General features: G+C 44.1%; 4 protein-coding genes, 1 long non-coding RNA gene and 2 other non-coding genes across 20 annotated transcripts; 3 read left to right on the top strand and 4 right to left on the bottom strand.

Annotated features, from left to right (window-relative positions):
* The first annotated feature begins 5,820 nt into the window (after positions 1-5,820).
* On the top strand, positions 5,821-27,155 carry Zfp940 (zinc finger protein 940). Of its 3 annotated transcripts, none has more exons than XM_011250535.3 (5): positions 5,823-6,239; positions 8,499-8,574; positions 12,556-12,682; positions 12,952-13,047; positions 13,268-15,578. In XM_011250535.3, exons 2-5 carry the CDS (start codon positions 8,566-8,568, stop codon positions 14,734-14,736), a joined length of 1,701 nt encoding a protein of 566 aa, XP_011248837.1. In that variant the 5' UTR covers positions 5,823-6,239; positions 8,499-8,565; the 3' UTR covers positions 14,737-15,578. The 3 variants fall into 3 exon arrangements, with proteins under 3 accessions (XP_030098313.1, XP_011248837.1, NP_776099.1); NM_173738.2 differs by having other exon boundaries at positions 5,868-6,019; positions 13,268-15,580; XM_030242453.1 differs by lacking the exons at positions 12,952-13,047; positions 13,268-15,578 and adding an exon at positions 23,713-27,155 and having other exon boundaries at positions 5,821-6,019.
* A 318-nt stretch (positions 27,156-27,473) lies between these two features.
* On the bottom strand, positions 27,474-48,079 carry Zfp790 (zinc finger protein 790). Of its 5 annotated transcripts, none has more exons than NM_146185.2 (5): positions 43,227-43,444; positions 36,372-36,536; positions 34,563-34,686; positions 33,729-33,824; positions 27,474-31,395 (listed from the first exon to the last, which is right to left on the bottom strand). In NM_146185.2, the coding sequence occupies exons 2-5, from the start codon at positions 36,378-36,380 to the stop codon at positions 29,285-29,287; spliced, it is 2,340 nt and encodes a 779-aa protein (NP_666297.2). In that variant the 5' UTR covers positions 36,381-36,536; positions 43,227-43,444; the 3' UTR covers positions 27,474-29,284. The 5 variants fall into 5 exon arrangements, with proteins under 5 accessions (NP_666297.2, NP_001139352.1, XP_011248834.1 ...); NM_001145880.1 differs by having other exon boundaries at positions 36,372-36,446; XM_011250532.3 differs by having other exon boundaries at positions 27,475-31,395; positions 40,318-48,079.
* An 11,344-nt stretch (positions 48,080-59,423) lies between these two features.
* On the top strand, positions 59,424-61,285 carry Gm6579. The gene is made up of 2 exons (XR_391236.4): positions 59,424-60,161; positions 60,382-61,285. It is a non-coding gene; the product is annotated as a predicted gene 6579 (transcript).
* Positions 61,286-64,812: 3,527 nt separating this feature from the next.
* Positions 64,813-75,548, bottom strand: Zfp30 (zinc finger protein 30). 7 transcript variants are annotated; one of them, NM_001360207.1, is made up of 5 exons: positions 74,615-75,548; positions 73,213-73,341; positions 71,341-71,467; positions 70,080-70,178; positions 64,813-67,156 (listed from the first exon to the last, which is right to left on the bottom strand). In NM_001360207.1, the coding sequence occupies exons 2-5, from the start codon at positions 73,318-73,320 to the stop codon at positions 65,790-65,792; spliced, it is 1,701 nt and encodes a 566-aa protein (NP_001347136.1). In that variant the 5' UTR covers positions 73,321-73,341; positions 74,615-75,548; the 3' UTR covers positions 64,813-65,789. The 7 variants fall into 7 exon arrangements, with proteins under 7 accessions (NP_001347136.1, NP_001347137.1, NP_038733.1 ...); NM_001360208.1 differs by having other exon boundaries at positions 70,080-70,175; NM_013705.2 differs by having other exon boundaries at positions 73,213-73,297.
* Positions 75,549-78,096: 2,548 nt separating this feature from the next.
* Positions 78,097-90,964, bottom strand: Zfp84 (zinc finger protein 84). Its single transcript, NM_023750.2, has 5 exons — positions 90,821-90,964; positions 88,113-88,177; positions 84,052-84,178; positions 83,525-83,611; positions 78,097-83,384 (listed from the first exon to the last, which is right to left on the bottom strand). The coding sequence occupies exons 2-5, from the start codon at positions 88,143-88,145 to the stop codon at positions 81,952-81,954; spliced, it is 1,680 nt and encodes a 559-aa protein (NP_076239.1). The 5' UTR covers positions 88,146-88,177; positions 90,821-90,964; the 3' UTR covers positions 78,097-81,951.
* On the bottom strand, positions 86,140-86,222 carry Mir1964 (microRNA 1964). The gene has a single exon (NR_035490.1). It is a non-coding gene; the product is annotated as a microRNA 1964 (primary transcript).
* A 298-nt stretch (positions 90,965-91,262) lies between the features above and the next one.
* Positions 91,263-99,949, top strand: Gm38983. Of its 2 annotated transcripts, none has more exons than XR_881933.3 (2): positions 91,263-92,462; positions 93,128-99,949. It is a non-coding gene; the product is annotated as a predicted gene, 38983 (long non-coding RNA). The 2 variants fall into 2 exon arrangements; XR_881932.3 differs by having other exon boundaries at positions 91,263-92,474.
* The last annotated feature ends 10,897 nt before the right edge of the window (positions 99,950-110,846 follow it).

The raw sequence follows: 110,846 nt of genomic DNA, 5'->3' as shown, positions 1-110,846 counted from the left end.
TTCTCAGTTAGGAGATGTGGCCTTGTTGCAGGGGTGTACCTCTGTAGGTGGGCTTTGAGGGTTCAAGCCCAAGTGAGGCCTTAGAATCAGATGTGAGTTCTCACCTACTTGCTCTAGGGCAGAGCCTGCCTGATGCCATATTTCCTACCATGTTGACCACAGACTCACCCTCTGAAACTGTCTGCAAGCCTCTAATTAAAAGTGTTTTTTTCTTTTTTTCAGCCAGGCAGGGCTGACACACTCCTTTGATCCTAACACTTGGGAGGCAGAGGCCAGCAGATCTCTAAATTCAAGGCCAGTCTGGTCTACAGAGCAAGTTCTAGGAGAGCCAGGGCAATACAGAGAAACTCTGTCTTGAAAAAACAAAAGTATTTTTTCCTCCCAGAGGCAGAGTTAGGTGAATCTCTGAATTTGAGGCCAGTCTGGTCTATAGAACAAAGTCTAGGATACTCAGGGTTACACAGAAAGACTCTGTCTCTCTCATTCATATATATATATATATTTTTTTTTCCAGTAAGCTTGTATTTTTCAAAACCAACTTAAGTGTGCTTAAATGCTTTAACCTCCCTTCTAGCCTACCACCCACCAGAGGCAGTGGAAAGGAAAGGTTAATAGGGCAGAGGAGGATGTGGGCTGTTTAGAAATAGTTCTTTGGGGCAATCCCAGTCTTTGTTGTCAGGATAGCAGCAGGCAGTTCAATTCACAGGAATCAGCAGTGGTAGCTCGACTCACTTGTAAGCAATATTCACGAATCAGCCATAGCAGTGGCTTGCGTCCATCCAGAAGAAACCTCAAGGCTCTTCCAAATTGGCCAGAGTCCACAGAAGCAGCAAGAAGCCACTGGAATGCCACCGGAAGTTCTTTGGTGTGTTTCTCTCTACGAAATCACAACAAACGGTGACTAGCAAAGAATAGCAAGATGACCCACTGTCACCCAACACCTATGTCTGTTGGGTTATACTTATACCCTTTTCAAACATCACATGTTCTCTCAAGCATCTGCTAACAAAACATCACATGCCTTCTTTCCAAGTAGCTTCCAGAAAAACACCACGTGTCTGTTCTCAGCAAAACAACTTCCCACATGTCTGCTTCAGCACAACCATAAGACAGTTTCCAGAAAACTATCCATGTCACAAAGAGACCAGAACTTTCCACTTCATTTTCCTGTGTTGCCTTAGTCATGGGGTCTTCTCACAGCAATAGGAGAGTATCTAAGACAAATGCAGTGCCTACCTCGGGAAGGAACTGCTACAGGAATGGAGGCCAAAGGGAAGCTCAGCTTTACCTAGAATGTGGAGCAAGTTTTCTACAAGAAGAAGAAATCTACACATTATCTTGGTAATGAAAAATAAATAGTGAAGACACATTCAAAGTGGGCATTAAGAAGACTGTGTATAATGGCAAAATTTTCAGGATTTGACAAAATAAGAATTTGGCACACAGGTGAATATGGAAGAAATTGACTCTAATGCCAGGAAAGGAATGACAAGGATGAGAACAAGCAGGGAAAGAGGGAGGAGTCCTTCTTCCATGTCCTTAATGTAGGTTTCCAGGTGTGGCCCTAATTAGAGGCAGATCTTTCCACCCCAAAAGATCTGGATTAAAGGTGGGTCTTCCTACCTCAAAGGTCCAGATAAGAAGTAGACCCCCCTCATCAAATGATTTAATTAAGAAAAAAATCCCTCACAGGTGTGCTCGTTTTGGAGTTTTATTTAACTTGAGATGCAGTCAAGTTGTCAACTAAAATATCCATAATAGATGCTTGTAAAACAAATAAAACAATAACTATATTTAGAGACAATATTCAAGGCTTGTCACAATATAACATAATCACATTTTGTTCAAGAGACAGACAAACAAAACCTACCAAAGTCATATCATCCAAAAATTAATGCTCCAAGCTTGCCATCAACCATGATTGATATTACAGATAATAATAGACTTTTTGTTTTTAATTTTTTAAAATTTTGTTTAAGATGGGGTACGTTACATAGCTCAGTATATCCTGGAACTCACTTTGTAGACCAGATAAAGTCAAGTTGATAGCCAAAGATGGCCACTACAAGTTCATATCATATCTCCTTACATCATGCTTAATTTCAAAATAAAAAATAAGCAGGTTATAATTATGTCGAATAAAGCTATACCTTATACAATTGCAAATGCATTATAAATTTAAGATAGGTGGCAGTGTGTCTTGGACATTCTTTTAGTATCTCAAACTTAAGTATGATAACCATTGATAATTTCTTAATTGATGCTATATCACACGATAAAGAAATTAGAGAAAGAAAACAAATATCTTAACAAAATTTGACAGAAACATGTCAATCATAGTCTATTTTCTGTAACTGGTCATGCACCCTTATAACTACCTTTCTCTACTCCCCATTCTGTATTTCCTTCACACTTGGCAAAAACACAGCAGGTCTTTGTATTTTCATAGAGAAGTGGTGCATATCTTTATTCATGATGGGTCCACACCCTTTGTCGTCCTGTCTGGATTAGGCTGTTGTAGTTTCCTATTGACTTTAATCACAGGACATGGTAGCACCAAGAGGTGCCCTAAAGGATCTCCAGACATAATCCTTCTTACCTCCATTGTGGAGAAGCAATCCAATTTCTCCATGGTAATCTGGATCAATTACCCCTCTGAACAGTTATTCCTATCAAAAATGATTGGTTTAGGGGCTGGAGAGATGGCTCAGTGGTTAAGAGCACGGGCTGCTCTTCTGAAGGTCATGAGTTCAAATCCCAGCAACCACATGGTGGCTCACAACCATCCGTAATGAGATCTGACGCCCTCTTCTGGTGCATCTGAAGACAGCTACAGTGTACTTATAATAATAAATAAATCTTTAAAAAAAAAAAAAGATTGGTTTAAGGGCATTAGAAACCCAAAGTGGGCAGGGGGTAGTCTGAGATTCTAGTTCAATAGAATAGTTGTTGCTCCTGGCAGGAGCACTCTCCACTCTGGAACCAAAACTTCTAGACCAGCAGAATTTAAGGTTACAGGAACAGGAAGTAAGCATTTTCCTTGTGAGTCACTAGGGGTGGTAATGAATGGAACTATTTCCACCTGTTGATTCCTGGACTTTTGGATCATGGCTATGGAAGAAACTGAGAAATTTATTGGATACTGATTCAAGGCATATACCACCTCCAGGGTGCTGCACATAATTGTCACTGTAACGGTGTCTTCAAAAGGCCATTCCATCTTTCTATCAGGCCAGCTGCTTCAGGATGGTGGGGAACATGGTAAGACCAGTGGATTTCATGGTAGTGGGCCCACTGTCGTACTTCTCTAGTTCTGAAGTGAGTTCCTTCCTCAGAAGCAATATTGTGTGGAATACCATGAAGTTGGGTAAGGCATTCTGCAAGTCTACAGATGGTGGTTTTGGGAGAAGCACTAGGTACAGGGAAAGTGAATCCATAACCAGAACAAGTATCTAGTCCATGTTGGCTCCTCTGGAAAGCTGTGGCGTGATGGCCATGGAGCTGCCCAGAACAACATATATCCACTGTCATCCCAGAGCTGAATGGGAAGCTCACTGGCATGGCCTTTCGTGTTCCTACCCTCATGTGTCCATTGTGGATCTGATGTGCCGCCTGGAGAAACCTGCCAAGTATGATGACATCAAGAAGGTGGTGAAGCAGGCATCTGAGGGCTCACTGAAGGGCATTCTGGGCCACACCGAGGACTAGGTTGTCTCCTGTGACTTCAACAGCAACTCCCACTCTTGCACCTTTGAGGCTGGGGCTGGCATTGCTCTCAATGACAACTTTGTGAAGCTCATTTCCTGGTATGACAATGAATACGGCTACAGCAACAGGGTGGTGGACCTCATGGCCTACACGGCCTACAAGGAGTAAGAAACCCTGGATCACCCATCCCAGCAAGGACACTGAGAGCAAGAAAGAGGCCTTTGGTTGCTGAGGAGTCCCTGTCTCAACTCGGCCCCCAACACTGAGCATCTCCCTCACAATTTCCACCCCAGACCCCCATAATAACAGGAGGGGCCTAGGGAGCCCTCCCTACTCTCTTTGAATACCATCAATAAAGTTCGCTGCACCCACCTTAAAAAAACAAAAGTATCTAGTCCAGTAAAGACAAAGTGTCCTTTCCAAGGAGGAAGTGTTCCAATGTAGTCACTCTGTTACCAGGTCATTGGCTGGTCACCTCAGGGAATAGTACCATATCTGGAACTCAGTGTTGGTCTCCGCTGTTGGCAGATCTGGCACTCAACAACCGTTGTAGCCAGGTCAGCCTTGGTGAGTGGAAGTCCATGTTCTTGAGCCAAAGCATCTCCGCTACCATGGCCACTTTATTCATGTGCCCATTGGGGAATGACAGGAATGGTTGGGGAAAGAGGCTGACTATTCATAGAATGGGTCATCTTATCTACTTGATTATTGAACTCCTTGGCTGAAGTCACCTCTTTTTTTTTTTTAAGATTTATTTATTTATTACATGTAAGTACACTGTAGCTGTCTTCAAACATGCCAAAAGAGGGCATCAGATCTCATTACAGATGGTTGTGAGCCACCATGTGGTTGCTGGGATTTGAACTCAGGACTTCTGGAAGAGCAGTCAGTGCTCTTAATGACTGAGCCATGTCTCCAGCCCCTGAAGTCACCTCTTGACGATCATTTATATGACACACAAACATCTTCGACACAAACATTTCCCATCTTTTGAACATTTAGAGAGATATATCCACGTACTTCCTCCCCAGATGTCTTTCTCACCAATTTTCCAATTACGTTTTTTTTTCAAGTCCTTGACCATCCAGCCAATCCGTTGACTATCGTCCATGAATCAGTGAGCAAACCCAATTCTGGTCATTTCTCCTTCTAAACAAAATGTGTGACCACCAGAAGCTCTGCCCACTGTGAAGATTTCCCTTCAGTAGTCTTTCAGGGTTGTCCCAGAAAAGGGTTGTAATGCTGCAGCTGTCCACTTCTGTGTGTCGTATGCGTAATGTACAGAACCATCAGTAAACCAGGCCCTAGTCATCTCTTCTTTAGTCAACAGAGCACAGGCGACACACTGTGAGGCTATAGGTGCATGCTTGGCAGGAGATGGCATTGTAAGAGTAGAAACCATAGGCATTTGGGCAACTTCCTCATGTAACTTGATTGTTCCTTCAGGATATGTTTGGGTCCAATCACATGCATACCATTTGATATTGATATTGCACATCCTACTTTATCTTGTTTAATGAAAATCTAAATATAGCAAATCCTCTCTCTCCTGATCCTCAATAACATTTATTTAATAACTCTATCTTATTATTGTTTTTGATTATTGGATGGTAAGTTATATTTTATTCATGTTAAATAACTAATTATTGCTTAATATCTAACCAATCTGTACCTTATGTTTTAGAAGACAATTTTTGTTTTCTTTTTATAAAGTTTATTATCATTATTTTGGAGAACAACTTTTCCTTCGTACAATGCAATTAATAGAGTCGATAATTCTTGGTTGTCAACTTGATTACATCCGGACTTAACTAAAACTCCCAAAATAGAGGGCACACCTCTGAGGGCTTTCTGCTCATTTTGAAGTGGGAAGATCTACTGTGAATCTGGATTTTTGAATAAGGAAGACACATCTTTAGTCCAGAACTTTAATTCAGTTTTAAACTGGGCCATGTTTTTTTTCTGGAAGCGTATATAAGGACATGGAAGAATGAAACGTTCACTCTGCCTGCTAGTCCTCACCTTGCCAGCAAATCCTTCATTGGCAAGTGTTCTTTCACACAACCCAGTCTAGGTTGGCTACCGCGTCCCCTCTGGTGACGTAAGAGTCGCATGGACTCCTGGGAAATGTAGTTCAAGACTTGGCCAGCGCCGGGTCTCGCGGTGGACCCTAGGCTTGCTTTATCAGACACACCAGGAAGCCAGTTAGAAGCCGTCTGCATGCCTGCTTGCTGGCTGGGAGCGCACGAAGCTGTGGAGGAGGACAACTGAGGAGCGTGGAGCGTTCCCGAACCCCAAAGAGAATCCCAATGTAAGACCTGAGTGTTTGAGACCAAACCATCCCTGGGCAGTCTGATGAGAGGAAGCCGCCTGCCTAGTCCCGTGGGTACCAGTGAGCAATGGAAAATCCTAGTGTGTGATACCCTGATGAGACCTGGTGTGTGGAAGGGAAGTGAATTGAGAGAAACTAGGCGCGGATAAGACAGATGGATTAATGGGGAGGCACCAAAGTGCTGGGTAGCCTAATGAAGGTGAGGTTAACACTGTAGCGTGTTTGATTTGTGCATGTGATGACCCCTGAATGTGGATCACCTGGGTGGCAGGGAGTGGGGACAGTCTGAACCCTCTAAATCTCATTTCCACCTCAAATCGTGATTAATACCTGAAAAGTCTTGGGTTCACGGCCGATTATTGTCCTTTTGCTTCAGTGAGTAGAGGCGATCTCAACTCCAGAAAGATGGCATGGCGGGGGCTTGAAGAAAGGAGAGGTTTCGTGCGGAAGGTTGCTGTGCAGATCATAGAAACACCTGTAAACAGTCTGTTTTGCTTTCAAGGGTTGTAGGCAGCAGGGTAGGAAGCAGGGAGGGTCTTACCTTTCTGGGAAGGAATGTGTGCCTTTGAGGATGGGGAAAGAGGGAAGTGGAAGGGGACCCTTTCGTGTATATCCATCACGCTGGAGGTGTTGGTACTGGTAGATACAGTTAGTTTAGATTTCTTTCTTTTTCTTTCTTCTTTGTCCCCCCCCCCCCCCCCCGCTCCTCCTCCTCCATTTTGAGACAGGCTCTCACTATGTACCCCTGGCTTTCCTGGAATTCACTAAGTAGACCAGGCTGGCCCCGAAAGCACAGAACTATGCCTTCTTCCACCTCCCCATTACTAGAATTCAAGGTGTTCAGTTTTGAGATGGTACTTGAGTTAAAATTTAGGGCCTCAACTGTTTTTTTACAGATAGTTGGCCACATTCCTAATCTAACATAAACAAGAAGAGATGAGAGTAGGTAGAAGAAACGTAAAGAAGGTTCTGGCTTGGAGATGGCTGTGGAGGAGGAGGAAGAGGAGGAGGAGGAGCAGCAGCAGACCTTTAATCCCAGCACTTGAGAGGCAGAGGCAGGCAGATTTCTGAGTTCGAGGCCAGCCTGATCTAGAGAGTGAGTTTCAGGACAGCCAGGGCTACACAGACAAACCCTGTAGTGAGAATTCTGGAAGTTTGGGTTCTCAAAAAACACAGAAATATAAGAATATGCTTTCATTTTAATCCCAGCTGTGGGGATATGCTGATTTGCCTCATGCTCGAGCAGAGGAATGGTTTTACCAGTTGGAGACAGATTCTGTAATTGTGTGCTGTTTGGAATTCTGGGAATTTTTCAGAGGGTAAATGCTAAAGCCCCATAGGTGGGTGGTTTTTGGTCCTTCCTCCCTGCGCTACCCTTCCCCCCCCCCCCCCCCGTTGGTTGCAGTTTGTTACTCATGCTCCAGGGCTAGCAGACTGAGGTAGCAGTTAAGCTTAGAGAAGCTAAGCTGAGACAGAGAAGATATTGTTAGGAGACAGATAAAACAAGAACCCACAAACAAAGTAATTAAAAATAAAAGAAAAAAATTAAACGTTTACAAAAAGCTACGCCACCACATCAGCTGTCTCAGTAAATAGCTGGTGAGTCTGGTGAGGGCGTAGTTAGGCTTCAAACGCGTCGAGTTGTGTGGTGTGCCTTCTGTTGTATGCTGTGAATGAAAAGGACTCTGTAGGTATCAGACTGTTGTTGGCCATGACGAGGATAGAAGGCACTGGTTATCGATGTGCATGGGAGAGCCCTGGGCAGGTGCAGTGGGCTTTCAGCTGGGAGATGACCATCGGGTATCTAATTCAGGAATGGGGCAGTTAGAGGGGACATTTACGGAAAGACAGAGTGATCCTATTTCATACGCTGGTCTTTGTGGTGGTTTGGGTATAACTAATTTAATCCCAATTATCTCTCTTTAGTTGAGCAACTTTGGCTTTGTAAGGGAGTAGAATTCCCTCAGAGCCCCTAAGCTCTTTCTCCAAGGAAGGAAACAGCCCTTCACATATTTCCATTTGGAAGCTCCGTGGAGGTGTGGATGACAATGGCCCCCATAGGCTCATATGTTTGAATGTTTGGTCCCCAGTTAGTAGAACAATTTGGGAAGGATTAGGAGGTGTGGCCTTGTTGGAATAGGTGTGTCACTGCGGATGGGTTTTGAGGTTTCAGAAGCCCATACCGGTCCCAGTGTCTGTCTGTCTCTTTGCCTGCTGCCTACTGCCTGTGGGTTAGGATGTAAAGCTCTCAACTAGTGCTCCAGCACCATGCCTGCCTGCTTCCTGCCATCATGATCGTGGACTAACCCTCTAAAACTGAAGTAAGGCCCCAGTTAAATACTTCTTTTAAAAGAGTTGCCTTGGTCTTTCTTGGTCATGGTGTCCATTCACAGAAGTAGAACAGCAACTGAGACAAACTTCAAAGAAGCCTTAACCTTTCATGGTTCTTTCCCTCTAGCTTTCTCGGGCTCTACTTGGTTGATCGTGGAACCCAGAAGAGAACTACTCAACTCAAGTTTTAAGCCATGGCCCAAGTAAGTTGGAGTTGTCTGCCAAGCTAACATGTAAATATCTATTATTACTTGTCCTTAAACTGCTTCTCTGAGTTTCTTCCAACTGGTAAGGGATGGTTGTGAAGCACTCTACAGCTGGCGGCCATTGCTTTGGTGTTCTAACCATCTGACAAAGCACCAAAGGAGGGGAAAGTCATTTCTGTACAGGGAGTACTAGAGCTTCCTTCCCAAACCATGGCTTTATAAGGTAGAATTGTGTGGCTAAAGGGGAATAGAGAATGAGCATGTTTTTATTGAGTTCATAGAATCGAATATTTAATTAGTCAAGATGGGATGTGCCACTGGTTGGAATTCACTTTGGTGTGGCACTTGGTGATGCCTTTGGTAGAAATTATGGGACATTGAATGCATAGGGATTAAGATGTTACATTTATCTGTCTGTAACATGAAGAATAAGCAAGAACACAGAAAGAACGATATCTGTATTGTAAAGAAGGCTTATCAGAAAAGGCTTTGCTCAACTCTGTAAGTCACATCTCTGTCATGAGCCTTTTGACAATTAAAGCTGGTTCAGAGACAGTGAAGTGTGGCTATTGTTATTATTATTATTAGGCTATTATTGACATGTGGAACATGTGCTGATTGGAAGGTACTCAGTATGAAGTATTAAGGAGTGGATTTCTTAAGGAATTATTATAATTAATTTAATTTAATTTAATTTTGCCAATTGGAAGTATTTATTCCAGACCTAAGTGTAGCACCAAGTGTCTAGAGCACAGGGGTTTTGAAGGCAGAGACCATGTCCCAGTGTCTCACTCAGCAGCTGCGGGGTGGGGGTGGGGTTGGGGAGTGGGGCATCTTACTTTACTAAGTTAAACAATTAGCTGGAGAAATCTTTATGTGGATAAGTTAGCTAGGGCATTTTGACCTTTGACCTTGGGTTCCTAAATAGAGTTTAGTAATTTCCATGGGTTTCTTCACAAGGAGATTAAGTTCTAGCTAAACCTGAAATAAAGAGCCTCAGCAAGGATACAAGATGGAGCTGGACAGTGGTGGCGAGGGCCTTTGATCCCAGCACCTGGGAGGCAGAGGAAGGAGGATCTCCAAGTCCGTGGCCAGCCTGGTCTACAGACTGAATTCCAGGACAACCAGGGCTACACAGAGAAACTATGTTTTGAAAAAAATGAAACAAAACCAAACAAATGCAAGAGGGACCTCTCTGCACTGTCACATCACTCTCACAAACTGTCACCATTCTGCAAATCTGGAAGCCTTGATAGATACAGATATTTATATATCATCTATCTATCTATCTATCTATCTATCTATCTATCTATCTATCTTATCATATCATATCTATCTATCTATCTATCTACCTATCTATCTATCTATCATATATATGAAGGGCACAAAGAATGTCATGCAGGCCTGTGCAGGCCCTGTGCATGCTGCCTTAGTTTCTGTGAGTTCATGTGAGCTTTGCTCGTGTTGATTCAGAGGGCCTTGTTGTCTTGGTGTCCTACGTCTTCTCTGGCTCTTATACTTTTTCCACCTCCTCTTTGGCAGGGCTTCCTAATTCATGAGGGGAAGGGGGATTTGATGAAGACATCCCATTTAGGGCTGAGTCTTCCCAGGTCTCTCACTCTACATGATGTTTGTCTATGGGTTTCTGTATTTGTTCCCATCTGCTGCAGGAGGGAGCCTCTCAGATGGTGGCTGAGCAAGAATAGCAGAATGTCATTAGGAGTCCTTTTATTGCTATATATATATTTTAAGAACAGTAATAATTGATTTTACCCTATGTTCCTGGGCTATCTAATCTCTGGTTTTTGGTCACCCAAACAATGTTAGGTATTGATTCCATAACGTGGAGTGGGCCTTAAGTCAAAGCAGATAGTGGTTGGTTACTTCCACAAGCTATGTGCCACCACTGCTAGAGTATATCTTGCAGGCAGGACACCATTGTAGATCAAAGGGCTTGTGGCTGGCTTGGTGTTCATGTTTCTCTTTTCTCTTTTGGTTTATACCCTCCTGTGCCAACAGTGCTAGCAGGTGAAGGCTCTGTAGGAAACCAGCTTGATCTCTCTTATGTTCAATAAGTTGAGAAGGTGTGGTCTTCATCACTGAGGCCAGTTTGTGGACAGTGACCTATGGTCTTGACAAGTCTGGATTGTTGGGAGATTCCCATGGTGCCAACAACTCAATTAGATGTAATTTCATTCCAGTCCTGGCGGCTTCATTTGATGACAAGAGATGGCCAACTGGGATTCTGTCTCCCCCATTATTTGGTGACTTCATTTAGATTGCCTACATGTATGTATATATTTTAGGACATTTCTACTGTATAAGGGTTCCATACTACCCCTCAAATGGGCCCTAATTTTACTTGTCTCCCCCTCTCCCCATCCCCTCTCCACTTGCTCTTTCTGTGCCAGCAACCCCCCAGTCATTTATAGCTATATATTCTGTTTCTCTTTCCTAATGAGATCTTTTAACCTGACCTCTATGATTCTATAGGTTGTAGATTGACATAACACCTAATAACCATATATAAGCAAATACATACCATAATGTCTTTCTGGGTCTGGTATACCTCAAAGATTTTTTTTTTTAGCTCTATCCATTTACCAGCAAATTTCATGATATCATTTTTTTTTAATGGCTGAGTAATACTCCATTGTATAAATATACCACATTTTCTTTACCCATTCTTCTGTTGAGGGACATCTAGGTTGTTTCTAGTTTCTGCTTATTACAAATAGGGCGGCAGTGAGTATGGTTGAGTGAGTATCCTTGCTACAGGATGAAGCGTCTTTGGGCATATGCCCAGGAGAGAGTGGTATAGCTGGGTCTCGAGGTAGACTGATGCCCATCTTCCTGAGGAACCACCACACTGATTTCCACAGTGGCTGGACAAGTTTTCAATCTCACCAGCAATGGTGAGTGTCCCCCTTAGTCCACATCCTCACCAGCATGAGGTGTCATTGTTCTATTGATCTTAGCCCTTCTTATAGGGGTAAGGTGAATCCCAAAGTTTTGATTTACATTACCATGACAACTAAGGATGTTAGACATTTTTTTTTTAAGTGTTTGCTAGCCATTTGAATTTGCTCTTGAGAATTCCATTTAGATCCTTGTCCTATTTTCCCCCCTTTTTTCTCCCTCTTGCTCCAGCTCCCTGCTCGCTCCCCCTTCCCCCTCCCCTGCTTGCTCACTTTATTTTGTTTCTCATTACAGATAGTAGTGAGCCACCATCTGGTTGCTGGGATTTGAACTCATGACCCTCGTTCCATTTTTAACTGGGTTGTTTTCTTGATACCTAGTTTCTTGAGTTCTTTATACAGATTGTATATTAGCCCTCAATGGGATGTACAGTTGGTAAAATCTTTCCCCATTCTTTGAATAACAGTGTCCTTTTCAGTTTCCTAAGGCCCCATTTATTAACAGTTGATTTTCTTGCCTGTATTAACAGTGTCCTGTTCAGAGAGTCTTTCCCTGTGCTGATGAGTTCAAGGCCATTCCTCATGGTCTCTTCTGTCAGGTTCAGTGATTCTGGTTTTATGTTGAGGTCTTTGATCCATTTGGAGTTAAGTTTGTACAAGGTGGTGAGCGTAGAGCTATTTGGATTCTTTTACATGCAGCCATCCGGTTTGATCAGCACCGTTTATTGAAGATGCTGTCATCTTTTCCAGTGTGTGTTTCTAGCTTCTTTATCAAAAATCAGGTATCCGTAGGTGTGTGGGTTTATATCTGGGTCGTCAATTCAGTTCTCTTGATCAACATGTCTGTTTATGTGCCAGTACCATGCTGTTTTTATTACTGTAGATTTGTTGTATGTTGAGATTAGAACTTCATTTCCATGTCGCTTCCTGCCCTACTCCAGACTACCAGCTCTAGGTGTTCATTCTTTTTTTTCTGCTCACTTCTCTTTGATCAGAGTTTCCCCTTGCATCCAAACATTTTCTTCAAGTTCACCTCCGATATTTTGGTGTATCCTTTTAGAGACTGATGACGTTCAGAGACGTGGCCGTAGACTTCTCTCCAGAGGAGTGGGAGTGTCTGAGCCTGGACCAGAGGAGTTTATACAGAGATGTGATGCTGGAGAGCTACAGCCACCTCGTCTCAGTGGGTAAGATTCAGAGCTCAGCCCTGAATGTTCGTGCAGCAGCAACGGGAACAAACTTTTTCCAAGTCGTAGAGGAGTTCCTCTGAAGTTGGTTTATACAGAATTAGCAATAGTCCCTCCTGGCGAAATCCTCCATCTCCCTGACCGCTTAGAAATACTTTTTGACTTTCTCTTGTTCTTACTATTCTCTCTCATAACCGAGGAACCAGATGATAAATATACAGTTTTTACCATGTGCTCATTTCCTGTTTTAAAAAAAATCTTCTGGGCAGGACTTTTTGTTTATCGGCCACATCTGTTCTCCTTGTTGGAAAAAGGACAAGACCCCTGGATGATTTTGAGGGATGAGACAAGGGGACCTTATCCAGGTGAGTGAGGGCTGGGGTGAAATGGGACAGTCATCAGATAAGATGATGGCTGTCTTAGAGTGCCGGTTGCTATGGTGAGACATCATGACCAAAGAGCAAGCTGGGGAGGAAAGGGTTTATTGGCCATTTTTAAAGCCATTCATCTTATACTCTAGTATTTTCTCTATTTATATTGGATGCTTTATCTGTTTTGAATAAACACTATGAATTTATCTTTCAGACATAGATTTCAGTTCTCAGAACAAGAAGTTCCTGGGAAAACCTAGCACATATGAAGAATTATCTCAAAGGGAAATGAAGGAATATTTTAGAAAACGCAGTCTTGAAGATTTCTGTTTTGGAGATGGCTGGGATGGCAAAAATCAGTTTCAAACGCATCAAAATCAGGAATATTTTAAGCAACTGGCAGTCGCCTATGAAAAAGTGCTCACTGTGAACCAGGGTATAGTTTTCAACAACCACCAGAGACTGAATGCAGGAGAGAAAGCAACTGAAATTCAGTGTGAAAAAGCCCTTACTGTGGAATCTGACCGTATTCTTCCTCAGCTAACTCCCCCTGGTAACAAAGTCCACAAAGACAAGGAGTGTGGGGACACCTCTGCTCCTGAATCGGAGCGCACACACTGTCAGAGAGCTCACTGTCCCCAGACCCCTCAGCAGGGGAAGGAATCTGGAGGGCCGTTTGGTTTGCCTTCAGGAATACTGGGCCTTCCGCAAGGTCACACTGGTGAGAAGTCCTATGACTGTAAGGAGTGCGGAAAGTCCTTTACTTTGAAGTCAAACTTGACGCGACATCGCAGAATTCACACCGGTGAGAGGCCGTACACGTGTCATGGATGTGGAAAGGCGTTTACACAGAAATCCCATCTCATGTCACATCAGAAAATTCACACTGGAAAAAAAGCTTATGTCTGTGGGGTCTGTGGAAAAGCTTTTCACTGTGACTCAAGCCTGACCAGTCATCAGAATATTCATTACCATGCAGCTGATGCTGGCAAGAAAGCATATGAATGTAAAAAGTGTGGCAAAGATTTCGATTGTCACTCAGGTCTCATTGATCACCAGAAAGTCCACACTGGAGAGAAACCTTTTAAATGTAAGCATTGTGGAAGGCTTTTTAGGTTTCATTCACATCTTAGGGCGCACACACGGATTCACTCTGGCGTGAAGTCCTATGACTGTAAGGAATGTGGAAAATCCTTTAATTTGAGGTCAAACTTGATGCGACATCACAGAGTTCACACAGGTGAGAGGCCGTACACGTGTCATGGATGTGGAAAGGCGTTTTCACAGAAATCCCATCTCACGTCACATCAGAAAATTCACACCGGAGAAAAAGCTTATGTCTGTGGAGTCTGTGGAAAAGCTTTTAGTCGCGGCTCAAGCCTGACCAGTCATCAGAATATTCATTACTATGTGGTTAATGCTGGCAAGAAAGTGTATGAGTGTAAAGAATGTGGCAAGGCTTTTGGTTGTCATTCAAATCTTAGTCGCCATCAGAAAATCCATGCTGGAGAGAAACCGTTTAAATGTAGGGACTGTGAAAAGGCCTTTGGTCAAAGAGCACATCTTACCAAACATCAGAGAATTCACACTGGTGAAGAAGGCCCTGATGAATGTCAGAGCGTGGAAAAGTTTTTCCTTGAAGACCACAACTATGTCGACATCAGAAAATCCATACTGGTGTGAAATGATGGAATGTATGAGGAATGTAGAATGTGGCTCTTATTCGTGGTTTTTATTGTACCCACACTGGAATATTCACATTAGTGGCAAGCCCTGAGTCCCAGGGATGTGGGAAAGTCTACATCTGGAGTGCAGGCTTAATTGTCACCAGAGCATTCATACTGAGGAAAGAAAATAGTCCAAGGAATATGGAAAGACTATTCATGGTTTAAAGCTTAAATCATCATCAGAAAATATGTACTGTGGAGGAGGCTTAGCAACCAGGCATCTCCACCATCAACCTCAGGGACCCAGGGATCACAGGATACATCATCACCAGCTGCCAGGATGCAACGCACTCTCACCACATCCTTTGCAAGCACGTGTACAGCATGCTCTTATAAAAAGCCAGTGCCTCCTTATAGAGAGAATCCATTGTGTACTGTGTGGGGTCATCACCCATCAATAAATAGCTGAAGGCCTATTAGCTGAAATAGAAGGAAATTAGCAAGAGATAGAAAGTGGAACATCTGGTAGCAAAAGATTTGAACTTTGGGAGTTAGACAGAGGCAGGAGATTCCCTGAACTCTGGAGGAGACAGAAGCGTGAAACCGAGGATAGGCAACTAACAACAGTTTAACAGTTAAGTAAGTGACAAGCTAGTCAAGGAGCAACCCCAAGCTTATCAAGCAGCCATTTATTCATAAGAAATTAAGTCTCGGAGTCATTGTTCTAGAAACAAAGAGGCCAGGTAGAAAAGCTCGAGGCGAGGCTGCACCTCCTCTCCCTGTTCTTTTCCCCTCCACCCTTGCCCAGAGGCAGCCTCTGTATGCTCCCTCCTCAATAAACCTCCCAGTGAGACCTGTCACGTGGTGTGACTTTGTGGTGTTCGTTGCTTAGATCATAACAAGGAACCTCAAGTATGTAATTGACACGGAAAGTTCTTTATCTGGTGTTCAAGGCTTATAGCTACAGTTTCCAACCTGTGGGTCACAGCCATTGGAAAATACGTATTTCTGATGGTCTTAGAACCTGAGGCACTGCTCTATAGCAAAATTACACTCATCAAACAGCAACAAGAATGAATTTATGATTGGAGGTTCCAAAGACCATTGGAAATGTGTTTTCTAATGGCTGCTGCCCACAGGTTGAGAACTGGTGGCTTATAACATTCCTTTTTTTTTTTTTAGAAAATCAGAGGCATAATTGTAAAAGGCTTTTAATGAAAGAAGGTACTGATTGGTCATCAGTTATACCCTATTAGCGAGGCAACAGTGTATATTTAGAAGGTACATTTCAAGGCAATGTAGGTGCAAAAATTATATTTTGACGTGTCATATGCTGATGGCTTATATTCTATGCAAACATTAATGATTCTTTTTTCTAGTACAACCCAAAAGTCCAAAGAAAATGGAAAACCATGTCAAAGTAAATCAGGCTATACTATAAAGCAGTAGGAAGCCTTATGTGAAATTTGCCAAATTGTGCTAACAGAATTCTGATAACAGAATTAAATGAGGAGTGTATTGGACAGGAAATTTCCTGGAAAAAAATATAAATTGGTGTGTGTGTGTATCTGTGTGTATCTGTGTACAGTGTGTGTGTTTCACAAGGTACATGTGGAGAAGTAAGCTCTCTTCTACCATGGGGGTCTCAGAGATCAAGTTGAATTTGTCACACTAGAGGCCTTCAAGGCTTGGGCTCCAACTTTTTGTAGTTTCTTTTTCTGGGCACATGAGCCCAGTGTTTAAGGGAATGAAAATAATAGACTGGATATTTACCTGGAATGTTAAAGCTTTTCTTTAAGTAAATATTACAAGGTTAATTTTTAGTTCAGTTGAAAATTTTCATTATTTTTAACATGTATGGTTGGTTGTTTTTCCTGTGTGTGTGTGTGTGTGTATGTATATGTGTATGTATGTATGTATGTATATGTGTGTGTATGTATGTATGTATGTATGTGCGCCACGTGTGCCTCTGCATGTGGATACCTAATGCCCACGGACGCTGGAAAAGGATGTCAGATTCCCTGCAACTGGAGTTCCCGATGGTTGGTGGCTATTTTGTGGGTGCTGGGAATTGATCCAGGATCATCTGAGAGAGCAGCTAGTTAGTGTTCTTAGCCACTGGCCCCCATCACAATTTATCATCTCAGTTCCTGGTACCTTTCAGTTTATATGATGTAAGGAAATGAGTACATGTGTATGTGTGTTGTACATGGTAAGTCATATTTGGATGCGGCCCTATAGTCTCAGGTAGTTGAGTACTTGGTCTCCAATTGGTGCTGCTATTTGGAGACATTTGGGAGGTGTGGCCTTGCTGGCAAAAGTATGTCACCAGAGCAGGCTTTGAAAGTTCAAATTCCTACCATTTCCAATTTGTTCTGGCTTCCTGCTTGTACTTTAGAATGTGAGCCCTCAGCGCTCAGCTGGCCTGTCTGCTCACACTTGGCCTTGATGAACTCTTGCCCCTCTGGAACCATAAGCCTTTCCTCTTATACATTTCCTTGGACATGGTGTTTTATCACAGCCCTGGAAATGTAGCTAATACAGGAGTTAGTACCAGGGAGTGGGCTGTTGCTGACAGACCAGCTATGCTAGTTTTTTGAGGAATGTGGAAGACTTTGGAACTTTGGACTAGAAAAGTAGCTGAATGCTATACTCAGAGCTTAATGGGTCATCCTAGCAGGAGCTAGGTGATAGTTTATTTGTTGTTGTGGTTTTGTTTTGTTTTTGTCCATTCCTATGAAATGAGCCAAGTCAAGCCAGATTAGATTGTATTAAATATAGGTTTATTGGGAAGCTGCTCTTGGGTGAGTTCCCTGGTCTCAAGGATGTCACCATGGGGAGAGAGAAGGGGGAGAGAAAGAGAGAAACGGTGTGGGCACAGAGAGAAGAGAAAGAAGGAGAAAGAGAGGGAGAGACCAAAATGTCTGGATTGTATAGGGAGGAGCTTCTGGGGGAAGGGCAGCCCAGCACCTGGACAAGAAAATTCAAGGTTGGGGGCAGGGCATGCCAGGTGGGGACTGAGGGATGCTGGGAGAAGCTGGAGGCCAGGTCAAGCTCTGATATGTAAAATATGTACCTCAGTCCCTTGTCTCATGGCCCCAAACCAAACATCCCAACCTTTTGTTGATTATAAATGAATAAGGGTGGCATAATCATTTATGCCTACTTCCTGCGACATTGGGGCACAGTTTTGGGGTGTGGGCAAAAAGGTGGAATGCTGGCCAAGACCTGGAAGGCTGGTTGTTTCACTGCTGTCCAGGTTGTGGGACCATCTTGGGGTATGAGTGTGTAGCCCCAGTTGAAGCAGTGAGCACCTGTGGGTAACTGTTTTTGGAGTTTTCCTGGATGCAAGTTCTGAGGAAACACCTGGATGTTAGGGGCAGAAGATAAAAGTCGGGAGTTTATGAAGAAAACCTTTTTCTTGGGTGTACACTTGAAACACTTAGGCCCATGGTCTTGGTAGTTGAAGGAGGGGTGGGGTGGGTCTCAGGACCAGGGAAAGAGAAATAGATCCCACCCTCAGGAACAGGCAGGTATGTGTGTAGGGGTGAGGTTGGGGGGAACAGGCAGGTATGTGTGTAGGGGTGAGGTTGGGGGAACAGGCAGGTATGTGTGTAGGGGTGAGGTTGGGGGAACAGGCAGGTATGTGTGTAGGGGTGAGGTTGGGGGAACAGGCAGGTATGTGTGTAGGGGTGAGGTTGGGGGAAGAACAGGCTCTTTATTGATAGTACTTTTCTTGATTTCAATTGACCTGTGAGAGGTGGATTCTCTGAGGCTTATAAGAATCTTTAAGTTTACAAAAATAAATCACTTTCCTGTAACTTTAATTTTTAACCCCCTTTTTAAAAAAAAGATTTATTTATTATATGTAAGTACACTGTAGCTGTTTTCAGACACACCAGAAGAGGGCACCAGATCTCATTGCAGATGGTTATGAACCACCATGTGATTGCTGGGATTTGAACTCAGGATCTTCAGAAGAGCAGTCAGTACTCTTAACCACTGAGCCATCTCTTCAGCCCTCAACCCTTATTTTAAATGATGGTTCTTGAATGCTTTAACCTCTTTTTAGCCCACCATCTACCAGTGGTAATGGAAAAGAAAGGATACGGGGGCGGGGGAGTGGAACTATTTAGTAAGGTTCTTTAGAGCAACTTCCCACTGTGTTGTCTGGAAATTGGCAGTTCAGTTCATGGTTAGCATAGTAGCTCAATCCACTTGCAAACACTTCATGGATACACCAGCAGGCCAGTTTGGTAGAGTTGGGTTAGCAATATCGGTGACCCGACCTAGCAGAGACATCTAGGCCTCAATCAATCTTGGCATGAGTCAACTGGAGTAACCAACAGGAACACCAGGAGTTCTCATCTGTGTTTCTCTCAGTGAAGTGAAGATCAGTGAAGACTTGAGACCCACAAGCATTGCACAGCTAGCTCTGTCTCTGTCACTCTGTGGACGTTAAAGACATTAGAAGCCATTTCCACCAATTCTTGGATGGGGATTTGAGGATCATCTATCTATCTACATTATATTTGAACAGGCAAACTTAGCTTGACTCCAGTTACCCATCTTAGGTTTAACCTTGGAACATATACTTTGATTATTAAATATACCTTATTCTTATTTTGGCATGAATGCATGGAGTTATGGTGGAAGTATGAATTTCCCCATAACAAAGATGGCTGCCCATTATGTGACTGCCCTTGTCCAAGATGGCAGTAAAGTTATAAGTCCACTCTCTTTCTCCCAAAGTCATGATGGTGACCAATCACATGCTGTTTACCCATCCTGTATACTTTCCTCATGCTGGTGTGGCATCATTAAAATGAACAAGCCAGTCTTTCAGTAACACCATCACAATTCGTGCCAAAATCAATATTACACCTGGATTGGCCCAAACTCAAATCCTATTGCCCCCCAACCCCCTTCCTGGTTCTGGGATTACAGATAGACACCATCACATTCACCAATAATTTCACTTTTGGAAAAGAAAGAATATAGAGTATGGTGGTTTGAATGAGATTAGTCCCCATAGGCTCACAAGTCAGGGGAAGATTAGGTGTGGCCTTGCTGGAGGAGACGTGTCACTAGGGGTGGGCTTTGAGATTAAAAAACCCCACACCAGTCCCAGTCTGTCTGTCTGTCTCCCAACACTCAGTGTCTGTCTGTCAACGTCCTTGCTGCCTACAGATCAGGATGTGGCTCTCGGGTACTGCTCCCATACCTTGCCTGGCTTTGTGCCATAATGTTCCTCAACATGATAATTTTAAGTAAGCCCCCAGTTAAATGCTTTATTTGATAAGAGTTGCCTTGATCACAGTGTCTCGTCACAGTAACAGTGAATAGAACAGTGAATAGACATAGAGGGAGTGAAATTCCCAGAAGTCTTGTCCCCAGCCCCTCCCCACCACAGCACTGAAAACAGATGTAGACACATGGTGACAGACAAGTAGCTTCTTACATGGATTCCAGTGATTTGAACCTGGGTCCTCATGCTTGTGCAACTAGCAGTGTGTCTTAGTCAGGGTTTCTATTCCTGCACAAACGTCATGACCAAGAAGCAAGATAGGGAGGAAAGGGTTTATTCAGCTTACACTTCCATAGCGCTGTTCATCACCAAAGGAAGTCAGGACTGGAACTCAAGCAGGTCAGAAAGCAGGAGCTGATGCAGAGGCCATGGAGGGATGTTCTTTACTGGCTTGCTTCCCCTGGTTTGCTCAGCCTGCTCTCTTATAGAACCTAAGACTACCAGCCCAGAGATGGTCCCATCCACAAGGGGCCTTTCCCCCTTGATCACTAATTGAGGAAATACCTTACAGTTGGATCTCATGGAGGCATTTCCTCAACTGAAGTTCCTTTCTCTGTGATAACTCCAGCTATGTCAAGTTGACACAAAACCAGCCAGTACACAGTGTTACCCATTGAGCTGTCTCCCCAGCCCACCTGTGATTTATACCAAAAGATTTCACGACACTGAAAGTGAGTACTTTAAGAAATCTTGTCTCAGACATCTTTATGTTTATAGTAGATCTCAAAAATGTAAATATTCCGGAAGATGAGGATACAGCTTAGAAGGGAAGGGCACATTTAGTGGATGTAACACCCACTGAGATTACGTACTCAGTACAAGGCAAGTGTAAACGCTTGAGCAAAACTTGAGAAATGATTAATAGCATTCCCATACCCTGACGAAAATATGGATGGCATCTAAAGCTGTGACCAGTTCTCTGACATTCATCAAGCATGAGATCAGTATGAACTTTTCTATGCTATGTAAGCTGTGCGTCCCAGATGAAGGACTTCCTCTAATGTCAAGGAAGTTGTGATCTATAGAAACATTTCCCCACAACCTTCACATTCATAGGGACTGTTCCTACTGTGCATCTTCTAATGCTAAATTCTGAATCATGACAACAGGTCTTTCTACAATCCTAGCCCTGACTTTCCTTCAGAAGTAAGGATTTTCTGATGTCAATCAACCTCTAAGCCATGAAGGAAGGCCTTCCCACATTCTTTACATTTACAGGGTTTCCTTTAATGGCTTTTCTCATGTTAAGCAAGCACAAATGAAAGTCTGAAGTAGAAACTTCTGGTCTCTGGAAAATTATGGTTAAATGCTGTTTGGATGGGGCAGGTAAAGTATGTTTTTCTGTAGCAGACACGTGAAAGGACACTTGATGAAGGATATGACCCCACAGACAGTTGGAGCTTGAGCATTTCTCTGCCCCACTATTCTTCACTAATGAAACACATGTATTGGTTCCCCTTACATTACATTGCTGAACTCTGCTTGTGGTAATGCCATAGAGAGAAACTCGCCAAAGAACTTCTCAAAAATTCCTGTGGCTTCTTGCCACTATCAAGACCCTTCCACAATCTTCGCATTCATAGGGATTCCTCCTAATGTGCATTTTCTGATGCCAAATTCTGAATCAAAGTGTGAAGCCAAAATGAAAGTATGAAATGGAAACTACCCTTTCTGATTTGTGTGTGGTGTCTGCTGAGAGAACTAAACTAGAGTTGCTGGATTGTGTGTGGTGACTGCTAAAAGAGCTGGACAGGGCTGGTGAGATGGCTCAGTGGGTAAGAGCACCCGACTGCTCTTCCAAAGGTCCAGAGTTCAAATCCCAGCAACCACATGGTGGCTCACAACCATCCATAACGAGACCTGACTCCCCCTTCTGGAGTGTCTGAAGACAGCTACAATGTACTTCCATATAATAAATAAATAAATCTTTAAAAAAAAAAAAAAAAAAAAAAAAAAAAGGGCTGGTGAGATGGCTCAGTGGGTAAGAGCACCCGACTGCTCTTCCGAAGGTCCAGAGTTCAAATCCCAGCAACCACATGGTGTCTCACAACCATCAGATAACAAGATCTGACTCCCTCTTCTGGTGTGTCTGAAGACAGCTACAGTGTACTTACATAAAATAATAAATAAATCTTTAAAAAAAAAAAAAAAAAAGATCCTAAATCTGTTATAAAAAAAAAAAAAAAAAAGAGCTGGACAGCAGCCACTGGTTTGTGTGTGGTGTCTGCTGAGAGGACTGGACTGCAGATGCTGGTTTGTTTGTGGTGACTGCTGAGAGGACTGGACTGCAGCTTTGGGTTCATGTGGTGACTGACAATAGAATTGGATTTCAGCTGCTGGTTTGTGTGTGGTGTCTGCTGAGAGAACTGAACAGCAGCTGCTGGTTTGTGTGTGGTGTCTGCCAAGAGAACTGGACAGCAGCTGCTGGTTTGTGGGTTCTGTCTGCTGAGAGGACTGGACTGCAGATGCTGGTGTGTGTGGTGACTGATAAGATGACTGTACAGCAGCTGCTGGTTTGTATGTGGTTGTCTGCTGAGAGTACTAGACCTCACCTGCTTGTGTGTGGTGTCTGCTGAGAGAACTTACAGCAGATGCTGGTTTGCGTGTGGTGACTGATGAGAGGACTGGAGAGCAGCAGCTGGTTTGTGTGTGGTGTCTGCCTAGAGAAGTGTACTGAAGCTGCTGGGTTGTGTGTGGTATCTGCCGAGAGGACTGGACTAGAGCTGCTGGGTTGGGTGTGATTTCTGCTGAGAGAAATGGACAGTAGCTCCTGGTTTGTGTGTGGTGTCAGCCGAGAGAACTGGACTGCAACTGTTGGTTTGTGTGTGTTGTCTGCTAAGAGGACTGGGCTGTAGCTGCTGTTTTATGTGTGGTGTCTGCTAAGAAGACTGGACTACAGCTGCTGGATTGTGCTGGTGTCTACTGAGAGTACTGGAACCTCAGCTTCTGGTTTGTGTGTGGTGTCTCCTGAGAGAACTGGACAGCAGTGGCTGGTTTGTGGGTGGTGTCTGCCGAGAGGACTGGACTAGAGCTGCTGGTTTGTGTGGTGACTGATGAGAGGACTGGATAGCAGTGGCTGGTTTGTGTGTGGTGTCTGCCTAGAGAACTGGACTGCAGCTACTGTTTTGTGTGTGGTGTCTCCTGAGAGAACTGGACTGCAGATGCTGGTTTGTGTGTGGACAGATAGGATTTTTTTCTGCCATGCATGGGAACAAGGTGCATGCTGCAATCATGTAAGATCTTGGGGCAGCTAGGCCCTGTGGCCCCACTGTGGGCCAGTTGCTAGAGATGTTGGGAAGGACTAATCAGAACAGGTGTCTGAATTTTAGGAGGAAGGAGAGACGAAGATGGTGGTTTAGTAAGGGCACAAATTTCCAGACAGGAGGTATTTGTGCCCAACAATTGTGCCATGGAAGGTAAGCTGTAAAGTGACAAGTGGAGTGTGTGTCTTTTTTCTGCAGATTCAGAGTCTCAGGATAGGGCTGTCGGAGGCCAATCTTGGGTCTTAGCCAGGTGGAACAAAAGGGAGCCAGGAGGGGCCAGAGCTCTGCAGCGCCCCCATGAAAAAGGCTGAAGTGTATTTCTAAAACTACATGCAGAGTGTGTGCACGTGTGTGTATGTTTGTATGTGTGTGTTTCAGCATCTTGCCTAGTCCAGGCATTTACTCAAAAATCTACATGCAGGACAGCTCCAGCGAAGCAACGCAGAGATCCTCCAATCTACTCTCAAGGACACAGATGCTTGTACTGGACTTGCTCCCTCCTACCTACAGATGGTTCCACAGACTCTGGACAGCAAGGAAATAGTCAACTCTCCTAAGACTGGACTGTTGCGGGAAATATTAAAAAAAGAAAACTGCCACATTCCTGTGCTTGTGCCCACAACTACCTGCTCTGACAGCCTGGCCGGCCATGCACTGGAGGGCAAAGACTGACCTGTTTTTATCTCATGGAGACTGACTCAGAACTCCACAGTCTCTCCACCCAGCTCACTAGGTTCCCACTGGCAGGTTGTTACCATGCCAACCTCATGCTTCAAATCCCCCACTGCCTTTGTGGTGCACCTCTGGGAAACTTTGTCACCATACCTTTCTCTCTTGAACCCAGATGAGCCACTGAGTGAAGGAAAACACAACACAAACTTAGCTCAGAAACGATGTTAACTCAATAACTGGGCACAGCAACTAAAATCCTAATTTTATAAGCCTTATTAAATCTAAATCTTCTGGTGGCGAATCCTGATCGATCTGCCATTGAAACTGGGAGACACTCGTAGCTACATCTTGTCCTCATGCTATCCCCGTCCAAAAGGACCTAACTCTCTCCTGCTTCCTCTCTTCCTCTCTCCAACCCGGAAGTCCCGCCTACTCATCCAATGATTGGCTCCTTTATTTATTATGGAATTGGTTTACAAGAACAGCACCAAAACGGAGGAATGCTAGTATTCCTTATAGGCTTGGTCCAATAGTTACCTGGCAATAGCCAGGTAGGCCTGGCTTGCTATAAAGGAGCTATTTGGCCCCACCTCACTTTCTCTTCCCCTTCTCTGATTCTCTTCTCTCCCTGACCCCTTTCTCCCTCTCTCCCCTTCCTTTGCCCCATCTCTCTACATGTTCCTGGCTGGCCTCTTTTCTCTCACCTTGACTTAGGCAATATAGGACATTTAACTCTCTGGGTATCCTCTGTCCACAGTTTAGGCCAAGCCCTTGCAGTGGGCAAGGCAATGGAGCAGTGTTTCTCAGTGATTATCATACCACAATCTAGACAGTCTTGTTGCTGTGCCCATATTTTCTTGGAGAAGTTCATTGTTAGGCTTTGGAGTTTCTGTCTGTCATAATAAGCTTCAACATTTAATGTTATATTTAGCATATTTCTAACAAGATTGAGAGCCAGTATCTATTAAGCATATCTGAGTTGTTTAATTATTTGTCCTAGAATGTATCTAGTAAATAAAGATATGTTTGATAGGGCTGGAGAGTTGTCCCAGTGGTTAAGAGCACTGACTGCTCTTCCAGAGGTCCTGAGTTCAAATCCCAGCAACCACATGGTGGCTCACAACCATCTGTAATGGGATCTGATGCCCTCTTCTGGTGTGTCTGAAGATAGCTACAGTGTACTCATATACATAAACTAAATTTTAAAAAAAAGATATATTTGAAGGAGCATGGTATGATGAGGTGGGAGGGGTGCCTTCGCAGGCTCATGCTGAGGCATCCCTTCCCTGCGAGGTATCATCCATTGATTGGCGATGGGTACAGTGTAGAATAGAGTTTATTTAGGGCGTGGGAAGGGGAGTTGAGAAGAAAGAGACAGAGCGAGAGGGGGAGGGGGCTATAGGAACCTCTGTCAACTTGGGAGTAAAGAGCAATAAGGATGATTAGGAAATGAAAGTTACTGTGGATATAAAAAGAACAGAATAATTTAAAAAACTTGAACCCAATTATTTCCCTATAGGAGATCATGGTCTTGAGTGCTCACCTAAGAAGTCAGGGAGAGTACGTTGAAACTACCTAGAGGTTTTTGTGCTCATGAGATGTCTGAAACTTCTTGTTCATTTCCCTTTTCAGATGCTAGACTCTGTTAGGTTTCATCCATCCATAATTCTGTTTCTGCCACTGGGTCTGGAAATGGGCAGGTGGCTTATGTGCTCACTTAGCTTCTAGGCTTTGCTCCTTCTACCTCTATGAGACCCCATTTGATGACACTACCACAGGCTGTTCCCTCATGGCTTAAAACCTTGAGCTCAAGGCTCATGCGCTGCAACCAGACCAAGTCTTGCTTTCCATCCTTGCAATTTTAGCATAACCATAAAGATGAGCTAGATTTGCTTACCTCTCCTGGACCTGCCCATTCTAGTGTCTCATTCCCAAGAGAAAACTAATCCTTTCCCCTTTTCCCACGAGGTATTGCTCCAATTTTCTGTTCACATGTATTTACTTGGAATATACTATGTGCATTGTCTTCTACTGCTTATACATTGTTCCACTTGATCAAGCTACCTTTGCTCTATCTATCTATCGATCAATTGATTGATTGATCCATCCATCATCCATCCATCCATCTACCTACTTACCTTCCTACCTACCAATCTATTTATTTAATATTCTTTGGGGGTGGGGAACCAATGGTCAACCAACCCAAGCCACCTAGCCAGTGAAACTTTGTCTTTCAAGAGATCTAGACTAACCTTGGCTCCTTTTCATATTGACCACAGCATGACCTGAAATGTTCTTGCCCATCATCTTCATGTTTCTGAATATATGCTGTATGACAAGAAAGTTGAACATTGTCATAAAAACACCCCTCATCTTTTGTTGAACTATAAACTTTACACTGGGCAGACCCACAGATGTACACCTTAAACCCACCATGCCGAAAACTATGATCCACACAAAGTGCTCTCCAGTACGAATACTCAGGCTTCCAGACTACAATCCCTCCGCCTCTTCAGAGATGGCTACTCTGCAAACAGTCCAGTGTTTTCCTTCCCTGGGGCAGGGCAATAATTCCTCCTCTACTCCTTCCTCTGCATTCTCCAAGGCCAGAACCCAAAGCCTTCAATTGTATCCTCCTTCCTACAAACAACTTAACAACAGTGATTAAACACAACATTCATTTCCTTCTGGTCACAGGGTCACTGCCACCATTGTGCTTCCACAAATAGTAACCTGGTATCAAATGCATACCCATGTCACACTACACACTTAACATATCTACTATAGGGCTGATGAGATGGCTCAGTGGTAACGGCACTTGCCATCAAGCCTGAGGACAAGAGTTCGATGTTTAAAATCCACGGTGGAAGGTGAGAACCGACCCAAAGTTATCCTCACTCTCATATGGCTGTTTGCACCCCAAACATGCAACACATAACAGGTAATTAAAAAACAAATACAATCATCATACACAGCTTTTACACACACACACACACACACACACACACACACACACACACTTGAAGGCAGGAAGGGCATTGCTGTGGAGAGGATGAGGGATTGGGGGTGAATACATTACATAATGTATGAAATTATCAGAGAAATGAATACTTTCAACTCACTGTAAATCTGTGCCGTCTTGGAATTGGCAGCACTTTTCTAAATTAAACGTAAGAGTTTCTTAGCTCCTAATATAGTGGTTTTTTTTTTTTAAATCCCTTCATTGTCTTTATGGTGTATGTGTGAGCATGAAGATCAGAAGAGAACCTCAAGTGCTGCCCCCCCCCCCCCCGACACATGTACAGACACACAAATATCCACATAAATAAATTCTTTTTTTTTTTTTTTTTTTTAGACAGGGTTTCTCTGTATAGCCCTGGCTGTCCTGGAACTCACTTTGTAGACTAGGCTGGCCTCGAACTCAGAAATCTGCCTCTGCCTCCCGAGTGCTGGGATTAAAGGCGTGTGCTACCACACCTGGCCACATAAATAAATTCTTTAAAAATAAATCTGGTCAGCATGAATGAATATGGCTTTATTACAGTAGAGATATATGATGAAATTCCCATGTGGTAAAGTTCATAGATGACAATAATTTCAGAATGACATGCACAGGAGACACACCTAACTGCCCTGTATGCACACTTACCCACAACTGCGTAACACATAGTACTAAGAGAGGTACCAGGGACTGCACTTGTATGACACTCAGGACTGAACTAAACACACATCTCTACCATTCAGAACTGCCATCCACCCTACGAAACACTCAAACAAGAAGCCAGCAGCACCATCTCTGTATGTAATGTTAGGCTCACCTCTTCTGTAACTTTTCATTTACTTTATAACAGAAACTTTTCCAATACAAGAATTATGCTAAGTAAGCCTACAGATTCTCCACAGGATTTTCTACTCTCCCACAGGATATACACGTTATATAAATATATATTATGGATCTCTGGTAACCTTAGTGGGACATGATTTTCTTTTTCCTTTGAGACAGTCCCATGAGTTCCTGGCTGGCCTTGAATTCACTAGGTAGTCCAATCATGACCCCGAACTTCTGAGTACTAGAATCTGCGGCATATACCACAAAGCCTGGTTATGCAGCTGGAGAACAGACCCAGGGCTTCGTGCATGCCAAACAAGTGCTCTACCAACTGAACCATCTCTCCAGCCCTCACAGAACTTTTAAAATGCAATTCTGAATTTTTAAAAAATTCTTTCGAACTTTTTATGTTGTATTAAAAAACAAGCACTTCCAAGTTTCCCGAGAAAGTATGTAATGCACATATAAAAATCATGTCTCACATATGTTGCACTTTTACATGTCACTGCAAATACTCTACGATAGAGCCATATGTCACTTCTCTTATAAGGAATCCTCACCATACATAAATAACCCACCAGTAAAGTTTTTCCTAAACTAACAGCAATCATATCATGACTTTGGACAACAGACACGTTATTTTGCCAAAAGCTCGTTAAAAAAAAAAGAAAGAAAAGAAAAATAAAAAAGGAAAAAAAAAAGAAATTAACTCAATGAGTTAGAAATAAATTAGCTTTTCTTATTTTTGTGTCGCAAGATAACACAGCAGTGAAAAGTGTAAGCTCTTAGAAAAACATTTCAACATATTTATCTTCATGGGCTTCCTCAAACGTGAGGGCTGGGGATGCAGCTGAGAAACAAGACAGTGTGTTCAGCACACACAGCTCAGGGTTTCATACCACAGGAAAAAGTATATATATCCAGGTGTTGACCCAAGCTGCCATGGTAACTAAAATCACTTCATACATTTGTGGGGCTCGGTGCCAGCATGAACTTCTTGTCATGAGAGGAAAGTCCAAGATGAAAACTTTTCCATCTCTCTGGGATAGCCAGGTTGCTTGCCAAGCCCTGTTCCCCACAGCTGCAAACCTGAAGGGCATTTCCACATTCTCTCAGGTCCCTTTTGAGAATTTACTATCAGTTAAGTGCAGAATCATGAATAAATGTTTCCAAATTCCTTGAATTCAGTTCTCTTAGTCAGCATGATTTTCCAGGTGTCTATTAAATTTTGAACCATGAAGAAAGGTCTTTCCATATTCCTTATATCCAGTTTCCTCTCATGAATTTTCTCCCTTTGAGCAAGATGTGAACCCATGAAAGCCTCCACATTGTTTACACTGTAGGATTCTCTACCCCACGGACTGACATGGACAGAGACTTGAGTTACAACTAAAGGCTTCCCCAGATCTGCTGTAGATTTCCCACCAATGTGGACACTCTAGTGCTGGGTAAGATTTGAGACCCAGAAATAGGCTTTTCCAAGCCCTCCACCTTAACTTAATTTCTTATCAGTATAAATCTTCTGACACGGATTGAGCTGAGCCATGAGCAGAATCTTTCCAACACTCCTTAAATTTATAAGATTGTTGACCAGTGTGAACTCTCTCATGTTCAATAGCATCGGACTGCCAAGCGATGGCTTCTCTGCGCTCATCACATCCTTGGGCTGCTCGGCACTGTGAACTCTCTGATGTTTAATGAGGTGTGACTGTTGAATAAAGGCTTTCCCACACTCATTGCACTCGTAGGGCCGCTCACCAGTGTGAATCCTCTGGTGCCGGGCCAGGTCTGACGCAGAAGCAAAGGCCTTCCAGCACTCCTGACATTTATACGGCTTTTCTCCAGTATGGAGTCTCTGATGTCGGGTCAGTTCTGAGCTGTATCTAAAGGCCTTTGGGCATTCCTTGCATTGAAAACGTTTCTCCCGAATATGAACTGCCTTGAGGTCTGTATCATGTGAATGCCAGCTAAAGTCCTTGCCCTTCTCCTTACAGTCATACGTTGTCTTAGCAGCCTGGAGTTGAGTCCGCTCTGGGTCATGAAGGACGGCCTCTCCGTATTCCTTACGTTCCCAGAGTTTCTCGCCCGTAGGGATCAAGGAGTGCGGAGTGTTTTCTAAACCAGAACTAAAGGCCTTCTCTCCTTCATTGAATTCGTGTGATTTCTTACTATGAATTTTCTGATGCTGAGTCAGGTGTGCCCCTCGAGTGAAAGCTTTCCCACACTCCTTACACACGTACGGCTTCACACCAGTGTGAACTCTCTGATGCCGGCCCAGGTCGGATCGGCAAATAAAGCCCTTCCCACATTCCTTACACTTGTAGGGCTTCTCGCCCGTGTGAATCTTCTGATGTCGAGAGAGGTCTGAGGGGCAACGGAAGGCCTTTTCACAGTCCTTACATTTAAAAAGCTTTTCCCTGTTATGAATTTTTTTAAGACTACTAACGATGGAGCGCAGACTAAAAGCCTTGCCACACTCTTTACACTCGTACAGCTTCTTACCGGTGTGAACTGTCTCACACTGCGGAAACTCTGCGCCTGGAAAGAAGGTCTCCCCGTTCTCCTTATCTTCAAAGAACTTCTCACCAATGTAAATTAACTGCCTCTGGGTATGATCTAGGGCGAAACTAAAGGAGTTTTTACATTCTTTACATTTATGCAATTTATCGCCAGTATGGATCTTCCTATGTTGACTTAATTGTGACCCGCACGTGAAGGCTTTCCCACACTCCTTGCATACGTAAGGTTTTTCACCTGTGTGGATTCTCTGATGTTTAATGAGATGTGACTGCTGGATAAAGGCCTTTCCACACTCATTACACTCGTAGGGCTTCTCGCCAGTGTGGATCCTCTCGTGCCGAGTCAGGTCTGAGCCACAGCTGAAGGCTTTCCCACATTCCCTACACTGATAGGGCTTTTCTCCCGTGTGGATCCGGTGATGTCGAGTCAGGTCTGAGCTGTAGTTAAAGAACTTTCCACATGCCTTACACTCGTAAGACTTCTCGCCAGTGTGAGTCCGAACGTGGACACTGAGCAGTGAGTGGAATCTGAAGGCCTTCCCACACTCCTTACACGTGAACGGCTTCTCCCCAGTATGAATTCTCTTGTGACCAGTGAGGCTAGAACGGAAGCTGAAAGCCTTGCCACACTCGTCACACTGAAATGCCTTCTTGCCATCCTGAACTGCTCGGTAGCGAGTAAGCTTAGGGCCAGGAGGGAAGGTCTTTCCGCGTTTTTTATCTTCCTCAAATTTCTCACCTGTGTGAATGAGCTGAAGTTGAGCGGGCTCTGGTGCAAAACTAAAGGATTTTTCCGATTTGACTTCCTTTGTTTTCTCTGCTAGCTTCAGTCTTGGACACTGAAGAGCTGTGAGCAGATTCAGAAGGGGCAGTTTGTCACAAGCGAGTGTCATTTGCTGGAGCGTTTCCTCTTGATTCTCACTTTGTGGTGGCTCCTGACCTTTGCCTTCCCAGTCGGCTGCAGGACACGAGGCTGCAAGCCCGTGCTTTGGCTCCATTCCCATTCCCTCCCAGTGGGACAACCGAGTTGCGCACGTGCTGTTTGTCCGTAGGGCTTTCTTCATCTGCCACCGGGAATCTGTATCTGAAAGGTGAGAACGCACATGCACACTGTTTTACTATCCATAAGCTACCAAAAGCTACGGTTAAAGTGAAGCTCATGAGAAGTGAATGTCTTAACAAAACAATAACCACAAAACCCCAAATTAAAAAGGACAAAAAATAAACAGAAATTTCAGACAGCTAACTGAAAAAGGTGTCGAGGTAGGGTAGGAGGGTGCAGAATGGACTAACATTTTATAAACCCAGGTAATCCAAAAGCACCCATAGGCTAATCCAGTAACCACAATGTAACATGCACGGCCCACAGTTAATCTCCTCCACTGCCGTGTGAATGATCATACAGGCTGCTTCCTTCATGGCTTTTAAAAATGTATGCGTGTATTTCATGTGTACGGGTGTTTGCCTGCATGTTATGTATGTCTGTGTACCATGTGTGTGCTTGTACCCAAGAATACCAGAAGAGCCAGAAACCCCCTAGGACTGGAGTTAGGCAGCTGTGAGCCACCACATGGGTGCTGGAAAGCAAACCTGGGTCCTCTTTAAGAGCAGCCTCTATGACTTTTTATACCATAGAAGACAAAAGCATATTGAAGCTGGCCCAGTCAAAGACTAATTTATTATTTATTATTATTATTATTATTATTATTAGTGTGTGTGTGTGTGTGGAGAGAGAGAGAGAGAGAGAGAGACTGTGAGCATGCATATGCCACAGTGGACATATGGACGTCATTGTGTGTATGTGTGCGCGCACGCGCACTGCGTGAGCATGCAGAAATCATACTACAACTTTCAGAAGCCAGTTCTGCCACTGTGGGACTGAACTCAGGGCCTCAGAAGAACATACATAGCAAGAAACACTTTCCCCTGCCTGACCATCTCGCTCGTCCCTAGTGCATAATTCCTCCAGAGCGCCTGGCATGGAGGATGAATGACCGACAAAGGCCATCCTCTTCCGCAGAGGAGAAAATGGAGAAATACAGGGGAGTGGATGAGCCAGGGCTCGACCCTGCCATGGACCCTGGTTGTCCCTCTTTGGCCCTGACCTCTTTACACTTAGTTTCTCTTAAGTAGCCCAAACTGTTTTTACTTGTTACTCTTAACAGATGACTTATGCAAACATTTCTGGGTACATTCTTACCACAGAAAAGAATACAAGGTTTCCGAATACATATTTTCTTAACACTAGCAAACCAAAATGAAATTAGAAAGCTGGTAACTGTGGGTTAAAAGAATGCTTCCTGGGGGCTGGAGAGATGGCTCAGCGGTTAAGAGCACTGACTGCTCTTCTGAAGGTCCTGAGTTCAAATCCCAGCAACCACATGGTGGCTCACAACCATCCGTAACAAGATCTGACGCCCTCTTCTGGAGTGTCTGAAGACAGCTACAGTGTACTTACATATAATCAATCAATCAATCAATCAATCTTATAAAAAAAAAAAAGAATGCCTCCTGAATTCAGGAAACACAAGGAAGGAGCAAGAAGCAGGGTGATCCAAGAAGGCTGGTCCACGGGAGGAAGGGAAAGTTTTAACGGTAGCTAAAATTAATGACTGCATTTACTTTTCTTTTTTTTTTTTTGAGGAAGGGTTTCTCTGTATAGCCCTGGCTGTCCTGGAACTCACTTTGTAGACCAGACTGGCCTTGAACTCAGAAATCCGCCTGCCTTTGCCTCCCGAGTGCTGCGAGCGTTTACAATTTTTAGGAAACTTTATAAACACCCAAATGGAAAACGGTAAGAAGACAGCAAGGGAGGGCGGGCGTTTGATCGCCATCATTCTCAAAATCATGACTGTTAGCCTGCACCAACTGGGAAACTCCCATCTGCCCTCCTTCCCCCATCCCCCGGCCGGCTTGAAGACACTCCGGGCTAACATGTCATTTCCCCACCCCCCAGGGGCTCAGGTTTTGACCATGAATGGACACTATCCCAGGTGTTAGCTGACATACCATCAACCTGTGCCCAAGACACATAAAACACCCCTGCTTTAGCCTGGATGTGTGACTTCACTGACCACCTGAGGGATCGGTGAATCCACCCGAGAGCTGCCTCGTAATAAACCTGCCATTACCTACTTTTAATCTGGTCTGATCTGGCCTATACCTTTGTCACCAAGGGAGAGAAAGAGCCTATCGATGATCACCAATGACCACAGGAGAGAGAACGGCACTTTCCTTTTTTGTCTCATATGGGACAAACAGGATGACTGTGGAGTGAAGACGCTGCAGGAAAGGCCAGTCACTCATTAGCCTTTGCCACAGGCCACTCCCCAGGGCGAGGGTCTGGACCAGTGGATGAGAGGTGCTGCTGACTCACTGGACGGACAGACTCCCGGATGACCGAGCAGCCTCACTCACCTGGGCAAAATCTGCTAGGCTCATTGCCCAAATCCATGCAGGCATCTTGCTCTTTCTCTGGCACAGGGAACCCATGCGGTTGATAAATGCAAAGCCCTACGTGAGAGATAAAAGACAGGCGGTGATCACAAGGAAAACAACCCCAGAAGTTACAAAGGAAGGGGAACAACGACAGGGAATAAAAGCACAAAGCAGGGCTGGTGAGATGGCTCAGCAGGTAAGAGCACCTGACTGCTCTTCCGAAGATCCTGAGTTCAAATCCCAGCAACCACATGGTGGCTCACAACCATCCCTAACGAGATCTGACTCCCTCTTCTGGTATGTCTGAAGACAGCTACAGTGTACTTACATATAATAAATAAATAAATCTTTAAAAAAAGAAAAAGCACAAAGCATTTTGGGAGGATGGTGAACATGTCGTTTCCCACTGACCACACAATTTCTGCAAAATACACAAGCCATTTCCCAGAAGAAATGCAGGCCAGAAATCCCCCTGACATTTCTTCCTTCTTTCTTTCTTTCTTTCTTTCTTTCTTTCTTTCTTTCTTTCTTTCTCTCTCTCTCTCTCTCTCTCTCTCTTTCTTTTTTTTTTTTTTTCCTCCCTCTGAGACAGGGTTTCTCTGTGTAGCCCTGGCTGTCCTGGAACACACTCTGTAGACCAGGCTGGCCTTGGACTAAAAAATCCCCCTGCCTCTGCCTCCCAAGTGCTGGGATTAAAGGAGTGCGCTACCACTGCCCGGCTCACCCCTGACATTTCTTTAAAAAAAAAAAAAAAAAAAAAAGGGTCAGCAGTTGCCACCAAGGCACCTAGGACTGTCTAGGGTGGCATCTTACCCACTGAGACAAGGTGGCTGTAGTTCTCCAGCATGACATCTCGGTATAAACTCTTCTGGTCCAGGCTCAGACACTCCCACTCCTCTGGAGAGAAGTCTACGGCCACATCTCTGAATGTCATTACCTGCCATGAGACAAACCCAGTGTTAAATGGTGAAAGTTAAAGAAATGACTCAGCTGGGAGGTAGACGGATGGGAAGGGCAGGGTGGGGAATGGTCCACAGAGTTGGCAGTTTGTGGTTCGGGAGAAAGGGTCACGGGACCATGCGTGGCACATGGAGTTGAGTGCCCATAGGCTCTTAAAAACGACTACGCTGGGGGGATGGCTCAGTGGTTTTGTGCTTGCTTGCTGCTCTTATAGAGGTTCTGAACTGAGTTCCAAGTATCCATCCTGGGTGGCCATACTGCCCATGGCTCCAGGGGAGCCTCTGCCGGCTCCCCACCCCCCATTATGTTATTTACAGAAGCAGATACATATACTCACTAGTATATATATATATATATGTGTGTGTGTGTGTGTGTGTGTGTGTATATATATATATGTATGTATGTGTGTATATATATGTATGTATATACATATATATGTATGTATGTGTGTATATATATGTGTGTATATATATATATATGTATATATATATACATATAGTATAAAAACAAACTATTGCTTGATCACAACATCCTTATCAGCGTCACAGACAAAAGACACGAGGATGCAGAAAAGACATCCTGGAGAGACGACACCTATTTGAAGTCGCTGGCTCCAGATGTACATAAACCACGAGTAAATCTGGTCACTCTGTGGGTGTTTGTTCTTTTAGAGGTGGGTATTTTCTGTCCAATTTTTCCATCAGTTCAAATTCAAAGAATTCTTTAGAGATGTATTCCCAAAATAAATACTAGATTTTTTTGTTTTGTTTTGCTTGTGTCTGAGCGGAACACGTTGCTTCCTGTAAGCAACTGTCAGTCAACTGACTTCTCCCTAATCCCCAGGTCTTGGTACCCTCAGGGTTTCCGTCATGACCTCTAAGTGCGCCAGAAAGAGCCACACACGGAAACAGGCCCCGAACTGCACCAAGTCTCCTCCTGGCTGACTGAAATGCTCCAGTCTGCACAGACAGTACGTGAAAACCTTCCTGTGATCTGTCCCCATCATCCCATCCGTGGATCTGACGTGACAGTCTAGGACGCCCTCCACAGTCACGTTTTCTTCCTGATTAGATAGGAACTCCACAGGAAGACCAACACCGTCAACGAACCTGGACCCTTGGGGCTCTCAGAATCTGAACTACCAACCAAAGAACACACATGGGCTGGACCTCATATGAAGCAGATGTGCAGCTTGACCTTCATGTGGGTCATGAACAACCAGTGCAGGGGCTATCCCAAAGGCTGCTGCCTGTCTGTGGGCTATGTTCTTCTAGCTGGGCTGCCTTGTCTGGCCTCAGTAGGAGAGGAAGCGCCTAGCCTCATAGAGACTTGATGTGCTGGGGGTGAGGGGGATCCCCAGGGATCCCTACCTGCTCAGAGGAGAAGGGGGTGGGGGAAAAGTTGTGGGAGGAGGTGGCCAGGAGGTGAGGCACTAAGAGGGATGTAAAGCGAGAAAGTAAAATAAATAAATATAAACAAACAAAAAACCCCAAATCCCCGGGCTTTTTGCCGTGTGGGAGACATAAGGGTCTACTAACAGAAGAAAGAGCGCCAAGCACAAAAGGGCCCAGACTGCCCCACGGCACCACTGACCTTGCAGAATGAGAGACAAGGACATTCCTGTGAGGAGAAATAGTGATTGTTGAGACAATATGAACTCACGTGGGCCATGATTGGAAACTCCTAAAAGTGGCCAGTCAGTCCTCGTCTTGATTCCTATGTCGATGAGGCCAGCTTCTGAGAAGACAGCGCACAGGAAAGAGAACCATGAGGCAGCTGGCTTTCCACAGACCATTTAAGTGGACAAGAACAAAGGCCGTTTTCTTCCTTGGAGGAAGGTCAGAGGGAGCGTGATGAAATGACGGTCCCACCAAACTCAAGAGAGCCCCAGTAAAGCAGGATGTTGTAATCTAATGAGCTGTAGCAAAAATCATTCTATAGCCAGGTGGTGGCGCACGCCTTTAATCCCAGCACTCAGGAGCAGAGGCAGGCGGATCTCTGAGTTTGAGGCCAGCCTGCTCTACAGGGTGAGTTCCAGGACAGCCAGGGCTACTCAGAAAAGCCCTGTTTTGAAAAATAAAACAAAATAAACAAAAATCATTCCAGAGACCAGGATCTGAGACAAGCTTATTCTGATCTAATCTAAATGCCTCCTCAAACTCTACAAAGCTGCTCTAGAAGTCTTCACAGGGAATGGAACTCTCCCTTGTGGGTGTCCACCGGAGCTTCTGGGACTCCTGTAGATCCAGGACAGGGCCTCCTATGTCCTCGTGTCTAACAAACTCTTTAGCGCCTCCGAGTCATTTCCATCTAAGAAGGGTCACGCTAGAAAACTGAAGACAGCTTTGAGGCTATAACAAGCCTGAAGAAGGTCACCAGGCGATCAGTGAGACAAGCATGCACACAGGCCACCTGTAGAAAGGCCCACAGTCCAGCTTCACTGCCAGTCCCCACTCACTTCCAACCTTGTCACCATCCTAACAAGTGTGCTTTGCCGCCTGGGCGGAGGCCTCGCCTCTGAAGAGAGAAATAACTGCTTTTTTTTTTTTTAAAGATTTATTTATTATTATATGTAAGTACACTGTAGCTGTCTTCAGACATACCAGAAGAGGGAGTCAGATCTCGTTAGGGATGGTTGTGAGCCACCATGTGGTTGCTGGGATTTGAACTCAGGACCTTCGGAAGAGCAGTCGGGTGCTCTTACCCACTGAGCCATCTCACCAGCCCAAATACCTGCTTTTTAAAAACTTTATTTTTACTTTATGCGAATGAGTATTTGCCTGCCTGTATCCATGCACCACATGGTGTCCTGGTGCTCCCTGGGGGCAGCAGAGGGTGTGTCAGATTTCCTTGGAGCTGGAGTCAGAGATGGTTGTGGGCTGTCATGTGGGTGCTGGGGAGTAAACGAAAATCCTCTGCAAGAGCAGCGGGTGCTCCTGACTGTGGAGTCCTCCTCTCCCGGTCTCTAACTCTACATTTTAAGAAAAATTACATTTTAAACTGAATTAGAGCTGTGGAAAGGGCTGCAGAGATGACTCAACAGTTCAGAGCACTGGCTGCCCTTCCCGAGGACCTGGGTTCAGTTCCCAGCACCCACATGCTGGCTCACAGGCATCTGTAACGCCAGCTTCAGGGGATCAGCCACGGGCACTGCATGCACAGGAAACACAGACATCCAAACAAAACACACACACACACACACACACACACACATAATTAAAGCAAACAAAACCAAAAGCCAACCAGCCAGACAAACAAACAAACAGGACAGAGTGGTCAATGCCTTTAATCTTCGAGCTGAGGAATGAGAGGCAGGGAGATCTCTGAGTATGAGATCTTGGTCCATATCTCAAGTTCCTGGCCAGCTGGAGCTATATAGTAAGACCTGTTTCAAAAAACCAAATAAGAGGCTGGAGAGATGGCTCAGCAATTAAGAGCACCGACTGCTCTTCCAGAGGTTCTGAGTTCAATTCCCAACAACCACATGGTGGCTCACAGCCATCAGTAATGGGATCTGATGCCCTCTTCTGCTGTGTCTGAAGAGAGCAATGGTGTACTTATATACATAAAATAAATACATCTTTTAAAAAATGCTTTTTTTAAAAAAACCCAAATAAGTGTGTGGTGGGTGGGGGTGTGGAAGAAGGGAGGAAGCTGTCATAGAGAGCAGGGCAGGGCACAGCGAGGCTCATGACAATTCCATGTAAAGCGTGCACTGTCCATTTCCCGACGATATGAAGAGCTCCGTGGTCATGATGGGTCTTTCTTTGCAAGTCAAGTGAGGGGCCACTGAACAACTGTGAAGTGAAACACGATTTGTGTTTTGGGAGGAGAGAGGGAGGACTTGAGAGCAACTATTACACAGTTTGAAGGAAAACCCGTTCTAATCCCACATTCCTCCTAAGCCATATATAAGAAAAAAGGGAAACAGAAACGAGAAATACTCACTCTGTGAGAAGTGGGCAAACACTGAATGCAAGCTTCTGACAGACAAGACATGAAAAGCAGGCAGGGACTTCGCAGGATCTCTGTGAATTCTAGGCCAGCCAGAGCTAGAGAGACTATGGCTAGTGAGATCCTGTGTCTCCCCCCAAGCCCCCAAAAGAGCCAGTGGGCGGTGGCACATGCCTTTAATCCCAGCATGTGGGAGGCAGAGACAGGTGGATCTCTGAATTTGAGGCCAGCCTGGTCTACAGAGTGAGTTCCAGGACAGCCAGGGCTACACAGAGAAACCCTGTCTTAATTTAAAAAAAAAAAAAAAGTGCTTGTTGCTAAAAGTAGACAGGTAGGGGGATTTGGATTCAAGGTGACTAAGCAGACAGCTGTGAGACCGTGAGTGGATACTAATACTACCTGCCTAAATAAATACAATGGAGGGACATGATGGTATGGGGGAAATGGCACAAAACATCACCTAAAAAGACATTAGATTTAAAAAAAAAAAATCCATGAGGAGTGGATGGGTTGAGGAGATGCCTTGGGGTTCCAAGCATGTTGCTCTTGTAGAAGACCCTGGCTTCATTCCCAACACCCACACAATGGTATGGAGCGTCCATCATTCCAGATCCAGGGGGCTCGATGCTCTCTTCCGACCTCTCCAGGGAACCAGGCATGCACTTGGTATGCATACATATGCATGGGCAAACACTCAGCACACAAAGTTATCAAAAACATTTAAAACTCACAAAGAGTTATGCCAAAAAGATCAACTACCTCTAACTGAGAGGAAATTCAACTTTTTTTTTTGTTTGTATGGTTTTTTTTTTTTTTTTTTTTCGAGACACGGTTTCTCTGTGTAGCCCTGGCTGTCCTGGAACTCACTCTGTAGACCATGCTGGCCTCGAACTCAGAAATCCCCCTGCCTCTGCTTCCCAAGTGCTGGGATTAAAGGCGTGTGCCACCACACCCGGCAATTCAAGTTTTTATTAGACTTTTCTACCCTGAAAATGTATGGCTTGTATATTTGTGGGAAAAGAGATGAGAGAATCAATGATTGTATGTCTAGACAAGTTATCATTCAATTTTTAAATTAATTAACTTTATTTTGGCTTTCTGAGGCAAAGTTTCCTTATGTAACCCTGGCTGGCTGGGAAGTTACTAAGCAGACCCGGCTAGCTCTAAACTCACAGAGATAGCTCAACTCATCAACATTTTTTAAAGATATAAAAAGCACACACTTTTAATCTTGACACACACTTGTAATCTCGCACATGACAGCAAGGTCAGGAAGGTCCCTATAGCTTGAGTCAGAAGCAGTGAGAGGCAGAAGTCGGTTCTGAGAACACTATGCACTTTTTAACACCGGAGCCTCTCCTGGCCCTTTCTCTATTCTTTTATCTCCCAGTTGCATTTCTGCCATTTCACTCACCAAGAGAAAGCACTTCCTTCAGCTCCACACCCACTTTCAGAAAGTACAGTGTCTATTATTAAACACAATGCTCATTCTTTGTGTGTCAGGGCAGCTGCTCTACCGTGTTTACATACATGGCCATGTACATACAGGCACACATAACCTGTCCACTGAATGTGAACATCGCTTTCCGGAACACACACAGGACAAGGCAATCGCCCACGGCTCCCACATTAATCCCAAGTGTGTGTACCTCACCTCCAAGCTCGCATACTAACTCCAACGCTGCCAGCCGGGAACACCACCACTTTCTCTTCAGAACTCTGCGCTACACAGAAATGCCCTTCACCCCTGACCTCGGCTTTCATGGCCATTCTGATTTCAAGCTTTAAATTGGCACTCAATAAACCCCACAGACCCTAGACGTTCCTAGGGCTTCAGGCTTGAAGCCAATTGGGTTGAATACAACTCCCCGGAAGTTGCTTGGTCACAGTGCACTCTGGGAAATGTAGTCCGTCTCTGCATAAGCTTTAACAAAAGACTACACCACAACTGTCAATTTAAAGGCCCTGGCTTTAAACTCCAGTATTTCCATCGACATAGACCTTCTCCATACACAAAGCTAACATCTGTTCACAAGAGCTTCAGGAATTTCAGGACACATTGAGATGGCCAATATTGAGACCTACATACAGTTCTTTCCCAGCTATGCAAATGATGCCACTAGCTATCTTTGGACCAGAAATATCCATGGGTGGGATGGCTCTTGGGAAATGTAGTCCACCGCCTGGGAGCCAGAGAAACTGGCCTCAGAAAGATGACAAGACACATGGGTTGTAAAACAGCATCATACCAGAGGTGAGTTTGTACGGTCTACACTCCAACAACAAACTGGCTGAATCACTACCTCGGATCACACTAGTACCTGCCTGCTTTATGATGAAAGATGAAAAGGGATAGGTTTTAGTTGGTGCCTGATCCAAACCCCTGTCTTGCCTAAAAATCCATGAAAACCCTACCTTGAACTCAGGTTTGGTGTCTCTTCCACTCTCAGACAAACAGAAATACTTTAGTCCCATCCTCCAAATGCTCTTTAAAAATAAATAAATAAATAAATGTGTCTGGACGTCAGATCCCCTGAAGCTGGGGTTGCAGCCAGTTGTGAGACACCATGAGGGTAGTGGGGTTCAAAGCCAGCTCCTCTCCAAGAGCAGCCATCTCTCCATGCCTTTCAGTTATCCTTACAGCTGTGCTGTAAGTGCCTGCTCGCGGTTGTTCTTGTTCTCTGGTATACTGATGCCATTCCGTCCGACTGTTTGCTTGCTTAAGTTCCAGTAGAGGAAGATGGTTCATATCAACTAAAACTTAAGAGCCAGGCTTATGAGGAAGTCTTGAAGGCACTTCAATGGTGTCAGCCCCTCAATGGGCATCTGTGCCAGGCATGGTTCTCATTCGGCTACTGAGCTTAGAACTCCTTCATGGTTCTGTCCAGCAGTCTCTTGCTCAACTAGGCTGCATCCAGTTCAGTGAAGTTATCATCTCCCTACCTGAGAGTGGATGATGCAAGACTTGAATTTTAAATCAAATACCAACTCACTGGAAGGGTGTGATGGGGCTCCCCCACAGCCCTAGCTAGCACTTGGAGAGTGGAGCTGGGAGGGTCCGGGTTCAGCCCTAGACTCTGAACTGACATGTATCCTGTTTGAGACCAGCGTAAGCTACAGCCTATCTCAAAAACAAAAACTACCACTTGACAACTGTGCTTGGTCTTTAATGATGCTACCATATGTGTGTGTGTGTGTGTGTGTATATACACACATATAGATACATATATATGTATACATATATGTGTACATATATACATGCATGCCAGGCATGGTGGCCCACAACTGAAATATCAGCATTGGCAGATGAATCTTTGAGTTCACTATGAGTATGTATTTAAATAGTAAGTCCTAGGCTAGTCAGGGCTACATAGAGAGGCCCTGTCTCAAAAACAGAAAGGGAATGGGGCAGGCTTATGGTACTGAGGTTTCTATTTAATTCAGATAAAGAAATGAGATGACATTTACCTTCTAAATCTGGCTGATCTGGACACACACCGTTGCGGCTGTGTCCACTGACTCTGGATGCTATGGACACACACCGCTGTGGCCGTGTCCACTGACTCTGGCTGATATAGACACACACCGCTGCGGCTGTGTCCACTGACTCTGGCTGATCTGGACACAAACCGCTGTGGCTGTGTCCACTGACTCTGGCTGATATGGACACACACCGCTGCGGCTGTGTCCACTGACTCTGGCTGATATGGACACACACCGCTGCGGCTGTGTCCACTGACTCTGGCTGATATGAACACACACCGCTGTGGCTGTGTCCACTGACTCTGGCTGATATGGACACACACCTCTATGGCTGTGTCCCACTGGCTCTTAAGTACTGTGTGCAGCTTGTTTTAATCATGGTGATGCTGCTCTCTGTAATAAACTTCCGTTTATCACCTTCTGGAGCAGGGCATGGTAGTTCACACCTGTTATCCCAGACCTTGAAAGTCAGGAGGACGGCCTCTGAAGGGTGACCAGGGCTAAACAGCAAGATCCTGTCTAAACAACAAACCAACAGAAACCACTTGACAAGAGGATCTGGAGTTCAGGTCAACCTTGGTTATAAAGAGAATTGCAAGCCAGCCTCAAAATCAAACCTTACCTGTGTCTCCTCAGGAACTCTCTAGAGAAGGGACGATGTCTGCTTGGGGTACCCTGAGCGTTAATAACGCCCCCCCCCAAAAAAAAACCACCCCGACTGACAAAACACTGTGTTAAAAATAAAAAGTCGGCTATATTGCCTGTAGATTGCCTACGCCGCACAATTAACTTACAGAAAAATAACAATGCTAATTAGTTATTATCAGCTATACATTTTCCCTCCCACAGACACTCCAGAAGACCGCACTTACTAATCGTAATTTGAAAAGAAAATGAGATTTAGGAAGCTTCCGCTATCTCTATAATCTCAGCCACTCCTGTACAGGGATCCATCCAGTCGAGACCCAATCCCCAAGAACCATTCGATCCGCATACAATGTCTCCTCCCCACAACAGCTCGCTCCACTCACAAAGCGCCACAGCTCGAGCCCAACTCTTGCTCACGCTCATTTTCCTTACCTCGCAGTTTCTCTGCCGTCCAACTCCTCCCAGATCCAGCCGCGCATGCAATCTAACCTCCCTATGCTTTCTCTCACACACGCTCAGGGCTGTCATTGCGTACTCTTGCACCTACAGGACGAGGCTTCCTCTTGGTCAGACTGCCAATGCTGGGTTGGTCTTAGCGCTGGGGTCCTACATTCCGGTCTGTGGCCCCAACTTCCAGCAGGAAGTCGAATTCGGAACAGCCTCCTTAGACAGATTTCCGCCTGGGGATTGGATGACTCAGCCTACTCGAGCCATGCGCCTCCGGTCACCAGCACGGCCTTGAACTACATTTCCCAGAATACCTCGGTTCCCTGGAAACTCGCAGTGCTGAGATAGTGCTGGGTCGAGGAGCCTGATCTAGGTCTATGAAGTCTTTCACCGCTGGGATTTCCTCACGATTCCGACGAATAGCCGAACACTTTGTATCTGTTGTTCAGGCCACAGCTTTCAGCCCCTGACATTTCCAGGCGTTGTATTTCCCTCTCCTGGGAGCCTTTTTTAAGGAGTGGGCAGGGTACTCCTGACAGGTTTGGGGAGAACTTTAGGGATAATGAGACGCCTTTGGTGCCAAGGGTTTGGATGCACCATCCTGTGCAGTGCAATGAAGCTGACTCCGGGAGATCCGGAGCTGTGTAGAATTGTTATCATGTGTCTGGGTGGTAGTCTAGGGGATATGGAGGCAGAGAGGATTCCTTGATTGGTGAGTATGATCGCATCCATTGTGTGTGTGGCTGGAGTCTGTGTGACCGTTTTGTGCCATGCTTTTTTTTTTTTTTTACCAGTGTGAGGTCCCTCGAGTGTGAGGTCCCTGGGCTTTTGTGTTTGTGAGCATTTGCCTAACTTTGGGAGCGTGTGAGGTGACCGACTGAGGTGTGACTGCTTCCCAGTGGACCTTTTCTAATTTCGGTAGAGGTAAGGTGAGGGTGGGGGCAACAGTGACTGTGATTGGCTCTCCCTGTTAAGGCTTCCGTGTGGGGTGGATTGTATTTTCGTTTGAGGCACCCATAGCTTTTGTGTCCCCGTGGTGTGGGATTAATTGGAGAGTCACTATAGGTGAGGCAACTTTGTACCTTTGTGACTCCAGCCAAGGGGACTTGTGTCACATCCTGGGGGTAGACTCTGTCCTTATCTACAGTCACCCTACTTTTGTCTGGTGTTTCCATTGCATAGGAAGCCCCTAGGCTTCTCTGATTTCTTGATAGGTGCTATGGCTGTTGGGCCAAAATGATCTCTGAAATGGTTGAATATGCATCTACAAGAGCCTAGTGTGTGTCACACTTTTTTTTTTTTTTAATTCCCGAGTTCTGTCCTGTAGCTTATGATTTCCTGACATCCCTTTACTTTTGTCAAGATGTGGCTTGTTTTCCTCCTGTTGAAAATTCTGGCCCATCCTGTGACTGCATTCCTGTAGTGTACCCTGAAGTGGAAGTTTAAGGAAATGTCAGGTGATGCAGACCCATGTGATATTTGGAGAGAGTATAAATAGGAGTCAACCCACAGTGACTAGTGTATAGCTAGCTTTGCATTGCTTTGCTGGTTTCAAGTCTTTGCTGATCTTTGCTTCATTGTACCGTATTAACTGCTCTTAAGTCCTTTATCATCCTCCATTTACCTGATTTCTTTTCTTTCACAACACAAAGGACAATTCCATGGGCTGGTAGACTCTTCTACATGTTGAGCCTCCAGCTGCTCTTATACCAGTTGTCCAAGCGCCTGCAATTTGTTGTTGTTGTTGTTATTGTTGTGGGCCATCTGCCATACTAGTCTGTTTAATAACCATTTTAGAGGCAAGGTTGTTGGTGCATCAGCAGTGTCCACTTTTATAAGTTTGGAAATTCAGTTGCTATGATGTCCTGTTTTGGATCATGGGCACAGCTTTTGACTTTTTTGATCACCTGTATTAATACCTTCCCCAGGAACATCTCCCATATCACACCTGGCTTCCTCATATGCTGTCCCTAGAACTGCAGAAATATTTATTTTAGTACCCCACTGTTGTAAAAGATCCCTTCCCCATAAGTTTATGAGTAGATCAGCCACATAAGGTCTCAACTTACCTGTTTGCCCTTCTGGTCTCACACAGGTAATCCATTGGACACTTTGTCTTATTCGTGATAACTTACCGATTCCTATAAATTGTGTGTAAACCTTCTGAAGTGGCCAATCTGGATTCCAAAACTTTTGGGAAAGTATATGTCTTAGTTAACATTTTATTGCTATGAACAAACCCTATGACCAAGGCAACTCTTATAAGGACAACTTTTAATTGAGGCTGGCTTACAGGTTCAGAGGTTCAGTCCATTATGATCAAGGTGGGAACATGGCAGTATCCAGGCAGGCATGGTGCAGGAGGAACTGAGAGTTCTACATCTTCATCTGAAGGCTGCTAGCAGAATAGTGGCTTCCAGGCAGCTAGGATGAGGGTATTGAAGCCCACACCCACAGTGACACACCTATTCTAACAAGACCACACCTACTCCAACAGGGCCACACCTTCTAATAGTGTCACTCACTAGGCTAAGCATATACAAACTGTCACAGTATACTAACATCAGCTTCTGTATCCACCAAACCTTCTATGGCACCACCATTCATTTGTACCATTAATTTGGGTTGCTGATCATTGATCATTGTTTGCCAGAACACACATTTTCCAGTACTCCCCAAAACTCCTGTCCTTTCTACTGGAGCAAGCAGCCTTGCCCTTAATGTAAGAAAAACAGTTGAGCAATTCTATCCCCTGAGTCAATTTGCATCTCCTTTTTCTCATATGCCATGATTTTTATTTCTTCCTTGCTATTCCCATCTATTTATACCTGGATGCATAATAAATCCTTGAGAAGTTAATCCACTTCTTCCCAAGATTATTCCCACTGTTCCTGGAGGTAAGGGACCATAATACATCAGTGGGTAACTTATAACATTCAATTTTTGTGGATAATGTAAGAGGGATATCTGTAGCTAGAGCCAAATCAGCACTTCTTTCTGTAGCATACATAAGATCAGAAATGCCTAATTTTGATTTTTCTGACTGCTTGGCACCTCCTGAATGACCAAAGAAAAATGGCTCGTATTGCTTGCTGTGGGGCCTTGAGATGACAGGCCCCTCTGTTTGTTTCCCGATGGCAAGAGGTTACCTCTTATGTCTCCCTTAGACCAGCAGACCGTTGACCAATGTTTGCCCATTCCACAGAGGCTGCAATACCCTGGAAGCCTCTGTGGCTCACAGCCACCAGAACCTGCTTGCTCTCTCCTACGATTACCGTATTCTCTAGAGTCATCGCACCTGTTATTGTGTGAGCTCTGAATCTTCTAGCCTTACAATTTCTTTGGAAATGACCAAATTCACCACAATTAAAACATCGAGCATTTTGATTCCTGATATTTTCAGGCACAATTTGCCCTATGATATTGGCATTATACTCCTGAGAACCCACACCAGTTGTTTCTCTTATCCATTCATCTATACGTGCTCCTTGTGCTTTCAGTGGTCTACTCTTACATTCATTGCTTGCATTCTTCAAGGCCAATGTCTCTATCAATGACTGTCTGATTTCGGGGTCTGTTATGGCTCTATTCACAGCTGAACTCAACCTCTGTAAGAATTCTGTGAAGGCTTCTCTGGACCCTGTATTATTTTAATAAATGAGGTAGATTTCTCCCTAATTTCTTCAACCAAATCCCAGGCTCTTAAAACTACAATAAGATGTTGCCCTTCACCAAGCAGCTGTTCTTTGGTAGCATTTTTTCCTCTTGCTGAATTATGTTGTGCTAGCTTTGTGGCTTTGTGCCTCCACCCTGACAACCACAGTGATTGACCAGCTTCTGGAGCAGCTGACACCAGTCCCTTCCAACCTTGTGGGATAACCCTATGCTCTGTAGCCCAGTTATTTAGCATTTCTTTGACAAAGGAAGAATGTTAAGTTGATCATTACTATTGCCTCTATAAAAGGCCTTAAATCTGACATTTGTATCTGTCGCCAGGTCAGTTCATTATAGGGCTGTCCACCATTGTTAGCAGGCATATGCTGTACAAAGACTGGGAAGGCTGAAGGTTCCTGTGTGAAGACCCAAGCAAACCCTCTGGTGGGGCACTTGGCTGCACCTTAACCTGTTGTATCTGTGCTGTTTCTTGCTCTTTCAGACCCCTAGAAGCAGGGGAGGGTGGCAGTTTACCTTCCAGCCTAGTTTGATTCCTGCTTTCATTGTACAGTACAGGTTTACCTGCATGTATGTATGTATGTATGCATGTATGTATGTGTATGTATTTATGTATGTATGTATGTGTATGTATTTATGTATGTATGTGTATGTATGTATGTGTGTATGTGTATGTATGTATGTATGTATGTATGTGTGTATACTATGTGTACACCTAGTGTTCTTGGAGGCCAGAAGTGGAATCTTGATCCCTTAGTGTTGTTGTAAGCCACCTGCGACCTACATGAACCGGGTACTCCTGAAAGGCAGGCTGGGCCTGAAAGAGACTAGACGGGGAGAGAAATAAAGACGCCAAGACAAAAGTACTCTGTTCAAGGCACCTTAAAGTTTACTTAGAGTCTAAGCTTATATAGGGGGTAGGCCCATCTCCCCACCAATCCATCCAGGCGCCTGGATCCAGCCCGAAGAAGACACCACTGTGCAATGGGAATTGTCTCAAAGGTGTCTCAGCAGGCAGCAGGATCCCAGTGAAGCACAGCGGCAGTTGACACAACAAAAGAATCCAGCCAAGTCTGAAAGCTACACCACCTGTGGCCCCACCTCAGTGGCGACAAGGTCTGCACCAGCCCACTTCAGGCTGGGGGAGGCTACAATTCCTCCCTAAGTATATAATAAAAATAGCTGGACGGAGACATAAAATTTATTTATGCTATATAGTCCTGCCTGGGAGTTATGGTGGCTGGCGGCCATGCCTGGCTTGGGAAATCTCAGATTTTCCCGAACTATTCTTATCTGTCAAAGAGTATATGTGCAGCTTGTTTGTGTTTATTTTACACAAACATGGCTCTGTGGTGTATTATTAACAAACCACGGCCTCTTGGCATATACCTCTGTCTTAGATTGATATAGTTCCAAAATCTGGTTGCCCTTCATTGGCTGACCGGCCCTCATAGCACACCTTATCCCCAAATCAGACCAAAGCCACAATATATACCTAAAATGTGTCTTCATATTGATGAATTTCTGCCACCTGCGCTTGCTGGAGGCAAGGCTGCATGCTTGCTGAAATCAGGCTGTAAGGAGAGACTGACCTGCTTGAAAAACAAAGTGGAGATAGTTGAAAAACAACAGGATAAAAGCTTCTTTGAGGATGTCCAGGTACTTTATTCAGTTGCAAGTTAGCAACAGTCAAGCTTAGACTCTGACCTCCCCGTGTGGGGGAGCTGGCTTTGAGAACTAACAGAAAGATTGTAAATTCTCTGGAAGTGGAGGCTGTACTCCAAATTAGCTCTTCCAGCTAAAAAGAATTTTTAGCCATCAATGAGGTTAGAATCATGCTTACTAGAAGACTCAGGATCTGTGTCCACTTGACGAACCAATCTTTTAGGCAGCCATCGCGCTCCGTCTTCTTTTTGTGAAAAAACAGACTGAACCTCTTCCCCAGATTAAAACGGAGTCTGGACCATTCCACACATTAGTTAATGGGTCCTGCCATTTAACCATGGCATAAGAACTGGAAGTAACTGGATGCCAGTGGCGATCTGCTGCAGACTGACTTTAACATCAGTTTGCAAAAAATTTAAAACGAACAGGACAAAAGCAAGATTTGCTTTTGGTGACTTTGGGAGGGGGGTAAGGCTGCCCCTGTTTTGTTTTTAAAAGCCAATTTTTCAGAGTGCGATGAGCACGTTCAACAATTCCTTGTCCCTTGGGGTTATAAGGAATTCCAGTTTTATGTTCAATACCAAATTCCTTACAAAATGAAGTAAAATTGTTGCCAGTATAGGATGGCTCATTATCTGTCTTAATGAGTTTAGGCGATCCCATAGCATTAAAGGCTTGTAAACAATGTTCAATTACATTTCTAGAGGCCTCTCCCATATGTAGAGAAGCAAAAAGAAATCCTGAACAAATGTCAATACAAATATGTATATATTTTAATTTTCAAAATTCTGCATAATGAGTTACATCCATCTGCCAAATATGATTAGGCATAAGACCTGGTGGATTAACTCCTAAATGTGGCACTGGAGATAATGTAATACATTTAGGACATTGTTTTACAATCATTCTTGCCTGCTCTTTAGTGATCTTGCATCGGAGCCTTAAGGTATGGCTAGAGAGATGAAATTTATCATGATCGCATCTAGCCAATGCAACAGGATCTGGAATTAAGGCCTCTCCTATTAGAGCTCTGTTGATGCAATCATTGCCTGCAGCTAAAGGTCCAGGAAGACCAGAATGAGCTTGTATATGACCAATATAAAACGGATGTTTTCGGGCAAGGATGATGTTTTGCAATTGTGAAAACAGAGATCCTACTGGCATATTAAAGTTAAATGTACCACAAGTCTCCAATAAGGGAATCGATTGTGCACCATATAAACTATCAGTAAAAATATTAAAAGCATAATGTACAGACTGAAAAACATTCAGTACTGCTGTCAGCTCTGCTAACTGAGCTGAGAGGCCAGGAGTCTCTATGACTACTTGCTGATTATTCATAAGATATCCAGCTCATCCTTTAGAGGAGCCATCAGTAAAAATCAAAGGAGCATTATACAAAGGCTGTAAAGAAGCCATATTAGGAAATATCACCTCATGTACATTTAAAAATTCTATCAACCTATCTTGCGGATAGTGATTATCTATAGTTCCTATAAACCCTATTTGAGCAAGCAACCAATCCGCACTGTGCTGATTCAGCCAAGTATCTTGGTCTACGCTATAAGGCTGAACAATGATATCTGGCTCTTTGCCAAAATGAGTTAGTGCCCGCTTCCTTCCAAGTATGATCATCTGAGCTACTGCTTCATAATATGACAGGATATTACGTTTAGGAGAAATCCTCAAATGTATCCACATTAGAGGAGCCTTTTGCCACAACAATCCTGTAGGCATATGAATCGTATTAAAAATTAACAGATGTAAAGGCAAAGAGTAATCTATATAAGTGACAAATTGTTCTTCAATAGCTCTTTCCACTTGGTAAGGCCAGCAATCCTTCTGAGGTTAAAGATCTAGAGGAGGTAGGATCAGAACTCCCTTTAAGAATATCAAATAAAGGTTTCAATTCCCCTGTAGTAAGCTTTAAATAGGGGCAAAGCCAATTAATATCACCTAACAATTTTTGGACATCATTTAAAGTTTTTAAGTTGTCCCTGCGAATAACTATCTTCTGGGGGAAAACAGCTTGATTTGTAAGTCTAAAACCCAAATAATTATAAAGATACTGAGTTTGTATCTTCTCAGGAGCTATTTGTAGTCCTTTATCAGCTAAGGCCTTTTGTAAATCTCTATAACACAAAAGCAAATCCTAGGGGTCTTTCCCTGCCATCAAAACATCATCTGTGTAATGAATGATGTAAATCATAGGCCGTTGTTGTCTCACAGGCTGAATGGCTTGTGCCACAAACTTTTGGCATAAGGTAGGGCTATTAGCCATGCTCTGTGGGAGGACTGTCCATTGATATCTCTTCATAGGGTCCTTAAAATTAATAGAAGGAATACTGAAAGCAAATCTTTCACAATCCTTTGGATGCAAAGGAATAGTAAAGAAACAATCCTTCAGATCTACCACAATTTTATAGTATCCCTTAGGAATGGCTACTGGGGATGGAAGCCCAGGTTGTAAAGCTCCCATAGGTACTATGGTTTCATTAACCTTTCTTAGATCTTGTAACAATCTCCATTTACCAGATTTTTTCTTGATAACAAAAATTGGAGTATTCCAAAGAGACTGAGATTCTTCTAAATGTCCTGCCTCTAATTGCTCCTGCACTAGTGAAGAGGTGGCTTCTATTTTCTCTTTAGGTAAAGACCACTGATCAACCCACACCAGAATATCATCAAGCCATTGAATTTTATCAGCATGGGATGCAGGCAAGATAGTGGCCATTACTGAAAATACCCCAAACCTCTTGTGTTAGAGTGAGGTTTAGGACGTTCAAAAGTCTTAATACCTTGTCCTTTCTTTCCTAGCCCCTGACTGGGCAAAAATCCTAGTCTGGGCATCTGCTTGGTCACCGCCTCATTAGGACTGCACATTATAACGCCCATCTGTGACAAGAGATCTCTTTCCCATAGGGTAACAGGCAAATTTGACATAACACATGGCTGAATTTGTCCTGAATTGCCTTCCTCATCTCTCCAGGTTAGCAGCTTGGAGCTTTGTTTTGGGTTATTGGCATAACCAATTCCTTGAAGGTGAGTAAGCGTATCAGACAAAGGCCAAGCTGAAGGCCAATCTTGTCCTCTAATAATTGTTACATCAGCTCCAGTATCTATTAATTCTTCAAAGCTTTTTCCTTCAATTGTCAATTTAAGATTAGGTCTCTGATTAGTAATAGATTGAACCCAATACACACCAAAGGAACCTAAGCCACCTTGTCCTCTCTCATTCTTAACAAATCTAGACTGTAGCGATGTAAAGGAACTAAGACAAGTTGAGCAATTCTTTGATTAGCAGGTACAGTTATAACACCATGAGGGGAAGCAGCCATGATTTTAATTTCTCCCTCATAATCATTATCTATAACACCTGGATAAATCTGCAGACCGTTTACAATAGAACCGCTTCATCCTAAAAGAAATCCACAAGTTTCTGCGGGTAGAGGTTCAAAAACTCCTGTAGGCAGAGTTTGAACTCCCATTTCTGGGGTTAATACTGTGTGGGTGGTGGAACAGAGCTCCAATCCTGCACTTCCTGGGGTTGCCCTGACAAGTTAAAAACAGATTTCTTTGGCTGGGCAGCATTTTCATGGCCCCATAAGCTGTCTGCTGTGGGTATGTCAGGGTCTGGGACTGGCCCCTCCTCTCATTTCCCAGCAATGGACGGCCTGGAATGTCTGACTTGGATTTACACACCCTAGCCCAATGGTTGCCCTTCCTGCATCAAGGACAAACTCCTGGAACACGGCCTGCTTGCACACTCTTGACACCTTTATTCTTAGGACAATCACTTTTAAAATGACCCAAACTTCCACACTTAGAACATGCATTATTCCCTCGTTTCTGTGAAAGCATTGCTTGTACGGTGGTTCCTTGCAAAGTGGCGGCGAAAGCCAAACCCTGATTATATGATGGCCCAATCTCTGCACAAAGACGGATATATTCCGCTAAATCTGTCTGTCCTTTGTGTGGTTGGATAACGGCCTGACATTAGCATTCTCATAAGCCAGTTGCATAATGAAAGGTCTTCCCGTGTCAGAATTTCCAAGAATCCTACTAGCTGCTATTAATAGCCTATCCACAAAGTTCTTGTAAAGCTCATCAGGACCCTGCCTAATGCTCGCTAAACTTCCACCAAGATCCCCTTTAGCTGGCAACTGTTTCCAAGCGCTGCGGGCAGTCATAGCAACCTGCGCATACACTCCAACAGGAAACCCAATCTGATTAGCATTGCCTTCATATTGACCTTCTCCCAAAAGCATGTTAATATCCCAGTCTGGAGTACCTGTCTGAGCATTTAAAGTGGCAGTTTTCTTACTGACTTTTCACCATTCAGAATCCCAAAGTAAGAAATCTCCTCCTGATAGAGTAGCCTTACATAGAGTCTGCCAATCTAGGGGGGTTAAGTGTGACTCCATGACTGTATCCAATAATGCTTGTGTAAAAGGAGCTGTAGGGCCATATTGTGCAACAGCTGTTTTTAACTCCTTTATCACCTTGAAATCCAAAGTCTGGTATTGTCTGACTCTATTATTTTGCTGGTCAATTATCTCGTATCCTGTTCCTTCCCACGAGCCTGACCCACAGCTCTTTCTAGCGGCACTTGGTACATTTCAGAAGAGTTGTTCTTTCCTGTATCTGACACCTTTTTTAGCTCCCGAAGCTCATTAGTCAATTTCTGCAACTTAATTTCAAACTCTAATTTACTTAGTTGCATGTCCATTTGAGTAGCATCTCCTCTAGTGGAGGCTATAGGTGGAGTGGGAGGTTTGTGAGGAGGCCAATCCTCATCAAAATATTTGGCGGCTCCTCTTTCTTAATGACCTTCCTTGTCTAAAGTTAGCTCATCATCAGAGTCTCTATATCTTTCTAATTTAGGGCTGAGAGGGCCCCTTTCTGAGAAAGTCCTCTCTCACAGGCGCTCGTCCTGAGATTCTTCAAGCTCTGTCTGGGTACTATCTGACCCCTTTGAGATCTCCTTTTCATAGCATCTTTTATGAGCACTGAGAGGCAAAGGGTGAAATTATCTGCCTGGGTGTTTTTCAAACCCTCTCCAACTCTCTCCCAGGTTCTCTTATCTAAAGTTTTTTTTTCTTCTCTGAACCAGGGGCAGCAAGAATCTATTTTATCTGAAAATTTTTCTAACAATTGTTCTTCAAACCCTACTCCTCTCGCCTGAAGCAGCTCTTGAAGGCTGCGGACAACTGCCTGTTTGGAAGTTTCTAGTCCCATATTTCACTGCCAAACCCTAAGTGGAATCAGCGCCGGGTCAGCACTGTTCCAACTGAGCCCATATCCTATCGCACCTCCAGCAACATTTTAAAAAATGAATTTTAAAGACAGCACTAGCATAAATACCTGTTGCTCACTGTGCCCAATAAGATCTTCTTGTTCTTCCCTTCTCGTGGAGCTCCACATAAGATAGCGGTCCCTCAGTTTTACCCCGCTGTTTTCAGGTCCGTGTTCATGGCGCCAATTTGTAGTTGTAAGCCGCCCGTGGCCTACATGAACTGGGTACTCCTGAAAGGCAGGCTGAGGCTGAAAGAGACTAGACAGGGAGAGAAATAAAGACACCAAGACAAAAGTACTCTGTTCAAGGCACCTTAAAGTTTACTTAGAGTCTAAGCTTATAAAGGGGGTAGGCCCATATCCCCCCCCCCCGCCAGTCCATCCAGGCGCCTGGATCCAGCCCAAAGAAGCCGCTGCGCAACGTGGATTGTCTCAAAGGTGTCTCAGCAGGCAGCAGGATCCCAGTGAAGCACAGCGGCAGTTGACACAACAAAAGAAGGAAAGCTACACCGCAGGTGGCCCCACCTCAGTGGCGACAAGGTCTGCACTAGCCTGCTTCAGGCTGGGGGAGGCTACACCTTAGAACTTCAGTTACAAATGAGCCATCGTGTGGATGCTGGGAACTAAACCCAGGTCCTCTGCAAGAGCTGCTGGTGCTCTTAGTCATGACTTATCTTTCCAGGCCTGGGTCTTCGTCTTCTTCCTCTTCCACATCCTCCTCCTCTTCCTCTTCTTCCTCCTCCTCCTTCTTTTGCTTGTTTTTTTTTTTTTGTTGTTTGTTTGTTTGTTTTTTGAGACAATGTCTATCCATGTAGCCCTGGCCTGCAATTTTTCCTTTGTTATGGGTCATCTGCCATACAGGTCTGTTTAATAACCATTCTAGGGCAAAGTTGTTGGTATATCAGCAGTGACCTCTTTTTTACATTTGGAAATTCAGTCATTATGATGTCCTGTTTTGGATCAGGAGCATAACTTATTTTTTTGATCAGCTGTATCAATACCCTCCCCAGGAGCATCTCCCTTATCACACCTGACTTCCTCATTTGCTGTTCCTGAAACTGCACAAATATTTATTTTAGCACAGCATTATGGTAAAAAAAATCCCTCCCATATAAATTTATGGGTATATTAGCTACATGAGGTTTTAACTTCCCTGTTTGCTTGTCTGGTCCTATACAGATAATCCACTGGACACTTTGTGGCCAAATTCGCCACATTTGAAGCACTGGGCATTTAGATTTCTAAGACTTTTAGCTATGGCTTGCCCTGTGATGTTAGTATGATGTTCCTGAAAACCAATACCAGTTGTCTCTCTTCTCCATTCATCTATATAGGGTTCTTTGTGCTCTCAATGGTCTGGTTGCTCTCTTACATTCAGTATTTGTGTTCTAAATGGCCAATATTTATACGAATAACTATGGTTTCAGGGTCTGATATGGCTCTATTTACAACTGAACCCAGTCTTTGTAAGAAATCAGTGAATGCTTCTGTAAGTTCCTGTATTTACCTTCGTAAATGAGGTAGAATTTATTCTCTGGCCTCTCAATCATGTCCCAGGCCCTTGAAGCCACAACAGGACATTGTTCAATTATGCTATCATCAGTTGGACTTGTTCTTGTAAATCAGTATAACACCCTTCACCAAGCAGTTGGTCTTTAGTAACATTTATTTCCCTCACTATATTCCATTGTTCTATTTTTGTGGCTTCATACCTCCATTATGATAATCATTGTAATTATCTTCCAGCTTCTAAAACAGCTGACACCAATCCCTTCTAATCTCAGGGGATAACTCGACTCTGCCTAGTCCAAGTATTTAACATTTTTTTTTTAAACAAAAGCGTCTTAGTTAGGGTTTTAGTGCTGTGAACAGACACCATGACCAAGGCAAGTCTTATAAAAAACAACATATACTTGGGGCTGGCTTATAGGTTCAGAGGTTCAGTCCATTATCACCAAGGTGGGAACATGGCAGTATCCAGGCAGGCATGGCACAGGCAGAGCTAAGAGTTCTAAGTCTTTATCCAAAGGCTGCTAGTGGAAGACTGACTTCCAGGGAACTGGGGTGAGAGTCCACATCCACAGTGACACACCTATTCCAACCAGGCCACACCTCCAGATGGTGCCACACCTTGGCCCAAGAATATATAAACCATCACAAAATGGAAAGCGCAAGCCATACAATACCACAGCCTCTTTAAAATCCTTTAGATCGAGCATTTCTATTGGACACCATGTCAACTCATTATAAGCTTGACCACCATCTTAGGTAGGCATATGCTGTACAAAGACTGGGAAGGCTGAAGGTGCCTGATAGGTCCAAGCAAATCCTATGGTAATGAACTTGGCTGAACACTATCCAGTTGTACCTGTACCATCTCCTGCTTTCCCTGGATCCTAGTTTCACAGAGGTGCTCTGCGCTCTTGGCAGTGAGAGGTAATGAAGCAGGGCACAGCAGCAGTTTACCTTTCAGCCTATTTTTCTCCCCTTTTTCCTTGTGCAGTAAATTTCTAGACTCAGACATCAAGCCTGAATCCATTTTTTCTCTTCCCACTGTCTCATTTTGCTTCCTGAGCACTGTCTCTATTTGCAAACTCTCTACATGTCAACCAACTCTGCAATCTTCTTTAACAAAAGAGAATTGTCAGCTTTCTACCCCCCCCCATCTTTTCCAAAAGAACATACATGAAAACCATGAAACAAAACCAAAAAAAACCCTCAGGGAACAAGGTAGGAGAGTACACAGTGGCTATAGATGCTATTTTGCCCACCTCCTTAAAGACCACTGTTAGCCCTCATAACCCAACATTTCCTCTACCACATTTAAAGCAGAATTACCCATTATGTCTAAGCCACACTGGGTGCCACCTGTAAGCCTAGATTTTTCAAAACCAACTTTAATAAATGTTCTCAAATGCTTTGACCCCCCAACCTTGTAGCCTACTGTCCAAAGGTTGGGGAGGAAAGATAGTGTCTTAGTCAGGGTTTCTATTCCTGAACAAGCATCATGACCAAGAAGCAAGTTGGGGAGGAAAGGGTTTATTCAGCGTATGCATTCACACTGCTGTTCATCACCAAAGGAAATCGGGACTGGAACTCAGGCAGGCCAGGAAGCAGGAGCTGGTGCAGAGGCCATGGAGGGATGATACTTACTGACTTGCTTCCCCTGCCTTGCTCAGCCTGCTTTCTTATAGAACCCAAGACCCAGGGGTTCTTATAGAACCCAGGGATGGCACCACCCACAAGGGGCCGTATCCTCCCACCCTTGATCACTAATTGAGAAAATGCCTTACAGCTGGATCTCATAGAGGCATTTCCTCAAGGGAGGCTCCTTTCTCTGTGATAACTCCAGCTTGTGTCAAGTTGACACACAAAACCAGCCAGTACAGATGGTAAATAGGACAAAGGGGGTATGGACCTGTTTAGAAGTAGTTCTTTGAGGCAATTCCAATATCTGTTGTCAGGATACCAGCAGTCCAGTTCAGTACTGTCAGGACACCAAACACGAATCAGCAGTGGTGGCACGATCCAGCAGAAACAGCCAGGTCTTTGCTGAATAAGCATGGGTCAGCAGGAGTGACCAGAATCAGTCTGGATGCCAGGAGTTCTCTTTCCCACCTTCTCTCAATGAGGTAAAGATCAGCGAAGGTGAAAGACTGATGAAGAGCTGCACAGATCACCATGCAAGCCCATGTCACTGTCCACTGAGTATTATTTATACTCTCTCCAAACATCACATGTCCTCCTATGGGTCTTACCTCAGCAAAACACCACTTGAGTCTGCATCACATGACATAACCAGGAACTTCCACTTCAAGAAGCCCTGGAACTGGAGTTAGAGACAGCTGTGAGCTGCCATGTAGTTGCTGGGAATTGAACATTGGGGACCTCTGGAAGAGCAGTCAGTGCTCTTACGGCTGATACATCTCTCCAGCCTCATGTTAGTGAATATTCAAGGACAGCAACTCAAAGAAGACTTCATTTTCATTCAAGATTATTAGTGAAGCTTGCTTTACATTGCAGCACGTCTTCTAGAGCAATGACTGTATCATTAGAGAGTAGAAATCTTGGTGTAAAATTAAAAAAAAAAACCACAAGAATAAAGTTGAAAGTGGTGATATTAAATTTGAAGCTTAATATGAACTCATTGTTATTTTCTAAGTTAAAAACTTTTCATTGTGCAACATTTATATAGATAAGTGAAGGGCTTGTGTACAGTGTGGATTCTCACAAACTGAAAACATCTGTCAAATCAGCACCTGAACCCAGTGACCAAACACTGTTGTCCTCAGAGCCCCTAGCTGTTACTCCAACCAAATCAGTAGCAGTGGCTCGCTCCAGGAAAAATCCTTGAGTTTTTTTTTCCGAGCTCCATTGATTGGCATGAGTCAATGGAAGTGGCAAAAAAGCAGCCGAAATACCACCAGAAGTTCTTTGGTACAGTTCTTGCTATGAAGTCATGACAAACAAAGATCATCGAAGAAAACAAGGCGAATCAATGCTAGAGTGTCATCAGTGAAGACCAGCTTCAGCAAAGCCCAACGAAGACCAGCAAAGAGTTGCAAGGTGAGCCAGTGCAAGAGTGTCATCCACTTTCTGTTAGGTTAAACTTAAACTCTTTCCAACCATCATGTGTCCTCTCAAGCATCCACTCCAACAAAACCCTTCCAGCAATGCCCTCACCATAGACAGCTTCCAGAAAAACACCACCTATTTGTTCTCAGCAAAAGGTCTCTCACATATCTGCTTCGGCAAAACATCCTATCATAATACAGTTTCCAGGAAAAGATCAAAACCGAGTCTCCAACAAAATCAGAAATTCCCACTTCACACACCTTTGATCCCAGCACTTGGGAGACAAAGGCAGGTGAATCTCTGTTAGTTCAAGGCCAGCCTGGGCTACAGAGGAAGTTCCTGTGTGGGGCCATGATAGGCAGTCCATTTTGGTTGAATGAGGCTTGCTCCAGCGACCCAGTAGAAAACTCTACAAGGGACAGAAAAGCGAGCCACGTTCCCAGAGTCAGGTGACTGACACCACAGAGCCCCCACCTCCATAATTCAGTGAGTATAAGTCAAGCAGACAGTGTACCAAACTTCTGGAATTCTAGCTAGACTCCACCCCCACAGTTACCTGATAGCCCAGCTACTCTCTAGCTCTCCTTCTCTCTCTCCCTTCCCCCTCTCTCCACATGGCCATGGCCGGCCTCTCTTCCTCTTTCTACCTTCTCTCTTTCCCCCTGCCTTTCTACAATAAAGTTCTAAAACCATAGACTGTCTCTGCTCATCAAGGCCTGCAGTGTTTGAACGATGGGATAGGCTTTCCCTTAACGAGCCCTGCCTGAAAACCTTCCTGAGCTCCAGCCACGGACTTGAGGACTCTCACTTGTGTGGGAACCACCCAGCACTCCCCTCTCTCCATTCCCTCTCCTCCCCTCGGCCCAGGATTGACCGAGCCCCCCCCCCCCGCCCCGGGACCCCCATTCTGTTCTTAGGTATTCTGAGGTGTCCAGTGGTGTCTGGGATGCCCAAAGCTGAGAACCTGGTACCTAAGACTGCCCCTTGTCCACCACCCGCTGAGCTGAAACCAGTGGCTTCACACAGCCAGACACCCACCTAGGGCCACATGGAAAGCGTGTGACAGTCCTTCCATGTCTGCCCACCCAGAGCAACTGGCAGGACGTGGGTTTTCTCCCACTCCCCTTTAGTCCCCCACGTTCCCTGCCCTGCATTCCTGGATAGCCAGGTCTACACAGAGAAAAAAAGACTAGCTGTCAGTTCCTGTGAGTTTCTTCCTGCTGTGAACATCAGGGCTCTGGGCTCTGTCTCCTGGTCACCTCCCTCGCACCATGGCCCTGAAGCAGCAATCTGCGATCCTGCCTCAGCCCAAGAAACCCAGACCAGCTGCTGCCCCGAAGCTGGAGGACAAGTCGGCCTCTCCCGGCCTGCCGAAGGGAGAAAAAGAACAGCAAGAAGCAATTGAACATATTGATGAAGAACAAAATGAAACAGACAGACTTAATGAACAAGACAGTGAGGAAAATTTGAAAGTAGAACAAAAATATAACAAACTCTGCCAACCATTTTTTCAGAAGAGGTCAGAATTGATCGCCAAAATCCCAAATTTTGGGGTAACAACATTTGTCAAGTATCCACAAGTGTCTGCACTGCTTGGGGAGGAGGACGAGGAGGCGCTGCATTATTTGACCAGAGTTGAAGTGACAGAATTTGAAGACATTAAATCAGGTTACAGAATAGATTTTTATTTTGATGAAAATCCTTACTTTGAAAATAAAGTTCTCGGGCTGGTGAGATGGCTCAGCAGGTAAGAGCACCCGACTGCTCTTCCAAAGGTCCTGAGTTCAAATCCCAGCAACCACATGGTGGCTCACAGCCATCCGTAATGAGATTTGACTCCCTCTTCTGGTGTGTCTGAAGACAGCTACAGTGTACTTACATATAATAAATAAATAAATCTAGAGTTTAAAAAAAAAAAGAAAAAGAAAAGAAAATAAAGTTCTCTCCAAAGAATTTCATCTGAATGAGAGTGGTGACCCGTCTTCAAAGTCCACTGAAATCAAATGGAAATCTGGAAAGGATTTGACAAAACGCTCAAGTCAAACGCAGAGTAAGGCCAGCAGGAAGAGGCAGCACGAAGAGCCTGAGAGCTTCTTTACCTGGTTTACTGACCATCCTAACGTAGGTGCTGACGAGTTAGGAGAGGTCATCAAAGATTACATTTGGCCAAATCCCTTGCAGTACTATCTGGTTCCCGACATGGATGATGAAGAAGGAGAGGCAGAAGATGATGATGACGACGAGGATGAGGAGGAGGGGTTGGAAGATATTGATGAAGAAGGAGATGAGGATGAAGGTGAAGAAGATGATGATGAGATGAAGGGGAGGAAGGAGAGGAGGACGAAGGTGAGGATGATTAGCACAGAAGACTGACAGATTCCAACCTTCTTTTTTTATTTTCTTTTTATTTTTTAATTTTCTCCAGTCCCTGGGAGCAAGTTGCAGTCCTTTCCTCCCTGTCCCTCTGTGCTCAGTCACCCTGTTTTGAGGTCTCAACATCATGGTTCTCAATTAATTTGGGGGGAAATATCTTGAGCAAAATACAACAGGAAAAGAATCTCCGTTTCTGTTCTAAATTCATTTTTTATCCTTTCTTGTCTAAATTTGTGGATTCCACACCACCATGCTCTGTGGGAAAAAAGAAAAGCCCTCCAGTTCCCTTGGCTCTGCTGGAGGGCGCTAGGCCCCTGTGTAGTAGTTTATAGAATTTTAGCTTTTCTTCTTTTCTCTGTATATTGGGCTCAGAGATTACACTGCGTCTCTATGTGAATACAGACAGTTAGCATTTACCAACATGTATCTGTCTACTTTCTTTTGTTTAATAAAAAGAAAAAAAATGACTGTCTTAGTTAGGGTTTTCATTTCTGTGAAGAGACACCATGATCAAGGCAACTCTTAGAAAACTCTTATAAGAACAACATTTAATTGGGGCTGGCTTACAGATTCAGAGGAGCATGACAACTTCCAGCCAGGCATGGTCCAGAGGAGTTGAGAGTTCTACATCATGATCTGACTGCATCCAGGAGAAAACCCACCCCTATAGTGATACACTTCCTCCAATAAGGCCACACATACTCCAACAAGGCCACAGCTCCTGATACTGCCACACCCTGGGCCAAACATATTCAAACCACCACACTTGGTCTTATATAGACCAGGCTGGCCTTGAACTCCTGCTTGTTAAGGCCTAGGTAAAATGTTAAGACCCTTGGTAACTGTTACCTGGCTAGCCTGTCATTTTCTGCTTTTACTAATATTATAAGGAAACTTTCACATATGTTTCTGCTGTTATTAGGAAACTTTCTAATTCTAAAGCTGATTACATATTCTGTTATCTACTGTGCCCTTGGAAACCAATCACAATAGAAGCCAGTAGAACTGCTTTGTATAGTTACCCACAATAAGCTTGGACCGAAACCAACCACCCAACAGTACTTCCTCCACCTGTGAATCAGCTTTTATGGTATTTGTTTTTACAAGCTGCCCCTGGGCTGGACCCTAACATAAGAGAGACATCTGCACCAATACAAAAAACTATTTGGAATAGAACTTCCATTTTCAGTAGGGGTCTAGTAAAGTTTAAGTTCCCAAGACCTCCCTGGAAACCCACATCCTACTTGGCAGAAAGAGCCATATATGTGGATTACTGACATCCTGGTTAGCAAATTAAGACATGAATGTTAGCAAGTCCCCTGCCATCGTTGAATACCCTAACCAATGGGAGCAGGATACATGTACAACAAAGATATGTTCCTAAGGAACCCGCCACCCCCCACCCCCATTCCTAAACCCTGATTGGTGGAATAGCCTGACACAGATGTCTACGGATCTCAGGCTTTAAAAGCCCTGTAGGATCTTAACTCAGGGTCCCCGTTCAGTTCCCTGAATCTGGACCATGTTTCTGGTTGAGCAGTCCTGGGGCTTATGCCTAGTAAAGTATCCATGTCTGACTGATATCAGTGTTCATGTGGTTTGTGAGGCGACTCCTGGACCCCAACACTGCTGACCTTCCTGTGTCTACATCTCAAGTTTTGTGATTTTAGGTGTGTGACACTGTTCAACATAGGCAGTGTTGGCGATTCTACCCAGGACTTCCTGCTTGCTAGACAGCACTCTACCAAAAGAGCTACCTTCCCAGCCAGGGTGCCATCCTTTATGCCTGGCTTGGCTCAGAATTATGATTAGGGATTTATTTGTATTGTTGCCCAGTCATAGTCAGTTCCTTAAGGTTAAACTTCTAATTACTGCAGAAAAAGAGCAAGTCAATATATAGACTTTATGTAGGTTGCCATGCCCTAGGAATGGACCTGTAGGGGAATCCGTGGTATAAGGACTAACATTCCCAGCATGGAGATCTTCTCCTTCACTTGGGGCAGTACTTACCAGTTGCTAATATCCTAATCACACTCACAGACTTTGAGTGACACCATGCACGTGAGATGACTAGATTAAGTAGTTCCATAAATCTGAGTTATTTGTTTGGATAAGCTTTTAGTTTTATTTTCCTAAAAAAAAAATACTGATTGTAATACACATTTGTAAAAATAAATCAGCTTTTTCCCAGCCCCTGCTCCCAGAATGAAGACTCTGAGACTATTTATTAATAAATGCCTACACCACAACTTAGGTTCATTCCCTAACTATCTTGTAACTTATTTAACCCACTCAAACTATTCTATGTTTTGTACCTGGTTAGTTACCTCTCCTCAGTTTCATGTGTTTAAGTCTGGGGCAAATCTCTTCTTTATTCTATCCTGAGTTCAGCTACCTACTGGTTTATATCTGTCTTCTCAGCATTCCAGCCTGAATCTCTCATGCCTCTCACTATTTCCCAGAATCCTCTCTGTTGCTGCCAGTGTCCTACCTCCTATATCCTGCCTAGGCTCGTTGGCCATAGGCTTTCTTATTGACAGGTGATGTGTTGATGTTTGGTCTTTTGCTATGTATTGTAATGCCAAATACTGGCTCCCAAGGCCTGGTTGCCTAAAGGGACAAGAGAATCCTTGAGAACACACACAATGTAACCTTGCTCCTTAATTTAAAACCATTGGTCAAATAAAGATGATGAGCGCTAATAGCTGGACAGAAGAGATATAGGCAAGGTTTTAGCATGCCTGGGCTTGGGGTCAGAGGAGAACCATGAGGAGAGAGAAGACGGTGGGAAGAGGAGAAGATGCCATGAGTTAGGCGAGTCATGAATTTTTGGCCGTAAGGGCTGGCCAATTGAAGTTAAGAGCAGCCCAGACAGAACGGGGCAAATTATCGTTTGGGGGTTATTGATGGGAAGTAGAGTCTAAAAGCTTAGATATGTAGATATCTGCACAACTTTAGTTGTCAGGAGCCATTTTGTCTGCTTCTATGAATGCCTGCCTGTCAAGTCAGGCCAGGGTCTACTGGCGGGTTTCCTGGCCTGCTGACACATGGAATGATAAGAGGGGATACACTTGAAGCTTGAGGTGAAGGGCTGAGTGGTCTGTTAATCTTGGAGGAAGGAACAAGGGGGAATAAGGAGCCCTCCTGATGGGTACACACATCGAATGTACTTCAGCCATTGTCTCTGCTGCCTTGTGACTTTGTTTCCCACGATACAGTAAGGCCTAAGAGAATGAAACTCGGGGCTGCAGCGGTACTGACTGGACAGTCCTCCCGATTCTAACCTTTGTCTCTGAGATTTCTTTTCAGTCTTTTCTATAATCATTCTCACTCCCCTCTCAGAGGACTGCTCAGCTTTGTACCGGATAGACTGACTGGTACATCTAGTGCCGATTAAAGCTTATTATAAATATAAAGGTTGTGCATCTGGGAGCTGAATGATGAACGCAGAGTAGAAACCTCATTTGAGATGAAATAAAAGAGATTCTCTATACACACAGTATTGATATCCTCATTTAACTACAGTGCTATTTTAAAAATGCATCACCCAGTAGCCAAGTTTGGAGGTTCATGCCTATAATCTCAGCACTCGGGAGGCTGAGGCAGGACGGTGAGTTTGAGGCAGGTCAGTGAGAGTCCATCTTCAGGAAAAGAAAACACAACACAACAAAACAAAACAAAAGGAAGCAAAAGAAAACAAAAGAGTATGTTTCCTGGAGAATTATCTCAACTACTATCATGTTTCAGATTGTATTTGAGAACTTTCAGATTATCATAGCTCAAAGACCCCAGTATACAATGTACCAGTCAGGAATAAAGATGCTTGAATTTAAAAAAAAAAATCTAATAAAAAAAGTTATATGGTTAAAAAAAATGCTTGAGTTTGGTTCTATTTTACACTGATGGTAGAAAGACCAACTGTGTTTTGATGTGGTCCAGAGAAACAGCTCATGTGGGTGGTCACAGTAAAATAATTCATGTTTAACATCACTACCTGTAAAAATGTCTTTATTACTTTTAAGAAAGTTTTTTTTTTAAGTTTACAAACAAAATTCACTTCACTCTTGAATACGTAGAAAAAAAACACACAAGAAAGATTGTGAAGATCTGGCCTAGATTATATGTTTTTTGACTCTTTTTTTTTTTTTTTTTTTAATGTTGGTGGTTGTCTCATTGATTTAGAGGTTTGGTGCGTTGAGTTAGGTGGGAATATCACAATGTCGCAGTGGAAGACACGGGACGCTTTACTGTGCTACACTGGTGGCAAGACGGATCAGTAGGTTCACATCCTGGCAGCCTGACCTATTCACTACCAAGTACAAGCCAGTCTATCATGGCTGAATTCTAGAGCAGTGGTTCTCAACCTCCCTAACGCTGTGACCCTTTAATACAGTTCCTCATGCTGTGGTGACTCCCACCATTAAATCACGTGTTGCTACTTCATAACTGTAATTTTGCTACTGTAATGGATCATAATGCGAATCTGTGTCTCGATGGTCCTAGGTGACTCCTGAGAAAGGGTGGCTCTACCCTCAGAGGGTCGGGACCCACAGGCTGAGAATCGCTGCTCCACTGTATGTTATTACACAATGGTTTTCCTGATACAACTTCTTAATTCCATATGACTCTGCGTGATTCTGATGAAACACTCTAAGAACTGTGTACCTCAACCACTTTCAGTCACTCGGAGAGTTTATGCAGGCTAAACGACAATTCTTTTTATTTATTAATTTTCAAAATGAGTTGGTACCCTGACTATGCCCTTAGGTAGGTGTACAGTAAGACAAAATACCTTTTATACATTTACGAAAGAATTTCCAAAAGTTTACCATTTTTTTCCTTTGACCTTTTATGCTGTTACTTATGAACACAGCAAAATAAGGATTCAAACCTTTTTTTCTTCTAGAATTTTCTGATTTCCTACTGCTCCTTAGTACATTTGCAAGGCAAGGATTCGTAGAAGGGTCCTTACAAATTCTTATGAATTCGCTGATGGTAGGTGAGGTGTGAGTGTTGACGGAAGGCCTTCTTACACTCCGTACATTTGTACGGCTTCTCGCCAGAGTGGATTCTCTGGTGCTGAATGAGAGACGAGTGGAGGCGAAAGGCTTTCCCGCACTCCTTACAATCGTAAGGCTTCTCGCCCGTGTGAATGCTCTGATGCTGCGTCAGTTGTGAGAGGAGTCTGAAAGTCTTCTCACATTCCATACATTTATAGGGCTTCTCACCAAAATGAATGCTCTGGTGCTGAGTCAGCTGGGAGAACAGCCTAAAAGCCTTTCCGCACTCCTTGCAGTCATAGGGTTTCTCCCCGATGTGAATGCCCTGGTGGGAAATGAGCTCCGAGTACCGGCGGAAGAACTTGCGGCACTCCTTACACTCGTAAGGCTTCTCCCCAGTGTGGATCCTCTGGTGGAGGGTGAGATGGTAGCCGCGGCTGAAGGTCTTCCCGCACTCCTTGCAGTCGAAGGGCTTCTCGCCGGTGTGGATCCTCTCGTGCAGGGTGAGCTGCTGCCTCACCCGGAACGCCTTCCCACACTCCTTGCAGTCGTAGGGTTTCTCTCCCGTGTGCAGTTTGTGATGCAGCCGGAGGCCCGTGCTGCACAGGAAAGCCCGGCCGCACTCCTTACACTCGTGGCGTGAGCTGCCACTGTTGAGCCTCTGATGCCGAGTGAGGTGCGCTACCTGCCGGAAGCTCTTGCCGCACTCCGTGCATGCGTAGGGCTTCTCACCGGTGTGGATCCTCTGGTGGAGCATGAGCTGTCCACGGACTCGAAAGGCCTTCCCGCACTCTTTACAATCGTAGGGCTTCTCGCCCACGTGAGACCTCTGATGCCCTCGAAGGTCCGAGCTACACGTGAAGATCTTTGCACACTTCTTACATTCATAGAGCTTGTCAGAGGCGTGGATCCTCTGATGGCGACTGAGGTGGGCGCACTGTCGGAAGGCTTTGCCACATTCCTTGCATTCGTAGGGCTTCTCGCCGGTGTGGATCCTCTGATGGAAAGTAAGTTGTTGGCGGACTTTGAAAGCCTTCCCACACTCCCCACATTCGTAGGGCTTTTCTCCGTTAGGAGTTTTCTGATAGAGACTAACAGGTGTGCGTTTTCTGTACCGAGGTCTTTTTCCAGAGGTGGTTTTTATCACGTGTCTGAAATATACCCTATGAGAGTTCTCTTGTTCTTCATATATTTTATATTCAAAGTCTTTCCCCAAAAGGGAGTCTTCGGGGCCACGCCTTTGAATTCTTCCCATTATTTCCCACGGAGATAGATTAATTTCGTAAGTATTCTTTTCTGGAAGTAACCCGTTACTGCTGTATCTGGATTCCAGATCTGAAAGCAAAAAGAAGAAAAACGCATGGTACCGTCCTAATCTGGATGAAATAAAGAAATAATAGTAACGAAAACAAGCCTCTAGCTGTCCGCACGCGGGAGGCAGAGTTAAAAGCTCCAGTTACAGGCCAGCCTGAGCTACGTCACAAGACTTCGCTCAAGACAAGGAAAAGAAAAGACAACAAGCAGCTGAATGGACTTAGCAGCCCCCAAATAATCACGTAATTAAAAAAAAGGTTTAAGAAGGATAAGGAAGATGGCATGTCTAGATGCACAATTGAAAATAAAAATGAAGGGTGAGATGTAGTGGCCCAAACACACCTTTAATCCCAGCACTCAGGAGACAGAAGAGACAGGTGGAGTTCAGGGTCAGCATAATGTATAGAGTGAATTCCATTTCAACCAGGGTTATGTAATAAGGCCCAGTCCTTTTTTTTTTTTTTTTTCAACAAAACAAACCAGAATTTGGCACTGTGAACAGTCTCAAGTAAGTATGAAACTCCTCTGTAGATAAACAGGCTCTGTTATAAGGAGTTATTGTGTTTGTACCTAAGTTTGACTGTGAGAAGTTACATTCCTGCAGACAACTGAAGCTATTCACAGTTAAGGAGATGCTCTCCTCTGAAACTTGAGATGAAGGCTCTGGAATGGAGAGAGAATATCTGTGTATTGTATGTCAATTAAAAAGCCTATGGCCTATGGCTTAGGCAGGAAATAGAGATGGGACATCCAGGAGGCACAAAGGATTCTGGGATAGAATGAGGCACTGGAGATCGGCCCGGGAAGACGTGAGGAGATGGGCACATGGTACCTGAGCCCAGGTAACCAGCCACGTGTCAGGATGTAGGTTAAAGCACATGGGTTATCTAAGTTTTGATCTCGTCTGAGACTAGTCCTGAGGGCTGGCACAAGGCTGAGGTATCTGTAATATTTTTTGAGTCTGAGTCTTATTTCTGAGAGCATGGGGCTGGGAGGAAGAACCGGACCCGACTTTTGCATCGGAGGCACTTGTTACAAAGACTGATGGGAGGGAACACGGACCCGTGGGGACTCTGCAGCTGTGGTAGAGCGCCCGGGTGGCCTGTGTGAGGCCCCGTAGGACTACCACATCCAGCACGAATGAGCAAAACCAAAAATGCCATTATGGAATAAAGTGTAATTTATGTGTTGCGAGGCATTGAGGTTATGGGAACTGATGTTCAAGGAATCCCATCTCTAGCCAACCATTTTTAGCAATCCGAACCTCTTTAGACTGGTTCTATTTTCTTGGCCATTCTCAAATTACTCTGGTCTCTAATTCGCCATATCAATACTGTGTGTGCCTTTCCCCCCCGGGTTTGAGTTGGCTAAACAAACCTCCTCAGACACCGGAGCCAGGAGTCTGGCTTTGTTACATTTACATCTTCCTGCCAGACAACTGAGAACTGCCCACGGCAGAGCCTACTTTACAACTCTAACCAGCTGAAACTAGCAAGGGAACCCAGCTGAAACAAAGGGATGGGTCCTTGGGTTTTCCCATATATATTCAGTGCTGCACATTAAAGATTGAGCCTTGATCAGATTTGTCTCGGCTAGTTATTTCTCTCGCCGCCTTTTCCATCCAACCCCAGCTTTCCTTTCAGGAACCCAGTAACCCATGGCCGCCGGGGTGGCTACAAATACCCTATCTGCTTTTCTTCTAATACTTAATCACTTCAGGTCTGTTTTCTTCCACCTGGACAGTCTCACAATGTAGCCCTGGCTAGCCTGGAACTTACTTTTAGACCAGGCTGGCCTTGAACTCACAGAGATCCACTTGCCTCTGAAGTGCTGGGACTGAAGGCTTGCACCACCATGCCTAGCCATTTGGGGATATTAACAAGCCAGGTATTTTTTGTTTTATCTTGTGTGATGCTGGTGATCAAGGCCATGGTTAGCTGCTCCAACACTGAGCTATCCCCCCTCACCCCCCACAAGCACAGACTTGCTATTTTTTTAACGTTTACATGTGTTTTGCCTGAATGTATGTGTGTGTGCCATGAGCATACAGTGAGTGCCCTTGGAGGCCAGGAAAGGGGATTGTGTCCACTGGAAATGGAGTTACAGATGATTGTGAGCCACTGTGTGGGTGCTGGGAACAGATCCCAGATCCTATATGATTACCTGTCAGGGTTCTTAACAACTGAGCCACCTTTCTATCCCCGGTTATTGTATGAGTTCATTACTAAATATGAATCCCAGGAAATGAGAACAATAAATCGATACAGGAAAACTGAAATACAAAGTGAGCATAGGGGCACATGCCTGTAGGCCCAGGGCTGGAGATGATCTGAGACAGGAGGATGGAGAGTTCACAACCAGCTGCTGTGAACAGTAAGACCCTTTCTCAGAAAAGAAAATCAGGCTGTTGAGATGGCCTGATGTTAAGGGCACTTGGCTGTCCTTCCAGTGCATCAGAGTTCAAGTTCCAACACCAAATAGTGGCCTGTCCATAACCACCTGTAGCCATGGTCTCCAGGCCTCAGTGGACATCAGACATGCAGCCGATGCATGGACAGACATACCGACAAAGCAACCATACAAATAAAACTAATTTGGATATTTCTTAAGGGTGCGCCAGGGCGGATTTAAAATACAAAGGATTATCTATGAAGAAATTAGATATAAAACAGGCAAAACTATTATCACCAGACAAGAAAGCTTTCCCACGTTGAAAGGAAAGGGAAATGTGGGAAAGAGACAAATGGCAAACTGAAGTAGAGAGGAAATGTCATTGGTGACTCATGCTGAAAGATCTAAGTTTTCTTTCCAAGTTTCATGTCTCTTTCCCCAGCATCTCAGGAGAGCATCTTTCAACCTCCCCGTCAGCATCTCAGGGGCGTGTCCTCCAGCCAGCAGATGTGTAACAGTCACCACCACAGGTGCCTGCTGAGCACTCCCTCACCTCGGCTCCACCTTCTCTTCTCAGCCCTCACAATCATCCACGGCTCCTTCCCTTGTTCCAACAGGGTGATCACATCTGGCTTAGAAATGGAACATCCTGCTTGAAAGAAAAGAGCAGAATTTATTTAAAGAATGGATCTATTTGCCAGGTGGGGGTGATACACAGCTGTGACGCCAGCACTTAGGAGATGAAGGAAGGATCAGGGGTTCGGTGTCATGGCTACACAGTGAATTCAAGATGAAGCACACAAGACCTTGTGGGTAGGCACACACAGAGGTTATTATTATTATTATCGTTATTGTTTTTCAAGACAAGGATTCTCTGTGTAGCCTTGGTATCCTAGAACTCACTCTATAGACAAGCCTGGACTTGAACTCAGAGACTGGCCTGCCTTGGCCTCCTGAGTGATGGGATTAAAGGCGTGTGCCATCATGCCCAGCTGTTGAATTTAGTTTTTTACTTTTTATTGTGGATTTAGGTGTCTTGCCCGCATGTGCACCATGTGCATGCAGTTCTCTCAGAGGCTACAGGGGGACGTTGGATCCCCTGGCAGTGGAGTTGCAGTGGTGGTGAACTGCCATGTGGATGCTGGAAACCAAACCTAGGTCTTCTGCAAAAGCAGCCAGTGCTCTTAGCCTCTGAGACATCGCTCCAGGACCAAAAGAAAGATTCTTTTTAGGGTTGGAGAGATGGCTCAGTGGTTAAGAGCACTGATTGCTCTTCCAAAGGTCTTGAGTTCAATTGCCAGCAACCACATGGTGGCTCACAACCATCTGTAATGGGGTCCAATGCCCTCTTCTGGGGTGTCTGAAGACAGCCACAGTGTACTTACAATAAATAAACAAACAAACAAACAAACAAATAAATACTTTAAAAATTCTATTTAATCAAGTCTTCAAAACTAAGATGGCTACCAAGTGGAAAAACATTAAAATTAGATTCTTTTAGGCTCAAAGGCAGAGCCAGACTTCAATTTTTTGTTTACTACCCCACCCTTTTAAAAGTTATTTTTATAAAAGTTTTATTTTATAAAACTTATAAGCTATACGTTTTATACATTTTATGTTATATAATTTATAATTATATAAAATATGTTATATTTATAAAGGTTATTTTATCAAAGTTAAATTATAACTATGTATTTCTGTTTTGTGGGACCATAAAAGTATTTCACAGAGGTGACCATTCTAAACCACAAAGAGAGGGTCTTTGCAGTTAGAATGTCAGCTCTGGGAATGTGGTTTGATACAGATGAGCTTACCCAGTGACACCAAGTGGCTGTAGTTCTCTAGCATCACATCTCTGTACAGATCCCTCTCGTAGGCACTCAGGCACTCCCACTCTTCCTGAGAAAAGCCCACAGCCACATCTCTGAACATCACCGTACTCTGCAATGACAAGCCGGTGTCCCACGTGTAAGATAAGATGGGATAAAATGTATGGGGCGGGGTGGGGTGTCTAAGTCTCTGTTCTGTTGCTGAGAAGAGACACCACGGCCAAGCCAAGTCCGATAAAAGAAAGCATTTAATTGGGGCCTTCATTATAGTTTTAGAAGGTTAGTCCATTATCATCATGGTGGGAAGCAGAAAGGCACGGCTCTAGAGTAGTAGCTGAGAGCTTTACAGCCTGACTCACAGGCAGCAGGCAGAGACAGACAGACACATAAGGAGAGAGAGGGGCTGGGCCTGGTGTGGGCTTTTAAAGCCTGAAGGCACACTCCCTGTGACATGCTTCCCTCCAACAAGGCCACACCTCCTAATCCTTCCCAAGTGGTCCCACTAACTAGGGATCAGGTTTTCAAATATATGAGCCTGTCACAGCCATAGGGGACTAGAGAGATGGCTCAGCAGTCAGAAGTGCTGCTGCTCTTACAGAGTTCCCAGAACCGATATTATTCATAACACATGCTTGCATACATGCACTCAGAGTCATAAATAAAAAAATAATGACATTTTGAGAAAGTGTTTTAAAGGGGCTGGGGAGACAGCTCAGAGGTCAAGAGCTCTTGCTGCTCTTGAAGAGGATCCAGGTTTGGTTCCCAGAATACACCTGGTGGCTCAAAATCACCCGTAACCCTGCTTCCAAGAGACCTAACATCCTCTTGTGACACTGAGAGCTCCTGCACGCGTGTGGAGTGCATATGCACACCCATGCACACTCACATACAGTAAAATTAAATAAGTATATTTAAAATACTAAAAATGCTGAATACTAGTGGCACACACCATTAATCTCCACACTTGGGAGGCAGAGGCAGGTGGATCTCTGAGTTTGAGGCCAGCCTGGTCTACAGAGTGTGCTCCAGGACAAGCCAGGGCCTCACAGAGAAACTCTGTCTCAAACACACACACACACACACCACAATTAATAATAAATAAAATAAGTAAGCCCATGCATATTATATGACTTTTACTATGTCAACAATTGAAGATTTTAAATTATATATGTAGTTACTGTTCACACTATAATTCTATGGGGGCAGTGTTGTTTTTAGAAGATGTCTGCTCTTCAGGGCTTCACACCAAATAAGCCCATGTTAGGGACTGATTTGACCAGTGTGCCCTTGGATGAAGGTGGAGAGAAGAGTAGGGAGGAGACCCATCCCTCAGTGGAATGGAAGAGACTGGGTACAGTTCTAGGATCCGATTCTGTTAGGAAGTTTCAAAATAACAGAGCATTTGTACAACCCGACAGAATAAAAATGATGGGGCAGCCGCAAGGGTAAATGTGTTTGCTGCCACACCAGATAACCCGAGTTCCATCTTGGGGTCACATATGGTGGAAGGAGAATTGGCTCCCAAAAGTTATCCTTTGACCTTTTGACCTTCACAGACACTTGTGGCATTCCCCCCCCCCCCACACACACAAAACGAGTAAATGCAAATAAATCCATGCATGAGCTTGATCACTTGGACCCACATGGGAAGCTGAGGATCTGGGTTCAAACCCCAGGACTCACAAAGGAGGAGAGAACTAATTTCCAAAAGTTGGGGCCATCACACGTATGCCACAGCATGCATACGCCCCTATGTGCATGCGCACATGCTAAACATAAACAAATTAATATGTATATACATACATACAAACATACATGTAAAGTCAGAAAATATCAAGTACAAAGAAAGCAACTTACATGAGCCATGATTCCAGAATCGCAAGAACTGGCTTGTTCTTCCTCGAGGATCATGTCCTGGTGAAGCCGTTCACAGAGGCTAGAGCTGGAGGGAGAGGGTGCAGCCATGAGAGCAGAACTGTTCTAGAGCTTCCAAAATGTAAAAAAAAAAAAAAAAAAAAAAATCAATGTATTATCCCGTTTCTCCCTTCTTATACACAACCTGCCTTCCAACACACAAACTGAGAGGTGAGAGATAACTTATACAGAAACCAAAAACCTCCTCAAAACTACAGGGAACTCAGCTGCAAAATGTGGCTGTGAGACCTCAGTATGCACCAGGATCACCTAGAAGACTGCTTAAAACAGATTTGGGTAGGGTGGGTGGTCAGGTGGCTCAGTGGTTAGGAGCACTGGCTGCCGTTCCAGGGAACCTGAGTTCAGCAGTCAACTCCCACGTGGTCCTTACATTTGTTACTCCAGGTCCAGGTGACCGGACGCAGTATCCTGGCGTCCTCGGACACATGTAAGAGGTGCACATACATAAAAATAAATGTTACGAGAAAGAATGTGCTCTCCTGGTCTTTGTTGGCTTGTTTTTGCAGTCCTCTGAAGCCTGCAGTCCAGCCGGAGCTTGCTAAGTGCTCTAGCCCTAGCCCTAGCCCTGCCATTTCTCACCGGCACCCCCAAGAGATGCATCGGCCGCCGCCGCCGCTGCTCCAGTGCCACACAAGAATGACCAGTGTAGCCTGGAGAGGCCCTGAGTTCAATTTCTAGCAGTCGCACCGTGACTCACAGCCATCTATGCTGGGATCTGATGTTGCAGATCGAACACTCATATACATAAAATAAATAAATCTTAAATAAAAACAAAACAAAAAACCCGAAAAGTGTAGGGGCTTGAGGAAATGCCTCAGTGGTCCCTCCAGCCACCACCTCAATCATTTAAATACATGCTCGTCCTTGACCAATCACACATCAGACTTTAGCAGACATATTTCCGTATTAGAGAATCCTAAGAAAAACAGGACATCTAAATGTATAGCACGTGGGTGCTACATAACCATAGAACCGCAGGCGCTGCGCACTCAAAGAGGAATCCTGATTAAGTCTCTGCCCACTGAAAATGCAGGGAAATTCTCAGACCCAAAGCAATGAATAGTTCGCTTTTTTTTTTTTTTAAAGACAGGGTCTCAATGTAACCCAGGCTGGCCTTGAACACTTGGTCCTAGTGGAGTGGCAGTGACACCACTCACAGTTGAATAAAACATTTTCACAAACGTCTTTCAAAGGGAAGGAAATTAAAAAAATCCATACTCAAAACAACAACAACAACAACAGCAAAAACAAACAAACAAAAAACCAAAAACGAAAAACAAAAACTCAAGCATTTCACAGGAACACAGAAGTTCTAGAAACTCACACATAATCTCTGTTTTAAACAGAAGTAGTAGCTGCTGGCTTCTAGGGTCTCTTCTGAAGACTGGCAGACACTCCAGGCCTTGTTTCTTTTCTTTTCTCTTCTTTCCTTCTTCTTCTCTTTTCTTTTTCTCTCTTGCAACCCAACGTTAGGCAGTAGAGAATGACCTTGAGCGCCTACTCCCCCTGCCTCCACCTCCCAAATCCCGAGAAGTCAGGTGTATGCCACCACGTCCTCTGGCCTCACCCCTACGCTTTTCTGAAATTGATCAGAATCCCCTTCCAAGCTTCAGGGCTCCAGGCTGACCCCATCCGTATGATCCCAGCAAGCGAGATAGACTACAGCAGCCCACAGTCACCCGTGCCCGAGTTTGCTGCTTCGGCCACTCTGCTTCACCAGTTACCAGTCCGGGGCTGCCCAGCCTTAGGTCCGAGGTGTCCCCCGGTTCTCTGCTCCCCAGGCCCGCCGGGAATCTAAGGTTCTGCACAGGGTATCTCCACCGTGCAAGTCGCGGCCCCCGCCTTCCCTCTCGGTCCTTGTCCACAGCCAGGCCGGGGTTTAGGTGCAGCGCGTCAGCACGGCAGCTGTACCCACGAACGGGCCACCTGAGTCCCAGGGGTCCTCAGAGCGGGTCCCCGGAGAAGAGCGTAGGCCGCACGAGACCGGGGACCACCCAGCTGACGGGTATCCCGGGAGGGTGGGTTGCCAGCGCGGTCAGCGCTGCAGCGGCGGCACCAAAGTGCTACGGACGGGACCGTGGTACTGAAGGCTCTGGGACATCAGATCTCAAGCCTGAGAGTCCGACTGCCACTAGCTTCTTTGACTAGGTTCTGGGCTTCCAGCCCCGCGGAGGCTGCGAGCCAGGCCCCTAGCTCTTGGTCAGGGGAAGGGGGTTGGAGGTGGGGCTGTGTGTGTCTCTTTCTCGCTGCTTCAATGCGCATGCGCACAAGGGAGCCGCAGGGAGGCGGGGAGCCTTCGGTAGCATCTTGTGCAGGCCTGGACAGAGGGAGTTTGGTTCCAGGATCCAGGATTGGGCAGAAATGGCCAAGTCTTTAGGCCTACAGCAGTAGCTCTGGCGTTGAACAAACTAACCCCCAGATGCTTTGAGGTCCAGCGTGGAGCGTTGGCTGAACCACTTATACTAGTTTGGGCATCTATTGTTTGTTTTTAAAGCTGTGGTCTCTCTAAATGACCCTGGTTTTCTCTGTGGACACCAGGCTGACTTTGAAATTGAAGTGATTCTCCAGTAAGCTTCCTGAATGTGGACATTAACGGCACACACCACCACACCCCCGCCCTCTACCTGAGTTTTTTCTTTTTCTTTTCTTTTTTTTTTTAACCAGTTTTTCTTTCTTCTTAAATCTCTATTTGAGACAAACTCTCTCTATGCAGCCCTTGCTAGCCTGGAATCTGTGTAGACCAGGCTAGCCTGGAACTCTGAGATCCACCTGCCTTTGTTTCCGTGGTGCTGGAATTAAAGGTGTGCACCACCACTTCGGACGTGGTTTTCTTTTAACAAAGCAGGCTTGAGTTTTTGTTGTGGCTGTTGTTTTGTGGGTTTTTTGTTTGTTTGTTTGTTTTGTTTTGTTGTTGGTTTTTTTTTTTTGTTTTTTCGAGACAGGGTTTCTCTGTATAGTCCTGGCTGTCCTGGAACTCTGTAGACCAGGCTGACCTCAAACTCAGAAATCCACCTGCCTCTGCCTCCCAAGTGCTGGGATTAAAGGCATGCGCTACCACCACCCGGCTTTTTATTTTATTTTATTATTTTAGGCTTGGGGTTTTAGGCTTTAGCATGAGGAGAGGGGCTCCGAATGACGGCACCTGAAATCGCAGTATGGGCTTCTCTGAAAGAATAATCGATTGGGTTTTCATGTTATTCTTATGTTCTTGTGGTGGTTTGAATAGGTATGGCCCCATAGATTCATGCATTTGTATGCTTGCCCATGCCAAGTAGTGATTTTATGTGTGGCCTTATTGGAGGAAGTGTATCATCACCGTAGAGGCGGGGCTTTGAGGTCACATATGCCCAAGGTACACCACATCTGCCTGCAAGCCTCCACCTTTCCCGCAGGACGATGGTGGACTGAACCTCTGCAAGCCAGCCCCTATTAAATGTTTTCCTTTATAAAAGTTGCCCTGGTCATGGTGTCCCTTCACGGCAATAAAACCCTAAGAGAGTTATGTTAGAAAGAGCTTTCCTTTAGCCCGTTTAATTTAGTCTCAACAGCACATATGCATAGATTCTTAATGAGTTATAGTTAATTTAATTCTTTTTGATGCCTATTTTTTTCCCAAGATTTGGTTTGTGGGGGCCCCTTTAGCCTGACATTGGTGGGCTGTTTATTTGAACGACAGCCCAGGCTGGCCTGGGACTTGTGATTCTGCTGAATCAGCTTCTCCATTCAGCTGGAATTACAGGTATTAGGCACCACCCTGGGTTATTGGGTAGCTTGTCTTCTGATAGGTTTCTAACACTGATGAGGATGATGATGATTAGTATTATTAAATATTATAGCATTTAATAATTGAGGGGTCTGGAAAGGTGGCTCAGTGCTTAAAGGACTGACTGCTCTTCCAGAGGACCCAGGTTCAGCTCTCAGCACTAACATGGTGCCTCACAATTGTCTGTAGCTCCAATACCAGGAGATGCAATGACTTCCTCTGGTTTCAATGGGCAACTGGCAATGCATGTAAGCAAAACATTGATTCACATAAAATACAAGACAAAAAAAACTACAGAGCAAGGCCCTGTTTCAAAACACAAGAAGGTGCTGAAGAGACAGCTCAGTGATTAAGAGCATGCTTTTGCAGAGGACCCAGTCCAGTTCCTGGTTCCTAACACCCCTGTGCCTGACAGCCATCCAAACTCCAGCTCCAGGCAGGCTGATGCCTCTGGTGCCACACATGTCTTTGATAGCACCTGCCCTCACAGGCACAGACCACACACATAATGAAACTGTAGAGTCTTACTGCATGGCCCTGGCTGGCCTGGAATTGTGTGGAGACCAAGCTGCCTTTAGACTCAAAGAGATGTACCAGCCTTTGCATCCTGTGTTCTGGGATTAAAGGTGTATACATCATGCCCAGCTAAAATTAAATCATAAACAGAGGAGTAGGGGGTGAGGAAGAGCAGGGAGCAGAGAGAGAGGAAAGGAGGCAATAGATCAGCCAGACAGAATCCAACTGGGCGTGGTGGGATACACCTGGAATTCCAGCACGTGGGAGGCTATCCGGAGGATCGGGAGGTGAAGGCCAGCCTAGGCTAAATAGCAAGACTTATCTCAAAATGAAAACGAATTTTAAAGGGGAGGGGATACATCCAAAAATATAGGAACCCAGCTTATGAGTTTGTGATTGAAATGATAGGATCAAGTGTTCAGACAACCAAGCTGTCAGCCGTGAAGGTAGCCGCCTAACTCGACATAGCCCAAACTGCTCCAAGTCCTGTATTGGCATTTTAAATCATAAACCATGAGAGGAAAGCATGGGATTTTGGAAAATATATTGGAATGGGGGAAAATGATTTACAAGCATTAACACCAAGACAGATACCTTCCAATCATGAATTGCTTAAGTCTACAAATCCAAACCAGGCATAAAAAAGAGAAAACTGGTATAAACACAGTTCGAGAGGATTATAAGTCTTACATAGCCATCAGGAAAGCAATCATTCAACAGAAAATGGTACTGAGACACTCCACAGAAAATGTAATATTTGAAAATAGGAAAATATGGCATTAGATGCAAGTTACATACAGCAGGAAAAATGCAAATTAAACTGTCATAACACTTTTTACCTAACAGACTAGCGAAATCAAAGCTTTAACAAACAAAAAAGTGTCAGAAAAATGATTGGATAGGGGCACTATGTAACATTGGAGAAAGAACCAAAAGCTAGTAACATTGGCCTTTTGTAAATGTACATATACTAGAAAGTAGCAACTCCAACCCAGGGATGAACCTTTAATAGATATCTGCAGATAGAAGCTAATATGTACAAAGATCATCACCTCGTTCTCTATCGCAAGGGAGAAAAGGGTCTACATACCTCAGAAAGCGTTCGATTCAACTAACTGTGGTTAAGGCCAAAAACCCCACTAGACAGACAAGAACTATGAATGAGGGCATTAGTCTTTATTTTCTAACATGTTCCACTTCCTACACGTAGAAGTGCTAAAGGGCTCATTCTTCAATAATGTGTAGGATTCAGTTTCAGTGTTGAGAAGGAGTCTCATTATGTAGCCCAGGCTGCTCAGGGCCTACACTCCTGAGTGCTGGAATGCAGGCCTTAGGAACTATGCCTTGTGATCCCCACAGCCTCCACTTTTATTCCCCCCCCCCCCCCCAGACAGGGTCTCACTATGTAGACCAGACTGGCCTGGAACTCAGAAATCATCTAGCCTCTGCTAGGATTAAAGATGTGAGAGACATCACTACCCACGTCAGTAATTCCTTCTTAACAGCGAAAGATTATCCCAGAATATGTCAACTGTTTAAAAACTTGTATCAACTTTTGCTTCCCACTAAATTCCTAACGTGTTACATTTGCTTCCACCTTTTAAAATGCTCTATCATCTTGAGACAATGAATTCCTCACGGGACCTGTTTCCTGGAAACCCTGTCCGCTACACACGACTGCATACCACAAACTACCACTTCCTCCTCAGCTCCATTAAGTTTTCTTTAACTAATGGTTGTTTCAAGGATATTTAAGATATTTCAAAATATATGGAGCGACATCTCTAGGCCTAGGTAAGAATGCATTAGATAAATTAGAACTGACTGATACTGATTCAGACTTGAAGTTTAAGACACAGGAAATAAATTCTTATATAAAAGAGTATTCTGTAAGTTTGCGAGAGGCCATGTGTGTGTTAGACTTTTCAATGGTCTTTGTTCAAATGTGCTGTCCTGATTTTGCCTGACAGCCATGTTAAAGTCCAAGCTGGCTTTTTTCTTTGTAGTTCTGATTAACTTTTGCTTTTTCTTTATGGAGCCCATGCTGCTGGTTACATACAAATAAAAGCATCCTGACCCTTTTAACGAATCTTCACACATTATGTTCTTTTTTCCCTAATTTTTTGGTAAACCAGTTTTTTGTTGTTTCTTCTTGAACTCCTTTGGTTAGTATCTCAACAGCACGGGCTTCCCCCGTCCCTCAGTTTTGATCTTTCTGCAGCATTGTCTGTCTTCCCTTTCCCACTTTTAAGCTGGGGCTGTCCTATGGACCTCAGGCTAATCTGAAGCCACAGCAATATCGTTCCTTGCCAGGGATAATTTCAGATATGACCCACACCAACCTAGTATTCCATTTAAATGAGAAAAAAAGCTTCCTTTCGGGGGGGGGGGGGCTGGAGAGATGGTTCAGCGGTTAAGAGCACTGACTGCTCTTCAGGAGGTCCTGAGTTCACATCCCAGAAACCACATGGTGGCTCACAAACATCTGTAATGAAATCGGATGCCTTCTTCTGGTGTGTCTGAAGACAGCTACAGTGTGCTTACATATAATAAATAAACCTTTGAAGAAAAAAAATCTGTTTAAAAAATTAAAAAACACTTCCTTTCAACTACAGCAATCAGCCTATTCAAAAGGTTATTGGAGTTACTGATACAATTTATGTTGACCATTCTACCACACAATTTCCCACTGGCAAATTCCATGTTCACTGCCTTTGCTTGCTGCCTGATTTTGAAATCTGGAGAATACCTTATTTTATAGCAGTCAAACTTTCTGTCTGTACCTGGTAACAGAGGTCTATAGCCCCAGCTATTTGAGAGGCTTAATGTAAGGGCACCAAAGCCTGCCTAGGCCATTTAGCCAAGACCCTGCCTGCCTCAGAACAAAGAGAGCCGGGAATAAAAGGCTCTAGGGCAGAGCCAAGCTGAGCAGGCTCAAGGCTCCAAGTTCAAGCCAGTGTGGTAGCTCACACTTCTAATCCCAGCACTCAGTAGGTTCAAGCAGGAGGATTGCCACAAGTTTAAGAAAGACCATGTCTTAAAATAAAACCCACCAAAGCCAACCGAACAAACATACTTCTGCCTGGGAATGCTCTACTTCCCATTAGCTCTGACGGTTGTGCTTGTGTCTTTCAAATGTCCCTCTAGGCCCCCGAAAACCTAGTCTATGTATCAGATTTGGAAAAAGCTCCTAAAGTCCGGTTATCCATTTTATTGATGGTTTTTAGAAACTTCTTTAAATTCATTGATTATTGTATATAATGTGTAATTCTGCTGTCAACTCTAAGATTTATTGCTCTTTGGGGGGGGGGGGGAAGGTGTGTAATTTGACAACATCTATTCAAATGAACCACGCCAGGCTTTAGTGTGTAGAGCTGTTGTTCTTCCACACTGAAGCAAGCTGTATTTTCAGACTGCACTTTTCACATGACTGAGAGTCACCTGGTGACGGTGACAGATTATGAGTTTGTTCCAATTCTTGTCCTGCACAGATCCGACTGTCCTCTGCTGTGCCGGGCACCCTGAGCAGTGAGTCCATGTGGCCTTGCTAGGGTCGGCTTTCAGACTCAACTCAAGTCGAAGTGGAAATCTGCTCGTGTTCCGTTCCAATCACTGTCACGCCGGAACTCCTTTTGAAGGCTTTGGCATGGGACAAGCACTGACAGGCGATGTCATGAATAAAGTGGGTATGAATGTTCCAAAAATAGTAACAAAGAACATCATAAGAGGACGGTTCCGAATCCTTCCTGATCCTGTCTAGCAGCTATGCCAAAGACCCCATTTACTGATTCATCCCGTCCCCAAAATAACCATCCTCCCAGCTAAAAGGCAGCAATCTGAAGCAGGGCTGAAGTCAACTTAATAAAACACAGTCAGCAATCGATGCATGTGAAACCCCTACACTAACAGCATGCACACCATTGTTCTCTATGTGGTACTGTCTATAACTATACTTAAATAGAACCCTTCTACTGGTAATAGAATTAGTATTTCTATTCATAATTTAATTTTTATTTTTCCTATGTGAATTAATACTCAATAAACAGTAGGTTATAAAGCAAAAAAACAAAAAACAAAAAAGAAGAAAGCAAAAAAAAAAAATAGAATAGTCATCAGATGGTTCTCTCTGACAAACTCTATTCCATAACGAATAGCCGAAAATAAGGAGAGCTTCCTATTTTGAGCATAGTATAAATTGCACAACGTGAAGCACAGTCTGAGAGGTTGTTTCACACCCTTCCCTTCCAGAAGGCTTTTCCAGCAGTCTGCATAGCTGAGGGACACATAAAGGTGTTTCCCGCATTTCCGAGTCATTAATGTTTATCTTCTGTGTGGTTGTGAAGATGCTGAGTCAGGGATTTTCAGTAAATAGAGGGCAGTGTTCAGATACACAGGATTTCCCCCACCGTGTGGACTCTCTGGTGTTTCTTCACCTGTAAGAGCCGAGTGAAGGCCTGCCCGCACTCCTTACACTCGTAGGGCTTCTCGCCAGTGTGGATCCTCTGATGCTGCGTCAGGTGGGACCTCTGCCTGAAGGCCTTGCTACACTGCTGGCACTGGAAGGGCTTCTCGCCAGTGTGGATCCTCTGGTGCAGAATGAGAGTTTTACAATCAATGAAAGCCTTCCCACACTCTTTACACTCATAAGGCCTCTCTCCAGTGTGAATCCTCTGGTGTCTGTTAAAGTAGGAAGGACACGCGAAGGCCTTCCCACACTCCTTACATTCGTAAGGTTTTTCGCCAGTGTGGACTCGCTGATGCTGGATGAGATGGGCTTTCTGCCGGAAGGCCTTCATACACTCCTGGCACTCGTAGGGCTTCTCGTTTGTGTGAGTTCTATAGTGTTTCATGAAGGCCGAATGGCAGAGAAAGGCCTTTTCGCAGTAGTTACACTCGTAAGGTTTTTCGCCGGTGTGAATCTTTTGGTGATCATTCAGGTTGGAAGCCCAAGTGAAGGTCTTTCCGCATAAGTTACACTCGTAGGGTTTCTCGCCGCTGTGGATCCTTTGATGTCTAGTGAGGTTGGCACTCTTGTTAAAGGCCTTCTGACATTTGTGGCATTCGTATGGCTTCTCGTTGGTGTGGGTTCTCTGATGCTGAAAAAACGTGGAGAAGTAGAGGAAGGCCTTCCCACAGTGCTTGCACTCGTAGGGCTTCTCGTCCGTGTGGACCCTCTGGTGCTGGACGAGCAGCGAGCAGTTGGTGAAGGCTTTCCCGCACTCCTTACATTCGCAGGGTTTCTCCCCCGTGTGAAAGCGGTTATGCTGAACAAGGTAAGCGTGCTTCTCAAAGATCTTGCCACAGATCTCGCACTGGTAGGGCTTCTTGTTGATCTGATACGGGGCGAGCTGAAAGTCATAGGCGAATCCTCTGCTGCACGCCTTTAGCTCATCACATCTGTCCCCAGCAAAGTCCTGCTGACGCTTCATCTCACCTGTGTAATAGATAAAGGCATTCTCGTACATTTCATTAAGTTTGTCACTGGTAGGAATTCGCACCTGTTGAGTGATGGTTTCGCCTGCGTCCTGCTCAGAGAGTTTCGTTTCGGAATGCGTCACTTCACTCAGAGCAATGGGTGCAGGCTGAACGAATCTGGCTGACGTCTCTTCCAACGGGTCTGTCACTCCCTGTAAATATTCCTCTGTAGATTCCCGTTTTGTCTCAAGGAGTCCCTTGCATTTCCAATCATCTCCAAAACAAGATTCCTCAAGGCAAGAACTACCAACTCTTTCTATTATTTTCCATTTTAACGATTCCTTTCCAAAGATGCCATTCTTTAGAGACAAACTCTTAGCTTCATTTACAGACAGCAGATCTGAAAGAAAGTAAGTTCATCAGCGCGAGCAGACACGGGGCACCAGACAAACAGAACCATGTGCTTCCTCACTATTTAACACGCATCAGTGTTTCGCCTACGTATTTATCTGCGCACCATGTGCAGTCGTCTTTCCTCACCTGGGCACCATCCTGCTTGCTCCACTATCCAGGGCTCTTTGCCTTGCTCCAGCAGTGAAATTATTGATGGCTTAGAAATGGCAAGTCCTACTCAAAGAAAGAGAAAAAGAGAACGGTAAAGACAAATACAGAGACAAGCCTCAACAGCAAAAGGCATTCATCACAGAACTAACAACCTGAAACAAACTGCAGATCCTCAGAGTGACTGTGATGCAAACAAACAAACTAACTAACTAACTAACTAACTAACAAACAAACAAACAGCGAGCAAGCCACCACTTAGCAAGCACCTTAGGAAATAACTGTTGCTTGCAGGAATCACTGAAAATTAAAAGAAGCAGGAAAGTATCTTGAGAAAGTATGTGCCAGAGTGTAGCAAAGGATTCAATGGCAGCTGTTTACCAGCTGTGAAGCCATGACTGTGGGGATGGAAAAGGCTCAATAGTTTGAGGCTGCATGTGGTAGACTTATCTCCCTCCCACAGGCCTTCATCCCTAGCCCTTACAGAGAGGTACAGATGAACTTACCCAGCGACACAAAGTTGCTGTAGTTCTCCAGCATCACATCTCTGTATAGCGACCTCTGCTCAGGGCCCAGACACTCCCACTCCTCCTTACAGAACTCCACAGCCACGTCCCTGAACACCACCAACTCCTGAAATGAACGCATGAGGTAACACACACAGCAGGGAAGACTTCAGGGAAACATTAAAGCTCTTTCTTCAAGGGGTGCCAGGGCAAGGCATATCCCCTTTCCAGCACAGGGAAACTGAACATTTCAAGGAAGTGGCCTTTGGCCCCTGAGAAATCACTTCTGAGCCCTTGATTTCCAGCCTGATGAGGTGGGTTTATCTGGTTGTTTGTTTGTTTGTTTGTTTTTTAACTGTATGCCTGAGACCTTGACCTGTTCCAGCTTGACTTCTAGGAGGCCAAAGAGTCAGTAATGTAAATGAGATGTAGCCATAGCAGGTTCTCCCAACAAAAACTCCAGCAGAAAAGGCATTTGCCAATTGTCCCTTGTTGGCCACACTCCCAACATGCTGTCTCACATCAAGCCTGTGTCTAGGCTCCCACAAGGATGACACAAATGCTACTTTGTCCTTGGCAAATTTCTCTTTCCTAATTTGCCTTTTTTTGGGAGTAAATTCACAAGCTGGAGGATAACTGCTTCTCTCCATCCTGCAAATTCAACCACAGACTCGCTCCAGTCTAGCCAGCCAAGTGGCTCATTCTCGTGACTCTAGCTAGCACTGGGGGGCACAGCCAGAAATTCAGGGCTAGCCCGGGGTCTTAATTAGGGTTCATATTACTGTAGTGTAATTTATCTTGCGCACTTGGCCCTTTAAAGGATCTCCAGTTGCTAGTCAACTGGCCCTTTAAGAATTTTTTGTTGTTAAAACTGCTTGACTTCATGACCTTCAGGGTTGGTTGCCTCTCAGATTTCTGGGAACAGGATAGGTTATACAAAAAGCCAGCTGAGGCAGAGAAAAAAGGAATGGGGCTAGCAGAGTGAGGAGACAATTGGTGGAGAAGATGTTCAGAGACTGAGCTGAGCAGATAGGCTAGAACAGTTGTTATAGTTTGGAGATGCTTGTATTGAGAGAACAGGCAGAAGAGACTGTTGAAGCACACAGTTGGGGAACTGAGGGAGGAATGGCTGGGAGAAACATCTGAAGAGGCTGGGCTGGAAACTGGGAGGAGGGCTGACAGGGAGTTGAGAGATTTGGTTACTGTTCTAAATACCTAGCCATTTTACATATTACTGTGATGGAACATCAAAACCAAAGCCCCTTGGGAAAGAGGGTGTGTACTCCCGGTGCTTCCAGGTATCTGTGCATCACTGAGGGAAGCCGGGGCAGGAGCTGATACAGACGCCATGGAGGTGCGATGCTTAGTGGCTTGCTTCCCATGGCCTGCTCAGACTCCTTTCTTGTAGAACGCAGGACCACCAGCCCAGAGATGGCCTTGCCCACAGTGGGCTGGGCCTTCCCCCATTGATCACTAATTTAAAAAATGCCCTGCTGGCTTGTCTACATTCTAACCTTATGGAGGCATTTTCTCAACTGAGGCCCCCTTCTTACTGACGAGTCTACCTTGTGCCAGATTGGCATAAATACTAACCAGGACGCCTGGGCTACACAACGACACTCAGTCTCAAGTAAGAAAAACAAGAACAAACTCAAACCCACAGATGGGGCATTGCAGGCGAGGGTAGAAGGCATCCAGCACTGCACTGGGGCCCTTCGAGAGGCTCAGAGCTAGAGAATGTAATTGTCTTGGTGTAAATGCTGCAGCTGCCCGGAAGGATGAAGCCATTTGCTGCTGAGGCCACCTGTTTTCCGAACTTGACACGCTCAAGTGGAAGCACTTTGGTTATGATTAAAATAGTAATAGGGAGACATAAAATAGCAAGGGGCATACTCCTGGGGAGAAGGGACACAGAGGCATTTAGAAAATAAAAAAAGCACTGCCTGTAGGAGAACTAAAAGCAAGACGGACAGTTGACTCCCTGCTCCCTTTGGCATCTGTCCCCTCCTCCCTGTGGTACTAGCATACCTCTGCAAGTAGGTGTGAGGATTAGTCAAGGCAATACCAGCAATGCCAGCCGAGGCTACCTCCTTCCTTCCAAAGCCGGAGCCCAGAAGTCGGTGTAGGCATCACACCGGCACCGGCTTTTGTGCTCCAGCTTCGCAAGAAAGGTTAAGATGTTTGTGTTAGTTGCTTTGATGTAGAAAATTTTGGGCAAGAATTTAAAGTTCAGAAAGGTTCATTTTTGAAAGTTGAGTAAGCCTGGTTATTACTAGCTGAGGTGCCTTTCTTGATCAAGCTGGGTGGGTGATTAAGGGTAATGGTTAATTTCTTGTAGCCATTTATGCCCTCGGCTTTCTGATCCTATGATTTAGTAAAAAAATTTAATGTGTAGGGTGCACCCTGAGGGCTTAGAAAAAAGTTAAAGGAAAATGATTGTTTTTTTATATAAAAGTTTAGATTTATGATTAAGATTTTATATAAGATTACTTTTTGTGATAAACAATTAAATGATGGATCCAAAGATAAATGATAAAAATGATCGAGCCTTTCTTTGCAACCACAAAATGCAGCTTGCCGGTAAGAGAACTGGCTGAGAACACCTTGCTTACACGTTGTTAATCTATAACAAGTTACTTAGACATGAGTGTATGTGGGTCCTTGCAGATCAATTGGTTTTCACCTGTACTATGTAAAATGTTTATTCGTGTAAAAAGTGCTGAGAAACAGACTGGCTTTTTACTTGTACTCACTGTAATCATTCACTTGAAGAAAAATAGAATGTAGCCACATTGCAACTTATACATTGCCTGAAAGTCTTTGCTGGGGGATATAAGCTTAAAAGAAAAACTACTGAGGTCTACCCCGCCAGCAGAGCTGCAGCCATTTTGCTCCTGCCAGCTATTTCACATTGCTGCTGTAAAACATGCCTGCCTGTCACTGACACAGAAAAATAACTTGACTCAGAGCAGGGTCATGCTGACCATATACCCTGTTATGTTCTGTAGGTTATGAGGTTTGTTAATCTTAGGAAATTTCACAACTATAGGCTTCACTTGGGACCCATCAACTTAAAGGTCAATTTGAACTGCTATGCATAAACTGGCCTCAGTCAGGGCCGACCATCAGGTGGCACTTCCAGCACCTACTTATGAGCTCATTGTGGTTTTTGTGGCTTTAGCCTTTATAAGCTGATACAGAAGAATGTTTGGGGTCATAGCCTCAGCCCCCCGAATTCTGAGCAATGGCCTTGATTGGTCAGTCTTAGGGTGTGCGCTCAAAAAACTATCCCTGTCTGACTGAGATCAGTGTTTTTGCAGTTTGTGGGGTGACTCCTGGACCCCACTAAAAACAAAGAGAACCTGTCTGAATTATCAAAAGATTCCCATGTCCATGTGTCCTGTCACTTCACCCCTCCTCTTCAGCCCCTGCTGTGTTGAACGAAGCTGGCCCTCAACATGTTACACACATCAATTTAGTTAAAACTAATCTAAAGTAAATGCTATTACTTCTTCTACTTTCAGATCATGAAAGTAAGGAATAGGAAAATGAAGTAAACTCATGAACACTTAGGAACTGGGGTTCCTTACATGGCCTGGAAGATGCTTGAATTAAAAAAAAAAAAGAAAAACAGTGGCTGGAAAGAGATGGCTTAGTGGTTAAGAGCACTGGCTGTTCTTTCAAAGGACGGGGGTTCAATTCCCAGCACCAACATGGCAGCTTACAACTGTCTCTAACTCCAGATCTAGGGGATTTGACACCCTCATACCAATGCACATAAAGTAAGATTTAAAATTATTAAAAAGAAGAAGGAGAAGGAGAAAAAGAAGAAGAAGGAGGAGGAGGAGGAGGAAAGAGAGGAAGAGAGAAAGAAAAAAAAAAAGAAGAGAAGAGAAAAGAAGAGAAAAGAACAGAACAACCAGACAGTCCCTTATAGTTCACCGGAGAAAGAATTATGCTGGCAAAGCTCAGACCTTCCATGGTTACCATGACAATGGGGGTGCAAGTCCATTTCAGGAATTAGCAACCAGAAGAGAGCTGGCAGGAGAAATTCACCTCACCTTAAACACGGTGCTGACGTCCACAACGGCCATGCTTCTCAGCTCTTCCGGGCACTCTGGACAAACTGCAGAATGGAAGAAGGAAGGTGGAATTGGGAGAAACATCCCATGACCCATTTTCCCAGGCCCTCAGGCTGCATATACAGATGAGTGTGAGCTGCATTTCCTATTCATGTGGCAAGGAAGTCTGTAGGAGTTCAAGGCCAGCACGGTATCCACATAAAGAGTTCTGGGCTAGCCAGGGCTGCTACATAGACTAACACACACATACACACACACACACACACACACACACACACACCAATAATGACAACTGAAATGCTCCTGAGAGACACTCACAGGGATCATGGCAGACCCTCATTCCTTCAGTTTGTAAGGCCTGCGACCCACCCAGGAAGTTTCCTTCCTACCTTATTAAATAGGGTGAGGAATAAACCTTCCTCATATCCCCTTATCTCAAGGATAGAAGCCATTCATCTGTAAGCATACATGGCAAAACCTTCTTATAAACATAAAGAGATTTTTCTTTTTCAAAGATGGTGTTTTACTAAGTACACCAGGCTAGTCTCCAATGCAAAGGCCCACTTGCCTCTGCCTCCCAAGTCCTGGAATTTGAAATGTGTATTATACACCTGGCTACTTTCTTTTCTGTTTTCTTTTCTTTTCCTTTCTCCTTCCTTCCCTCCCTCCTTTCCTTCCTTCCTTCCTTCCTTCCTTCCTTCCTTCCTTCCTTTCTTCTTTTGGGATAGGGTCTCACCCTGTAGCTCTGGCTGTCCTGAAACTCGATATGTAGGCCAGGTTATCCTCAAACTCACAGAGATCTGCCTGCCTCTGTGTGCTGAGTGCTAGGATTAAAGGTGTGCGCCACCATGACCAGCCTTTAATTTTAAAAAACGCTATGTCCACAATTGATGGCCTAGGTCTCTTCGAGAACCCGGTAAAATGCCTGCTGTTTTTTCTTTTTTTCTGCAGGCAGCCTGAGCTTCTCCAAACTTTTGTCTGAGAGTTTATGCTCAGAATTGTTTTTGAAAAAGCTTTACTTATTTTATGCTTATGGGTGTTTCACCTGCACGTGTGTCTGTGTACCACGTGCATGCCTGGTGCCCTGAGGGGTCACAAAGAGGGGACTGTATCTGCTGGAACTGGAGCTATGGACAGCTATGAGTGTGGGTACTAGGGACTGAACCCAGACTCTCTGAAGAGTAGCCACGGCTCTTAACCACCGAGCCATCTATCTAGACACTAGACAGATGAATAAAATGAAATTCTGTCCAAAGTTCAAAGCCGTGCCTCTAGGCTACTCACTCTTCGGTGTTACCATGAACAGGTTCAATCATCTTCAAAACCTCCACATGCACCTCACCCCAGGACTAACCAATTCTATCTCACCCCACACTCCCTTTTACTAGGACAGTAGGAAGAGTTCCTCATGTCATGAAGAAAGGCGTTTCTGTGGATTCCTCCATACCAAGCCAAAAAAAAAAAAAGGAACTTGATCTCTCTGGAAACCGTAAACAAAAAAACAAAGTACATTTCAGGAACTTCAAATAATTTCTGCAGGAACTGGCCAGGTGCAGTATTAAAGTCCATTAGCCCACTTAAGCTGCTATAACAAAATACCAGAGACTAGCTTATAAATAACAAACTTATTTCTCTGTTGTGGTGGCACTGACAAATTAGGTGTCTAGTGAAAACCGATTTCCCCGGTCCCCAGATGGAGTCTCTGGACTGCACTCTCACCTAGAGAAGGCAGGTAGCTCCAGGGAGCCAGGGCACTACTCCCATTTAATTACCTTCAAAAAGCCCCCACCTTCTAAACCCACCACACCGAGGACTAGTTTTGTAACTATAAACTGGACAGGGTGAAGATGGGGTACAACGGAGACTCCGTGTGCTCACTATGTCTGCTTCTTGACAGAAAAGCCTAGAGCTGAGGAAGTTGTCTTTTTAGAACCTGAAGTGGATCACCCAGAATCATGAACTTCAAATTCTGACTTCTCTAGTGGTAGTCAACAGAGGCTAAGATTTTCTAAGAGTTCCCTAAACAAGGCTAAATGGCTACTCGGAGGGTGTGACACAAAAGTAGGAACCCACAGTAATTACGTTTTTTCAAATACAATTTCTATACACTCATCCGTTTCTGAGACAGGATTTCACTATGTGGGTCCCGGTAGCCTGGAACTCACTATGTTCCCACGGCTGTCCTCAAAGTCACTGACTTCCAGCTTCCGCAGCTCGAGTGCTGAAATTATAGATGTGGGTCACCATATCTAACTCCTAACTACAGTTAAAAGTCATGCTGATTGGTAAACTGATCTATCTTGAACACAGAAATCCTTACCGTCTCTACTATTTAGCTTTCTCCCCCCTCCCCCCAAATTTTCAAATAAACTTGACATAAATGGTGTCCCGCACCTCCCGCCCCCGACTTTGCGTTGCAAGACTAGAGGATCTGGTAACCACCTACTACCCACGTTCTGCTGACTTCGCGCACTCTCTCTCTCTCACCCTCCTGTACAATCCACATCCTCCAAAAACCTTTTCGCCCATGCAGTCACACTCCCGCCGCCTTAGTCCCTCTTTAAGCCTCTAGCGCCATCCCGGAAACCGGGTGGGTCCCCTAGAGCCGGCCTGCAGCCAGCGACCAACAAATACAGGCCTTAAGGACTGTATTTACACAAAGCACTTAAAACCAAGGGCAGACTCACTTCAAAAGTATAAACTGCGATCTCACGGCTTCGAACTCGGACGACCAGCGAATACCGACCAGGACAGTACCGGGTTAGGTCGGGTAGGGCACTGAGATGATCCGGAACAACCTCTTTCCAGCCACTTCCGCCATGTGGCTGAGCATTTATAGTGGACTACATTTCCCAGAAGGCGGTGCTACTTCTAGAGTCTGCAGGAGAGTTTCAGTGTGCGAGAGAGGAAGTAGAGATCTGTTGAAACTAGAGAACGGACGATTAGTTTTCTAAAGGGGGAATTTCCCAAGGATCCAAGGCTTGAAGTCTCTGAAACTTAAGCAGTTTCGGCTCTGTGGTGGGGGTGGATCTTTACTCCAGCTACAGAAGCGAGGCAAGAACCCGAGCAAGTGATCCAGCTCAGGACTACATTTCCCAGAAGACATCACAGACCGCGTTCTCGGTAAAGAACTCATCCTGCTATTGACAGTCGGATATATGAGGGCTCTTAAGAGCTTCTCCAGTGTGGTGTTCCAAGCTCCCTGAAGGAATGAGACAAGGCTGTTAGGACTGGGAACGACTGGATAGGGCAAAGATCGCCCTATCTTTACTGGAATATTTAGTCTACTTACCACTCGATAGCCACAAATTTAAATGTGCTGCATTAGCCTGGGTTGAGCATTGCATGTTTGTAATCCCAGCACTCAGGAGGCAGAAGCAGGAGAATCAAGAGTTTTAATGCCCGCCTCGGTTACATAACAAGTTTGAAGCCATGGTTACCTAACGACCTGTGTCCATAAAGGAAAATAAACAGAGAGATGGTTCAGTTCTTAAGAGCATCGTCTGTTCTGTTCCAAGCACTTATGTTGGGCCAATCATGAACATTTATGTTGGATCAAATTTTATGGAATTCCATATGTATGTATGTATATGTATATATATATATATATATATATATATTCTCACTCATATAATGAGAATTCAATGTCGATCATACTGGCTTCAAACTCTGGCCCATGTCTCTGCCTTCTGTTTGCTATGATTAAAAGTATGCATCACTGTGCCTCAAGTCTTGGTGGATTTTGTTATTGTTGGTTGATTTTGTTGTTGTGGAAGCAGAGTTTTATTAGGAAGACTGTCTCCGGGGGGAAGAGAGAGAGAGAGAGAGAGAGAGAGAGAGAGAGAGAGAGAGAGAGAGAGAGAGAGAGAGAGAGAGAGAGAGAGAAGAGAATATCTCGCTCACAAGATCTAGGTTTACCGGCAGCCTGAAACCCAGATTCCGCTTTTTGGATTTCTAGGTTCCTGGTCTTTCCGGGACCTCCTGGGACCCTTTCTAGACAGAATTCCCAGAGGAATTCTCCGTGAATCGGCTTAGAGCAGATGTTGTGGCAGGGGTTACACGAAGGAGGATTTGGTGCCCTGGCTTGTTTTTCCCACAAGGCACTGCGGCTTGGACTCCTCGGTTTGAACTACATTTCCCAGAAAACAACGGGTGCAAGCAATTTACAGTTCAGCCCCAGTCCCCAAACACCCCGCAGGGTTCTCAGTGCTCGGCAAAATGAATTCAACCTAAATCCAAGGGCGGTGACAGGAGGAGGGCTCTAAACAAATGTTTCAAATTTGGAGTTCCTGATTTGGACATGGAGAAGCCGCCAGTTGTTACTGGAATGTAGGCCTGTGGGTTAGTGAAGAGCACAGGAGCACTTTGTGTGTCTGTGTGAAGGAATGTGCGGGAGCGCGTGCATGTGTGAAAGGAGGAGAAGGGGTTGGAAGAGAAAGACAGAGGAAAGAGGCAGAGACAACGGGTGGTGGGTAAGATGGGAAGGGCTGGGATGTTTCTTCTGAATTGGAAGCACAGTGAGAAGCTGTGACCAGTGGGTGACATTACAGGCCGTGAGGGACAAGTCTTTGCTTGGGCTGCTGTAGTTCTATGTGTCAGTGACCCACCTAAGTTCCTTACTGTTTTCACCACTCGTTCTCCTCACGTTGACTTCTTGGGGCTGACACTGAAAGGTCTGTGAGAGGGAAGACATAAGCTAATCCCTAGATTAAGTTTTTCAGCAAGAAGACACAGCATTGTTAACAGTGGGAGGCATGGGATGCTGGTGGACCAGTCTCGTTCGTACAAGTCTCAGAGTCCCTGCTCTGTAAACCTGAACAGACAGCATCCAGTTGTTATGACTAAAGAAGCTCGTTTATACTGTGCAACCATCTTGGTACCCACCAACCAATTGTCTCTGACTCCAGTCCCTGGAAGATAAGTTCTGATTAACCCCGACTCAGTGACACCCACCCCAAAATGTAACTGCTTTATTATTTTTATTTCTTTTTCAGCTCCTGTAAAAGGAAGGGCAGTGGAAGGGCATCCTGAGACATGGGAGCTGAGGAACCTCATAGCTCTGAGAGGAAGCCTCCTCAGCAGAAGAGTTGCAGCTCCCAGGGGAGGGTGTCCCCACCTGAGCTGAGGACCAGGAGCCTCAGCCCTGTAGGGATATTGGGGCCCCGCATCTGCTCCACCACAGGGCTCAGCCACTCAGGGAGGCAGGACGCAGGAAGTTGACCATGTTTATTTACCGTGTTTATTTATACCATCACCAGACAGGCCCGGGACATGGCTCCAGGGGTGGGGAAGTGCAGTCTGAGGCACCGATGGTTCTCAGGTTCTCGGACATCCAGGTGCTGCTGGGAGACGCAGAAGACCTGAGAATGGAGCGAGGCCCTGCAGGCTAGACCTAGCCTGGGACAGGTGTGTGTGTGTGTGTGTAGCTCCAGCTGGTCCCACAGGGAGAGAGTCCTTGACTTAGCAGCAGCAGTGGGGCTCGAGCTTGGCTTGGTGGCAACTGTGACTGGGAGTGCAGAGAGGCCTTCTATGGGAGACTAGACTGTGGCTCCATAGGTGAAAGCCCTCTCCAAGGCTTCCCACGGTGGATCCCGATGAAAAGAGGCAGTCCATGGTTTTAAGGCATTTATTGTCATGGTGAAAGTAGATGAGTAAAACTGAAGTTAAATACCATTTGCAGGGAGGAGTGTCTGGGAAGGAAAGCTTATTGGCTAAAGCCCTCCAGGCCTTTAAGTAACTCATTAAAATGGAGATCTGTCTTGAGCCTACATGACCACAGGTCATGTCTTCTCCCTGTGGAGGGGCTTAGGGCATTGCCTTTACATGACTGGTGGACACAAATCTATGGGGAGCTTTGGCTAGTGACAGGGACCTGGTGCCGGGAGCAGGCGAAATGCCTACCATCCCTTCAAGGTCTCTGGATTTTAAACCTTAGCTCAACTAGGGACCAAGCTGCCATTCACGGTCCCACATAGCCCCACTCCTTCCCTTTGCTTCTTTTGTTCTTTTTGTTGCTTCTTTTCTTCTTGCCTTCTTCCAATGAAAGAGTCAAAACAGGCAGCAAATCTCATGAAAGAGAATTTTTGGAGGGCCCATGATGCAGAGGAAGGAATCTAGGAGTGGCTGCCTCTGCTTCCAGGAGTGAGCAACAGAGAATTAAAGAGCGGGTCTTACTGAGGATATCTGAGGAGGCTTTTCAGGGCGGGGATTTCCAGATTGAGGATTGGTGAAATTTCAAGTCCTGAGCTTGAGGAAGTCAGAGATTGGTGGGGTTTCCTGTTCAGGGATTAGGGGCTCCCCCCCCAATCCCCTTTCCCTGCAGGGCCCCATGGGTTAGGGTGGAAAGTCTCACCTGGCTTTGGCTTTGGCTGAGGTGCCATATCTATGGATCTGCTCTGGGAGGCCGGAGAGGAGAGCCTGACTTTGTGGACAGCTCCTGCAGCGGTATTTCATCAGGGTTGTAGGCTGAGGCAGGAAAGACGGTATCATCACCACGGACAGCTCCTGGTGGGCGGGCAGCTCCTGTTGAGGTGGAAAGGAGATGTGCCACTGCAGACAACTCCTGTGAAGGCTGCCATTTTGACAGGAGCCACCATTTTTGACAGCTCCGAGGTTGGGGTTGGGGTGGGGCATCTCATCTTGACCTTAGGATAGAATGGAAAGGAGGAGCCTTCCGCAGCTTTGATAGCTTTTGAGGTGTGATGCTTAGGGGCTACAGAAAGGCCTTTAAAATGTGTGGATACTTTACACAACACCAGAAAATTCATACTAGTAAAAAACGTTTCAATTGTAAAGGATTTGGGAAGGCTTTTATTCCGCTTCCATCTTTGCTCAACACCAGAGAATCCACACTGATAAGAAACCTCATATAAGTCATTAGCATGGGAGGTCCTACAGATATGGCTCACCCCTTAATGTACATCAAAGAATTGGTGCGTCTGTGAAAATCTAAGCATAGAGGGAACACGAGGAAGCTTTGAATGTGGCCCAATTTTTTTCTTTCATTTCATGACTTCATAGAAATGCAACAAAAACTTCTGGTGATGTTATGGCGGCTTCTTGTTACTTCCTCAGACTCGGGCCGATCGGCAGAGTGATGTCAGACGATACAGTGGAGTTTTGCTAAGACAGACTCATGTGTTGTTTTGCTGAGGCAAGACACATGGGTGGACATGTGGTGTTTGGAGGTAGTATAAATAGGACTAGACAGACTGTGTGGAGCTTGCATAGCTAGCTTGGCAACACTTTATTGGTCTTGAGATTTTGCTGATCTTCACTTTGTTGAGAGCAGCATGGCAGAGAACTTCTAGTGTCCCTGCTGGTCCTGGTGCAGATTCAGCAGAGACCTGGCTGTCTCTGCTGTGTTGTGCCACCGCTGCTGATTAGTGTTTGCTATCCTGATGCAACTGAACTGGACTGTTGGTATATATCCTGTCAATGCAGATTGGAGTTGCTCCAAAGAACTATTTATAAACAGGTCCATTTCCCCTGAATCCAAATAACTTTCCTTTTCTACTACCTATGGTGGGTGGTGGGTTTTAAGACAGGTTAAAGAATTTAAGAAACCTTATTAAAAGTAGGCTTTTTTTTTTTTTTTTGAAAAATGGAATCCAGCAGGTGATGCCCAACGTGACTTAGGCATAATGGGTAACTCTGCTTCTAATGTAGAGGAAATGGCAGGTTATGAGGGGTTAGCAATGTTGCTTAAGGATATTGGTGAAATGGCAACTAGGTGGTCGCCTGCCTTGCTCCCAGAAGAGGATTGTTTTTATTTTGCTTCATATTTTTCATGTATACTATTTTGAAAAACTTTAAGGAGAAACCTAACAATTCTCTCCTGTTAGAGAAGATTGCAGAGTTGACTATGCACTTAGAGAGTTTGCTGACAGAGGTTGAAGTATTTGGAAAACAAAGAGGACCCCTCCAAAAAAAAAATGGAAGGAGAAAAACGTCAAGGCTTGGTGAACGAGAACAGGGATTTACTGCATGATGAAAGCTGGAAGCAAACTAGGCTGGACGGTAAATGGCTGCTGGGCCCTACTCCACGCACTCTTCCTGCCAAGCACCCAGAGCACCTCTGTGAAACTAGGGGCCAGGCAGAGTAGGGGATTGGGAAAATACAACTGGATGGTGTTCAGCCAAGTGCATCACCAGAGGATTTGCTTGGACCTACACAGCTTCCTCAGCCTTCCCAGTCTTTGTACAACATATGTGTGCTAATGATGGTGGTTCTGCCTATAATGAATTGACCTGGTATCCGATAGAAATGCTAGATCTCAATTATTTTAAAGAGGTTGTTATATGATATAGCTTACATTCTCCTTTTGTTAAATAACTGCTAAATGCTAAGCACACAGCATAGGGTTATCCCACAAGATTGGAAGCGATTGGCGTCAGCTTTTCTAGAAGCTGGACATCAATTACAATCGTTGTCATGGTAGAGGCAATGAAGCCACCACGAAAACAGAACAACAAATAAATGGGATAAATGTTACTAAAGAGCAGCTACTTGGTGAAGGGAGTTGTGCTGACCTACAACAAGAACAAATCCAATCTAATGATGGTTCAACTGAACAATATCATGCTGCAGCTTTAAGAGCTTGGGATATAATTGAGGATCCTGGGGCCAGAGGGTAAGGAATCTACTACATTTACTAAAATAATACAGGGGTCTGGTGAAGCCTTTACAGAATTCTTACAGAGGTTGGGTTCAGCTGTGAAGAGAGACATATTAGACCCTGAAACCAGACAGTCATTGATAGAAATATTGGCATTTAAAAATGCAAATACCAAATGCATGAGGGCAATCAGACTATTGAAAGCTTGAAGAGCCCCAATTGAAGTGGAAACTTAAGGGACCTTTGGAAAGTCAGTTGCATCAGATGGTGTTTTGGTAGGGTAAACACTTGAAGGAGTGTTTTCCTGAAGTGGACACAGGTGAAAGGATGTTTTGCTAAAGCGAACACATGAAAGGACATGTAAAGATTCTTTGCTAAGGACACACATGTATTGGTCCACCTTACATTGTGTAGTTGAGCTGCATCTGTTGGGACTCCATAGAGAGAAACTCATCAAACAAACAGACAAAAAACTTTTTGTGTTATACTGCAGCTTCTTGCTACTTCTGCAGAATGGGGCCCGGATTGACAAAGTGATATCAGCTGAGACAGACTCACTTGGAGTTTTACTAAAAGACTTACATGCTGAGTCAAGACTTGTGGTGAGGCAAGACCCATGAAGGACACATGATGTTTGGAGGGAGTATAAATAGGACTCAACAGACTGTGAGAATGGCTTATTTATAGAGCTAGCTGTGCGATGCTTCTTGGTCTTACATCTTTGCTGATCTTTGCCTTATTGATCACAGACCCTGGAAAGTCCAGAGACTGGACAGACAACACACAACCGGATAAACACAGACTGGGCAAGCTTTTTTCAAACTAACCATTTTTTTCCTTGGAGTTCCAAAACAGGAATTCTTTATCCCAATTCAACAGGAAGCAAATATATATAAGACCATTGTCCCAATCCCTTAAGTTGGGTTAGGTAGTTTTGGTTGCTTGATGTGTTATAATTGTTATTATCTAAGGTGGAAGGTTGCTATTGGTTATGATCAGGGATTGATAAAAATTTAAAGCCATTTTGTTTAACTACTGTATATTAATAGAAATTTAAGGTTTTTGTTTAGTTATTGTATATTTATAGAAAAATAAAGTTGTTTTGTTTGAATTATTGTATATTAATATAAATTTAAAGTTTTGTGTAATTATTGTATATTGATAGGAATCTAAGGTTATTTTGTTGGACTACTGTTGACTATGTTGTACATAAGCCATCTTAAAAAATGTGATGGTTCTTATAATTATTTCTATTGTATATAGATTGTTATTGTTAGAGAAAATAAAAAAATCTTTTTTTTTTTTTTTTTTTTTTTTTTTTGGAGACAGGGTTTCTTTGTGTAGCCCTGGCTGTCCTGGAACTCACTCTGTAGACCAGGCTGGCCTCAAACTCAGAAATCCACCTGCCTCTGCCTCCCAAGTGCTGGGATTAAAGGTGTGCAACACCACTGCGTGGCATGAAAATTCTTAAATAGAAAGGGGAATATGAAGTGGAAACTTCTGGAGTTTTTTGAAAGTCAGTTGTGTCAAATGATATTTTGCTGGGGCACACAGGCAAAAGGATGCTTTGCTAAAGCAGACATATGAAAGAACATTTTCGTGAAGCAGACACAGGTGAAAGCATGTTTTGCTAAAGCAGACAACACGTGCAAGAATGTCTGATGTTAAGAAAGACCCAACACGGTGGATGACCCTGGATGGTATTAGTATGCCTGGCCATTCCTTAATGGTCATCGTTTGTCATGACTTCATAGAAAGAAATGCACCAAAAAAAAAAAAAAAACCTTCTGGTGGTGTTCTGGCAACTTCTTTCCACATTCGTGGACTCCGGCCAATTGGTAGAGTGGAGTAAAAGTTTCTGGATATGTCAGCTGATACAGAATCATGTGGGATTTTACTAAGGTAAGACCCATGAGAGGACCCATGTGAGGTTTGAGGGTGGCAGGGGGTTGCACAGCTAGTTTTATGATGCTTCGTTGGTCTCTCATCTTCACTGATCTTCACGTCATTGAGAGAGGCATGGCAGAGAACTTCTCCTGGCATCCCTGCTGATCCTGGTCACCCCTGCTGACTCATGCAGATTTGGCGGAGGCCTGGCTGTTTCTGCTTGGCCGTGCCACTACTGCTGATTCATGTTTGCTATCCTAACACTACTGAACTTGATAGACTGCTGGTATCCTGACAATTAGAGATTAAAATCACCCCAAAGAACTACTCCTAAACAGCATAGAACAAAGCCTCAAGACTTCTAGACTGAGCTGCTTCTGTTGATTCATGCGAACTACACTTCTGATATCCCGACAACACAGATTAGACTTGCTCCAAAGAACGATTTCTAAATAGTTTCACTTTCCCTGTGTACTGGCTAGTTTTGTGTCAACTTATCACAGAGAAAGGAGCTTCAGTTGAGGAAATGCCTCCATGAGATCCAACTCTAAGGCATTTCCTCAATTAGTGATCAAGGGGGAAAGGCCCCTTGTGGGTAGGACCATCTCTGGGCTGGTAGTCTTGGGTTCTATAAGAAAGCAGGCTGAGCAAGCCAGGTGAAGCAAGCCAGTAATGAACATCCCTCCGTGGCCTCTGCATCAGCTCCTGCTCCCTGACCTGCTTGAGTTCCAGTCCTGACTTCCTTTGGTGATGAACAGCAGCATGGAAGTATAAGCCGAATAAACCCTTTCCTCCCCAACTTGCTTCTTGGTCATGATGTTTGTGCAGGAATAGAAACCCTGACTAAGACACCCTGTATCCTAATAACATCCCCCTCCACTATCTCTGGTGGGTGGTAGGTTAAAAGGGAGGTTAAAACATTTATGCAAAATAAATTTATAAAAGAGGAGTATGGACTGGTGCTATATTATCATATATCGGCTTTTGATGTGAATGAGGTGCAGTTTCCTTTAGAGAATAAGGGCTGGTACCTTTCACACATTATGTCCACAGTGCATCTATTTAGAATGAATGGAAGCTGCTGTTCTATTCAAGATGAATGGAAATAGTTTTAATGATCCACATGTACTTTGAAGTTCAGTAGAAATATTCGGCAGAAACAATTAAGAGTATATCGAAACACCATTTGTAATAAAGAGTAAACTGAAATCTCAATGGAAAAGGTTTAGGTTTTGTTGTGTTAAAATTGTTTTGGGGTTTCTACCCCACCTTTGATCATTTAGTTCCCAAATAAAAGACACAAAACCTTTATATTTGTTGTAAGCCTTAAAGCACCAGAGCTGGGCAGATACCAACCCTCTCTATGCTACTTTGTCTACTTCCTTGTCAATAAATGTGAGATATCACTTGGCCTGTTCTTCCTGGGCCACATCTACTACAACTGACTGGCCCTCATGGCATACTCTCCTTGTGACATCTTCTTTCTTCTTCTCTCCTCCACTTCTCATGATCTCTGCCTCAGACTTCAAGCCCAGGAGGATCTTCTTGTCAGGGGGCAACCAATTCTCAGGGCCAGTATTTAGCATTACAGTACATAGCAACAGACCAAACCTCAGCAAGCTTTACTATATACATAAAACAATACTGACAACGGAACATACTATGATACATCTGTAATCACAGTACTTGTCAGGACAAGGCAGGAAGATTGCTGCAAGTCTGGTCAGCCTAGGGTTTGTAGCTGCCTTTTAGCTAGTTTGTGGATTCTTCTTTCTTCCACCCTTTCAACCCCTAACACTAGAAAAGAAAGAAAAAACGGATATAGAGAAGGGAAAGAGATCCCTGGATAAAGTCAAAGGTCATAAAGGGTGAGGTGCTGTGATTAGAATATTTCCTGCTGATGAGGGAGCATCAAGTTCCTTAGGGGCAGGAATGATCTTCACTGTCAGGATATCTGTACGTGTTCCTGCTCAGATGGAAAGCTTTCCCAGGGCTCTGGAGTCCAGGAACCACACAGTTTGAGATGGGAAGGGTATCCCAGAAGAAGGGGCCCAGGAACTATACATCTCTTAGGTGGGATAGTGTCCCAAGGGAAGGGTATCTTGAGTCTGGGGATCCCAGGTACCACACATCTCTGAGAGGAAGCCTCCTCAACAGAGGCATTGCAGCTTCCAGGGAAGGGGATCCCCAGCTGCGCTGGGGGGCTCAGAAGTCTCAACCCTGCTCCTTCTTTGAGTCTTCTTTGCTTCTTTTGTACTTGGCTTCTTCTGATGAGTCCCTTCATGGAATAAATCTCATGAAGGAAATTTAGTGGAAGGAAGAACCCAGCAGGAGGAGGGACACATCCAGGGATGGCCGCCCTTCTGTCCTAGGAGTGGACAAAGGAACTGGGCAAAGGGCAGGGCTTATATTGGATTTCTTCCTGAGAAGGGTATGTAATTCCTGGTTTATCCCTTGTAAAATGTATGCATTCACATCTGCCATCAAGTAAAGCAGTTTGGACAGGCAAGGACTATCTCCTTCATCAAGGATCTCTACTCAGGGGAGGCCTTCATCATAAAGAGTCTACCTAAATTTCCCAGAAAGGGCCTTCTCTCATCCAAGCCCTCTGTGCTCTTGGCACTCACTTGAAACCAAACCAGATTCTGCTCCCTCCCCAGGCTCAACTATCCCCTTCCTGCCTGATGCTCAGGGAAGCACAGACCTGCAACAATGCCCCCTCCCCCTCCACACCCGTTCTCAACCCGGAAAGGTACCCAAGTGGCTTCTGGGTACACAGGAGACCGAGCATCATAGCATCCATGCCAGACCTTGCTGTTTTTCATCTGGGGAAGCATGGGCTGGGACCCCTATCATGGACTGTGCTCTGCCCCCCCCCCAAAGGAGCTATAGCCAACTCTCCTCCCAACTCCTCCCAGTTCCTCAGCTAACTCTTAAAGGCCCCCTACTGTTACCGCTCAAGGTCAAACTCCCCTGCCCTTTGAGGAGTGAAGAGTTCTTCCTCAGCTAGCTGATAATAAAAGTTCTTGCAGTTTGCATCAGGTGTGGTTTTCTCCCAAGTCATTGGGGTGCCGGCCAGCTCATCCCAGGACTTGAGCAGAGGCCCAGCTTCAGGGGTCTTATAGGATAAGATCACAAAGACTGGGGAAGTTGAGTAAACATTCTTGGTCCCTTACACAATGGGTCAGGTGCCTGGGTGGGTCACATAGTGGTCACTGTTCTTTCAGGCTGAAGGCGAAAGAACAAAGAACTCCATGCTGGGCTTCTTTTCTAGGGGTCTAAGAAACACATTGAGTTGGGGTCTTACACCCTCAGAGCTGTAACACCCACAGAAGGTGAGAATCATAAAGGAATGCTGCTTGCAGGCCTACATTCTGGCTCATACTCATAGTTTTTTTGTTTTTTTATTGTCCAAGAACATTTTAAAAAAGATTTATTTATTTATTTATTTAATATGTGTAAGTACACTGTAGCTGCCTTCAGACACACCAGAAGAGGGTAACAGATCCCATTACAGATGGTTGTGAGGCACCATGTGGTTGCTGGGATTTAAACTCAGGACCTCTGCAAGAGCAGTCAGTGCTCTTAACCTCTAAGCCATCTCTCCAGTCCATCCAAGAACATTTTCAGAGGAAATGGTCCTTCAGACAATAGGATGAGCTTTTCTACATGCATGAAGAAAATCAAGACAATCTATCATCACATGTTTATGTATCACTGTGATAAAGATAATTGCTCAATTGAGACATTTTAAAAGATATCTCTAGGTTGTACCAGTGTCTTTTTTTCTTAAAGATTTACTTACTATTATACATAAGTACATTGTAGCTGTCTTCAGAAGATGAGGGCGTCAGATCCCATTACAGGTGGTTGTGAGCCACCACGTGGTTACTAGGATTTGAACTCAGAACCTCTGGAAGAGTAGTCAGTGCTGTTACCTGCTGAGCCATCTCACCAGCCCAGTTGTGCCAGTGTCTTAGTTACTTTTATATTGCTGTGACAAAACATCAGGAGCAAGGCAATTTATGAAGGAAGATATTTAATCTGGCTAGTGATCTCAGAGGGCTTCATTGTGCTTATGGTTTCAGAGTCTGTATTGGTGGAATGAAGGCACAGGGGCAGAACAGCAACTATGAGCTCACATTGTGACCTGCAAACCGGAGGCAGAGAGGGAGGCACACTGGGAAGTATGAGTCAAGGACACACCTCCTAATCCTTTTTAAATAGTTCCACCAACTGAGTACCACATATTCAAACCTGGGGATCGTCTTCATTCAGAGCACCAATCAGGTTGACAGTAGTTAACTAGGCATTCATGTAATTTCAAGTTGCAAACATGAATGCTTGTGGTTTTGGTCTGATGAAGCCATGTATTCAAATGTTAAATTCTGTATCCCAAGATCTGATTGCTTCAGCTTTTGTTGTGGAAACCTTGCTACCCAATTAAAAACCATTGGTTAAATAAAGGTGGCTACGGACAATTACTGAAGGAGATAGAGCTGGGCACACCCAACATGGAGCATATAATCCAAGATTAGGAGAGTAGATTCAGGCTTTACCTAAAAGTTCTGGATCACGGGAGGTTTGAGGGAACCAGAGCCTCAGAACACAGCCCATTTAACCCCCCTGATGAGTAACAAAGCCAGAAACTGCTAACCTGGGCCTCAGGCACTTCCCAGGCATGGCAGAGGAACCAAACAGTACCCAGATGGGTCCCTCAGCCTGCATGGTGCAGCCCATGGGAAACCAATGTATGCCCACAGGAAAGCCTGCAGTTGTGCAGGGGCCTAACATATGGAAAGGCTTTGCATGAGCTGGCAAACAGCAGCCCAACCCAGGGTGACACGTGGGCCCAAGACAACCATGGGAACACAGGCCACTGTAAAATCAGAGTTAGGCTGAGGGCTGAACTGAGTCAAAGGGGCAGAATTAACAGACAGAGATGCGTGCTGGCCTGAGCAGCCTGAAACACGAAGGACAGAGGGACACACATGACAGAGGAACATTTTCCCAGAGCTGCAATGGGACTGAAAAGCCCAAAGTTCTGAACTGGTAAGATTTTGTTTAAAGTTGGTAAATTGAAATCCTTAAGGAAAAATTTAAATATTTCTATGATAAAAGTGGAAACACAGTAACACAAAGGTTCTGTAGTTTATCTGGTGTGCTTTTAAATGGTTCAAAGAAGAAAATAAAGGAAAAAGATACTGAAACTGACATACTACTGGTTATGACTATTATCACATTAATCATTCTCATTTTTACCTTAATAATACTGGTTTTCTATATCTTCTCAGAGAAAAAAAGAGTCTTAGAAAAATTCTTTTTGAAAATTTATAAATCAAACTACAAAAAATGCAAAAATATCAGAGATAAAGCAAAATGAAATCTGGAAACAAGACTTAGAGAACTTTTTAAGAAATTATAAATCAGACTAAAGAAAAGGCTGAGATATCAGAGACAAAACATAGGGAAAGAAACAATAAGACAGACTCAGACAGAGAAGAGACTGAGATATTAGATGCTAGATTGAAGACCATAGAACAGAGGCTGGAAGAGTCTTTGAATCAAAATAGGGAACCTTCAGAGGAATCCAATCTGGAACTTACAGTAAAACCAAAAGAGGCAGTCCCAGATAAGAAAAATCTACAAAGGCTTAAAGAATTAATATGGCAGCCCATAAAGATACAATATATTGAGTTAAGAATCCAAATTCTATTTAATGATGCTACCTTAAAACAAAGCCATCAATGGAATATGTTTTATTTTTTGGAGTTTGGAGAACTGAGATACATATATGCTTTAATGCATCATGCTATTGATGCACAAAAGAGGGCTGGAGAGATGGCTCAGTGGTTAAGAGCACTGACTGCTCTTCCAGAGGTCATGATTTCAATTCCCAGCAACCACATGGTGGCTCGCAACCATCTGTAATGGGATCCAATGCCCTCTTCTGGTGTGTCTGGAGACAGCTCCAGTGTACTCATATAAATAAAATATATAATTTTTTTAAAAAGAAAGATGATTCTGAGATTACACATTTGTTAGAGATAGGTGGTGACTGTCTTGGAAATATCTGTGTTGATCAAAGCTGATGATGCTTAGGTACGTGTATCCATTAGAAAACAGCAATTTCATAAACAGTATGGCATAAAGCCTGTTCCAGATATAGCTTACAGTCCTACACGTAAAGCCATTATGGAGAGATCTAACAGAAATTTAAGGGAGATGTTATAGAACAAGGCGGGGAGGATGCTTATCCCAAGGATAGGTCAGTGGTCCTCTATTGACTTTGAAATTTTTAAAATTCAATGAGACAGCTACCACAGCTGTTAAAAAGCAATGGACTTTTAAAAAGACTGCTGAATTAGATTAGCCTATAGAAATTCTAATTCCAAAATGGAAAAGAGGAGGTATGTTATGTGTGGGGAGATTTTTACATTTGTCCCAACAGGAAGAGAAAAGCTATGTCTTCCACCCGAATTATTGGAAATAAGATTTGACAGAGGGAGACCCTCTGAAGCTCTTGGTTACAGACAAGAAAAAAATAATCAAAAGGAACAAGCGAGAAACAAGACAGTATGTATCTGCTGGTACATGGTATGGGATTAGCTTTGAGACCAGCTAAGACAGGAATATCTGTGTGTAGTCAATAACACTTGTTGGCTACAAAGTTTTCAGGACTTATCATGCCATTCTCCAGAATAGCACATAAAAATGTATATTGCAGTTTGGTTACAATCCAAAGTACCTTAAGAAAGACAGATGCCTTTACTTGCTCAAAGAACGAAGAATCTTCATTAACTGAGCTGTGTACCGTGCACGTTCCATATATGTCAATACAAAAAACTGTATATTACTTGTGAGAACTTATATGTTCACAGAAAATAAAACCCAGAAAACCAGCTCTGACAAGATTCACCCTCCGGGGTGCTGAGACTTACTGTTCCAGCTTCCTGACTGATCTTACCTCAGAATGCTTCAATGCTGTTTCCTCAAAAGACTTGCTTCCAGGACAGCTTCAAAGAAAGCTGCTGACCCCAGATGACCTCAAGTCATCCAGCCTTACAGCCTGATTCAGTCAAGGCTTCATGTTCGCCTAAACTTTCTGAGCGTACAGAGACTGGACAACAGATGCTACATCTAGCTTTCTTAAGGCCACCCATTTTTCCAATCTTCTTGGGCCCCCTAAAGAAATGCTTAGGTCCAAATCAACAGGAAGGAGCTTTGAGGGCACAGCACCCCATTCCCTCAAGGTGAGATGGGTAGGTTTTGGTTGTTCACTGTTTTATCAGATGACGGATGCTTGTCATTATAAAAGGGTTGATTGTTAAATGGTTTTGACCAAGGAGAAAACAAGGTATAAGAGGTCAGGCTTAAGGAATTCTCTGTTTCCTTTTCTTTTTTCTATCCTTTTTTGTGTAGGGGAAAAGAGGTTGAAAAGAAAAAAAGGTGGATATAGGAATAGAATAGGAAAAATAGGAATATGGAATCAATTATTTAATCTAGTCTTAAACCAAAGGGCATTTAATAACCAATAACTTCATACTTGTATAGATCTTTGTATACTGATACATATTAAGGACATATTTTGTTACATTGGTATGATTTTTTAATATTGATATATATCAAGGTTATATTTTGAAGCATTAGTATAGATTTTTATACATTTATACAAGATTTGAGGTTATTTTTGCTACAACTTACTTTATATATATTTCAATTCTTATAAAAGGTATTGGATCAATACTCTGTACAGTTCAATTGAAGGTGTAATATAAAGCTAGTCTCTTTAAAAACTGCTATTACAAACTGTTTAGGACAGTTAAAAAATACAAGTTGGTTATCAGGCAATCAAACTCATGGTCATGTTAGATACTAGACTAGTTTATCATAAAATAAGCTTCCTAGGTTGAATGGATAGTAAATAGCCAAAAAAACCCCCACAAACAAAGTTTGCCTATCCAGATATACTGTGGATAGATAGATTTTCCCCCCCAAAACCTCAGAGACTTACAAAATATAACATTTAAAGTTTTCTTATTATTAATATAAGGCCTTTTTAAACATTAATACATGTCAGCTCCTGACAGCACCCTGAAGTGGAAATTTCTGGTTTCTTTGGAGAATCAGTTGTGTCATATGATTTTGGGGGGAGACTCTCTTATGAGAGGATATTCTGCTGAAGCAGATACATGGGAGGAAATTTTTCTGGAAGCTGCCTAGAAAAGGGGCATGTGGTATTTTACTGGAGCAGATGCTTGAGAGGACACATGATGTTTATAAAGAGTATAAGTAAAATCCAACAGACAGTGAAAAATGCTCTGGCATGGGTTCATCTTGCAACTTTTTGCTGGTCTTCGTTGGACTTTGCTGATGCTGGTCTTCACTGATTTGTCTTCTTTGCTGATCATTTTTTGTCATGACTTTGAGAGAAAAACTCACCAAATAACTTTTTGTGATATTCCTGCAGCTTCTTGCCACTTCCATAGACATGGGCTGATTGGCGGAACCTTGCAGTGTCTTCTGGATTGAACTGACAGTGCTGATTCGTGAATAGTGTTTGTGAGTGGATCGAGCTGCTGCTGCTGATTTGAGCGAACTAAACTGCTTATATCCTGACAACGGATTGGAAACACCTCTAAAGAACTATTTCTAAACAGCCCACCTACCTCTTTGCTCTACTAACATTTCCTTTCCACTACCTCTGGTGGGTGGTGGGCTAGAAGGGAGGTTAAAACATGTAAGAACCGTTATTAACATAGGTTTTGAAAAATCTAAGCCTGCAGCAACCCATTCAACTTGGAAGACAAGAGCATCAGAAATCCTCCATATGGAGTTGCTTCAAATGTGGAAGGCTGTTGTAGTCTCCCCTCCCCCAGCCTGAAACCTGCTTGCTCAGGGGTGGAGCTTTCCATTTAATCATTCTGTCATGCCCACTGTTGGAACCTGCCGCTTTGCTGTTCGGAGCCATGCACGTGGTCACCCTGCTATTGGATCCCAAGATTAATTGGCAAAAATCGGGCCCCCTTCCCCTGCTTTATAATTGTGTGCGGAACAGTAAAATTGAGCTTTGATCAGAATGCCTGTCTTAGCTACATTTCTTTATCTTGCCACCTAGCCCCTCTTCTCTTCCAGGTTTCCAAAATGCCTTTCCAGGCTAGAACCCATGTTGTGATCTGCTGGCCTGACACAACATTTGGCGCCCAACTTGGGGCTGAGGAACGGCAAAGGATTTTTGGAAGAGACACTGCTGGTTCGGAGCTCCATAAAATAAATAAAGGATAAAGAAAATTCATACCGGAGAAGGTATGGGCTAAGCTGAGACAGCGTTAAACCCGAGCGCTGGTTCACTTAGGTTCAGCAGTGAAGCTTAAGAGGAGCTGGGTAACAGGCGGTAGGCCATGGCTCTCCGAAGCTACATTAGGCGTGAGAAAAGAAAGGATTTATTAAAAGGAAATTAATAATGAGGCGGATTGCCACAGTTAATAAAAACTGCATCATGAGGGAGGAAAATGTCCCAAAAAGCAGAGAGAAATTTCTCTCTGGACCTTATAGCAGGAGTACTCTGTTCCCTTTTGTGTCTCGTCTAATGTCTGGTACACCAATCTGTTCTCGTGTTCAATTCATGTATGTTCGTGTCCAGTCTGTATGAATGAATGCTCTATGTTTTATGTTGGATAATAAAGATGGTATAAAAAAACTTTATCTACAAAGCCGAGAGCTGCCACGTGTTTCAGCCAGGAATCAGACACGTGACAGGAGGGCCCCTGCTGGAAAAACTGTTCGTTTTAGGAAATAAGGGCGAGTGCATAGCCTCTTAGTTTCGGGGTAAAAAAGCTGATAAATGGTTTGTGACTAATGTGTTTGACAATGGTAAAGTGCCTTTTATTCTATGATTGTAGCTACAAAAAATTAATATTCTCTGATTGGTCTAAATGTAACTGCTTCATTTGGTTCCTTTTTATTGAAAATGTGCTCTGCATATTTTCACATTCAGCTCATAAGTTGTTGGTTAAGATTAATAATTGTTACATTGCTACAGATGGTTAGTGTTAAATTTGATAACTCAAGTTTAGAGTCCTTCCGACACGTGGCATAAAGCAGGCCAAGAGGCTGGGTCTCTAAAGATATTTCTAGTTTAGATAATAATTAATGTGGTTCCTATCCTAAATAGTAAAATTTAAGATAATATCTAAAACAATGCCTCTTTATTAAAGCAGTAAAGCTTGCTTTAATAGGTATTCATAGGTGTTAATTGACATCCAAACTTCGTAATATGATAGTAATACTTCTAATATTGATTTTAAAGATGATAAATTGTTTTAAACTTGGGTTTTGCTTTCCCAAGGTTATAGGTATTATCCTAACCTTGCAGAAGAAACTTAAAAAATTATGGTTAAAATTGCCAGTGTTCCATTGACTGCAGCTTGCAGTTTGATTTCAAATTTAAGACCTTTAACTACCCATATATTATTAATTAAGATTATTACAAGAGTAATCATCTTATGAGATCACTAATACAGCTCACTTCAAACTGTGACAGAGTTATCTAGTTATGTTTGTCTTTGTAAATAGATTAGACAAACAGTTTTGTTATAGTTGCTGCCTGGCAAGAAACTGCAGTACGGGCAATTTTTTCACAACACTAAAGTTGTGAAGAACGTTTTAACTGTAAGTCATCTTAAGAAAGAGTATCAAAATTTAGAGGCATAGACAGTTATATTGTTTCTCTAGAATCGGTCCTTATTACAGGAGGGCCAAGATGCTCAGATTAAAAAGTATTTTACGTTTGAGTCAATACAGGGCTCTGGGCAGCCCCAGAGCAGATTGTGGCCTTCTTGTGTTTTGCAAACAGTGCCTAAAAAAGTTTTTCCCTGTGTTCAAGAAAATTTCTTTTTAACAGTGTTACAGATCTATTCAGATGTTTAGAATAATGCTTAAATTCAAAGAGTTTTGCTTCTAGTGAACTGTAATCACTAGAAAATTCTGCCTCTAGATATGGCTAATGTAACTTTACCTTATGTAAAAAAAAATTTATTGTTTCTGCTTCTATACAAGAAGCCAAGAGTTTTAATCTTTCAGTGTATATTGTTTCCTAAGTGAAAAGTATTAACTAATGCTTCTCAAAGAAAGTTTACCTAAATCCTTGCTCTCACCCAAAAGATTCAGAAACAATATACTTTTATTACTTAGGGTTTTAATTTACTACAAAAGATTTTACAAAAAATAAAGAAAACTTTTATAATTGTTATTAATTGGTAATTAAATATTAGTTGTGCCCAAGACAATTCTTTGGCCAGAAAAAAAAACATTATTGTAAAGTCATTTTTCTCATCCTCCCAGCCGATCGTTGGCCCATGTGGGCCCAACTAGTTTCTGTGGGGTAGAGTCTTTTTTTTTTATTACGTATTTTCCTCAATTACATTTCCAATGCTATCCCAAAAGTCCCCCACACCCTCCCCCCCCACTTCCCTACCCACCCATTCCCATTTTTTGGCCCTGGCGTTCCCCTCTACCGGGGTATATAAAGTTTGCCTGACCAATGGGCCTCACGGGGTAGAGTCTTAAGACACACAGTTTCCCCTGTTTCAGCACAAATAATTTAGTTGTGTGCTGTAGATGGTGTTTTAAAATGCTGAACAATCAAACCTTAATTTGTATATTAATAGTCAATGCTATATCTCTGAGCTCACAATTGCTTAAATTGTTCATCCCTCAAATACTATTAATTCTCAAATTTGCAATTGCTTATACATATTTCTAGTTAATAAATAAATAAATTATACATATGTGACTCTTAATAACTTTGCAAGCTTTCTAGTTACAGCCACTCCTTAAAAAAATGATTAAAAGTGCAATTAGTCACTGCCCCTTTACAGCCAAGTATTTAAAATATTTTGTCAACAAGTTATTAATTCAAAAGGTTAGGTATTGTGAAATTTTAAAACTTTTACTTCTTAAAAGACAAAAAAGAGAGAGATTGTATCCCCGTACATACTATTTAGTGCATTCCCATACACACTATTTAAATCTTACCTTTATTTTCAAAATTTAATATTTAAATGTCAAAAAATTTAATAAATGCTTTATAGTATCTTAAAGGGATCTACTTATTGGCTTATAGATTGATCCTAAAACAGCTACCTTATTAGAAAAGAGAACAACAGGTTTTCTCCACAGAACGCTACAGAAACATATTAATTCGTGT

The sequence above is a fragment of the Mus musculus genome, chromosome 7 (assembly GCF_000001635.26).
Source record: "Mus musculus strain C57BL/6J chromosome 7, GRCm38.p6 C57BL/6J".
Classification (NCBI taxonomy): Eukaryota; Metazoa; Chordata; class Mammalia; order Rodentia; family Muridae; genus Mus; species Mus musculus.
Note: the sequence above shows the minus strand (reverse complement) of the source record. Positions and strands in the feature narration are given on the sequence as shown.

Bases quoted from the DNA above. Each gene is read 5' to 3' on its own strand.
- Zfp790 (XM_011250532.3), bottom strand. The intron at 33,825-34,562 runs GTAAGATGCCAC...TCTCTCACGTAG, and splicing joins CAGCCACCTTGTCTCAGTGG to GGCTTTGCATTTATCAACCG. The intron at 31,396-33,728 runs GTGAGTGAGGCT...CTCACCTTTCAG, and splicing joins GCCTAGCAGATTTTGCCCAG to ATACAGATTCCCGGTGGCAG.
- Zfp84 (NM_023750.2), bottom strand. From the start codon at position 88,145: ATGGCCGTTGTGGACGTCAGCACCGTGTTTAAG. The intron at 84,179-88,112 runs GTGAGGTGAATT...CGTTCATTTCAG, and splicing joins ACGTCAGCACCGTGTTTAAG to GAGTTGGTGGTGTTCAGGGA. The intron at 83,612-84,051 runs GTAAGTTCATCT...TTCTTTGAGTAG, and splicing joins CAGCAACTTTGTGTCGCTGG to GACTTGCCATTTCTAAGCCA.
- Zfp30 (NM_001360207.1), bottom strand. From the start codon at position 73,320: ATGGCTGCACCCTCTCCCTCCAGCTCTAGCCTCTGTGAACGGCTTCAC. The intron at 71,468-73,212 runs GTAAGTTGCTTT...TTGTCATTGCAG, and splicing joins ATTCTGGAATCATGGCTCAT to AGTACGGTGATGTTCAGAGA. The intron at 67,157-70,079 runs GTGAGGGAGTGC...TTTTGCTTTCAG, and splicing joins GAAGAGAAGGTGGAGCCGAG to ATCTGGAATCCAGATACAGC.
- Zfp940 (NM_173738.2), top strand. The intron at 12,683-12,951 runs GTAAGATTCAGA...TCTTCTGGGCAG, and splicing joins CAGCCACCTCGTCTCAGTGG to GACTTTTTGTTTATCGGCCA. The intron at 13,048-13,267 runs GTGAGTGAGGGC...TTTATCTTTCAG, and splicing joins GACAAGGGGACCTTATCCAG to ACATAGATTTCAGTTCTCAG.